General features: G+C 44.6%; 7 protein-coding genes across 13 annotated transcripts in view; 5 read left to right on the forward strand and 2 right to left on the reverse strand.

Annotated features, from left to right (window-relative positions):
• Window positions 1–2,867, reverse strand: part of GFRA3 (GDNF family receptor alpha 3) — a 17,784-nt gene extending 14,917 nt beyond the window's left edge. Inside the window, exon 1 of one of the 2 annotated variants that reach the window (XM_065875043.1) lies at window positions 2,736–2,867. In XM_065875043.1, coding sequence (XP_065731115.1) covers window positions 2,736–2,808 — 73 coding nt within the window. In that variant the 5' untranslated portion in view covers window positions 2,809–2,867. The remainder of the gene's footprint in view (window positions 1–2,735) is intronic. The other variant, XM_065875042.1, reaches the window with a different exon arrangement.
• A 5,252-nt stretch (window positions 2,868–8,119) lies between these two features.
• CDC25C (cell division cycle 25C) lies at window positions 8,120–32,415 on the reverse strand. 3 transcript variants are annotated; one of them, XM_065873504.1, is made up of 14 exons: window positions 32,213–32,415; window positions 31,593–31,801; window positions 30,800–30,894; window positions 30,044–30,089; window positions 28,482–28,515; window positions 28,277–28,366; window positions 23,667–23,825; window positions 13,895–14,047; window positions 12,850–12,951; window positions 11,774–11,836; window positions 10,405–10,503; window positions 9,742–9,875; window positions 9,243–9,354; window positions 8,120–9,042 (listed from the first exon to the last, which is right to left on the reverse strand). In XM_065873504.1, exons 2-14 carry the CDS (start codon window positions 31,787–31,789, stop codon window positions 8,893–8,895), a joined length of 1,434 nt encoding a protein of 477 aa, XP_065729576.1. In that variant the 5' UTR covers window positions 31,790–31,801; window positions 32,213–32,415; the 3' UTR covers window positions 8,120–8,892. The 3 variants fall into 3 exon arrangements, with proteins under 3 accessions (XP_065729576.1, XP_065729578.1, XP_065729577.1); XM_065873506.1 differs by lacking the exons at window positions 11,774–11,836; window positions 32,213–32,415 and having other exon boundaries at window positions 8,893–9,042; window positions 31,593–31,798; XM_065873505.1 differs by lacking the exons at window positions 12,850–12,951; window positions 32,213–32,415 and having other exon boundaries at window positions 8,893–9,042; window positions 31,593–31,789.
• Window positions 32,416–32,785: 370 nt separating this feature from the next.
• On the forward strand, window positions 32,786–36,627 carry LOC136120056 (oocyte-specific histone RNA stem-loop-binding protein 2-like). The gene is made up of 6 exons (XM_065873507.1): window positions 32,786–32,981; window positions 33,823–33,903; window positions 34,010–34,114; window positions 34,744–34,887; window positions 35,033–35,141; window positions 35,993–36,627. Exons 1-6 carry the CDS (start codon window positions 32,938–32,940, stop codon window positions 36,122–36,124), a joined length of 615 nt encoding a protein of 204 aa, XP_065729579.1. The 5' UTR covers window positions 32,786–32,937; the 3' UTR covers window positions 36,125–36,627.
• A 4,020-nt stretch (window positions 36,628–40,647) lies between these two features.
• On the forward strand, window positions 40,648–44,666 carry FAM53C (family with sequence similarity 53 member C). Of its 3 annotated transcripts, none has more exons than XM_065875225.1 (4): window positions 40,648–40,695; window positions 41,236–41,293; window positions 42,705–43,489; window positions 44,409–44,666. In XM_065875225.1, exons 1-4 carry the CDS (start codon window positions 40,648–40,650, stop codon window positions 44,664–44,666), a joined length of 1,149 nt encoding a protein of 382 aa, XP_065731297.1. The 3 variants fall into 3 exon arrangements, with proteins under 3 accessions (XP_065731297.1, XP_065731296.1, XP_065731298.1); XM_065875224.1 differs by lacking the exon at window positions 40,648–40,695 and adding an exon at window positions 40,767–40,844; XM_065875226.1 differs by lacking the exon at window positions 40,648–40,695 and adding an exon at window positions 40,767–40,844 and having other exon boundaries at window positions 43,338–43,489.
• Window positions 44,667–50,598: 5,932 nt separating this feature from the next.
• KDM3B (lysine demethylase 3B) lies at window positions 50,599–108,843 on the forward strand. Its single transcript, XM_065874111.1, has 24 exons — window positions 50,599–50,790; window positions 63,554–63,721; window positions 66,486–66,599; window positions 69,285–69,390; window positions 70,967–71,091; window positions 73,187–73,261; window positions 75,970–76,569; window positions 80,530–81,766; window positions 82,884–83,085; window positions 87,571–87,785; window positions 88,562–88,714; window positions 94,027–94,134; window positions 95,674–95,801; window positions 96,886–97,165; window positions 97,909–98,165; window positions 101,016–101,282; window positions 102,092–102,263; window positions 102,660–102,750; window positions 102,896–103,026; window positions 103,977–104,096; window positions 105,332–105,471; window positions 105,752–105,928; window positions 106,782–106,916; window positions 108,763–108,843. The coding sequence occupies exons 1-24, from the start codon at window positions 50,599–50,601 to the stop codon at window positions 108,841–108,843; spliced, it is 5,274 nt and encodes a 1,757-aa protein (XP_065730183.1).
• Window positions 108,844–111,907: 3,064 nt separating this feature from the next.
• Window positions 111,908–118,103, forward strand: REEP2 (receptor accessory protein 2). 2 transcript variants are annotated; one of them, XM_065873411.1, is made up of 8 exons: window positions 111,908–112,032; window positions 113,992–114,064; window positions 114,354–114,430; window positions 115,608–115,728; window positions 115,950–116,063; window positions 116,420–116,567; window positions 116,665–116,795; window positions 116,881–118,103. In XM_065873411.1, the coding sequence occupies exons 1-8, from the start codon at window positions 112,001–112,003 to the stop codon at window positions 116,947–116,949; spliced, it is 765 nt and encodes a 254-aa protein (XP_065729483.1). In that variant the 5' UTR covers window positions 111,908–112,000; the 3' UTR covers window positions 116,950–118,103. The 2 variants fall into 2 exon arrangements, with proteins under 2 accessions (XP_065729483.1, XP_065729484.1); XM_065873412.1 differs by having other exon boundaries at window positions 112,001–112,032; window positions 116,426–116,567; window positions 116,881–116,949.
• A 12,801-nt stretch (window positions 118,104–130,904) lies between these two features.
• Window positions 130,905–133,195, forward strand: EGR1 (early growth response 1). The gene is made up of 2 exons (XM_065874536.1): window positions 130,905–131,205; window positions 131,901–133,195. Exons 1-2 carry the CDS (start codon window positions 130,905–130,907, stop codon window positions 133,193–133,195), a joined length of 1,596 nt encoding a protein of 531 aa, XP_065730608.1.
• Window positions 133,196–141,051: the final 7,856 nt, after the last annotated feature.

Raw genomic sequence — 141,051 nt, forward strand, 5'->3', positions numbered from 1 at the left:
GTCCAACCTTCTCTTCCAATCACATAATAATCAATTAGATTACTTATTAAAATGCAGATTTCTGAGCCCTAGCACGAACTACCAAATCAGAACCTCTGGTGATAAAGCCTGGGAATCTGAATTTTAGTAAGTTCACTGGAGAGAATGATGTAACCTAAAGTTTGAGAATTGGTGCCATATCCAATGTGTAAAAAAAGACAGGATCAGTAGTACTGATTTTTCCTTTTGCTTCAGGTTCCAATATGCCTTAGCATGGCATTATTACTCTTTTAATTTAAAATTTTGGTATTTTGTTCATAATGGATTTTTGGTATTAATTTTGATTTTTAAAAAGGGGGTTGGATTAAACCAGAGTTTCTCAATGCACGGGATGGGGAAGAGAGAGGATGGGCCCATTTGGGGGGTGTATCAGAATTTCCAAAGGGAATGTGTGGTTCAAAAAAGCGTATTTACAGACCTACTAGAGAATGGACTTGAGGATACGGGGAGGGGGAAGGGTAAGCTGGGACAAAGTGAGAGAGTGGCATGGACATATATACACTACCAAACATAAAACAGCTAGCGGGAAGCAGCTGCATAGCACAGGGAAATCAGCTCGGTGCTTTGTGCCCACCTAGAGGGGTGGGATAGGGAGGGTGGGAGGGAGGGAGACGCAAGAGGGAAGAGATATGGGGACATACGTATATGTATAACTGATTCACTATGTTATAAAGCAGAAACTAACACACCGCTGTAAAGCAATTATACTCCAATAAAGATGTTTAAAAAGTCACATAAAAAAAGCATATTTGACAATTTCATATGTGGAAGATGAACAAAAAAACTTTTTTTAATGCAACTAGTTTTTTTATTAAACTTTTTATTTTATATTGGAGTATAGTTGATTAACAATGTGTTAGTTTCAGGTGTACAGCAAAGTGGTTCAGTTATACATATACATGTATCTATTCTTTTTCAAATTCTTTTCCTATTTAGGCTGTTAAATAATATTGAGCAGAGTTCCCTGTGCTGTACAGTAGGTCCTTGTTGGCTATCCATTTTAAATATAGCAGTGTGCACATGTCAATCCCAAACTCCCTAACTATTCCTCCCTCCAACCCTTCCCACCTGCTAACCATAAGTTCGTTCTCTAAGTCTATGAGTCTGTTTCTGTTCTGTAAGTTTATTTGTATCATTTAAAAAATTCTGAAATTTCAAAATTTATTTAAGGAAGACATGAGATTTTTATCTTTATCAAAAGGGGACATGGATTTAAACAGTTTGAGAAATGCTGAATGTTTAAGATGTTACTTCTGGTAGGTACCCAGAAAGTGCTTGCTGAAAGAAACGTAGCAGGTCCAAGTCTCACTGCTTTAACTGGACTAAATATTGAGTTGTAACAATTTTCAAAAGTAAACCTCTCTCATTTCTAAGCTGACAGTTCACCAAGTCTGAGTAGTAGTAGATTTAAGGGCATTGCAGCTCAACAAAAGAAGGTGGGGGTCACGTTAAGTTTCATCATTAACAGGTGGTAACTTGTTCCACTAAATTGGTCATGAAGAAGGTATTTAAAGTTTACCCCTGATCCTGACATACAGCCGTACTGTTAGGGTTAGTGAAATTTCCTGGGCAGTCCAATCAGATCAGTAAAGTCTTGCTGCTCTGATTTACTAATGAAGTCAGTCTGGACAGACCAGTACTTTCCTTCCTTCCTTCCATATCTGGCTCTCAGCCAAGATTGCACTTCTGCAGTCCTACTTTGTGGACTGAGGTCATGTGTAGATATGTGGTCTCTGACTCACGATTCCCTCCAGTCAGGCTCTGGACAGGAGCCCCACAATGAGATTCCATGCACCCATCCCACTCCCAAAGGCCACGTGCATGCTCCTTGGGGGGATGGCATAGTTCTAAAACCCGGCCTTTAACTATGTATTCCACAAAACACCTATTGTGGATTTATAACAGGGCAAGGCACTGTTGTTGGGCAGCTTGCACGGAAAGGCCATCTTGCCCACTAGTGAGTTTTCCCCTCCAATTTAAATAATAATAAAGTATATCCTGAAGAGGGGGTTTGTTGTTGGTGAGCAATACTCTCAACCACACAACCAAATAATGATGTTGGCAAGTTCTGGGAAGCAGTTTTCAACCTTAATTTGTGACGTCAGTTGTGTTTGTTTGTTTGTTTTTTCCATGAAAGTGCAGAGTGCTAACCACTGTACGGCCAGGGAGTTCCCAATGACAAGTCAGCCCTAACAAAAACTTCTCCAGCTTCACCTGTACCTAGTATCCACTTCCGCAGTCCTTACATGGGGTGGAAGAGGTGAAGCTCGTGTGGAGCAAAAGGCAGTCCTGCTTCTGACTCTCCCCGCCCCCTAGAGATGCTGTGGTGGTAGTGGCCTAGCTGCTGGCTGTTCTGTGACTGTACAGACGCACTTCAAACGGGGGAAGAGGGGGAACGAGGAGCGAAGAGATGCTTGGGTGCTCTGGTCATGGCTGGCACTCAATCTACAAGTTAAGTCACTGGACCAGGTGTGGAACCCAGCCCCTTCCTGACACCCTGGGCTTCCTCCTCCAGTTCCCCAGGCTCGGACAGACGGACGCCCCGCACCAGCTAACAGTGTGGGGCCTGAGACCTCTCTGGGCACTGGTGCCGGGACCCCACCTACACGGTCACCACCACCACTCACCACCACCCCAGCCCCCGCCCCTCTCGCTCCAGCCGGAGTGGACTCCGCGGACGCACAGACGACACTCACCCGCTCGGAGCAGCAGCGGCAGCAGCAGCAAGAGCGCAGGCAGCATTGGTCGTGGGCTCGGGGGGCACGCCATTGGCGGGGTGCGCTAGCCGACTGTCGGCGTCCCAGGGCGCTCTGCCTGCACCAGGCGCGGAGCGCCCTCTCCCCTCGCGCTGGAGCTCTGCGAGCGGCGTTCCTCCGCCGGCGCCTCCCACCACCGCCTCCCGCCCCGCCTCGCGCGCGCGGCGCCAGGTCCCGGGCGCCGCCCTCCAACTCCAAAGTGGACGGACGCACCACGCCGACTCTCCTCCTGGACTGGCAGGGCTGGGGTGAGGGCGAGCGAGGGCACGCGCCCCGGAGCGGCCGGTCTTTGGCTCTGAAGAGTGCCCCACCCCAGCCGGCCCACATGCTGTCGGCCGCCAACTTCGTTTAGAGTAGGACTTCTACCCAAGACAGTGTGGAAACTGTCAATGGAAACTCGCCATCTCTGGGGTCCAGATATTTATTAAGAAAAAAAGCATCCTGTCTCACTTTCCGGAACCCCCTCTACCACCAAGGAACAACCAACCCAAATGAAATAACAAAACTTGAACGAACGCACAAGGGCACTTATGTTTCAAGTATATTTTTTCTTTTAGAATTTGCACATCTGTGATTTCATTTCGCCTCGTAAATATCTTCAAGGGTGAGATTCGGTTGTTGTTATTAACCCCAAGATTCTGCAAAGATGGATCCCAGACAGGTGAAATGGCTTTGCTGGGAACAAACCTGAGGCCAGATCCCAGGACCTTTGCTAGACTAGACTCCTCCAAAATTCAGCCCCTTCAGTGTCATGAGGGAGGATGGAAGGATCAAACTTCCCTCAGACTAAATTGTGGAGATCTCCCTGGACAAAAGATCACTGAGAAAGGTGGCTAGAGAGACCATTTAGGAGCCTCATCATTTTCAGATGATGGTTAAGAGACCAAGCTACTCTACGAAGATTAAATACTTAGGAGAACCCAGGACTTCTACATATAAAGATAAGGGTATTTATTAGACTAATTTATTGAGCTGATTCCCACCTGCTCCCAGGATAAAGACAGAGGCAGAATGACTTGGAAGAATGAGAACTAAACAGTACTTAGAGAAGACGGTAATGAAAGGAATTGGAGGGTTTCCTCCCCTAACCTTGCAGCCAAGCCCTCTCCTACTTCCACAGCCCACCTGGCAGAGGGCCAGGAGGGAGGGTACTGAGAAATGCAATATAGACCTCTGAGATTTATTGGCTGCTGCTTCTGAATATGGCCATCCTGCTGTGGCCTCTGGGGGGCATTTGCCGATGTAATCAGCCCAGAAAGACAGTCATTCCAGCCAGGGTGTAAATCACCCTTCACAAAGCTAGGAGAGAGACATGTGGTCCTAGATAAGGAAGGAGACTGATGTGGCCTCTTGTGCCCTTTTCTCCCTTCTCCTGCCCAGGGGGAGCTGATTCCTGAGCTGTAATGCACTTTAAATGGAGTTTGTGCTTCATTTTAATCTATATCTGCCCTGCCAGTCTTACAGGAGAGCTGTGAAAGTGAACATCTGGCTACTCAGCTTTTGTACAGGGCCTGTTTCCCCCCAGTTCCACTCTACCTCTGTGTACCTTTCCCAAGTACTTCCCTCCAGTAAGATTAGAAAACCTGTGGCTGGGGAGCTGACAGCCCCCACTTTCCACTTCACTCTGGCAATAGTTTCAAAATGGGATTTACAAGGCAAAAGGTAACAATTTCAGGTGGTTGGGATGCTAGGAAAGGATGCTACGAATCAACAAAGATGTGGGGTGTTCAAGGGGTGTCACTTCTGCTTACTGCTTCAGCAACCAAGGCAAATCAAGTTTGGGGTAGGAGGGTAACTTTGGAAAAGGCATTTGCTCAGGGTGCCTACTCAGTGGGTCTACTCAGTGCTCTCCCCACGAAATGGACCAGGAAGGCAGGAACAAGGTCAAGCCAATGGGCTGAAAGCAATATCCAATTCCACCTGTAAAAGGCCAGCCTCTTTTTGAGAGTAAATGAGATACTTGGAGCATATTCCTGTCTGGGCACTGCGGTGGAGAGCTTGACATCACTGGGCCTTTAATGAGGATTGGTAACCAAGACTAGTGGAGGGTTGTGGAAGCCTCTGCAAATACATATGACTCCAAGACTAATATTGACAGATCCTCCAACACACTGTCTCCCCACCAACCATGTCCTCTGTGACTTGCCAACACCTGCTAGATAAGCAGCATTGTCATTGGGAACCTTGTGGGTAATGACAAATGAGCCAATACTTTCTACAAAGATGTTACTCAGCCATCATTCAATTCAATAATGTCTTTTGAGATTGATTATGGGTTCAGCTTTGTGCCAGGTGCAGAAATGATTAAGACACAAACTGCCCTGGGAGGCCTTACAAACCACTGATTGGGGCTCAAAGGTCCAAAGACTCTGTACCTAACTCCACTTTCATTTGTAATCTTGGTTTTCTGCCTTCTATCAAGCCCTCTCTCACCGTTGAGCTTTCATTCCTGATGCTATCCTTAGCTAATCCAGGGTGTTAGCAGTTTAGTGAAAAACAGTTAAGAGAACACAATTTACAGACTACCTGGTTTCAGATGCCATTTCCAACACATGCTGGGTAATCTCGGGCATGTCACTTAATTTTTCTGTGCTTCAGTTTCTTCATCTGTAAAATTAATAGCAGCATTCACTTCATATAACCATTGTGAGGATTAAACAAGTATACGCTGAGTTAAAGGGTTTAGCTTAGTGCCTGGCACATAGTGAACACGGAATGATATCACCCCAGGAGGCAGGCAGGAGTTCATTGTTCTATGAACTCAGCCACCCCCTACCACCAGACCTACCGCTTTGGAGCTAAGGCTAGTTCTTCTTCCTTTTGCTGAATATACTAGTGGGCCAGAGTGCTTGTAGGGATGGGAACAAAAAGAATCATTTTCTACCTTGTCAGTTTCTTGAGGGCAGGAACTGTGTCATATTATTGAATGCCTGTGGTACTTAGAATTGACATCCCTAGAGAGGAACTGGTGTTTCCCTAACATTTGCCTGAACTGAGTGGGGAAAGAAAATCGTCCACACCTCCCACTTCATATGCCTGGTAAGGAAAGGGAAATGCTTCCCTCTCAGTAGCAGAGGTCAGCCAGGTCCTGGGGCTGAGAATCAAGCAGGAAGCAGTATTCAGACCAAAAGGTTTCCATTCTTTACTATTTGACTTCATGATGAACGAATACCAGTCAGTGCAAGGACACCAGAGCAGAGCTAACCCCCTATATAGCCTCGTGTGGAGGTTCCTGGGCTGGGGTCTTAGTGTCTGCCCTTAGCCTCATTTCTCAAACCCCAGCAACCCTATGGCCCTGACTTCTCAAGAACCGACAACTGAGGCTTTTACACATGTAACACCTGATACAGTGCCAACTTAGAAAGACAGATTGTTCATTGATGAGAATTTGGTAACAGCAAAATCTATTAACGGTACAGACTCTGGAGCCACCTCGGCCTGTGTTCAAATCCCAATTCTGCCATTAATTAACTGGGATTTTAAACAAGTTACTTGGGCTTCCCTGGTGGCTCAGTGGTTAAGAATCCGCCTGCCAATGCAGGGGACACGGGTTTGAGCCCTGGTCCAGGAAGATCCCACATGCCGCAGAGCAACTAAGCCCGTGCACCAAACTACTGAGCCTATGCTCTAGAGCCCGCGTGCCACAACTACTGAAGCCTGCGTGCCCAGAGCCCATGCTCCACAACAAGAGAAGCCACCGCAATGAGAAGCCTGCACATCGCAACGAAGAGTAGCCCCCCGCTCGCTGCAACTAGAGAGAGCCCGTGTGCAGCAACAAAGACCCAATGCAGCCAAAAATAAATTAATTAAATAAATTTAAAAAAACAAGTTACTCAATCCCTCTGTTCCTCAATTTCTTTATTGGTAAAACATGCATAATAGTGAATACTTGCCTCACAGGATTGTTGTGAAAATGAGTTTATATATATAAAATGAGTTCATGAAGTCTTGCATGCAGTAAACAACTGAAAAGTTGTTAGCTACTATTATTATTGTTCCTGAAAATAACATGAATTAAGTGATGCGGTACCTATACAATGGGAAGATATTACAAGAAACTATATGGGAAAATGTTGCCTTTTAGGCAAATATAATTTTCCACAAAGTAGATAGCTGATTAAGCCCTAGTTTTATGTGTTGCAACTCAGAATTTCCATTTAAGATTACTGAAATGTGAACACTTGTGCACCAGTCTCTTCCCAGGTAGTGACTTGCTTCCACCTTTTTGGGGAGAATTATCAGGAAATGACCCACTAGGTTAGGCAGTGAGTCAGGGACCCCTCGTCACACTTGGAAGTGGAGGTGCTTCCAGCAGTTTCCTGCTCAGGCAACTAGAAGTTCCTGCTTGGTGGGGGGAAGTGTGTGGAGTGGGACAGGGAAGCAGCATCTTTCCCTCAGCTATTTCCACCTAATGTAGCAGAAGCTTTTCTTTCCTTTTTACCCCCGGCCCTTCTGAGCTCTGAGCTCAAGGGCTTAGGCAGGTCAGAGAGGGAGCCTCCCTCTGGACAGACACGCTCCAGCTAGGAGTGGAGGCTGCAGGCTGCAGTGGCTGGCTTAGAGAATACAGCAGTGCCCTCTGCTGTGAGGCAAGCATGCAGCATTCCAGGAGAACAGCACTTGCAAACCTTGCAAAAATCAATCCAGTCACTCTGGCACACTGTTGGGCTGCCCTATGGCTAATGCCCTCCTTCCCTCCCACTCACTTTAAAAAAGTCTCCCTGCTCCAGAACCTGGGAAGATATCATTTTTGTCTCCATTCTATGTCAGTCTAGGCTTCAGAGCCCTTTGTCCTTTTCTAGTCCTGAGCTATCACTACTACTAGGTTAATGCCAGAGAAGACAATGTTCAATTAATTCCACGGCCATCCAGGTCAAGTAGGGCTGTACCTTACTACACAGACAAAAGCCTACTCACCTTAAAGAGCTCTAAGAAAGGAAAGCCTGGGATAATACTGAAGAATGCAATTTAAAATATCTTTCTGAAGTCTAACTGATCTTGCTTGGTACTTTTCTTTTATTCCTATCTTCATATAGCACGGATCTCTACTTCCAACCATCCTAAATCCTAAACTTGTCTCTGTGAGACATGAAGTGGAGTGGAGAAAAAAACTTTGGAAAATGGGAAAAGTCAAAACTCCATTGAGGCTGTAGATAAGGAACTTTTGAGCCCAACTCAGACCTATCCCTTGGCCTTAGAGAATGGCAATTATTTTGGTTTTCTGAGCCTTGATACCAATGAGTGTTGAGTCTGGGGCACACTTTTAGGCAACTCATACTATGGAATGGTCTAGGAAAGGAAAGCCTGGAACATTGCTGAAGAATGAAATTTAAAAAGTTTTCCTTAATTCCAGAGCTGTGGTTCTCAAGCCTTTCATGTATCAGAATCACCTGAAAAGGAGATTTTTAAAACCCAGATTTCTGGGCCCTAACCTCAGATGTTCTGATTTAGTAGGTCTGGAGTGGGCTGTGAAAATTTGCATTTCAAGCAAGTTCAGATGATGCTGATGGACCAGGGCCCAAACTTTGAGAACCATGGTCTGGAGAAAAGCACCTAGGCCTCAGCTATAAATAGAGATGGCTACATCTTTGTCCGAAGGAGTTTAATGTGGTGATTACTTCCTTATACACATCTTCTAGGAACAGACTGGGCTCACAGTCGCATTTCTCATTCTTCAATGTTTATTTTCCCGTTTTAAAAAAAGGTGAGAGAGGGAAACAAAGAAGGAAAATATAGAGAAAGAAGATGGGCAACTCTCTCTCACATAGCCAGAAGCCCACGGGGAAAAAGATGTGGCTGACCTCTGAGGAGACTCAAGCAGTTAGGAAGAGGAATCCAACAGCTCCCTGAAGCAACACAAATCTCTATGCAACCCAAGGCTCCAGCCTTACAGAGCCAGCTCCAGGACTTCCCACCAGCAAGGAGCTCTACTGACACCTAACCAGTCCTCAGGCCTGGGATTTCAGTAGTTTGGCAGCCTGTTGGTTTGCTGACATCTTTTAACATCTTGGGTTTAGCTGCATAGAAGATGGCCTCTTTCTGCTTAGGGTTTCAATAGTGTCTTTTGGTGAGTCCTAGGCAGCCAGTGGGTGATCTGATATCACGGGCTCACATCCTTCACCAGCAAGGCAATCTGTTCCTGCAGCTGCCGCTCCCCTTCCCATGCTTTGCTCTGGTTTCGACACCTCAGCAGCTCAGCCTTATGGTCCTGGTGATGCATAGGGCAGTAGCTCTGTGGTTCGCACAGCTCCTGAAAGGCAGGGGACAGAGTAAGGGATCCTCTTGATGCCTGCAGTCTGCCTACTAGGTATAATAGAGATGCTGCAAGTAGTGGCTAAGAAGAAGCAGCAGTTTCTTCTCAGAAGGCTTTGCAGGACCTGGGAGCTGCATGCTAAAGTAGGCTTCCCCGAGTTTGGGCTCCCCCGTTGCCCCATGTGCCCCATCCTTTACCATATATTCTGGAAAGAAGTCTCTGTAGCCCCCTCTGAGGATATACAGCTCTGGGTAGTACAGTGCAGGATACTGGTTCACAGCCCTGTCCTCTTGTCTCAGAGAGCGGTACCTTTAGAGAAAATCCAGGGATGGGTGGGGTGGAAAGAAGCAAGTTCAGGATTCCATGGGCTATTCACTGGGGAAGGGGAGGAAGAATAGACTTTTGCTAACACTCAAAAGGAACTCCAGATCTATTTTTGCAAAACAAGGTCCAAGTAGCACCACTCTTTCTCCTTTGCTCCATTGGTACCTAATTCCCAATCCTTTTTCCTTCACTGCTTCCAACCTTTGAATCGTAGAAACCCCTTTCCTCCACCTCCCTAACATTCTTCAAACTTCAGTGGAAAGTATTCATTGATTCAGTCTCTGTCTGAACTGATCTGGGAAGGTTCCCTGGCTGTAAGTCCCTACTCAAGATCCATTTCCATCACCCACCCTACCCTGTGTAGACACTCACATGCGGGGACCCCTCTCTGAGGAGAATTCACAGTGGAACACAATGATTATTCTTTTCTGAGTATCCAAAGGGACAATGGGTTTCTTCAGAAAGAAGTTATACAGTTCTTCTTGACTGTACAAGTTTAAAGCTCCCTGTAAAAGAATTGAGTATTTCCTTAAGGATCTGTGAACAGGGCCAACACTTAGAAATAACTGTAATACCATCTTGAAATATTTGGTTCAGGAAGGCTAGACTATAAGTACTTTCAGAGAGGCAATCTACCTGTATCTACCCCCAGGGCCTGGCATGGAGCTTGGTATGTAGTAGGTGCTCAATAAATGTTTATAGAATGGAACTGCCTGAAGTGTAGGGATCATTGTGAGGAATGCCTGTAAGCATTAAGTGTTTGCAAAGTGCTTCTCAGTCCTTGGATGAATGTTTTTACTTCCAGGTAGGAGCTCTTGGCTCCTATAGAAAAAAGGGAGATTGGTCTAAGAGGGAAAGGGAAAGTAAATTGCTCAAAGTACACAGAATGAGAACAGGAATGAGGACTGAGCCTTGATGTGCTCCAAATATATAATATCTGCCCTGGTTCTAGAGTTCACAGGACCCTTTGTCCAGACTTCTCAATAAAGAGCTATCCCCAGCCCCTTCCCTACTAAGTCCTCAATGTAACCTTACCTGGATGTGTCCTCCCAGGTACTCATATGGATAGCGGCAATCGATGATATAAAATATCTCTATCAGACCCTGGAACTTCCCCAAAAGCAAGGCAGCCACCTGCACAGAAACTATGATTGAATATCCTGCTTCTTCTGAGGGAGAGAAGAGCCAGTCACACAGTTCCTGATTTGCACAGCATTCCACTGTACGCCCAGCCTCCAAAGTCCCCCTGTGGTTGAAATATGGCAGTGATGCAGCCCCACCCCACATAAGAGGATAAAATAGGAAATGGCCTTTTTGGAGAACCAAAATAGCTGGCATTGCCAGGACATCAGGGAAAACCACACTCAGGCTACTTATTTGGAGGCAGGCATGGCTGCAGTCAGCCTCTCAGAAGATACCCAAGGACTTCTGTAAGGGCACAGGTAGCAGCTAGAGCTCCTGATTTTACAAGAAGAAATGAGAAATGATTCCCCACCCTCTGCTGTAAAATTAGAAAGCAAGTTTCCCGAAAGGGATATGGAAGGAAAGGGGTGATATCCAGAAGAGGAAACTTAAGCTTCGTGTAGTTATGTCAATTGGTTCAACCTTTCTGGAGGGGACTTTGTAAATACTTATAAAAATAAATGCAATTACACTTTCAACAATTTCTTTTCTAACATCTTAAGTAAACAGAAAAGTACATAAAGATAGGGCACAATAATATTCATCTCACCATTGCTTCATATTATCAAAATACTATGAATAACTTAAATACTCAATAAAAGGGGTTTAGTTAAATAAATTAGACATTATCAGTATAACAGAATATTACATAGCCATTAAAAGGATAATATAGATATCTTTTTATTGCTATAGAAAGATGTTTACAATGTCTTACTAAGCTAATTGCAAAATTACATGTTTATTACGATCCTATCTTTATAAAACTTATGCCAGAATAAAATGTGTAAGGCCATAAGGAAAGTATTATTAGTGCTTATTTCTGGTGGTGAGGTTATGGGTAGAGTGACCAAATAATTACTGCACAAACTGGGACACTTTTGAGAGTGAAAGAGAACACTATTAATAATTACCCTACACTAATAGGCATAAACGGGATTGCAACATGTAAACCAGGATGTAAGTTCAGCCTAACTGGGTGATTTTTACTTTTTTCCTTTCCCCGTCCTCCTTCCTTCTTTTCTTTCATAACAATTATATATCATTTGTTTAATTAAAAACAAAGGTGCATATAAAAGAGAGTCCTTTAGCACAGCTTCAGTTGAATAAAGAGCCTATATGAGTGAACACAGAAATAAATACAAATGGAAGTGGGGATTTTAGGGACAGAACAGACCAGATGGTAGCTTATGTAACCAGTTACCATCTCCAGAAATCTGCTTACTGTTTCTGGGTTGACGTACTTCAGATCTTGGTGTCTCCCTGACACGGTCGGCAGTGCACATACCTAGAAATACCCAAGAGCTGAAATAATAGCAAGTTCTCTATACCCAAATTTGAGATCATGACCCATATATTGTCCTTTCCAAATGACATTTAAAACCTCAGATGTCTTCAGAAATCAATGGTCTCTATAACATGCATATGCAGCAATTTCATTTCTAAGAACTGATCCTAAGGAAATAATTACGGATGGGTACAAAGTTTTAGATTTAGCTACAAATATGTCCACCTTGGTATAGTGCATAAGGAAAAATTGTAGAAGTAAATATCCTACAAGAAAGGATTTATCAAGAAATTATGGGCAGCCAAAAAAGAAAGAAAGAAGTACTGTGCTGCTATTAAAAGCGATGAAATGATGAAGCAGAACTGTTTACTGACAGGAAAAGATGTTCCTGATACATCAAATGAGAGGGAATAAAAACCTCAGCAGATCACAAAACAAACATGGAAAAACAAAAAATGTATTTGTGTACATGAATGTGTGTTTGTGAAAATACATAGAAAAAAGTCTGCAGGAATATACACCAAGAAAATATTAAATAAAAGCAATAATACTCTGACAAGATTTGGGGTAGATTTCATTTTCCATCTTTTCTGTAGTGACCAAGTATGATTTACATAATTTTCAAATATATTAAAAAAAAAAAAAAGAGAGAGAAAGCCTCATACTTGGGACTTCCCTGGCAGTCCAGTGGTTAAGACTCCGCGCTTCCACTGCAGGGGGGACAGGTTCGACCCCTGGTTGGGAAACTAAGATCCTGAATGCTGCACAGTACAGCTAAAAAAAAAAGAAAGCCTCTTCTTATCTTCCCCACTGCTCTGGATATTCCCAGAATGAATAAGGAATCCTTTCTCATGAAAGGTTTAGGGCCTAGATCTACCACTACAGCAATTTCAGGTTATCAGTGAGTACTTGGTGAAGATGCATAATTAATTAAACCTAGTGTCCTCTGCAAGCAGAGAAGATTCAGATCCAAAATACAGGATGAAATATAGGATTGGTGTAACCAAACTCACCTTGGAGAAATCACCAATCAGAGGCCCCTGGTTAGAATCTTCCTCCAGCATCTGAGCCATATTAATGTCACAGAGGGAGATCATTTTCTTTATACCTAAACCCTGAAGACAACAAGATTCCCCCCACCCCCAGTCCTCATATTAAAGGTTTAAAAACTATGGGATGGAAGGAGTGGAGGGAGACATTAAAAATATGCATACTCTTTGATCTAATAATTCCCCTTGTTTTACTAAGAAAATAAAGATATGTACAAAGATTTGGCTGTAAGGTTGTTTACAACAGAGAAAAATTTCTAATAAATGATCAATAACAGGATCTTGATTAAACAAATCATATCCACACACTACAGATTACTATTAAGGAATAAAAAGTATATTGTAAATTTCATTGACATGAAAATATGACATGATATCATTAAATAGGTTAGAAAACATGTACTTTATAATGCCACTTTAATAAAAGAAAAAACATTTGCATTAAAAAATGTCTGAAAGACTATACATCTAGTATTAGCAGTAATTATCTCTGGCCTGTGGGATTATGGGCATTTCACAACGGCTTCTTTTTGCTTATCTGCATTTTCCATTTTTCTGTAACGTCATACACTGATTTTATAAAATAGCCAAATGTATTGAGATTTTTTTTAAAGGAGGGATAGGGGATGAGGGCTAAGTTTTTCAGAATTTGCTTTCCACCAAACAAGTGTGCTCTAGGATTCTATTTCTCTCAGAATGCATATAAAACAACAATAAATGTCCTTACCAATCAAAGTTCCCTTGTACTTTCTCAGATCTTAAAAAAGAGGGTTGGGAAGACAATACAATGACATCATTTCCAAAATTATACTATAATATAACATATTTATTATTAAATATCTTATATATGGATGCAGATGTAGAAAAGAAAACAGGAAGATGGAAAGAAGAGATAAAAGTAAAAGTAATGAAGAAGACCAAAAGATGTACTAAAGCAATCCCCATGCCAGAAAAGTGGAGAAAACGAGATAGAAGATTAAAGAGACTGTCTTCTTAAAAAGTTTCTTACCTTCCTGAGCTCTTTGTGGCTAGAACAATACTTCTTTTTTACTTTATCTGGTATTGTGTCGTCCTTGAATTTTACCATCTGCTTCAGTCCTGGACTGTTCAAACTGTCTGGCAACGACGAGGAGCGATACAGGCAGCTCCTGTTCACAGATGCCTGTTTGGAAATATGAAACCCCAAGGTTCTTCCTCCTTAAAGTGTGTCTGCAGGCCAGCATTGTGAACATCTCCTGGGAGCTTGTTAGAAATGCAGAATCCCAGATGTTAGGCTTCAGCCCAGACCTGCTAATTTAATATCTGCACTCTAACAAGATGCCCAGGTGATTCCTAGAAACACTCAAGTTTGAGAAACAATGCCCCAGGTAAGCAACCTGTCTTCCCTTCCTCATTAACATCTTTCTCCTCAGACTGCATGATGTTCCATCTCTCCTAGATGTTTTAAATCCAGCCAAATTCTTGACCTGACCATCTTATATATAACAATTCTTGTAGAAGAAAGCAAATGCAAGCTTAGTTCCTCCAGTTATATGATAGTTTCTCTATGGGATCCTAAGACCCTGACAATCAGAAAACAATTTTTCTTTTCTAGCTGTGTTGGGTCTTCTTGCTGCACGCGGGCTTTCTCTAATTGCGGTGTGTGCTACTCTTCGTTGCAGTGCGCAGGCTTCTCATTGCAGGGGCTTCTCTTGTTGCAGAGCACAGGCTCTAGGCACACGGGCTTCAGTAGTTGCAGCACATGGGCTCAGTACGCAGGCTTCAGTGGCATGCAAACTCAGTAGTTGGGGCGCGTGGGCTTCAGTAGTTGTGGCACGAGGGTTCAGTAGTTGTAGCTCGTGTGGTTTAGAGCACAGGATCAGTAACTGTGGCACACGCGCTTAGTTGCTCTGCAGCATGTGGGATCTTCCCGGACCAGGGATCGAACCCATGTCCCTTCCATTGGCAGGCAGATTCTTTTTTTTTTTTTTTTTTTTTTTCTGTGATATGCGGGCCTCTCACTGTTGTGGCCTCTCCCGTTGCGGAGCACAGGCTCCAGACGCGCAGGCTCACGGGCCGAGCCGCTCCACGGCATGTGGGATCTTCCCGGACCGGGGCACAAACCCGTGTTCCCTGCATTGGCAGGTGGACTCAACCACTGCGCCACCAGGGAAGCCCTGCAGGTGGATTCTTAACCACTGCGCCACCAAGGAAGTCTAAGACCCTGACAATCAAGATTTAAGAACCCGACAAAACTGAAGATGACAAGCCAAAAAAGTTAGCCTGGGTGAAAAAGTACTAAGAAGCAAGAGTATATAGTTGTCCCTTGGTATCTGTGAGAGACTGGTTCCAGGACTACTACAGATACCAAAATCTAGGGGCGCTCAAGTCCCTTACTTAAAACCATGTAGTATCTGTATATAATCTATGAACATCCTCCTGTATACTGTATTTTATTTATTTTTTGGCCATGCTGCACGGCATGTGGGATCTTAGTTCCCTGACCAGGGATCGAACCCACGCCCCCTGCAGTGGAAGTGTGGAGTCTTAACCACTGAACCACCAGGGAAGTCCTTCCTGTATATTTTAAATCATCTCTAGATTATAATACAGCTAATATCTATACCTATACCTAATACAATGTAAATGTTATGTAAATAGTTTCCTGTGTGGGCAAATTCAAGCTTACTTTTTGGAACTTTCTGGGGAAAAAAAATTTTTTTTTAAATATTTTCAATCTGTGGAGTGAGAGAGAAAAAATGTCATTCAGCCTTCTTAAAGGGGATGAATGGGGAAGAAATATAGCAAAATAAGCAGCATGCAAGGGAAAAGAAAACACTAGAATCTAATATCAGGATGACCATTATAGGATTGATACTATGAAGCCCATCAGGAAAAAAGTAGATTAAATACCATGAAAAACTAGTCTTGGGAGTTGCTAGCCCAGGAATAGACTTAATACAGGAGGATGGACTAATTGTCTCTTTGAAAGGCATGATATATGTGTTATATACCCAGAGGCAGGGGGATATATTAAAAGACCTCTGATGGCAAGTTTCAACTAATCCAAAATTCTTATCCTCTGTTTCCTTCTTTATACACTCACCTCACTAATTGCCATGGATTGATTTAGGAGGATGCTAGACCTCCTAAATAAGAGATAAGAGAGCCAAAATTAGAACACATATTTGATAATAAATGGTTTCTAGGAGAAGAAAACATGAACATCAGTATTTTACTTTACAATAACTATATCTACACTACAATGTTTGTCACACCCATGGTCCTAAGGAAAACCCCATTGTTCATGGTACCAGTTGAAGGTACAGTTCACATTTGATATACCAACATTCTATACCTACCTTTTCCTTTGGACCCCTGCCAGTCATCTCCCTATGTCTCCACAACCCTACTCCAAGCCACTGGTGACTGGACCATATTGCTGACTGAACACTCCTATTTAGTGGTCAAGAATATGTAAACATAACCTGGGCCAATCAGGTTCCCTCTCTGAGAGTCTAACTTGGAAAATATCAAAATAATTAGGCAGCAGCAGAAGCCAAAGCTTTATTAAAAGGAAGAAGCCAAGAGATATAGTCAAAGGCCATGACGCCAATGAATGGATGGATGAACCAAAGGTATGGTGGTAGAGGAAATGTGGTGAAGATCTGAGGAGTAGGCTACCCAGCCTCCATGACAGACTTCCCTTCATATAACTTTAGTTTTGCCCTGAGAAGAATGCAGGAGGAAGCCAGATCAGAATTTCAAATTTGCTGGCCTTAGTGCAATCTTTGTTTCTTTTAACCAAAAGAGCCTCTCTAGAACACACTGTAATTATTAAGCTAAGGGCTCATTTTAAAGAGTTTGAATTAATTATCTACTAAGTGAAATGTATCCATGTATTAGTATTACATCTAAGAAATCTTTGCCTAACACAAGGTCACAAACATTTTCCTCCTGTTTTTTTCCTTCAGTTGTTTTACAGTTTTAGGTTTTATATTTAGGCCCATGATCCATTTTGTGCTAATTTCTATATATGGTGTGAAGTATAGATTGAAGTTTTTGTTTTTGTTTTTCAGATGGATTTTCAATTGCTCCAGCACAACTTGTTGAAAAGACTATGCTTTCTCCATTTAATTGCTTTTGTGTCTTGGTTTATTATCAATTGACCATATATGCATGACTCTGTTTCTCGAATATCTATTCTGTTGCACTGAAGCTTTAGGTTTTTGGTAGCTATTATGATGGTGATAACGAAGGTGATAAACATCCCTTTGGGTTTCATATTGTCCAAGGACAAGAAGCCAGAAATAAACGATAGCAAAAAACTACTTTAACAAACAGAAACAGCCACTACTGTTTTGACAGATACTTTCCAATACATTTATATAAAAACAAATGGCAACTTATTGCAAGGAGTATAAGTGCTAGGTCATAGAGGAATGATGATAATGATACTTTAGATTTGTCTAGCCAGTTAGAAGTTTCCCAATTACCAGAAGCTGGTGAGGGGAGATCCCAGGACCAGCTCTCTTAGATCTACCAACTAATGGCTTTCATTGTTTAAGGAATCAATGAACACTTTCCAAATCTGGGAGTTTTAAAGCATTGCGAAGGCCAGAAAGGAGAAAAGTTCAATTCTACTTGCAGATTTTATTTAAATGTTAAATTAGATAATTATTACTTTGTAAACTGAGGAGGCATCATCATTTCCTCATGGCTTATATGCTCTTCAGCACACATAGTCTTGGCTTCTGTCTGTACCGCTCTACTGCTCTTGTCAAGGTTATCAACAATCTTCTTGTTGTCATAGCAGACGGTCACTTCTTTAGCCATGTATCATCCTGAATTTCACAGTGCCTTCCACTGACTTGGCTAATCCCTTATTTAGCTTCAATGGCACAGCCTAGTTTCTTAGTTTAGTCCTAGTATAGACAACTGTTTACTAAAAGAACTGTGATGCTTCTACCTCTCTGTTGCTCCTTCTCAGTCTTCTTTGTCAAGCTTCCTCACCTACCAAACCTCTAACAGATGTTGGATTCAGGGCTAGGACCTGGCCCTTTTTCAATCTCCTCACTCTTGCCATAGGTGACTTTTTTCTACCCATGAATTTAAACTTTCCCTCTATGCTGATGACTCTCAAATTTTTCTCTCAAGACTTCTGCTCTTACTTCCAGACTTCCACATTCACATACCTGTTTGACAATTTTTAAGTACATACCAGGTGACACAGCAGTGAATCAGAGAGTGGAAGAGACAAACAAATAAATATACTCTGTACTTTCATGTAATGAAAAGTGCTGTAAGTAAAAAATAAAGAAGGATAAAAGACAGGAAAAATATTGGGGTTAGAAGTTTGTCGGGAAAGGCCTTTCTGTTAAGGTGACATATGTGGAGATAAGAGACCGAAATGAGGGAGAAAATCATGTTTTCCCAGGGGAAGAGTGTTTCAGGCTGAAGGAACAACAAATGCCGTGGTGAGAATAGCAAGGCCAGTGATGGCCGCATTTAGTATGGTTCCATTTTTAGAAAGCTCAAAAACTGAAGCAATACTATAAACCAAATAGATCTAACAGACATCTATAGAATACTGTACCCAACAAACAGTAGAATATACATTCTTCTCAAATACACATGGAACATTCTCCAGGATAGACTATATACTGGGACATAAAACATGCCTCAATAAATTTTAAAGGATTGAAGTGATACAAAGTATGTTCTCTGATCACAATGGAATAGTTAGAAATTTATAATAGAAAAAAATCTGGAAAACTCACAAATGTGTAGAAATTAACACACTCCTAAATAACCAGTAGGTCAAAAAAGATCACAAGGGAAATCAGAAAATACTTTGCGATGAATGAGAATGAAGATATAACATACAAAAACTTAGGTAAAAATGCAACTAAACCAGTGCTTAGATGAAATTTATAGCTGTAAATATCTATAATAAAAAAGAAGGAAGAATTCAAGTCAATGACCTAACCTCCACTAAAGAAGAAACTAAATCCAAAGCAAGCAGAAGGAAGGAAATAAGACAGATTAGAGCAAAACTCAGTGAAGTAGAAAATAGAAAAACAATAGAGAAAAACAACAGAACCAAAAGTTGTTTCTTTGAAAAAATCAACAAAATTGATAAACCTTTAGCTAGACTGACCAGGAAAAAAAGAGAAAAGACTCAAATTACTAAAATCACAAATGAAAGAGAGGACATTACAACCAATCATATAGAGTTTTTAAAACATCATAATGGGGACTTCCCTGGTGGTCCAGTAGGTAAGACTCTGTGCTCCCAATGCAGGGCACCCAGGTTTGATCCCTGGTTGGGGAACTAGATCCTACATGCATGCTGCAACTAAGAGCCCGCATGCCGCAACTGAAAGATCCCACATGCCTCAACTAAGACCTGGCTCAGCCAAAATAAATTAATTAATTAATTAATTTTTAAAAATCATAATGGTATACTATGAACAATTATATTCTAATGAATGAGAAAACTTAGATTAAACAGGAAAATTCCTAAAAAGGCAAAAACTATTGTCAAGAAAAAAAACAGAAAATCTGACTAGACCTGCAAAAAATAAAGAGATTAAATCAGTAATTTTAAAATTTCTCACAGGGACTTCCCTGGAGGTCCAGTAGTTAAGACTCCACGTTTCCAGTGCAGGTGGCATGGGTTCAATCCCTGGTCAGGGAACTAAGATCTCGCATGCCATGCGGCGCAGCCAAAAAATAAAATAAAATAATTAAAAACAACAACGACAAAACAAAACTTCTCACAAAGAAAAGCTCAGGAACTTCCCTGGTGGCCCAGTGGTTAAGAATCCTGCTGCCAAATTGAAGGAGAGAAAACATATGATCATCTCAACAGATGCAGAGAAAGCTTTCGACAAAATTCAACATCCATTTATGATAAAAACCCTCCAGAAAGTAGGCATAGAGGGAAATTTCCTCAACATAATAAAGGCCTTATATGACAAACCCACAACCAACATTGTCCTCAATGGTGAAAAACTGAAATCATTTCCACTAAGATCAGGAAGAAGACAAGGTTGCTCACTCTCACCACTATTACTCAACATAGTTCTGGAAGTTTTAGCCACAGCAATCAGAGGAGAAAAAGAAATAAAAAGAATCCAAATCGGAAAAGAAGAAGTAAAGCTGTCACTGTTTGCAGAGGACATGATACTATACATAGAGAATCCTAAAGATGCTACCAGAAAACTACTAGAGCTAATCAATGAACTTGGTAAAGTAGCAGGATACAAAATTAATGTACAGAAATCTCTGGCATTCCTATACACTAATGATGAAAAATCTGAAAGTGAAATTAAGAAAACACTCCCATTTACCACTGCAACAAAAAGAATAAAATATCTAGGAATAAACCTACCTAAGGAGACAAAAGACCTGTATGCAGAAAATTATAAGACACTGATGAAAGAAATTAAAGATGATACAAATAGATGGAGAGATATACCATGTTCTTGGATTGGAAGAGTCAACATTGTGAAAATGACTATACTACCCAAAGCAAGCTACAGATTCAATGCAATCCCTATCAAACTACGAGTGGCATTTTTCACAGAACTAGAACAAAAAATTTCACAATTTGTATGGAAACACAAAAGACCCCAAATAGCTAAAGCAATCTTGAGAAAGAAAAACAGAGCTGGAGGAATCAGGCTCCCTGACTTCAGACTACACTACAAAGTAACCAAGACAGTATGATACTGGCACAAAAACATAAATATAGATCAATGGAACAGGACAGAAAGCCCAGAGATAAACCCACACACATATGGTCACCTTATCTTTGATAAAGGAGGCAAGAATATACAGTGGAGAAAAGACAGTCTCTTCAATAAGTGGTGCTGGGAAAACTGGACAGCTACATGTAAAAGAATGAAATTAGAACACTCCCTAACACCATACACAAAAATAAACTCAAAATATATTAGAGACCTAAATGTAAGACTGGACACTATAAAACTCTTAGAGGAAAACATAGGAAGAACACCTAGAGTCCATGCTCTGCAACAAGAGAAGCCACCCAATGAGAAGCCCGAGCACGCAACAAAGAGTAGTCCCCGCTCGCCACAACTAGAGAAAGCTTGCGCACAGGCACGAAGACCCAACGCAGCCACAAACAAACAAACAAATTAATTATTAATTAAAAAGAAATTGAGGCATAGCAAGATCATATGACTCACCCATACAGGTAAAAGTGGCAGAGTCAAGCTACGAACCCAGGCAATCTGGCTCTAGAGTCCGTACTTTTTAGACCAATATGCTCTATTGACTCCCATGCTCTTGACTTTTCCCTCTAACCCCAAGTAATCTCAAAGTCATCCTTCAATCAGGATTGGGAATAGTGGTCAGAAAAACATAATACCCAAGGCTAATTAACCCTAATTTTCTTTCAAGGAGAATATATTCAAATATACTTTGTGAAATAAGAAAATATATAAATTGACTTATTACAAAGCTACAGTAATTGGAACTATGGTTCTGTAAAGATACACCTAGACCAACAGAATAGAATAGGGAGTCCAGAAATAAACCCTCACATACACAGTCAAATGATTTTTGACAGTGGTGCCAAGACCTTTCAATGAGGAAAAGACAGGCTTTTCAACAAACAGGGCAGGGAAAACTGGATATTCACATGCAAGAGAATGAAATTGGACCCTTACCTTACACCATAAGCAAAACTTAACTCAAAATGGAACAAGACCCAAATTTAAGAGTTAAAACTATACAACTCTACAAAGAATTTCTGTGTGGGGTGATGAAAATAAAATTGACACCTCTGTGCCCTAGATCTCTCCTTTCTGATCCTTGAATGATGTTATTCCTGTTATGTATCTACCTCATTATTAGACTCTTCAGTGGCTATTACTCCTTCTTCACAAACTTTCTCTCTGCTTTTAAACTTGGAGTTGCTAGCCTTCATTTTCTCCTCTATGCAGATGGTTCTGAAACGTACATTTCCAGCTCTGATGGTTCCAATTCCTCATTCAGTATTTCCATTTAAGCTTCCTGTTACTGCCTCTAACTGAAATGTCCAAAACTGAACACATCTTATTCCCTTTGAATTCATGTTTCTTTTCAAATTCATTACAGTGTCACCATTTCTCCAGTTACTCAGATTGAAGTTAAAAGTAGTACCATCCCAAACTCCTAGGTCCCTTTTTCCTATCACTCTGCCATTCACAGCACTTTTGACAATCATTATCTTGTTTATTGACTTACTTGCATTATCTATCTTCTTGACTAGAAAAAATACAAATAGGAACTACATGAAAATTAGGAATCTTGTCCATCTTAATCATGACTCTGTTCTTAGTTCTAGCACAGCACCTGGTGCATACCAGCCTCCTAATAAATACTTATTGAATATTGTTAACAGCCTATACTAGTTTTTACTAACAATAATAAAGTAGGTATATTATTACAAACTGCTTTTAATACTTTATCATATTAACAATGATTCTCTTGTGGAAGTGTTTATTATCATTATGCTCTCCATTTTATATTTGAGAAACTGAGCCTTAGAGTGGTTAAGTGTCTTGTTCATGGTCATAACACTACATAAGAGAATGAGGACCAGAATCCAAGGGTTCTAACTCAGCTATATCATATTACCTTGTAAAATGAATAAGTTTAAAAAACACACCCTCTGGACTTCCCTGGCAGTCCAGTGGTTAAGACTCCATGTTTCCAATGCAGGGGGTGCAGGTTCAATCCCTGGTTGGGGAAGATCCCCCATGCCACAAGGCAAGGACAAAACAAAAAACAAAAAACACCCCTACACATATTTGTTTCAAATAAATGAAGTTGACTCAGAAAATCTAACTGCCTCAGAAACTATCTTTGATATTTCAGTACATCGCCAATAAGCTACAGGCTTCAGATATTCCTCTCAATGATATGGGGAGGATAAAAGACAAAAATATATATTGTAAAATACCTGAAAAATCATGCTAAGTATATCCCATCTATTACTATTATTCTGGAGGCATCACTTACACAAGATTACATTGATGGTGATCTACTCAAACTGCTAACGAACCTTCTCACCCAGCAGTAATAAGAGTCCCACGATGACCTGATACCCTATCAGTCAGGTAGCCCTTAGAGTATAGAGACCATGTCTTCTTTTTTTTTTTTTTTTTTTTTTTTAATGCGTTACGCGGGCCTCTCACTGTCGTGGCCTCTCCCGTTGCGGAGCACAGGCTCCGGACGCGCAGGCTCAGCGGCCATGGCTCACGGGCCCAGCCGCTCCGCGGCATGTGGGATCTTCCCACACCGGGGCACGAACCCGTGTCCCCTGCATCGGCAGGCGGACTCTCAACCACTGCGCCACCAGGGAAGCCCGAGACCATGTCTTCTTGATCTCTGCAGACCTACCACATAGTACAGTGGCTGCAACATATTAGATACACAATATTATTTATTCAAGAATGAAAGAATTTAGGACTTCCCTGGTGGTCCAGTGGTTAAGAATCCACCTTCCAATGCAGGGGACGCAGGTTTGATCCCTGGGTGGAGAACTAAGATCCCACATGCCGCAGGGCAATTAAGCCCATGCACCGCAACTACAGAGCCCACATGGTCTGGAGCCTGTGCACCACAACTAGAGAGAAGCCGGTGTGCCATAACTAGAAAGAAACCCACCCGCCACAATGAAAGATTCCACGTGCTGCAACTAAGACCCAACGCAGCCAAAAACTTAATTAATTAAAAAGAATGAAGGAATTTGAAAAATGCAAAAACACCATCAGAGAGTACTTTACCTTGGCCTCTTCTTGATCTTCCAGAGAAAACTCCATCAATTCATCTGAAATCTCCTCTGTCTGGTTTTCTCCTAGCTCTGGATTTTTATCTAATTTTGAAACTGTAGTAATAGGACTGTCCAGATGTTTCATTTCACTTTCCACCAAGTTTCCATTGTCCTAAGAATTATATTGACAATATTAAAAACTATCCAGGACCCTTACCTTACACCATATACAGATATTAACTCTAAATGAATCAAAGACCTAAATGTAAGAGCTAAAACTATAAAACTCTTAGAAGAAAATAGGAGGAAAGCTTTACAACCTTGGATTTGGCAATGATTTCTTGGATATTACACAAAACCACAAGCAACAAAAGAAAAAATAGATAAACTGGATTTCATCAAAATTAAAAATTTTGTGCACTGAAGAATACTATCAAAAAAGTGAAAAGGCAACCCATAGGATAAAATATTTGCAAATCACATGAATACTATCAAAAAAGTGAAAAGGCTACCCATAGGATAAAATATTTGCAAATCACATATCTGATAAGGGATTAAATTCAGAATATATAAAGAACTCCCACAACTCAATAACAACAATAGCAACAATAACAACAGAAGCAAACAGGACTTGAATAGACATTTCTCCACAGATATACAAATGACCAATCAGCACATGAAAAGATACAAAACATAACTAGTCATCAGGGAAATGCAAATCAAAACCACAATGAGATACTACTTTGTACCCATTAGGATAGCTACTATTAAACAAACAAACAAACAAAAAACCCCAGAAAATAACAAGTGTTGGCAAGGATATGGAGAAATTGGAACCCTTGTACATTGCTGTGGGAAATGTCAAATGGTGCAGTCGCTATGGATAACGGTATGGTGGTTCCCCAAAAAAATCAAACATAGAATTACCGTATATGACCAGTAATTCCATTTCTTGGTATATACCCCAAAGAATGAAAGCAGGGGTTTGAAGATATTTTTATACGAATGTTCACAGCAGCATTATTCACAATAGCCAAAAGGTGTAAACAACTCAAATGTCCATCAACAGATTAATGGATAAACAAAATGCAGTATCTTCATATGATGGAATATTATCCAGCCATAAAAAGGAATGAAATTCTGATGCATGCTACAATACGGATGAACCTTGAAGACATTATGCTAAGTGAGATAAGCCAGAAACAAAAGGACAAATATTATATGATTCTACTTACATGAAGTACCTAGAGTAGTCAAATTCACAGAGACAGAAAAGAGACTAGAGGTTACCAGAGGGAGACAAGCACAGTTATTATTTAATGGGTAGACAGCTTCTGTTTTGAAGGATGAAAAAATTCTGAAATGGATAGTGCTGATAGTTGTACAACACTGTGAACGTACTTAATGCCACTGGGTTGTACACAAAAATATGGTTTAGATGGTAAATGTTATGTATATTTTACTACATTAAAAAAAAATCACACACACATATACAGAAGATTATGTAGTAATTTACCATGCTCCAAGTCTTCCCCTACTCCAAGGAATCAAAAATCTGAAACATGATCAGCTTTATCTACTTAGCATGGGATATGTTAAAATGGCTTTCCCAAAGTGTTGAGATTAGAATCCAAATCTCTGGAGTATCTTAACTCCATAGTCTATTAAAAACAAGTGATGCTGTACACCTGAAACTAACACAACCTTGTAAATCAACTGTACTTCAATTTAAAAAAGAAGAAAAAATCACAACAAGTGAGTGCCTGGGTAACTTAAGACTCCAGTAGCAAAATGGACAAAGTACACAATCATTCACTAGAGAAAATATACACGGCTAATAGTCACATGAAATCATTACTAATTATTTTTAACATAAAATAAAACATTTTACCCATCTAATTAGCAATTTTTTTAAAGTGATAACAAATTATCCAAATGAGCCATGGATTGCTCCTGAAAACGTAAATTCTTAGAACTTTTTTTGGAAAGGAATTTGGCAATATGTATCAAAAATCTTAAAAAATATTTAAACCCTTTAATCCAGTAATTATGTGTCTTGGTACTAATCCTAAATAAAAAAATTTTTAACATAGGCAAAAATTTGTGCTCAAGAACTTACATGATAGCATTATTTGTAAAAGCAAAATGTGGATACTCCTAAGTGTCCAACAATCGGGAAGTATTGTACATAGGTGTTAGAATAAAAGCATCCCTTAAAAAGTAATGTTTACTAAGAGTTTTAATATTAACTTAAAATAACAGGATATGAAGTTATATACATGATAAGACCTCAACTTTGTAAAACTGTACACATGGTTAAAAGATTGAAAGAAATGAGGTAAAATGTTAATAGTGGTTTTTCTCTATGAGGTAGCTATTTTCTTTTTTATATTTTCTTTTATTTATTTATTTTTTAAACATCTTTATTGGAGTATAATTGCTTTACAATGGTGTGTTAGTTTCTGCTTTATAACAAAGTGAATCAGTTATACATATACATATGTTCCCATATCTCTTCCCTCTTGCGGCGTCTCCCTCCCTCCCACCCTCCCTATCCCACCCCTCTAGGTGGTCACAAAGCACCAAACTGATCTCCCTGTGCTATGCGGCTGCTTCCCACTAGCTATCTATTTTACATTTGGTAGTGTATATATGTCCATGTCACTCTCTCACTTTGTCCCAGCTTACCCTTCCTCCTCCCCATATCCTCAAGTCCATTCTCTAGTAGGTCTGTGTCTTTACTCCCGTCTTACCCCTAGGTACTTCATGAACTTTTTTTTTTTTTTCTTAGATTCCATATATATGTGTTAGCATATGGTATTGGTTTTTCTCCTTCTGACTTACTTCACTCTGTATGACAGGCTCTAGGTCCATCCACCTCACTACAAATAACTCAATTTCGTTTCTTTTATGGCTGAGTAATATTCCATTGTATATATGTACCACATCTCCTTTATCCATTCATCTGTTGATGGACACTTAGGTTGCTTCCATGTCCTGGCTATTGTAAATAGAGCTGCAATAAACATTTTGGTACATGACTCTTTTTGAATTATGGTTTTCTCAGGATATATGCCCAGCAGTGGGATTGCTGGGTTGTATGGTAGTTCTATTCGTAGTTTTCTAAGGAACTTCCATACTGTTCTCCATAGTGGCTGTGTCAATTTACATTCCCACTATCTGTGAAAGAGTGTTCCCTTTTCTCCACACCCTCTCCAGCATTTATTGTTTGTAGATTTTTTGATGATGGCCATTCTGAGCGGTGTGAGATGATATCTCACTGTAGTTTATTTTTATACCATTTTCACAATGGGCACATAGTACTTTTAAAATCAGGGAAGGGGGGGTGGAAACACTTAAAGAGTAAAGGGGAAATTTTTTAAAAGGCTTAAGAATTTTTTCTTCTCCTTAAATTTAAATGAATAAAAAGATCAGAGGATATCTCCTCCCTTTCCCTGCTCAAAGGTTACTTCTCCAACCTCTTTTCTCACCCAAGTCAACTTTGAAAAATTCAAAGGGGCATAAATCCAGATCTATCATCCTCTACCCCACAATACCTCAGTTGACTCTTGAGGAAGATGTCCAGTGACTCACCAGCAGAAAAAGAGGAGACCTCAGGTTCCTGGGTACCCACCACTCCAAGGGCTTTGAAGTGCTGTTTTCCTGCATAAGAAAAACTACATTGGCTGGAGGAAGAGAAGTGTCAGCAGACCCTGCCAAAAACATTTCATCTGATGAAGCCATGAATAATCCTTACAAGACACAGTATATGTAACCAAGGTTGACCACGTACCCTGAAAATACAAATTATGGTTTGGATTTGTTATGGTGTGTAGATCTGCTCTGGAGCGTACTAATTTTATGATCACCAGCCAAATGAAGGGAGGAAAAAGGGAGCCTGACAGGGGAAGGAATGATGAGATTTTTAAAAAGTGATTATAAAGGGAGATTGGAAGCACTGTAATTCAAGAAAAAGCTGATTAGAACAGCCAAAAACATGGGCATAACTTAGGCAATGTGAGCAAAGAAGAACAGCAGCTGTCTTTTATAGATACTGACCTGGTGGAAAGCATGGGAGGCAGGGAAAAGAAAAAAGATGGCTAGAAAATGGGATTAGTTGAAGGGATTAGTTAGAGAATTATCTTAGCGATTAGGTAGCTTTGGAGAGGCCAGTTTCAACTTGCAACTGAAGGATGGTCTGAGACTCAGAGGAAAAAGGACAATGACTTCCTCAGAATAGGGGCTAAGAAGCTGGGCTAAATAAGAAGAAATTAAGAAACCTAGACTTGTATATGAAGCCATGCAAAGAATATGTAAACAAGTTATGTAAGTTATCCCTATCTGTTTAAAAAAGAAAAAAAGTCCTAAATTCCTTACACTGCAATCAACTGAACATGAGTAATAATGATGAACTGCTGTGGAAGACTTGGAGCTAGGATCAAACCTTAAAGGGTAAAAACAAAACAAACCATAAAGAATTTTTTTCCCATAGTGATGCAATTTGCTTGTCTAGCATACTGAGGCACAAACAGCTCTAGGTCTCATAATGATACTGTTGAGTTAGTTGTTCCACTCAAAGGAAGAAAACTGCTAATGGATCTAGGTTTCCATTAAAACACTCACATTCTCTTTATTTGCGGATGAGCTACATGTTGCATCTTTCTTCCTGTGGCCATGGTCCAAAGCATTCGGAGTGCTACAAAACAGCTGTGCCTACAAGAGATTGTTTTCTGAGAACATCCAGCATCCTCAAGCCACAGGTAAGTTGGAAGCCCTCTGCTTCCCACCTGACAAACAAACTCAGACCCAAGAAAGATGAGTTACTCACTGGGCTGCATTTTACAAGGTGTTGGTGATAATTCCTGTAGATAAAAAAAACTGCCAGTCAAACTCCAAATAGGATTTGGTTATTCTTCAGTGGCTTGGGATATCCCACTTTTCCTTTCTTCCATTCTAGGAGACCTGTACCTAGTTGATATGTCTTTTCCAATAACAATATATAGGGTGTTCTCTGTGGTAAATATCGACATTGAGTGACATCCTGGGGATAAGGACCTCATTTCACTGGCATAACCATATATATAGATATGCATCAAAGATGATGAGTTTGTCCTACATCTTATGCAGACACAATTTACTAATTTTTCAGCATTGACTATTGGGAGTTAATATTTATTTTTTTATAAATTTCTATCCTCCCTTTCCAGATTTTATCTAGTTTACCTGGGTTAGGACATATAAACAATTCAAAGAAAATACAGGCAATATAAAGTAAAATTTTCACATGTATTGATTAAAAATACTCATGGAAAGCCTTCCCTAGTGCATGAAAGTGGCACCTAATTCATCTAAACATCGAAGAATAATACTATAAAAAGATTAAAACAGTCAAATGGAAAATTTATGATAAATTTAAGAAGTTGAACTAAAATTACTTTTCAGTCCTGAGTACTCTGATTGAACATTTTAAGATCTCCAAAACGGGACTTCCCTGGTGGCTCAGTGGTTAAGAATCCGCCTGCCAATTCAGGGGACATGGGTTCGATCCCTGGTCCGGGAAGATCCCACATGCTGCAGAACAACAAAGCCTGTGCACCACAACTACTGAACCTGCACTCTAGAGCCCACGAGCCACAACTACTGAGCCCGCATGCCACAGCTACTGAAGCCCATGTGCCTAGAGCCCGTGCTCCACAACAAGAGAAGCCACTGCAATGAGGAGCTCATGCACGACAACGAAGAGTAGCCCCCGCTCACCGCAACTAGAGAAAGCCCGCGTGCAGCAACGAAGACCCAATGCAGCCAAAAGTTAATTAATTAATAGATTAATTTTTAAAAAAAGATCTCCAACAAAGAATCTTCAACAGTAATAATAATAAACATTATAAAATGTATGGTATGCATTAGGTACACATTTTCATTTAATCCTCACAGCAGCCATTTATGTAAAGTGCTATTATTATCTCCATTATTATTATTTCTTTATTACAAATAAAGAAACTGAGGTCCCTTGAAATTAAGAAACTTGTCAGAGTCAGCTGGTGAAGCAGTAGTAAGCCACTGGAATCCAGACACTATGATTCCAGAGCCTGCACTCTACACTTTCAACCACTAAGATATATATACTCCATCTAAGTGCAGTATACCATTCTCCTCCATTCTAAAGACAATACTGATTGTGTGTGACGGTTAAAATGAATAGCCTTCATTTTCACAACACAATTTAGATCTTGGAAACTTAAAAACATTTCAAGGGAAGAATCTAGGCCCCCAAGCCCACTTATATCTAAAGTGAAACATTCTCTACTCTACAGAGTCTGCATAGGATAAAATTCCCAGGCGAGTGTTGAAAAGGCTTTAGCATGGGGCTCATTTCGCAAAAGAACTTACATCCCAGCTAACTGTATTTCCTCAGGTCCTGTAGAATCCAAGTGACCTGCAATCAGATGTGAAGAGTTATTCTTGTCCATGCATTTTGTCTTTCCTTCTCATTTTCTTCATTACCAGTGAGCCATATTAATTTCAAAAGCTGGCCTTGTGAACACAAAGGCTCTTGATAGGTACCAGTTTCATGGTACAAGGTACCATGGTATAAGGTACAAGTTCATGGAAACTTAAGAATTTACATGTGTCACGGAAAGAAAAAATTCTGATTAGCAGTGCATTATGCTAAAGTACAGAGATTTTTTCCATGAGTAGAAAGGAAAGCTTATCACTCAGGAAATGTGAAATCAGAACAAATACTAAAATGGTTGACTAGTAAAACACATTCCTTTGGGGTACACACCCTATAAAAACACATAAGAATTAGTTGACAAAGTATTTCTTTATGTTGGTTTCTTTGCCTCTGCTGAGATTAGACTAGGGCATAAAACTTTTCATCTTTAACTACCACTTTCATTCCCACAATCAGTCAACAAAATATTCCTTCTTGTCTAACTTTCTCAATGCAAAGTGACTCCTATTGGGGTCAATTCTCTTCCCATTGGCTGAATCATTCTCCTCAAAAATCCTCTAGGTACTCAAAGAATTCCATCTTCAAGGTTCTCTATTTACTTTTACCACCTTCCATCTCTATCCTACTACTCTGTCCTCACCTCTAACAGTTATTCCTTCCCTTGAGGCTTTTACCTCCCTTTTCCCTACCAGTTTCATCAAGGTCTGAAGACGTGGTAAACTGAGTGGCAGACATCTCCCCGCTGCTAAGATTCGAAAGATTAAGGCAACGTTTTGGGGTTTCTCTGTTGAGACATAATAATACATCAAGATTCCCATTAGGTTGTAATATCCTTAAAAGGCAAAGATCACATTATCTTCTTCATTTGAAACACCCCTCAATGACTATCACATAATCTGAGCAGTGTCCAAATAAAGCTAATTGTTTTTTGGAAGTATTTCAGATTAGGCTGAGAAAAATCTCCCACCTTTTCTCTACTCTAATAATCTGTACGTCATTTTCTCCTCACCAACATATTGAGACAAGGGAATTTTTAAAAATTGGCTGAGGTGGGTCTTGACCACACATCTTTTGCCCTGAGCAACATAACAACACAGATTTGATTTCTCCCTGGAGTCTCCAGTACTTCTCTGATTTGTGATTCTCCAACTTTGTTGATTAGCTGACGCATGAGGGCATAGCATGACCAGAATTTGAAGTACAGTAACAGTAACGTTAACAGTAGTACTAATAAGTGGAAACTCATATAATGCAATAGTTTTCAAAGACTTTTCCCAGACATCACATCATTTGATTCTCACAAGATCCTAGTAAGATATTATGTCACAGAAAAGAAGCCTGAGACTCAAAACGGTCACATGGCTAGTCAAGGGCAGAACTAAGACTTAAACCCTGATCTCTGAGCCAGGATAATTTTTAAAAACCCAAAAACTGTTTAGAAGAGCAAAGGAGATATGGTGTGAAAAGAAAAAGTGGATTTACCCAGACAAAATGCTTAGGTTTGCAGAATCACCAAAAAGTTTCTTCTCCACTGGGGTTCTAGGGAGATCTGAACTGATGGAAAAGGAAGTATCTCTCTCCAGGAGCAGGTTTAATATCTTCCTCTGATTGGACCTAAAACTAGGTCCTGAGCCAGGGCTTCCCTCCTCTCTTGTAGATGAAAAGAATTCTGCAGACATGGTCTCCGAGTTCTCACTAAGAAAAAATAAAACGTAGCTAAGAGAGGGAGAATGTCATCTACACAGGTACATCACAGATGGTCTAGCTGTCAGAACCTCCTCCACCCTTTCCAGCAGCAACCAAGCGGATCAATATTAAGGAGGGGGCATTCCTAAACGGTGAACCACATCTTGGCTTGAAGATTAAATAGCACTTGCCGAAGCGGTTTGGCCTTTCCAGCGGAACCTGAACTGACCGAAAGGCAACCTCAGGACCTTAAAGATGGAATGAAAAGAGGACCTGGACTTGTTAGGAGCCACATAGCTCGTGACTCCTTACAGGAAGGAACTCAGGTCTCCTAACTCGCGATAATGCCTGTTTTGTCCCCCTAACCTCTGTTTGCGAGGCCCGTGATTCCAAGGAGGACACAGCTCTGGGCTTACCTCAGGTTTGAGTCTGAGACTTGCCTTCAGGAGGAAGAGAAGTAGGCAGGGAATCACACACAAGCGAAGACTCTAGCAGAATTCAAGGAAATCTGGGGAACGGAGGCGATTTAACCAGACGATAGCTATGCCTCTCGACCAGATAGGCTGGAGTCGGCCTTCTCCGCTTCTCTCACCGGACTGTCGAAGTTACAGCCTCAGAGCAAGATCAACAGCCATAGGCCTTGACCATTCAAACCTTCCGCCCGCCCAATAACCTATCCCGCTCGCCTCTAAGCTGCGCCAGCCAATCTCCGCGCACCCACCTAGACACCCCCGCCCCCCCACACCTCGGCCAATCGTTTGCCTCGTACAGCACCCGGGGGCGTGAACTGTTCCGGAAGGAGCGAGATTTGCCCCGCCCCGCAGCCCAGCGGGCTGCCGATTGGCCCACCAGCTTTCGGAAAGGCCCGAGTTAAACCCCGCCCCACAGGGAGTTTGGCGCCTCATTGGCTCTCCCTCTGGCCTATCACCACACCCTTTCTGAGCTCTCCTTTCCTTCAGTCCCTCCAACCCCGGGACATTTAAATTGCTAGCGACGACCACTCCCTAGGGCAATACCTGGAGAAATTAATTTAGGTGGAAGGGTGCTTTAAACGTTTTTTGTTTTTGTTTTTTTCCCTTGCTTCTTTCTCGTATCGTTACGTGGACCTTTCCCTCTTAGTTTTGCTAGCCTTCCCCTGTAGATGGAACATTTGCCGCCCGTGTGGCAGATGTTGCGGCGAGACAGGTGCGTGTATTTATGATGAGTAGCACTGGCTCCTTCCAAGAGCTTTCCTGGGTCGGTGTCCCTTTTAAGCGCGCAGCATCTGAGACGCTAGGTTATATGCGGTAAAGGGAATTCCTTTTCAAGGAAAGTAGGAGAGTTGAATCATCTCGGCGTAATCCTTATCACAGTCCAGAGGATACCAAACTTTGGTTGTTTATGGAAATTTGAACATTGACTAGGTGATACTAAGAATTTATTCTTAATGTTGGGGATTTGCTTTTAAATAATCCTGTGGGAGTGGTGGTGAGTATAGGTGAAACAAGATTGGCCGTGAGTATTGGGTGATCGGTAGCTAGGGGGTACATGATATCAGTGCTCTCAAAGTTTTATCCGCATACTAATCACCTGCGGATCTTGTTAAAATACATATTCTGATTCAGTAGATCTGGGTAAGAATTCGAGATTCTGAAAGTCTAACAAGCTCCCAGCTGATGCTAATGCAGCTGGTACTGGGACCATACTTTGAGTTGCAGGAGATTATGCTATTCTCTTTGTATATTTGAAATTTTCCATAAAAATGTTTAAAACAACCTTGGAAGCTCTTTAAAATACATGTTCCCAAAGTGATAATTCAGTAGGTCTAGAGTAGGGCTCAGGAATTATCAAGGCCCCCAGGTGCTACCCAGGCAGATGGCTTGCAGACCACACTTTGAGAAACGAATTAGAAATGCAGCCTTTATCTTTGAGAGAAAGTAAGTGAGAAATACCTTTATCTGGTGTCAGGATCTTGGTAGTGGCAGTGGCTGAGAGTAGCTGGGTTTTATCCTAATACCCTTTTCATCTGTAGAATCTGCTTCCCCAGAAAGGAGGTGTGTGAAGAGTCTTTATCCTCTAGGATAGAGATGGTGAGTGTGGGAGTCAGTACAGAGCCCTGCCATGCCAGGTGAGTTTGACAATCAGGCTGGGGATTAACGGAATGTGGGAAGAGTTGGTTTCCACTTTGATGACCATCATCACACTTCATGGGACGACTGTCTACTTCCTCACAGGTGGGAGGTAGAGACAGATGCAATTGTCCTACAGCGGCGGCAAAAGCAGATAGATTATGGCAAGCGCACACCTGGTTACCAGTGCTTTCTGCAGCAGGTCCCCAAGTGAGTGCAGTTGTGGGTAGTCACAACAAGAGTGTCAACCACGTGGCTTTTGTTCACTATCAGATGATGGAAAGATACTAGAATCTGAATGCTCCCACAAAGTTGTAGCATTACTAAAATAAATTATCCAGCAGTCTAGCCTCCCAGATAAGTTTCCAAGTGTTTTTTTTCAAATGGAACAAGTTATACGTGGGCCATAAGACTTTTTAAAGCTCTATCCATGTTTGCTAATGAAAATTTTTTTTCTTCCATCTATTTTCACCTCATGCCTCCATCTGACTTGGCTAATTACAACATACTTGCCTAATTACATGTAAGCTTACACGCATACATACAAACTAATGTATGAAAAGGTAGACTGTATTTTAAAGAGATGTCAAATATTTTCTTTTATATCTCTCTTGACTTCTGAGGGAGTTGGAATATCTAATTTACCCTTCCCAGAAGAAAGAATATTAGGGAATTGGGAATTTTGATGTTTAATCTAATTTAAAGATTTTCTTTGGATTGTGGGCATTGATCTTACCTCATTATCAGAGAATCCCTAATGAGTCTCCTAATTCATCATGATAAGCAGTGAGCTGTGCCCCTTCACCTTGACCTCAGTCTGACATGTATGTTGTTGCCAGGGCACAGCGACAGCCAGGACTTCACCCTCAAACACCAAACAAGAACAGGAGGTACAGCCGTCGCTCTTGGGATGCCCAGATCAGGCAGTGGAGAAGAGCCCTACATTCCTGGGACCCCCCCAGCCAGCCTCTGCAGGCTGAGGGGTGTGTGCACTACTATTCCTTGTTCCTTCCCTGAGTGGTGGACTAAGCCCTACCTCTCCCCACTTTGCAGAGGTTTAGCTTTCACTGGCTGAAAAGGGAGAGTCTGAATGAGCTGCACGTTCCTCTGACTCTGCTGCCTTCTTAGGTGGGGAATGGACAGTCTCTTAGAGCCAATGGATTCTACCCCTTTGGATGACTGGCTCCAGACCCTGGAACCCTCAAAGAATCTGGATGGAGAACAGAAGGGAGCCCAGGTAGTATCCTCTGCTAAAAGCCACTGGAGCAGGGTCAGAGATGGGATCTGGCCCAAGAGGTCACAGTTATGATGGGGTTCAAGGTAGTAGCGCAAGAACAAAAGAAGGGAAATGGGACAGAAAGAAAAAATTGCAGGACGTGAGTAAAAAACCTTGAACCAAAAGTGGCATAAAGAAATCTAGTTATAGTTAGTAATGGGGGACAGGTTGGGCTGCACTGGGGGCGCTGTTTTATATGTGATGAAATGGGTGTCATCTTCCTTTGAAAGGAGACATGAAACCTGAGTTGCAGAGTTTGGTTGTTTTAAGTGTCTCAGTTTCTTTCAGTGTTTTCCAAATGCACCAATTCTAACTTAACTTCTTACTCTCAATCACTTAACTTTAGTAAGCATGGTATTTTGTTATTAAATAAAAAGGGTGATCACCAAGTGGTGAAGACCAAGGGCTTTAGAACCTCAGACTTTTTTTAAACTTTTTATTTTATATTGGAGTATAGTTGATTAACAATGTTGTGAGTCAGATTGCTTTTTAATACTGCTTTTGTCCACCACATGGGCAGTCACTTAACCTCTCCTGCTGTTTAATCCAACAAATAAGGAGATTTTGTCTCATTTGATGATTGTAAACAAAAATGAGAATACATATTTAAAGTATGCAGCACGGTGCCTGGCACATAAGTGTTCCATAGCAGCAATTATTGGAAACCATGTCTCCTACACTTCACGGCCCCTGTCCCTTCTTTTGCCAAGGGGAAATGTGCAGGGCAAACAAATGTGCAGTGTATCTCCCATCCTCCCCCCCCCCCCATTTTCTTGATACTACCTCACTTTCCCTCTACTCTTCTTTTCCAGTTTGCAGGTTTGGTGCCTCCTGTCTCCTCCCTTCCCTGGCTCTGTGAGGAAGATCCCCACCACTGGCTCTACCTTCTAGCTGATCACAATTACTTATCTGTCCCAGACTTGAGTGGGACACAAAATATTTAGGGAAAACATGTCTTTCAGGGGACTCGTTGCTGAATGTAATAGTGAAGATTACTTGCACTACTTCTACTTAACAATCGATTAAAAAAGATCTAAAACTCTGTCCTACAAAGAGATCATAACACGAAGGCTGTTTAAAACCTCTCCTCTTCCCATATTTTACCCTCTCTCTAAACCTTCTTTGCTGGCTGAGACTCAAATTTACATAAGAGCCAGAAACCACCTAGCTGTTCCACAACCTCTTCACGTGCTAACGGCTACATTCAGTCTCTTCAAAAAGGACTTAAACTTTGGCTGAGGTGGAAGGTGGTGGTAGTGGTGAAGATTTAATAAAAGGTGGTTTCCTCTTCCTGAAGAGGAAGTATAGCGCCATCAACATCTTTTCCCCAGCTGCTTGTTTCCTCCCTCCCTTTTTGTCTTAAGGAGAGTGGTCCAGCTGTAACCACCGAACTCCCCCTCCCCCACGCAAGCAACTGAACCGCCTATGATGTCATAATCACAATCCCATTACCTCATCCTACTGGGGTGGGGGGGGGGGCGTAGAGGGAGGAGAAGGAGTGAACCGCCCTGGGCCCTCGTCAGATTTACGGTGTTTTGGGTGACGGCTAATTACAGAACCAAGTGGGAACGGCCCCGCAACCGTTGTAAATCCTGGGTTTATAACGTTCGAGCCCATCCGGCAGCTGGAAGAGGGGCTCCCGGGACTCAGAGCAGGCCCTAATCGGCGCTTGGACTACACTTCCCAGAAACCTTCACGCCGAGGACGGGTCCTCTGCTGGGGGAAGGGGGATTCCTTCAGAGTGGCGGTCTTAGAGGGTAGGAGAGCAGGTGAGAGGAATCCTGGCTAATTCTGTTACGCGCCGGAACCGAGTTGGGGGCTGTACAGGGGCCGATGTAGTAACAGAAGGCAGGGGCGATGTCTTTGTTTACCTTCGACCGACACGGCCTCCCCCGGGGGTTTTGAGATTTGCCTCCAACTGGGCCAGTCCACCTTCTGCAATATTTTGCAGGGGGTGACTCGCTAGGGAGGAAACCACCCTCATCGCTAAATTAAAGAGCCGGGCGTCTTCCTGACTGTGCTCTCCAAGAAAGACTTTGCGAGAGAAACGACGCGGGTCTCGAGCCTCCGCGGACGGTTCAGGGGCGTTCTGCGAACCGGAGCGATCTCTCCACTCTCCTCAGGGGCCCGTTGGTTCGGGCCGGCGCCTTTTAAGGGCACCGTGGGGCGAACCGAGCGCTCAGAGCTGCTCCGGCCGCGGCCCTGGGAGCAGGAGGAGCCGCGGTAGGTGGCGGAGGGCAGGTGGCGCTGGGGCCTCGGGGCGGGCACCTAGACCGTCCCTCCCTCCTTCCCTCTTTCCCCTCCCCCAGCCCGTCCACCCTCGAGGCACGGCCTCGCTGGCCGCCTCCGCTGGGAGAGCACGGGACCTGGTGGGGGAGGGGGTGGCGGAGCGCTAAGTCCCAGACCCTCTCCATACCCTGCGTCCTGAGTTCGCTTCCCGCGGCCAGATGATGGAAGCTGATTGGGAAGAGACGAGCGACAGCCCCCCGCAAGCGTGCCCCGGCGCCCCCCGCCCCCCAGAGGCCAGCGGACGCCCCATGCCCCACCCCGCGGGGACAGGCAGGGCAACCAAGGGAGAGGTTGAAGATTGGAGTGGGGGGGGGCTAGCCTTTTGCTTCTTCATTGGGGTGGGGGGAGGGGTGATCCCCACTTGTCAGCCCTATCCCCTCACTGCCATATGGAGGAAGAGCAGTCAGGTCCCCACATACCTGTTCATGTACCTTCATGCCTCCCTCATGTTTTCCTTCAGTCTCCCCCAGAGCTGTGGGACTGGGACCTGGGGGGAAGGTCCCCAGGGGTTTGTGACTCTCCTCTCCCTTGACCTGACTTGATCCTAGGTTATCGAGGTTTCAGCACAACCTCAGCATCCCTGAAACCGTAATGTCAGGGGTTACTGCCACCCAGTGGGGTGGGGGTCCAGCCTTTATTTGCCGGGGGTGGTGCTGATGGTGGAGAGAAAGCCTGGATTGAGAGTTGGGCCTGGTGGGGTTTGGGGGAGGGCCTAGCTGCCTGCTGCTCTGTGTAGGGTTGAGCCCCCGTGCCAGTTGTTAAGCTGAGAAGTTTTAACTTGCTTAGTGAACGTTCAGAGCTGTCTCTGCCCCTCAGATACACAAAATGGAAGGGGAAGGAAGGCGGCAAGAGAGGGCTTCTTATACTTTTTCCTCTGCCTGCTTGAGAAAGAGGAGGCCCCTCGCGGAGCTGGTTTGCCTTCTTTTGTGTCCTGGTTTGATTCCTTATGGCTTCCGTTCTGTTCCCCCTCTCAGCCTGGCCTGTTTTAGGAAACTCAGACTGAGAGTATCAGTTGCGTGGTGGTAGCTGCATTGTTCCAATTACCGCCGTGTGTGGCCACATCCCAACAATTAAAATGCAGAAAAACACAAAATCACTCTCTTCACTTGATCCCAGAGAGGGCTGGAAGTTTGCTGTTTGGCCAGATGCCTCATGAAAAGCTTGAAAGAGTTTGCTTCACTCCCTGCTCCTCATGGCTGGGGTCTCTGGGGGTAAAAGCCTACAGTTAGGTTCCCTCTCTGGTTGATCTTTGAGGGCAGAGTTAAGAAACCAAGAGCAGAAGTGATATAAGCTTTAGCTTCTACAAGAACAGGGGAAGCAGCTGAAGGGAGCACTCGGGAAGCTGGAACTTTGTTCAAGGTGGTAATGATGATTATGCATGAAAATGTTATTTAACTATAGTGATGATTGACTTCTACAACGTTTTTTCCTGAACTCCAAGTACGACAAGGTGTATTTCTTTGCTTTTCCTTGTGGTCTGCCTCCCTCTGAGGTGGGAATTGGGTAGAGAGGGTTCCCTCTTTTTTTTTTTTTGCCAAGGTAGAAAGTTATCTGCCCTCAAGGTCGAGCCTTTTGGGCTTCTCTTGGTATGCAGGTGAGGGAGGTTGATATCCAGCCAAATAGATGAATGCAATTGCCTTCTTCATCCTAATATTATCACTTGTGGCATTCTGAGGCTTTGTAGAGCAACAAATAGGAGGGGTGAGAAATGGCAGTCTTTGTGAACTCCTGATTTGTACAGGGCAGGTGGTATACTTTTTACATTTTGATATTTGTGTTATATTGTCCCAGTGACATATATATTTTTAAATAAATTATTTATTATTTAATTTTGGCTGCGTTGGGTCTTTGTTGCTGCGCGCGGGCTTTTCTCTAGTTGCGGCGAGTGGGGGCTACTCTTCGTTGCTGTGCGCAGGCTTCTCATTGCGGTGGCATCTCTTGTTGCGGAGCTCTGGCTCTAGGTGCGCGGGCTTCAGTAGTTGTGGCTCGTAGGCTCTAGAGCGCAGGCTCAGTAGTTGTGGTGCACGGGCTTAGTTGCTCCGCGGCATGTGGGATCTTCCCGGAACAGGGCTCGAACCCGTGTCCCCTGCAGGTAGATTCTTAACCACTGTGCCACCAGGGAAGCCCCCAGTGACATATTAAGATTATTCTGCCCATTTTTCCTATGGGTAAACTGAGGCAAAGAAAAGTTTGATGATTTGCCAAGACCATCACACCAAATCGGATCCAGATTTGATTTCTTGATAGTTCTCTCTGCTAGCAAATGCTACTTCCACTGTCTGGTGTGCTGTCTGCCTGCTGGTCATTTCTGGGAATAGGCAGAACAGTATGGAAATGTTAGGTTAACTTCCCCTCCTCCCTTGAGTGAGGCCCCTCAGGCAATTTTGTGGGCTTGAAGCCTGTCCTCTGATAGAATTAGTTTGCTTCTACTATAATTGACCATGAGAAAGAGTCTTGATTAATTGTATTCATGGTCTTTGAGTCAAATCAGGCTAAAAACTTAGTCAAATGAAGTCAGAGTTGTTTTTAAACTCTGTAGAGTTGAAATGTAAATGGAATTACCTCGGTAGCATTTCCTTATCCTCTTATAAGAGAATATGTACAGTATCTGTTGGAGAACAATAATATAATATCAGCTGTTGAGGCTAAAGGAGAACATAATACCTTGTTTATTCTGATTGGTTTGAAGCAGAAAGTCATTCCTAAAACCACTGTACCGTTCTGTTCCCTATTACTCTTTCTGTAGTTTAGGAAAAGGTTACCTCTCTTTGCTTATGACTGGAAGATAAAATACTGGACTAATCAGGATGGAAATAACAATTTGGGCATCTCTCTCATTTGAGCTATTTTCTAAGTGGTGCTAGTATTCTGGGTAGGCAGAGCAGAGCATGAACCAGGTTAGGAGTGGCAAATAGGTTTCAACTTGCTTGCCAGCTCCATTTCATTTTACTGGTTATCCGGAGTGTCAGGTTGAGAATGTTTCTGAGGCTATGTTTAGGCTTAGCAGGAAAGAGCTGTGATCAATTAATGATGTCTGCCAGAGGCCTGACATAGGGATGCTGTGGTATGTGTGCCATACATTTTCCATCTCTGGACTAGGTACATCTCTAATATCACTTGGGACTGGTCCCTCTGTAATTGGCAGACTCAGCAGGCATGACTGGAGAGGGAAGTCCCAATGGTGCTAGAATGGTGCTGCAGTGGCAGAAGACGGCTCACGAGTGAGGTCTGGAAGAACAACAGGGAAGACATCCATCATTTGCTCCAAAGTGTGCAAGTCAAATTCCGGGGAGAATCATGATAACCCTGATCACTGAGCAGCTACAGAAGCAGACTCTGGATGAGCTGAAATGCACACGCTTCAGCATCAGTCTGGTAAAAGACCAGTCTTCCTGCTTCTCTACGACCCCCTCCCCCTTTTTTCGGAGGCTGTTTGTTGTTACTACTTCACCCTTGTCCTGTGCTGTGTGAATCATGGTACTTGTATTGCAAGAGCCCACTAAAGGCTCAAAACCCAGCCCAAAAGGAAGGGGGCAGGGATTTTCTTCACTGTTAGAAAAGGGACACCAAAATTTGGGTGGAAAAGGGTTTGAGATACTGGAAGACGTGGATTATTTTACTCACTAACTTTGGGAGGACAAGAAGAAGAGAACACTTAGGAGTTCCTAACATCCCTGTAGCCCATGAATTGCAGGGGTGAGCTGAAGAGGGCTTCCTGGAACTCTGTTCTGATCCTGAATCATGATGGATATTTTCTGTCTCTTAGCCTTTGCCTGATCATGTAGACATCTCCAACTGTGGGAATCCTTTCCAGCTTGTGTCTGGTAAGACATGATGTGTATATTTGTGTGTATGCCCATGCCTCTATCCACGCATTTCTTTCATTGGTTTTCAGTAACCAGGACTAGCTAGCCTGCCTCCACAATTTTCTTGCCAGGGTCACCTTCTGAGTTTGGCGCTTGTCTCCATTTTACTGCACCAGCATGGAAGTTACTTGTTTAGTTTGGTCTTATTCTAGTCTTGTAGGAACTTTTTGGTTTTTTTTTTTTTTTTTTTTTTTTTTTTGCAGTACGCGGGCCTCTTACTGTTGTGGCCTCTCCCGTTGTGGAGCACAGGCTCCGGACGCGCAGACTCAGCGGCCATGGCTCACGGGCCTAGCCATTCCGCGGCATGTGGGATCCTTCCGGACCGGGGCACGAACCCGTGTCCCCTGCGTCAGCAGGCGGACTCTCAACCACTGCACCACCAGAGTAGCCCCTGTAGGAACTTTTATAATCTAATTTTTTGTGTAGGCAGTACATTCCCATTTCCAAAATTTTTAAACAGCAAAAACGTTATACTGAAAAAAGTCTCCCTTCCTCTCCTCTCTCCTCTGCACCCAGCTCCCATCACCTCCCTAAAAGTAACTACTGTTATTAGTTTCTTGTCTATCCAACCAGAGTTTCTTTATACAGATAGAAGCAAGTATAAATGTAAATGTTTTTATTCCCACGCTTTTAACACAAAAGGTTGCATTCTGTATATTTGGCACTTTTTTTTTTTTTAAACTAATCATAATATGGCTAGAAGATCTTTCCCTATAAGTATGTTCCTTGTGGGTGGCGAGACCCAAAGGAACACGAGCAGTCTTAGGGTTTTTCCCAAGCATGGGTTCCATTGGCAAAGGCCTTCCCCACCCTACTTGCCCTCCCTAGAAATACAAATGATCTCTTACCTGCTTGATCACCTACCTCCTGTCTTGGTGCTTTGACACATAGGAAAGGGAAAGGCTAAGGACGGAGAGCATAGGCCTGCTTTTCACAACTCTGGGCTGGGGGATGCGGGAGCAAAGTAGAGCTCGGTGGAGTAGAGTGAGGGATGAGCATGGCTCTCACACGTTCGCTTCTTTTGACTCATTCCACCTTTGAGGGGGAGCAGCAGGCAGTATATGAGACTATATTTTAAGTTTCAGGTGGTTCCTCATACTGGAGGCAATATAGTATGCTGGTTAAAAGGCAGCTTTAGCATCAGACAAATCTGGTTTTGAACCCTGCTTTTGGTCATTTGATTCCTGCATGACTTTTGGCAAGTTACTGGACTTCTCTCATCTGTGAAATGGGGGTAGTAATAGTACCTAACTCATGACGTTTTTGGGAAACCTCACATAAAGTGCTCATCACATTGTATGGCACATAGTAAGCTCTTAAAAATATATTAGCTATCATTAATATCATTTTTATTATGAATGCCTTCCAGAAGGTGCTTCCTGGAGGGGCCTGCCCCACTGTTCCTGTGCTGAGTTCCAGGACAGCCTCAATCTCAGCTACCACCCCTCAGGCTTGAGCCTGCACCTCAGACCACCCAGCCCAGGAAATTCCCCACAGGAGCAGCCCCTCTCCCAAGTCCTAAGCCCTGAGCCTCCAGACCCAGAAAAGCTTCCTGTGCCCCCTGCCCCTCCATCTAAGAGGCACTGCCGCTCACTCTCAGTGCCCGTGGACCTGTCTCGCTGGCAGCCGGTGTGGCGGCCCGCCCCCTCCAAGCTGTGGACTCCCATCAAGCACCGGGGCAGTGGTGGAGGGGGTGGGCCGCAGGTGCCTCACCAGAGCCCCCCGAAGCGGGTCTCCAGCCTCAGGTTCCTCCAAGCTCCCAGTGCCTCTTCTCAATGTGCCCCACCCCACAGACCCTACAGCCCCCCTTTCTTCAGCCTGGCCCTGGCCCAAGATTCTTCTCGTCCCTCTGCCACCTCCCCACAAAGTGGCTCCTGGGAGAGTGATGCTGAGTCCCTGTCACCTTGCCCACCCCAGCGTCGCTTCTCCCTGTCACCCAGCCTGGGCCCACAGGCAAGCCGCTTCTTGCCCTCTGCCCGGAGCTCCCCCGCATCCTCCCCAGAGCTGCCCTGGAGACCTCGAGGCCTGCGCAATCTTCCCCGAAGCCGCTCACAACCTTGTGATCTTGATGCCCGCAAAGCTGGAGTCAAGCGGCGCCACGAGGAGGACCCTCGGCGGCTGCGGCCTTCCTTGGACTTTGACAAGATGAATCAGGTGGGACCAGTAGGACTAGGGAAGCTTGGATCGGAGTAGGGGGACTGTTCCATTTGCACCTGTGAGTTGTCCTGTAGCTCCAGGCCCCCCTGGCAGGGCCTCCCTTGGAGCTCCTTTCTGTCTGAGCTTTTGCTGAGAGTGATCTACTATCCCGATTTGCCCAGGATTATTCTGGTTTTATCATTGAAAGTCCCATGTCCTGTGAAATTTCTCAGTCCTGGGGGTGCCAGAGAAACTTGGGGTGAGACCCATGTTAGACCTTCCAACAGAGATCCCAGATTGTCCTGCTAGAGACACTTTCCGTCCTCTCTGAGAATGCATGAGCCACAAAAGCCCCATCATCAGTGCCCCAACCCTCCTCATGCAAGGCTGGTTTTGTCACTTGCCCTTTACTGCTTCATGTGGGTCTGTAAGGGCTTAAGCAAAACAGGCTCTGCATCATTCATCTGCTCAACAAATGGTTTTTTGACTTCCCAGTGTGAGTGCAGTTGTTGTAGGCAGTTGCCCACTTTTTTCATATTCTTCCTTCCAGACCACTGGGTCATAAAACTTTCTGAGGACTTATTCATAGAGTCATTCATTCAACCAGTCAGCAAGCAGTGTTGGATACCTACTATGTACCAGGCTCTGACTAGGCACTGGCAATACAGGAGTGAGACAAGCAGACAGTATTCCTGTCCATATGAAGTTTATAAACATGCTTCTAATCTTGAATCTGATCGAAACTATGGGCACTTTCCTCAAAGAAATGTGCACATACACTGAATTTTCAAAATTTTATCAGGGAGTTCACGACCTCACCCTAACTCCTGCTTTCAAGGATAACTAAGAGAGGGGTACTTTGAAATCCAACTTGGGCCAGGGTTCTCTGGGAAATTAGCATCCTTCTTTACCTTAATTTTGTTTGTTTGTTTGACAGAAACCATACTCAGGAGGTCTCTGTCTCCAAGAAACAGCCCGGGAAGGCAGCAGTATCTCTCCACCGTGGTTCATGGCCTGTAGCCCCTCACACCTCTCTGCTTCCTGCAGCCCCATTGGGGATTCCTCCCAGGTGCTGAGTGAAAGCGAAGAGGAGGAGGAGGGGTCCGTGCGGTGGGGCCGGCAGGCGCTGAGCAAGCGGACATTGTGCCAGCAGGACTTTGGGGACCTGGACTTGAATCTGATTGAGGAGAACTAAAACTGAGAGGCTGCTTCCTGGGGCCACACAGACTGACTCTCTTATGGCTACTAACAAGTGTCGAGGTCCCAAGGCCGGGGGCCCAGCCTGGGAATGGGGGTGAGTGGAGGGCTCCGACTCAGGGCAGCCGGAAATCTTCTCACTCCAGGAAGCTCGACCATGCCGAGAGACTGGCTGGGACAAGATAAACGGAGCTGGTGGCGGGAGGGACAGCCCCAGAGCAGGCCCTTACCATGGCGGCCCTGAGTGTGAGTATCCCTGCCACCGAGAAAGCAATGGGCAGGGAAGGAAGGGGTCTTCTGACCCCAGCTCGGGGAATTTCACTAGCCCCTTTGCTTCAAAGGGCACTTGTGTCTTAGAATTTGGCCAGGGTGGGGGGTTCATTCAGCCTCCTCTGAGAAATTGTGTGAGAGTGTGTGCGTGCATGAGAGTGCTCGAGGAAAGGTGTGTTTGGGTAGCCTTAGGGAAGGAAGGCAGTTGCTCCTTAACAGCAGAGCACCATGGATCTTGGGTTTTTACGGGATAGCAGGCTTGTTCAAGGAGTCAAGGTTCTAAGGAGCTCTGGAACCAGGCTCGTAATCCATTAGCACCAATGGCTCTGCAGAGGATTCTGTTTTGGGGTACAGCAGGGTCTTTTAAGTGCTATGACCTCAGCTAATGGTCTTTCCCTCAGGCCCACACCTCCCCTAGATAGATCTAGTATTGGCTGGAGAGGGCTCTCCACACTGATTCTGAGCTGGCCTTTTTTCTCATCAGATTGCCTAGGCTGTGTACAACCTGCCTGTCTCACTCTTTAAGTAGATGCAGGCATATGTGGGCAACTGAGGCAGGGCTGAAGGGCTCCATCTCTTTCTTTCCCTCCCTACTGATGGGACCTTTCCCGCTTACCCTCTGCCCTTCGAGGGTCAAGAACAAGGAAGGAAGGCCCTATATTGAGGCTGACCTGCAGCAGAAGTAGTGTTCAGTCCCCAGCAGGCACCCCAGCACTAACTTTAGAGAAACCTATTGTTAAAAGATCCAGGCCCAGCCTCTTTTCTGACCTGCTTGAGAAAGAGGAAGGGGATGTCAGCATATACTAGTTTGCTTGTCTTCCACTCCTGCTAGGAAATGTTTGTCTCTAATTGGCCCTGAGAGACCTCAGGGAGGTTGAGGCTCACCGAAGGATTGGCTCAGGATGTGTAAAGCAAAGACTGAGAAGCAGCTGGGAGTTTGTTGTTGGATTGAATTTCTTTTTTTGTTTCACAGCCACAACTTGAGCCTGGGCAATGGGTCTCAGTGGCCATGGTGGTGGGTTTAAGGACTGCAGAAGCCCTGTAAGGCTGGCTCCAGTGGAGATGCCTACTGAAGCTGCTGCCACAATAGCTTGTGAGGCTTTGTCCAGCTTTGCTTAGAACCTACGGTACCAAATTGGACCTGCCCTTCCTGTTTATTGGGAGAAGGGCATTTTTCCAGGGTTTTGAAGGAACCAGTTGCTCATGTTAGGGAAGAAGACCAAAGTCTGTGTGTTTTCTTCCTCATGGAATTGAACCTGTCATTTTCTGGGTCTGCCACATGTTGGATAGGAGCATCAGTGAGGCCCTAGCCTCCTCGCCTCCACTCCAGAGGAGGTGGCTGTTTCTTTTCAGCCTCCAGCCCTCAGAAGTTCTACCCTTTCAGGGCTCCTTCACTTCTCCTGCTAGTTACCAAATGTTACCAGTGAGCTACTAGGTCTGTAGGGGCTTGAGAGAGGCTTTCTGGAGAATCTAAGGAAACCATGAGCCCAGGAGTTGCCCATCCTTGGTTTCATCCCTCCCCTGGCTCTTTTCCCTCTTTAGGCCATAATTTCCCTGGTGCCAGCTTCTTTTCCTCCTGGGGCATCCTCATCCCTGGGCTCTCTGCTACACAGGGGCTGTGCCAGCTTACAATAGGCCACTGGTAATGCCAGTGGGGTCTCTGCAGACCCAAAGCTTAAGAAGTGAGGGCAATAATTCTGCCTCCACCCTGAGTTCCCCAAAGCTCTAGGGCACCATCCTTAGGGGGGAAGATCTGTAGATGCCATATATGAATTCCATTACTTTAAGATCTGGAAAGTTAAACTAGCTGGAGCTACCATCTTGCTTCCCAATCTAAGTACCTGTGGCCCTGGGACAAGCCTTTTCGAGAAGTGGTTTATTTTGCTTTACACAGTAGATCTGTTCCAACAGTTCTGTGTAAACCAAATGCTGTTTTCCAATGCATTTGGACTGCTGACCATTTAAAAGCAGCCTGTGATTGCTTCTTTTGTAAAGCAAGCAACCTCCCTCTACTTTAGCTGTTTTGACTCTTTGGATTTTCACATATTGGGCTTACCCAGAGTGGAGCACACCTCTGCCGGGCTGTGGTTGACCCTGGGTAGACATCTGCATCTGTGTTGTGTGTGTGGTGTGGCTGACCAGTAGGTGAGTATTCCTGCGTGTGTGAGTGAAGCCACTCCCAGGCTGGTGCTCTCCTCCTGTGCCCGGTGACTGCCCAGTGGCAGCTCCAGCTGCCCTTCACTCCCACCTGCTGCCAAAGTCCCTGTGCTAATGGGATTACAAATACAAAAAGTGGAAAAAAATTTTTTCGTAAACTTTGTTTTATATTTTAAAAAAATCCATAAGTCTGTGTATGTTAAACATGAGGTCCTGCCTCTGTGGCTGTGTTTGAAAAAATAAAGTTTTATTAGAATAATCCATTTTCCCAAGTAACCTTGTGTACTACAGTGTCTTCTTCCTCTCTTCACAAAGAAAGGCAAGGAGGAAGCGGGGAGAAGGCCGCCTAACTGTTCCAGCCCCTTCTATGACATGGCTGGGCCTTTGCCCCTTGAGGGCAGTATTTGGTTGCTGGGCCCTTTGCGCCACAGTAGTTATATCCTATACCCAGCTTCTGTTAAGGCCTTGGTTATTTCTGGCAGTCTGATTTGATCTCTTGTTTCCCTGGTACTTATACCCATCTCCTCTTCCCTCCTGCCACTCACTTCCAGCAGGGTGAAGTCAAGTATTAGTACATTCTTGCTCCCTGAGAAATGCTTGATGGTGCAGTTAGAAACTTGTCTAGATTGGTTTGTAGGCTTTGGGAAGTGGGGAGAAGGCATGATAGGAGCCTTGACCAGGAATGTCTTTTCAGAGTTTTCACATGTTCTGTCATGGAGAGATGGAGATAAAGTCATCAGAATTCAGATTCCAAAGACCTAGGCAATTTCTCCATCCTGAAAATACTGATTTTGGAAAATTATCCTAGCAGCAGAGCTTCTCTTTTGCTCTATAAGGTGGTATTTTCCCTAATGCTTCAATGTGGAATGTTCATTTGCTGAAAGAAGCTGTATGGCTCTCTCTCTTTCTCTCTTTAGACATTTCTATTCCACCCTTTCTTCTCCCTACGTTAGCGTTAGCATTCTTCCAATGTGTGTGGGTGAAATATAGTTGCTTAGAGAGCCAAGCAGGAGCCTCTTGTCCCTAAGGCATAGCCTTTCTTTTACCAGTTTTGGTGCTGACTTGCCAGGTGGCAAGAAGAGTCAAGTTGCTTAGCCTCCAACCCAGTTTCCTGCTTCAAATTGGTGGCACTCATCAATGAATACCAATGAAGTGTGCAAGAGGACAGGATTGGCTTCATTACCTGGAGCAGGAACTTTGAGGGGATGAAAAAAACACTCTAAAAAGAGTGGGAGTTGTCACCTGCCCTGGAAACAAAGGAAGAAGGGCTTTGAGGGGGTAGGACAATAGCATGTGGTTAAAGAATCTCAGAATTATAGATTCGTTCTTTCTTCAGAACTGCTGTTTTGTTTCACCTACTGTTTGAGCAGGGGTAAAGCCTGAACATCTAAAATTACTTCCCTCTGCTTTTTTTCCTTTCTGTTCAGTTTTTTTGTTGGGTTTTTCTACTGTTTATTTTCTGTGAAGGCAAATGTGATTTTTTTTTTTTTCGCGGTACGCGGGCCTCTCACTGTTGCGGAGCACAGGCTCCGGACGCGCAGGCTCAGCCGCTCCGCGGTATGTGGGATCTTCCCAGACCGGGGCACGAACCCGTGTCCCCAGCATCGGCAGGCAGACTCTCAACCACTGTGCCACCAGGGAAGCCCCGGCAAATGTGATTTTATTTTCCATTCCTGAAGTATAGGAAAGAATATAAACTTCATGAGGGCAAAGGTTTTGTTTTTATTCAGTGTTGTGTCCGAACACTTTGAAGTTACTGGCATATGAAAAGTATCTGCCATATTTGTTGAATTAATTTTTTTACCTTTGCCTTCCCATCCCTGGGCTTAGGCACATTTCTGTGTCAGTGCTGTGAGAAGCCAGCTTTGGACAGTGGGACAGTAATTAGAGCTCCATATGGGAGAAAATCCCAGCAGTGAATTTTAATGGAAAAGCTGCAAGGCAGCTAGGTCATGTATGGATTCACCCCTGTTCCTCTCCTACCAACTACAATTTTTGGGCTGTGTGCTTTAAGAGGTGTCTCTTGGTGCAGAAAAACACTGAGTCGGGCCTCAGGTTAGCTATGGGAAATGGAAGTTATAACGAATAGAGAGAAAAAAAGTCCAAGGAAAAGTTTCCTTGGTGCTCCACAGGGTTAGTTCTAGAGTGAATTCCCTGGATGTTGTACTTTGACTGAAGTCAATAATTGGTACCTCCCTATTGCCCCCAACTTTTGCTAGAAGACAAGTAGGTCAAGGGTAAAGAAGGCTATGGACAGACTTCTGGGTAGGCACATAAGTCTACTGCTCTTAACTGTCTGTAGGTCAGACCAGTGAAAAAAATGGGCACTTTTACGGTAGTAACCATGCATTAATACTGGACCTTTTTCTGGTTTATATCTGTTTCCACATATACTCTGCATCCATAAGGCCATGGAACTTGTGCTAGTCTCTAACATGACCAACGTTAATGACTTAGGTTTCTCATTGCCCAGTGTGAATAAAAATCTAGGCAAAAAAATCTCTGTATCTCTCCTTCTCTACAGCCCCTTTTCTAACAGGAGTATCAATCTTCCACGCCTGTGAATTCAGATAGGAGTGGTGAGGTTTTCTTTGTCCCCAGCCCCACTACTTCCATGGTAAGATGTATAAACTTCTGGTCTCTTTCCAATTCCCCTGAAAGTTGAATTGAGAAACACCTGGACTTCATAACGTTGGCTGATTTGGAAGGGGAAGAAGCTCCATGGGGTTATGTCAAAATACTGAGATGTTGGAAGCATGCTGGCCTTCAGCCAATGTAAAGGGTGGCATTATTACATACAATGGGTGTGTAACACATTGGTCAATTGGAAAGGAACCTATGAAGTATTGGTAATATAGAATGGGATGGTACCATGTTATGGACCAGTGAGAAGAAAGATAATTGTGTCCCATGGACGAATGGGAAGAAAGTTTCCTAAAAGATAATGACAGGAGGGGTAGTGCCTATTTTCAGGTTCGGAAATCAATGGGGTATTGGGGCACTAACTTTTTAGCTCAAAATATCAACTCTCTAGGTAATTTGCCCCTCAGGCCCCCAGTCCAGTAAAAGTCTTTGGTGTCCGAGGAGGGTAAGCCAAAGCCTTCTCAGATAAAGGGGCCCCCTGAAGGAAATATGGCACCAGGATGGTGCCACGGGGGACTGAAGGACCCGCCCACTTCCCCACCCCGGCCGAAACTGCAATTCCCCTCCCTGCCGCAGGGGGCACTGCAGGCCCCGGGGAGGTTGGGGAGGAGCGCTGCAAGGGGCCCGGAGCTGCCGTCCCGCTCCGGAGCGCGGGGGGCGCTGTGCGGGGCCCGGGTTGCGGCTCCGCTCCCGGCCACGGGGGGCGCTGCGCGGCGCCGGTGGTTGGTGGTGGCTGTTTGGGGGGGGGGGAGCCGCGGCCGCGGGTGGTGCGGAGGGAGGCCTTGCGGGCGGATCGGGAGCTCGGCGGCGGAGGTGGTGGGAGGCGGCGGGCGGGAGCGCGGGTCTGGCCGGCCCTGGCGATGGCGGACGCGGCGGCCTCCCCGGTGGGCAAGCGGCTGCTGCTTCTGTTCGCGGACACCGCGGCCTCGTCCTCGGCCTCGGTCCCCGCGGCGGCGGCGGCGGGCGGAGATCCGGGGCCTGCGCTGCGCACTCGGGCCTGGCGGGCCGGCACGGTGCGGGCCATGAGCGGGGCGGTGCCCCAGGACTTAGCGGTGAGTGGCGGCCGAGGCGGGCACTCGAGGCCGGGGTTGCACGGCCTGCGGGCGGCCTCCCTGGGGGCCTTTGTGAGGGGGCGGTGGGGTGGGGGTGACCCAGTTCCGCGACCCCAGATCTCCTCAGCGCCCCCCGCCGGCATCTCAGCACCCCGAGCTCTGGCCAGCATGGCTTCCGCGTCGGGGTTCGCGCCCCGGTTTACCCCGGGGGGCGGCCGGGGCACTAGGAGCTACAGCCTCCGCCCGGCAGGCCCCGCCTCCTGAGCGACCCCTTTCTCAGCGTTTCCCCCCCACCCGCCAAACACGCCTTCGGAGCAGGCTCTCACACCCTGGGCTCCCGGGCCCCTCAGAGTTCGGCCGGTGCTGCCGTTGCCTCCTTGAAGACGCGGACCTGTAGCCCCCAGCCTCTCCCGGGAGACCTGCGCCCAGTTCTCTTCTTCCCGGAGCCCCGAGTGGGGCGGGAATGTGGGCACTTGTAGGAGACAGAGAGGCTGCAGTTGGAGCTGCTCGGGGCTGTTTTAGCTGGCAGTTACTTCCTCCTTGTCTGAGCCGGGCTCGGCCTGGCGGTCTCCAGAAAGGCCAGCTCTCAGGATTCTCTTCAGGCTCCTCTCTCTGCGCTTCTGGGTGACAGGAGCTGCTGTTGTAGCTGTTTTTGATAAGTTTGAGATCTGTCTTGGCAGCCGAATGGAGCTGCTGGGTGGTACTTTTTTGCTCGTAGCTGGGCTACTCCCCCAAACCTTGGGAGAGGTTTTGTTTTGAAACTTTGTGTTGGGGCTCGGCCGATTTTGAATACTTGTCTTGGTGTATGTTGTGATTAAAGTTGTTCAGTAATAGAACTTAACTAGCATTTGGGATCATGTTGTGTTATTTTTGTTAATGTGGCGGCAAAATACTGCCTTTGAGCTTTGGCAAACCTCTTTAGTTCCTCATTCTGATAACGGCCCTAGCTTCTCTGTTGAGATAAGGCTGTAAAAAATAGGGGGATTCTTTTGGATTGTGATAGATGTTCAGGCAGAAGGAAATTTTTCTTGATGAACTTGTTTCTGCAGATATTTTATTTGCTGTAAACAGGAACTCGTAAGATTTGATATTAATATTGCAGGTTTCTGATGTTCGTTTTTCTACCTATTGATCAGTGGTGTTAGGCTTTTTAAATTTTCTTCCTGATACGCAAGCTTTATGGGTTGTTTTGCTTGTGGTTGGCTTAGGCTTCTGTTACTTGAGTTCGTTCACTTTGATCTTTCTCCATGCTCTATAAGAAAAAGGCTGCTTGGACATTTATGAGGCTTCAGTGGGGCGAATTTGTAGAGATAACAGGAACATAGTGGGGTGAGGATGATTATTAAGAAAGGGGATTTGGATTTAAATTCCTTTGCGCTTTCTTTAGAAGATTGCTTTTTATAGGCTTGGACGGGAGAGAGGTGTCCCTCTCAGATCCAGTAATTTACTCTACCCCCTTAAATGCAAAACTTAAGTAAGATCCACCATTATATGCATATTTTGACCAAAGGTTTAGTCTGTCCTAGAGTTTCAGTCAAAGTTTTATGTTCTAGTTGTTTCCTCCATCAGATGAATTGCTAATGAGCTCTGCACCTGAAATGGCTACCCATTCACTTTGTTGTTTGCTGGGCTCCCTAAGGGCAGAGGTTTTTGAAGCTCACTGAGATGCTGGACACCTAGTAAGCTAAATACTGAGTAGTTCTACCACTGCCCTTGGAATTGGTTTCTCAAACCAAGTAAAAAGTTGCAGTGATTCTTGGAAATTAAAGCAAAGTGTATATTACAACTGTGTTGAGGTCTTGCATAAAGCTTTATGCATATAAAAACAAAGGCAGTTTTGGTTTTAAGAATACTCTTACGCTTGTCTTGTGTGTATAATCAAGGGACATAGGTGAGAAAACAGCCACAACAAAACTCAGAGCCTTTAAAATTTTTTACCATCTTGCAAAATTGCTCAAGAATTGCTGTTGTGATGATGAGGTTCTGTTAATGACAATAATTAATATAGGATCAAAACTGGCCGTTTGTTTTCCTTTTTCATTAAAGAGATTTCCTTTGGACCCTAGGCATGTGGGCCTTTCCAATTTGCACCACACACCCGTAGTAAACACAACTGTCTTCCAATCAAAAGTGTTCTTCCTGTACTCAAGGGTGGAGTTTGCAAGCAGCTGGCCTGTGATTGGGCAGATTTTCATTCAGTTATGTTTAAGATGTTTTCAGGCATGCTTAGTTTTGAGTAATGCATGGCAGGGCGCCCCCTGTTAAGGATGAGTAATTGAGGGTTGAATGAATGAGTTTTTGAAGTGATTGAAAACACTTTGCAATTTTAGGCTCCATTAATATCCTCTTTCTAGATACTTTTAGATCCAGAAATCTTCCAAAATGTAGTCCTGATCCATTAATGAACGCTTTTTTTTGGAAAACAGTTCCAAAGCCATAAGTCAGGATCTTGTTGATCAAGTTTTGTTGAAAAGGGTTTGTTAGGTGGGCATCTTCCTCACCAAAGCTATGCTGACAAATAACTGAGATTTTTAGATTAAGTAGATAAACAGCTTTTTTTCCCCCTCATGGAATAGTAACTTTATTTGTATTTCAAAATAGGCCTGTTATGTGAAAAAAAAAAAAAGTCTAGTTGCAAAATTAGTTTTAATGGATTTTTGTGCCTTTACCTCTAACTTCTTTTCTAACTCTGTGTCCTCCTTGTGTTTCTGGTTCATTATTGGTCCATGTAAGTGGCAGAGGCCTTGGGACCGTCACATATATACGTATGGTAAATAAACACACAAACCAAAAATAGTGGATTTTTCTTTTTTTGTTATAAAAGCAAAACTTGCATTTTGCAGAATGTCAAACAGCCAAGCATAAACACGGGAAAGCCAACAGTCTCCATCCTTTACCAGCTTCCACTTATCAAAGAAGCTTTGTGCGCCTTTCTCAATACTGGTACAAAAAAGTATGAAAACATTTATATCTCTACAAAAGGTTGCTTTTTTTTTTTTTTTTTAGCAAATGGTATCATACTGCACAATATCTGTAGCCTGCTTTTTTTCTTTTTTCCATTTAACATTAGACCATGGGCATCAGTACCTGTAGCTCTTACTCATCCTTTTAGATAACTACATTATATTCCATAGAATGGATGTATCCTTTATGATGGGCATTCAAGGTATTTTAAAATTTGGGGCACTTAACAAACAATGCTGCAGTTAATATACTTGTACATATATCTTTGTGTAATCATGGTTTTATTTCTGTAGTTTAGCTATCCAGGATTGTTGGGTTAAGGAGTACATGTATATATTTTTATTTCATTAGGTAATGCCAGGTTATTTTCCTATGAGATTTTAGCTTTTCATACTCCCACCAGCATTCAGGCAATGCTTGTTTCCCTTCATCCTTGCCATCACTGGTGTCATTGGCCTTTGTTGTTTTTGGCAATCTGATGGGCGAAAAATAGTATCTAGCATTTCATGACTACTGATCTTTTTCTATGTTTATTGGCCTCTTACATTTTTTATGAGTTATTTATGCCAATCTTTTGCGTATTTGAAAAAATGGAAGTTTTCTTATTCTGTACAAGTTCTGTGCATATTTAGCACATTAACCCCTTTACCTGTCAAGTGTGTATTTTCTCTCATTTGTCTTTTAACTGTTTATGGGTTGCTTTGCTGCACAGAAAAATAAAATGTTTGTATCATCAGATCTCTTAGACCTTTCTTAATGGCTTCTAAGAAGGATTTAATTGCTTGGGAAGAGGACCTCCCCCCGCCACCTTGAGCCTATATAAATATTTTTCAGCTTTTCTTTCTAATGCTTCATTTATTTTTACCTTTAGATCTCTGGTCCATCTGGAATATTTTTGTAAGTGGCATGTGTGATGGACAATCTAACTTTTCCTACTGAGTAGTAACCAATTGGAGCAGCACCAACTTTATTAAATAAACCATCCTTTTCTTTCTGTATGATAGAATTAAATGATGCTTTTAGTAGCACTGATTTGTTTTGAATGTGTATCTTACCTATCTCAGCTGTCCAGAACTTGCAACAGGAGTAAAAGCATATCTGCCATAATTTTTTTAATCCCTTAATCTTTTATCTTTATCTGGGGGAAAGGTGGTCTCTAAAATACTCCTTTTCTTTGATTTGAGATAATGTAATAATTGTGGCAGTATCCAGGCTAGTACCATGTTTCTTCCATCTGGGAGTCTTCCAAGAGGAGTGGAAGCCTACCCGCCTTTTTTTTTTTAACCTCCTCCTCCAATGTTTCCTCTTTGTTTCAGATTAGGTGGACTTTAAAATACCTCTCTACTTTGTTTCTATATAATGTAATAATTATAGTCAGGTTTCCAGTGTACAATCCAATATAATTTATTCTCAACCTGTGTTCAAACACAGAATTTAAGCCCTAACTGAAATAGGAGATTATGGCTTTTAATGATTATCCTTAAGTGTCCTTTTCTTGCATATAATTCCAAAATTAAATAAAAATCTGAATAATATTGTAGTATCATATGCTGTTTATTAAAGTCAATAGAATATGTTTTGTGGATCAGTGTGCGGTTTAGAGAACTTTAAATAAAAATGATATTGTACAAAAGAATATATAACGTTTAAGTGTGAGGCCCTCTACTCACTTTTCACCTGCACTCTCCTCTTACAGCAGGAGGTCTATTTTTGAAACATTGAGCCACTGTTGAGGTTTTTAGGCACTCAAGTGCTTCATATAGTTGTTTTCTAAAGTTTGTCTTATTTTATGTGTGCATGTAATTTTTAATACCTCTATCTTATTGTCTTTACATTCTCTTTGTTTCAAGACTATACCATATGTCCACCAGTGATCACACTGTACACTGGTCATTTTGTCCAGCTGCCTCTCCCTTTACTACACAATCAGATTTTTCTTGTTAATTTATGCATTTGTTTCTTAGAGTTGTTTCACTAACTCCCCACCTGCCAAGGGCTCATTCCCTCCTTTAGTAATCACTTGCCTAGTTCATTTATTCACTCATTCATTCATTCATTCATTCATTTATGGCTGCGTTGGGTCTCGTTGCTGCGCGCGGGCTTTCTCTAGCTGCAGCGAGTGGGGGCTACTCTTCCTTGTGGTGCATGGGCTTCTCGTTGCGGTAGCATCTCTTGTTGGGGAGCACAGGCTCTAGGCGTGAGGGCTTCAGTAGTTGCAGCACACGGGCTCAGTAGTTGTGGCTCGCGGGCTCTAGAGCGCAGGCTCAGTAGTTGTGGCCCACGGGCTTAGTTGCTCCTGTAAGTAACATGGTGTTTTCTGTTAGTGATTTTCTCAACAACAGCTGGAATGGGTTCCTGTAGGCTTTGCTTCCACAAGGCCTGGGGGACACAACACCTGTTGCTGCTTCTCAGTTTTCCGCTGCCTTTGACAGGTTGGTGGTTTTTAAGCCCTCCCCACCCCACTATCCCTACTGCCAAAGTATCTTTTACCCTTGTTCTGTAGTTGGGTAAAACCTGCCTGATTGTTTAGTAGTGACTCATACTGCTATCTCTCTCAGTTTTACAAAGGCAGGAGTTCTGGGGGTTTTTTATGTGACTTCACGGGTAATCAGGCTCTAGGGGACTGATTCCCACTAACCAAACTGGAGACTGATTTGTAAATCCACATGTAAGTTTATTAACCTACAGTAGGAGATAAACCTATCCAGAGATCTGCACAGAACCCCCTCCTGGTCTCCTCAAGAGACCAAATTACAGATAAGACAGATCCTTGTCATGCACAGAATCAGGCAAGGAAAGTAGGGTGTTGCCAAAAGAATATTTACAGCGAGCAGTCCTGATTTGGTGATCCTCTGCTTTCCTAGTACTTTCTGGCTTCCATTGTTTTATTCCCCCTTTACACTTTGCTTTTGATTTTGTCATCCATTGAAATCCTATAAAGAGAAAAGAAAGCCTGTCCATTCTAGGTTCTTTCACCTCTATAAAGCCTTTCTAAATCCCCAGAGTGTTTTTTGCTTTGCTCCTTTATCACTTTGTGGATACCTCTTTTGGAATATTTATCACAGTTTTTTTTTGATATAGATACATAACAAGGTATATAGCTTATCTCCCCTACTAGATTCTAAGTTCATCAAGAACAGGGAACACATGCATTTTTTACTATTATTTTACAATCCTTCTCTGACCACCTTATCTTAAGAAATAGCATATTTAGAAGTCAGTATTAGGTTAATTTTCACTTCTGATTTATTATGGATTTTCTACTCTGTGGCCCCTTGTTATAAGGTATTTATACTTGATCTTTAAGGTTTTTTCTTTTATATATTTTTACTGATATTGACTACCAATTTTTTTCTTTACATGTTTGGATTTATATTTGGGACCCCCATCCAAAGTACATTGTCCATTGGTTTTTGTGATTTAAATCTGAGTTGCTGGGTTAGAAGCATTAGATGTTTTGTTTTTCTGATTCTCAAGTAATACACGCCTAGTATACAAAATGTAGAGATTATTTTAATAAAAATATAAGTAAAAAAAAATAGCCCCTATAGTGTCATAACCCATTAAAAACTGCTATGTTTTGATACATATTCTAATCTTTTTTTAGAATTGCTAAAAGTTGAATTCATACTGTATTTTCAGTTCTGAGTTTTGCTTTTCACTTAATGTGAATTATTTTCCTATATTACCAAAAACTTTGGTATTATAGGTGATTTTAATTTTCTTTGTGCTTTTCTGTATTTTCCACAGATAACATGTGCTTCAGGTGCTTTCGTACCTGAAAGGGAAACAATAAATTCTAAGAAAATCTTATAATTTATTTAACCTGGATAATTTATTTAACTGTTCTTCTTTCATTGGATATTGAAATTGCTTCAGATTTTAAGCTTTATTAATAATTCATTGATGACCATTTTTGTGAATAAAGCCTTTACTGTTTTTAGGGTGATTTCCTAGGATTATTGCCAGGAGTGGTATTATGGAAACACAGAGTATACACATATTTAAGATTCTTGATATATGACAATTTTTTTTTCTTTTAAGTCATACCAGTTTATATTTTGACCAGTAGTATGAATTTGCTTACGGAATGCATGTTTATCAGGAGCCCAAGATCTGCTAGGCATTTTACTTTATTTTGTTTAATCCTGCCATAATTCTTTGAGGTACTTACTGTCCGTATTAATAGGCAAAGGAAGTAAGGCTCAAAGAGGCTAAAGTAACCTGCTCCCAGTTACACAGATAAGGGATGTTGGGATGCAAATCCAGATCTTTGTGGTTCCTCTACCCCTAAGAGCATATATATCTATATGCTTGAGTTTTTATTCGGGTTATTCCTGTGGTACTCAAGTACTTAACATTTAATTTATTGAGGTTGTTAGAAAGTAGGGGAAAAAAATGGGAGTAATTGTTAGAAATCTCTCTCTTGATCAAAGGAACCATAGAGGGAAAATTATTTTTTGCTTGAAAACAGCAGTGTTCTAGACATGCATCATTCCCCACTGTGGCTGTCAAGATGTCCCAGTTTTGTAATATCATTTGTAACAGAGTTCATATTTTGTTTAGAATGTAGTTAGAAAAACTGGAAAAGAAAATTTGGGAACCTTGGAAGTTAGTCTTCCATTTTCCTTACCCTCTCACAATCATCACCATATCCTGTTATTTTTATCTCTAATTTCTCAAATATGTTTTTCATTTACACAGTCTTATTGGTTTAGGCCTTTTACCTGGGTTTTTATCACTTTATAATTCGTCTCCCTACCTCCAGTTTCTTGCCTCTATGAGTTCCCTTCCAACCTGATCCCAAAGTTAATTCTTTCCTTTAAAAAAAAAGTTATTATATAGATAATATGTTTAAAAACAAAAAAGAAGGAACATTTACTGGTAAGGCTAAAATACTATTACCTCTCCTATCCTAATCCTTCTCTAGAACACTCAGTCTGCTCTTAGTTTCTCTGCCTTTGCACCTGCTGGAAAGTCTTTCTCTCCCTTCTCTGCCAGAAGAATGTAGTTTGTCCTTTGAGATACAGCTTGTATACTACTACCTCTTTTGTGAAACCTTTCTAGTTTACCATGGCAGACGCCTTCTCTAGCGTGTTCAGTCTTTATTATTGCCCTTATTACATAACTCTTTAATAATTTCTGTACCTCTCTGTTGGCTCATCTAGGGTTTTATTCCCTCCTGCTGAGTTGCTTCCTTATTCACCTTGATACCCTTAGCCCTGGCAAGTGCCGTACACGTGCGCACACACATATATTTTTGAGGCGTTCTGTCTATTTTTGTTGAGTGAGTGAATAAATGAATAATTTTATTAATTGTAGTAAGAATGGCCTTAGGGAGAACCAGAATCCAAACTGATTATTACATGATTATGTGATAAACATGGAGGTCTGTATTACTCAGATTACTATCATTTGATTTTTTCAAACTTAGGTTAACTTATTTGATTTTTTTAAAATTTTATTTCATTTTAATGTCACGCAAATGAATGTACATCACATATAGACCATAAAATAGATTTTGAAATGAAAGCAGGAGTTTTACCGCTAACTCTTCTTGACTAAGGAAATATTTTACACATCTAGTCCTTGGGTTCTAGCTGTACAATTTATAGTAGTATTTGCTGCTTTTACTCTAATAGTAGAAATTTTTAAAAGACTTAAAAAAAAATCAACTCAAAGTGTTTTAGTTCTGTTCTGTCCAGATTATCAACCTGCCTTGGCCATCTCTAACTCAGTCCAACCACCACCATTGATTTTTGTTAGTTTATATCCCTTCTTTCTGTCCTGTGACCTGGCCACTACCGTTTTAAGAGTTCATGTTCTGTGTGCTTTGACCTGAAATGATTCTTCACCTTATATGTTCTAACTCCTTCCATCTCTAGCTAGGAGGTGAAGCACAGTGCTAGGGCCAGAAACAAGCCTTAATGCTGGTAGAACATGTTTACATATATCCATATTCCGTATTGCTCTCAAAACATATTTGTATTATTAGCCTAGAGCTGTTGCTTGATCCTAGAACATATAGCACTGTGGTTGTCAAGTTCAACACTTTATTCCTTTGCCCAGGCAGGTTAGGAAATAATTGCCCTTAAATTAGGTGAAATATGACTTTCAAATATTTCAGCTTTTCCATGGTGTTTTCAGATGTGTGATGATAGTATTCCTGAATATTAACTTTTTAAATGTTCAAGTTCTTATCTACAAAGAATTAAAATCGTTACAGCTTTAGTACAGTGATTTTTTAGTGTGTTCTTATATTTGTGTGTTGGTATGACTTAGAATTTTGTGACTCGTATGTTGGTTTTTTTTTTTTTTTTTTTTTTTGCGTTGCGCGGGCCTCTCACCGCTGTGGCCTCTCCCAACGCGGAGCACAGGCCCCGCGGCCATGGCTCACGGGCCCTGACGCTCCGCGGCATGCGGGACCCTTCCGAACCGGGGCACGAACCCGCGCCCCCCGCATCGGCAGGCAGACTCCCAACCACTGTGCCACCAGGGAAGCCCTCGTATGTTGATTTTTAAAGTGGTTGGCAGATTAGAACTATAGCATGGCACCTAGCTGTCAGGCACCATGGAGCCTCAACCTCCGGTTTTCTAAGTAATGCCCAGTAGATTACTGTGTCACTCAGGGTCAGACTCCGCCTGGGGCTTCAACAATCTCTGCTCCTTTTCATGGCTTGCAAGGTCTTGTCTGTCTTTCAGCTATTGCCTCCTCCAGACATCAGTTATGGCACCACTGAACAGTAATGGGACTACTGTTCTCCTAGTCTCGGGTTCAAAATCCAAGTCATTTTTCAATTTTCCCTTACCCTTATATCCAGCCAGTCATCATGCTTGGTGATAGGACTCATCGATTCTCACGAGCACTAGTAACTTCCTTCCTAGTCTCACTGCTCCCACTCTAGGTCATGTAAGAACACCCCCTGTTCCCCACCCCACCCCCAACTCTAAACCATCTACATCCACTGAGTAGCTGAGTTGTCCTAAAACCAACTGTTTTGTTCAATTTTGACCTCAGTCAGAAACCTTTTAATGGCAATTACACATATACACACCCACACACACATACACACATCTCCCATTGGCAGCTGGATGAACCCAAATTTTATCCCAGTATTCGGGGTCTTCCACATTGACTCTTAGTCTTTTTAGTCTCACTTCCCACTCCTTCCCCAGCGTGTTATAGCTCCTGGCCATCCTAGAACTTGACTGGGACTTTTTTTTTTCCTTAACCTCAGCCCGTATCAGTCCCTTTGCACACCTGAAGTGATCTCTCCTGCCTCTGAACACCCCCTATACTTTATTTTATTTCTGTTTATCTTATGGCATGTTATTGCCCAAGTAGTGCTTTGCAGTTGACCAAAGTGCTTTTGAATCCATTACTTTAATCTTCACAACCACTCTGAGGGTAAGTAAGACAGGTGTGTCTTATCACAAGGGAGGAAACCAAGACTTGAGGAGGGGAGAGTGATTTGCTCAAGTTTTGTGATTAGTAGAGAGTGGGGCTAAGACTGAAATCCAAGCCTCCTGGAACATAATCCCCAAGCTCTGTCTATTACTACCTTTCCTGGTGCCTGAGTCTGCACTTAAATGTAAGTTTGAATACATCTTTTTCCAGTTATCAGCAAGTTACTTAAAGTTGTGTTTGATTCCCCTAGAACATATGTGAATATATGAGTGAGCCCATTCATACGTTAAATGTATTGCAGTTTAATGTTCTTTCCCGTTCACATGTTAAAGGTATTCCAGTAAAATCATGCTTCCCCTTTCTGAGCCTTATTTTCCCATCATTTTTTTTTTTAAGTAGAAATGAAGGTTACTTGGTATATTATAAATAATAAAATATTGTTATAATATAAATAATAAAACTGGAGCTTTGTATAATGAATTTAATTTCTGGAATAGCTTTTCCAGCAGTGCACTTCAATTCACAAGTATTTATTACCTGTGAAGAGATTAAGCCTAATGCTAGGCTACTGAGTGGTTCCACACTTTTCAAGTATAAGTATCGTAAATTTTCATATAGTTGTAACTCTAATTTTTAGCTTGACTGGATGGGAACTAATATACTGACAAAAGTTGTTGTGACTTCAGTAACAATTCTAATGGATTTGAACTTTATTCATTATATGATCTACATATATTTGAAAAATAATGGTGACACATGTACCAGACCTCTAGTATTTAGTCTACAGGAAATGCTTAGTACCCTTAGTACTTAAGATATTCCTGGTAACTCTGTGATTCCTAGTTGGGAATGACTGCTGTGGGGATTCTGATGTTGTCCTACATCACTCATTGCTGCCTTAGGGAGTGTCATGTGAGAAATTTCTTGTAGAGCCAAGTAGTTGGAAAAGTGTTGCTTCCCTGAGAAACTGGTTTGTGTTCTACTTTTTGCCAGTGATGAATATGCCACTGACCTCTCCATTTTCAGATTGGCCTTTAGGAATCTCAGAGCCAAGTCCGTCAATCAATCAATCAATCATTCATCATATGTCACTCAGTCATACAGCTGTATAGATCCCTATTGCCTGCTTAAGTTTTCCCTCTTTTTACACTTTGACAATGACTTCCTGTTGTAGTTTGCTTAGCCCTGGTTTTTTAATTGATATTTTAGCATCTTATTGTATATGTTTCCCAAAAGCCAACTAAAATTCTTTGAAAATGAAGTGGGATATAAATACTCCAGCCTTTATTTTGTAACCAGCTATATTTTAGGCACTAGACATATCTGTTCTAAATATTGATACCTATATGCCTATGTATTGCTTTTATTGCTGTGTAGAACATGCTCCAATGTCAGAATTTACATGGAAAAGTTAAACCTAAGCATACTGTTTATTAGAAAAATGTAGTTTCATTTAATATGAATTGCTTTCAAAAACTCTTCAAAGATTCTACTTAAGTATATCTGAAAAGGTGGAGTATCTTTTCTGGGAGGAAGCAAAGCATTGTGACAATGGTGTGCCTCTGCTAGCAGATATGAGATCACTCCTGGCAGTCAGTGGTACTTTAAAAATCCACACTTGGGACTGGGAGTTGTTTTTTTTTTTTTAATTGTTTATCCTTTTGAATTGTGTACCGTGTATATATATAACCTATTCAAAATTAATTTTAAAAGTTCACAGTCGGGCTTCTCTGGTGGTGCAGTGGTTGAGAGTCTGCCTGCCGATGCAGGGGACACGGGTTCATGCCCCGGTCCAGGAAGATCCCACATGTCGCGGAGCAGCTGGGCCCGTGAGCCGTGGCCACTGAGCCTGTGCGTCCGGAGCCTGTGCTCCGCAACGGGAGAGGCCACAACAGTGAGAGTCCCACATACCACAAAAAAAAAAAAAAAAAAAAAAGTTCACAGTCATTTTCAGTAGAAGTATAAAAAATTTCTCTTCCTACCTATTAGACTGTGAGCTCCTTGAAACCAGGAAGTGTGCTAGATTCCCCTCTGTATTCCTGAACCTAGCATAGTGCCTTACACATAGTAAGCCCCCAGCTAGTGTGCTTAGATGTGAATTGGAAACTAAGAGTTGTAAATCTCAGTAGTATCACGGCTAGAAATTACTAACTGTAGATAACTCACGCCCCCTTAAATCTGTACGCTCTTTTCCGAGTGAGGATGAGACCAACTTCCTGGCTCTGAAGTAAGATTGGTTTTTACTGAAATCCATTAAAAGAACTTAAAAACAAGTTAGTAGAATTTTACCTAGTCAGTTTTTCAAAATAGGGGGTTTGTGTTTGTTTTTATATTATAGTGTGGGATTTTTCCAAATGTGACCTCAAGATGGCTTTTTATCTCTTTTTCCAGATCTTTGTAGAATTTGATGGCTGTAGCTGGAAGCAACACTCCTGGGTTAAAGTTCATGCTGAAGAAGTTATTGTACTTTTGCTGGAAGGGTCTCTAGTATGGGCACCCCGGAAGGACCCAGTCCTTGTCCAGGGCACTCGAGTCTCAATTGCACAATGGCCAGCCCTGGTGAGTGACTTTTATTGGCTAGGAACATATTTGGGCTTTATTCCTATTCTATATGGTATTTACCCAATAGCTGAACTCTAGAATTCCCAAAACTCCCAGTGCTTTGTCCTTAACACATTTTGATTCTGAAGTTACCAAAGCAAAAACTGGGAGAGATCTTTTCTCCTGTGTCTTCCCATACTTTTTATATTAGATAATATTTGATACTTTGTTTCTAAATAATTTTTTATCTTTTCTTTTCTCATAGTTATGTAATGAAACAATGTTAAAGTCTTTTTCTTCCATAGAAACTATTTTATTTTTTTCCAGCTTTTTTGAGATAGAATTGACATATATAACATTTTGTAAGTTTGTGTACAATGTGATGATTTTTTATATATAGTGAAATGATTGTCACAATAAAGTTAATTAACACATCCATTGTCTCACATAGGTTTTTGTGTATGTGGTAAGAACTTTTTTTTTTTAACTTTGCAGAACACTTTAATAATCTCAATAAGGTATAATAATCTCACTGTTTTATAGAGTACTTTCCTACATATTATCTAATTTGCTTCTCACAACACATATGTGGTAAGAACTTTTAAGATTTGCTCTCTTAGCAACTTCCAAGTATACAGTACAGCATTATTAACTATAGTCACCATGCTATACGTTAGCTCCCCACAGCTTACTCATCTTATTATTGCAGTTTATATCCTTTGACTACCTTCATCCATTTCCCCCACTTCCCCCACCCCTGGCAACCACCAGTATATTCTCTGTGTCTGATTTCAGTTGTTTTGGATTCCACATGTAATTGAAATCAGACCATATTTGTCTTTCTCTGACTTATTTCACTTAGCATAATGCCCTGGAGATTCAGCTGTTGTTGTAAATAGCAGGATTTCCTCCTTTTTTGTGGCTCAGTAATATTTCATTGTGTATAATATTCGTGTGTGTGTGTGTGTGTGTGTGTGTGTGTGTACACCACATTTTCTTTATCCATTCATCCATCACTGGACACTTAGGTTGTTTCCATGTCGTCGCTATTGTAAATACTGCTGCAGTGAACATGGGGTTGCATATATCTCTTCAAGATATGATTTCATTTCCTTTAGATAAATACCCAGAAGCAGGGTTGTTGAATCATATGGTAGTTCTATTTTTAATTTGGGGGGGAACCTCCATACTGTTTTCCATAGTGGCTGCACCAATTTACATTCCCACTGATGGTGCACAGGAGTTCCCCCTCTCTACATCCTTGCCAGCACTTGTCATCTTTGTCTTTGATAATAGCCATTCTAATAGGTGTGAGGTGATTACTCATCGTGGTTTTGATTTGCATTTCCCTGATGATTAGTGCAGTTGAGCCCCTTTTCATGTACCTGTTGGCCATTCATCTATCTTTGGAAAAATGTCTATTCAGGTGATTTGCCCATTTTTAAATCAGATTATTTGTGGGGGGGTTGTTTTGTTTTTAGCATTTTAAATTAATACCCATTTATTAATTGGGTAAGTTAGAAGTACAGACACTTTGTGTCCTACTTCTTAGCTCAGAATCTTACAAGGCAAAAATTGGTGTTTGCAATGCTATGTTCTCATTTATAGTAGGTAGTCCTCTTCTAACCTCCCATGTTTATGGCAGAATTCAGTTCCAGTCTCCTTGCTGGCTGTCAGCTGGGGATATTTGTGGGGGTTTTTGGCTCTTGAGTTGCATGAGTTTTTTTTTGATATATTTTGAATATTAACCTTTTATCAAATATATGATTTGCACATATTTTCTCCCATTCCTTATGTTGCATTTTCATTTTGTTGATCATTTTTTTGCCTTGTAGAAACTTCTGAGTTTGATGTAGTCCCACTTGTTTATTTTTGCTTTCGTTGGTTATGTTTAAAGTTTCTTTGTTTGGCCGTGTAGCACGGCTTGTGAGATCTTAGTTCCCCGACCAGGGATTGAACCTAGGCCCACAGCAGTGAAAGTATGGAGTCTTAACCACTGGACCACCAGGGAATTCCCTAAAGTTTTTTGTTGTTTTTTTTAATTATTAAGTTTTGTTTTCTGAAGTCAGACAAAATAGTGCTATAAAATTTAATTCTGAGAGTATCCATTTGTTTCTATCTGTTCTTTTAGCAAAGTGTAGGCATAAATAGATTTTTTTAAAAAATCTAATTCTCCTGTTACTAACCAAATTAAATAATATTCAAAACAAAACTTCTTAACCTATTGATTATACATATCATCACTTACTGAACTGTCTTTTTTCATTTGTTTTTAAGACCACTTTCCAGTTGAACTTTTAGAAGAAGCTCAAATGGATCTGGGTCCCTGGGTGACTTTAGTAGGCAGTTTAATTACGGAACAGTAATGTGAATTTGCCCATGCATATTTATACCACTGATCATTTTAGAAATCTCATTAAGGTTTCAGGAGTTCCAGAGATGATAATGGTGTGACTCTTCATTCTGGAAACTTACTGTAATTTAGCCCTCTTGGAGCCTGACAAGATTAGTCAGATCGCTAGAGAGAATGAGGAATTTCCCGTTCTTCTTGTCCTTTTTAGCTGTAAATAAGAGTATTGAACTGACTTTATGCTCTGGTTGGCTTCATATGATTATTTGAGGGGCAGATGCTAGGTTGGGAATGTCTCTGAGGACTTATATATTTACTGGGGTGAAAGGTATATTAATAATGGATATTTTCTCTGCAGTTAGATATTCAGTTGAATTGTTATTTATTTCCTTTTCCAAGTTCTAATCAATTTCTTGTCATTGTACTTCACAGACTTTCACTCCCCTAGTAGATAAACTCGGTTTGGGTTCTGTGGTTCCAGTTGAATACCTTCTGGATCGAGAGCTTCGTTTCCTGTCAGATGCTAATGGGTTGCATTTGTTCCAGGTACTTAACACTTGGTCTAGTCCTAAACTTATTTCTCTCCTTGCTAATTTCTCTGTTGATTATAAATAGGGTGCTTACCCTCCTTTTTTATTTCAGATAATATTTTTAATATCGTTATAAAATTACAGAGAATGGTGGGAATCTTAGATTAAAATTTTAATATTATTTCTCAACAGTCTCGACCAAGGTTTCTCAGCCTCAATGATATTGACATTTTTGGTCAGTATTCTTTTTCATAGGGGGCTATCCTGTGTATTGTTTGATGTCTAACAGCATCCCTGGCCTCTACCTACTAGATGCCAGCACTGAGTTGTGATAGGCAGAAATGTTTCCCAACACTGCCAGTTGTTCCAGAGGGGGCAAAATCAGCCCAGCTGAGAACAATGGAGTAAAACAATTCCATGGATGCCACAGTTGATGGTGTATGCTTTCAAAGAGATGGAATAATAGAAAAAGCAACATTTTAGGGAGGATAAAACATCAGTTTAATCTTGGAAAGGCTGGGTTGAGGGGCCCACAGAGCACCCCATGATTATCTCAGAGGTCAAATATATTGGTCTGGCTATCATCAGTCTGCACAGGTGGCAGTATAAGTCAATTAATTATATTGTCCCCTTTTCTTTTAACATTGAATCAAGTTCTTCCTCCCAGTAATTCCATGTACCTTTTAAAGCTTCTTTGCTCCCTTGAAAAGTATATTTGGTAGCAGAGGCTTCTTTCCTCCTCTACACACCCCCACCCCACCCTAAAACCACTTAAGACTTAAGACCACAACTCTAAGGGTTTCCTCAGAAGAGGTGGCTTCCCAGAGGTGGCTGCTTCTATAACTTGAGTCTAAGAGGTCCTATACTTACGTCTGTGGCAGGGAAGCTGGGAATTTGGGCTGGTTCCAAGCAACATTAAATATTGAAGAGCTTAGGTATATTTTTAGTTACAAAAAAAGGGATAAGTTAGTAGTTTAAACAAACTAGTGTCTGAGTTAGAGTTTCAGAATTTATGGAGGGCAATATTTATTTCTCACTTGTAAGGGTTACTGTCTGAAGGTTAAAAATTAGGAGACTTCTGGGCTTCCCTGGTGGCGCAGTGGTTGAGAGTCCACCTGCCAATGCAGGGAACACGGGTCGTGCCCCGGTCCGGGAGGATTCCACATGCCGCAGAGAGGCTAGGCCTGTGAGCCATGGCCACTGAGCCTGCATGTCCGGAGCCTGTGCTCCACAATGGGAGAGGCCACAACAGTGAGAGGCCCGCATACCGCAAAAAAAAAAAAAAGAAAATTAGGAGACTTCCAAGAGTTTTGCTGTCTTATTGAGGCAGCCAAGAGCAGTATTTCCTGAACTGTGTTCTGTGTAATATTAATGATTTTTTTGTTGTTGATATGTCTTCCTCCCTCATTAGGCCTCACATCCTCTCATCAATCTTGCTTTATTCATCTCGTAATCCTAGTGCTTATATGAATAGGCACTCAGTGAATGTTGGATAAGTATCAAAATAAACAAAAAGATTTACATGGAATAAAATGTTTTGTGGTCAAATAAGTTTAGAAACGCTGACCTAAACATGTTTTTTTCCTACACGTCTTCTCAGAGCCTTTAATATACTGTCGTATGTAGAAAGATATAGTATGCAGTTGACCCTTGAACAACACGGATTTGAACTACACGGGTCCACTTATATGTGGATTTTTTTCAGTAAATACAGTACCTATAAATTAATACAAATTTTTTTCACATTATCTTTTCATTTTTGATATCTAGTGTTACTAATACTTATAACATCTAGTGTTTTGTATTATATAAGGCAGTCTTGATGTAGTGTACTGACAGATGATTCATCTTGTAAACAGACATCATAAACTTAGGGTATCAATAAATACAGGACTTCCCGGGTGGCGCAGTGGTTAAGAATCCACCTGCCAGTGCAGGGGACGCGGGTTCAATCCCTGATCTGGGAAGATCCCACATGCCGCAGAGCATCTAAGCTCATGTGCCACAAGTACTGAGCCTGCGCTCTAGAGCCTGCGAGCCACAACTACTGAAGGCCGCGCGCCTTGAGCCAGTGCTCTGCAACAAGAGAAGCCACTGCAATGAGAAGCCCGCACACAGCAACGAAGAGTAGCCCCGCTCGCCACAACTAGAGAAATCCCGCGTGCAGCAACGAAGACCCAATGCAGCCAAAAATAAATAAATAAATAAATTTATTTAAAAAGAAAAGAAAACACAAAGGCAAACCACAAACTGGTAGAACCAATAAACGTCGGGAAAATATATATATTTTTAAAAGTTATATGCAGATTTTTCACTGCATGGGGTGGGGAAGCAGTTGGTGTCCCTAACCCCCCCACCTTGTTCAATGGGGGTATAATATTTCCTAAACCTAAATGATCCTAGCATCCTTAACTTTTTTTGGGGGGCCCACACCACTTGGCTTGTGGGACTTTTGTTCCCTAACTGGGGATCAAACTTGGGCCCTTAGCAGTGAGAGCTTGGAGTCCTAACCACTGGACCACTAGGGAATTCCCCTAGCATCCTTAACTTTTGTAGAGCATCTTGTGAGACTAGGTTTCTATGGAACATTCTCTGGCAAATGCTGATGTAGAGCTCCTCAGGGGTATAATTTTTCTCTTCTGGTTAAATATTATTGGTACTTACTTCAATATTCCGTTTTTTCTTCTTTTATCTTTATCAGATGGGAACAGATAGCCAAAACCAGATTCTTTTGGAACATGCTGCTCTGAGAGAAACAGTTAATGCTTTGATCAGTGACCAAAAGCTGCAAGAGATATTTAGCCGAGGTAAGAACAGGTGGTCCTCTGTCCCTGACTTCTGAATCAGGCGTATGGTCAGTGTTGAAAGTGATAGAATGGGGGGGACACCATGCAACTGTCAACATTTGTGCTTGTCTTCTTTTTGTGGGTGGTGTCAAGAGTAACTCCAGTTAGCTGGATCTCTAGAATAGATTGGAAAAACAGGATCTCACTCAGACCACTATTTCCTTTTTGTATTACATTTCGTAATATGCAATTTTGTCTTTCTTTTTTTCATTTCTTAAATATTTATTAAGTACTAACCTCGTACTAGACACAGTGTTAAGGTACTGAGGATATAACCATGAACTGGAAAGTCTCTGCCCTTGTTGAGCATACTGTCTATAAGGTATGCTCTAAAGACTGTTAACAACAACAAATAACAACTTAGAGTGTAAGGTATGTTCATAAAGGAAGGTGTCCACAGACTCATTCACATTAACAGCATGTAAATTTTTAAGAATGAAAACAAAAAAGAATTACTAGCTTTTATTAGCTTTTTCAGTTCACATACAGATTTTGCCCAAGATTCTATGCAAAAGGTAGACTGTTGCCTCATTTATCCTTCCCTTCATGTTGTACATCTACTCTACGTCCTTTCTGACCCTCGTGATAATCATGCTTTTCAATGAAATAGGATCCTTGGTTCTCTTTTGTCAAACTAAATCTAAATAGGTAAAGGTAAGAAAACTTGCCTCTTTGGGAAAGGAAAGTATCAGGGTAAAATAATGTTTAATAATCAAGGAAAGGTATGGAAGAGGAAAAAATGTGAGGAAAAATAACAGAGAGAAAAAAATCAAGTGGACAGAATGAGAGGTAGAGATGTTTATGAGTATGTATAGAAAACTTAAGCTTAATTGTACCTCTGAAAGATAATAATTTAAAATAAGTAGTGATTTAGCTATCTAGTCTCAAATGTATAAGATATGTAGGAGAGAGAAACTGTCCTTCTTGGAGGGCCAGCTGAAATTGCAGGGTAACATTACCTGCTGCTAAAGTAATATCTTTGAAACTCTGTGTTCCTAGGAAGACAGGTGCTATATTTGTTCAGACTATTATTAGTGCAGAGGCTAGAGACCTCATAAATTGAACTCTCCACCTACTGTAATGAAAGTCAGATAGCAAAGTGTAAATGGTTATATATCATTCCTATGGTAACATAACAAAATAGTACATTCAACTTACTGGCCTCCCACTTTTTTAATGTATATGTCAGATAGATCTGAGTAGATTTTCACATTACCTATAGTTTTTGATTTGTAAGTTTCTTTTCTCTTCCCTGTATTACTCTCTAGAATTGGAAGATTGAGATAAGGTAGAATCAGAGGCCTGGGACATTCTAAGAAATCTCCAAATAAACAATTTACAAAAATCTCTGGGAAAAACTATGTTTTGTTTTTAAATTGCTGTGTATGGTAAATCTGAAATTGCTCATTTATTCAACTCCATACAAGAAGATTAAAAGTGCCAAGTATTTACACTATATAATTTTCTTTGTTTTTAGAAACAATCATGAAATACAGCTTAGCCAAAAATACTCAATACTGACTAATCTCTCCTTTAGGTCCCTACAGTGTTCAAGGTCACAGGGTCAAAGTATACCAGCCAGAGGGAGAAGAAAGTTGGCTCTGTGGTGTTGTAAGCCATCAAGACTCCATCACCCGTCTTATGGAGGTGTCTGTAACTGAGGTGAGGCTCTGTGTTATTTTGTCTGAAGTCCATCCATCCCCTTACCCAGGGTGGTGTAGGAAAAGGGAGCACTTCATTACATGTAAGAAGACTTGGGTTCCATCTCTGGCTTTGTCACTGTTTTTTTTTTTTTAATTTATTTTTGGCTGCGTTGAGTCTTTGTTGCTGTGCATGGGCTTTCTCTAGTTGCAGTGAGCGGGGGCTACTCTTCGTTGCAGTATGTGAGCTTCTCATTGCCGTGGCTTCTCTCGTTGCGGGGCACGGGCTGTAGGCGTGCAGGCTTCAGTAGTCATGGCACTCAGGCTCAGTAGTTGTGGCTCGTGGGATCTAGAGCGCAGACTCAGTAGTTGTGGCACACGGGCTTACTGGCTCTGTGGCACGTGGGATCTTCCTGGACCAGGGATCGAACGTGTGTCCCCTGCATTGGCAGGCGGATTCTTAACCACTGCGTGACCAGGGAAGTCCCCCCTGGTTTTATCACTTATTGATTCTATCACCTTGAGAAAGGCTGTTCAACTTTCTTAACCTCAGTGTTCTCATTTGTAAATTAGAGTTAATTAGGTAACCACCCCCTGACCTCACAGCATATGTTTTGGGAACTAAGATAATGTATTTGAAAGTGCTTTGAAATCTATGAAAGGGTACACAAATGTGAAGTGGTATTATCATTATTTTATCATATTCAGAAGGTTTAGTATTTAAAAATCTAATCAGTTAGCATTTGCTTCTATAATACTTATGCCACTCCCCCTTAGATACTGAAAAATGAATTGTTTCTAAAGCAATAAATAGAAAAAAACATAGCATCTAGAGCTACCTGGAGAATTGTCTCTCAAAACAACAAGAATATTTGGGGACTTCCCTGATGGTGCAGTGGTTAAGACTGCTTCCACTGCAGGGGGTGCAAGTTTGATCCCTGGTTGGGGAACTGAGATCCCACGTGCTGTACAGTGCAGCCAAAAACAAAAACAATAGCAGAGTATTTTGAGGCAAACATGTATGTATTTATGATATCTTTGAATTGGTTTCAGACTTGCCCTCAGCAGTCACATGTAATGTAAACATAAATTATTTTAGTTATTTCTTTATTGAATTTTATTTATTAAATTATTCAATCCTCATTTACAAATTTCAAATGATACACATATATATAAAATAGATATTGAAAGCCATCCCTTCCCCTAGGCAAATGTTACTCCCCACAGTGGCAATCACCATTAACAGTTTGGTGTATATTCCATATGCTTCCAAATATCTTCTCTGTGTGTGTGTGTATGATATTTATATATTGTCCATTTAGGAGATAGCTATATAAATCATACTTTATTAACAAATGGGATCATATGATACATATAGTTCTTTGATTTACCTTTTTTACTTATTTTTAGATTGTCAGTATCTTTGTGTGTAAATATATATAGAAATCTATCAATACTTCATCCTTTTAAAATAGATGCATACTATTCACTGAATGGATGTATCATAACTAATTTAATTTAAAATTGATGGACGTTTAAATAATTTGTATTATTTTCACTAATACGAATAATGCTGCAGTGAATATCCTTGGGCATATATCATTGTATACTGTTTCACATTATTTATTGGAACAAATTCCTAAGTGTGTAATTGCTAGGTCAAAGAATATGCCCATTAAATCTGACGATGTCTGTCAAATTGGCCCCTCCCAAAACCTTTTGTGTTTTAATAGTAGAGTGGGGCTTTTAATGATTACTGGTTCTGAAGGTTTTTTGTTTTTTTAATTTCAGAATAGGAAGGTTTTAGAGATGCAGAATTTGAAATTCATATCCCTAAAAGGGACACTTGGGCATTGAATGAAATTTTTTCATTCATTCGTTTAACAAATATTTGAGTGATTACCATATTCTAGACCTTGTTTCAGATGTTGTTATTCTGGCAGTGAATGAAATAGTAGAGATCCCTGTTCATGGAGCTTTCATTCTAGCAGGGGAGTAGAAACAAATAGAGATAATTACATAGATTAGAAAAATACATAATTATGTCTTTGGTGGACAAGGCATTAAATCTTTTTCTTCCTTTTTTCATATTTTCTTCTATCCCGCTCCTACTGTAGAGTGGTGAGATCAAGTCCGTAGATCCCAGACTGATCCATGTGATGCTGGTGGATAATTCAGCGCCTCAGAGCGAGGTACAGTAATGAACTGAGTCTCTGAGCAGACTCATGAGCTTGCGTTATCTTGTTACATAGACTTCCTTATGTGTGTGTTATCCATGGATACCCTTTGGGTTTCATCTCTGACCACTGTACATTTCTTGCTCTCTCCACGGTCTTGTCCAGTTGAGGGAGGATAATCTCAAGAAAGAGACCTAGTCTGAGCAAACCCTTTTCATCATGGCTATGTTGCCTAGCTGTTTTAAAATCCATGGCCTATTTTTTTCTTACATTTTTTCAGGACAGATATATTTGAAAGATACAGTAGACAAAGCTGTAATAAGCAGTAGAAATATTCATGACCTACCCAGTAATAAGAAATGGAGGAGAAGCTACATCCTCTTTTTCTTTCCATTAGGTGGTAGTGAGCTCCAAGGAAATCTGAAATTCCAGATCCCAAGAAGAGTCAAATCAAACTGGTGTGTAGTTCAGTGCTCAGCACACAGTGGATTACTCCATAATTACTGTGAATCAGGCCAACTCTTGGTTCATTGAGAATTAACATAACCCATAAAAAGATACATTATATATCAGTGCCTGAACCAATCAAGGAGTCCTGTATGAGTTTCCTTCAGTAGGACATTGACTTGGACAGCCTTCTGCCCATATATTCCTCATAGTCTTTTAGCACCTGCGTAGTATTGCTCTCTTGGCTACTCCTGCTGAGTATACAGTTCTTCCTCATCTTCTTTATCCAGTCATTTTTGGCTTGATAAAACAAGATTAGGGTAGGAAAAGAAGAATCAGGGTTACATTTAATAGCTCTTTACTACATATTATATTATTACAAATAGGATAAGTCTCTTGACTGTGTTTACGTGGCTGAAAAACACTTGTTATTTTGATGCCATATTGGGTCCCTCTTTTATTTCCTTATTTCATTCATTCTTTAAGCACCTATTATATGTCAGGTACTGTTTAGCTGCCCAGGTATAGCTAGAGAGTACTGGTCTCAGTGTCCTAGTCTTTCTACTCACATGTGAGTAGCTCACTGTAAGTAGGGCATACATGTAAATTGTTGATCAGGGAGATTGCTCTGAGCCAGGCTCTGTAAGTTGGCCGAATGAGTTAAAGGTGAGATCTGTGGTTTTCAGCAACAGATGTTGATTCTTCCCTTCTCAGCTTTGCCGTGATGTGACTATCTTCTTAGCTAGCAAAGTACAATTATTGACAGTTCTGCCAAGTTTTGCAGTAACCCTTCTTAGAGATCCATGGTTACCTCATCTCCTTAAAAGAGTGAGCAAGAAAGAAAGGAGAGATTTCACTGATTGTACTTCCGTACTTCACAGCACTGAAAACTGGGTGATGATGGAGGTTGAAGAAAGGGTAAAAAGGTTTTAAAAGGATCACATGAAAGCAATTCTTTTTTTTGTTTTTTGAAAGCAATTCTTAACAAACAGAAACAGTTCTTGAACGAAAGATTTAGAAACTTAGATTAATATTACCAAAAGCATGGGAGAAACAAATAAATCTGAGCTTTGTTTAAGGTTTGTAGAAGGAAATTAAGGGAGAAAAGACAGAAATGAAGGCAGCAAAAAAAAAAAGAAGAAAAAAAAAACTAGAACTGGCAAGAAGAAATGTAAAATTTGAAAAAATTTCAGTTATAACAGCTATAATAATGATTACAACAAAGATAGATCTGCACAAAGAATCTATAAGTATTTAAGGGCAGTAAGACTAGAGTAATCAAGTTGGTAACTAATAATGGCCAAATAACTATGTCTCTAGCTTATTGCCACCCCAACGTGTTATCTGAATAAAACTGTCTGAAAGTTAGCTAAATGAAGCTAAAATGAAAACTTGCTTCATGATGGGATACCAGTCTAAGACTGTTCCAGATATAAGTTGCTTGAGAGAATGTTAGCTGTGTCCCAAGCCCCTGTCCTCTTGTCCTTCTCAGGGAAAGAGTTTTTATTCAGAGATAGGAATTGCCCCCTTTTAATTCTGTGTCTTTTAAGGTTGTCTGACCTCTCAAATAAGGCACAAATAAGATTTCATGTGATAGGCTAAAATTACTGGAAGAGCTAAGAGATTTGGTTGTTTGGTTATGGTAGCCTGCCTTTTTAGCTTTTCCCTGTCTAATGCTTTGAAATAAGCTCTGGAGATTGTTTGTGTCTTTATAGTGTCCATAAGAGCAATTCAGACTTGTTTCTGTTGGGCTCACTTTTGCTCTGGTCACAGACTTATAAATGTTGGTTTTCCTATTGTTAAGTTGTCACCAGTTTTTAATGACTTCTGGATAGAAGAGATTTTATTTTTCAATAGTTGAAATGCCAGTTTCTGTCAAACAAGGAGATAAATATAAAAGTAAAGCAGATTTTGTTTTTCATCAAGAGGCAAATAAGTTCCCAGCCTAGCAGTCTATTTTGTAAAAGAAATTCCACAAATTTTTAAAATCCTAAAAAAAGTCCAGTTGAGGAAGTAGTGGATTTTATTTAAGGGAAGGTTTGCCAAGTGAGTTAACTTCTTAGTAACCATTATCTTGAATATGTGTGCATAAATTGAATCACAGGAAGATTGGAGCTTTTTAACAAAAGGGGATGTCTTAGAGCTGGCATTGGAATTTGGCAATCTGTACCTGCTTTGATTGTCTGCTTCTAGAGATGGGAAAGAGCTAATGGTTTATGGTTTTCACAGGATGGAAAGTCCCTTGTAATAAATCTTTTTTGAATTTTGTTTTGTAGGGGGGTACGTTAAAAGCAGTAAAATCTTCCAAAGGAAAGAAGAAGAGAGAGAGCATAGAGGGGAAAGATGGCCGGAGGAGGAAAAGTGCTTCGGACTCTGGGTGTGACCCTGCATCAAAGAAATTAAAAGGAGACAGGGGTGAAGTAGACAGTAATGGGAGCGATGGAGGTGAGGCAAGCCGAGGGCCCTGGAAAGGAGGGAATGCCAGTGGAGAGCCAGGGCTGGATCAGAGAGCCAAGCAGCCACCGACTACATTTGTCCCCCAGATTAACCGCAACATTCGCTTTGCCACTTACACCAAAGAAAACGGCAGGACTCTGGTGGTGCAGGATGAGCCCATAGGTGGGGACACACCTGTACCTTTCACTCCATATTCTACAGCCACAGGTCAGACACCTTTGGCCCCAGAGGTGGGTGGAGCCGAAAATAAAGAGGCAGGAAAAACACTGGAACAAGTTGGCCAGGGTATGGTGGCTTCAGCAGCTGTGGTCACTACCGCCAGCTCCACCCCAACCACGGTGAGGATCTCAGACACTGGCCTTGCAGCAGGGACTGGGCCGGAAAAACAGAAAGGCAGCTGGTCGCAGGCCCCAGGAGAGGTGAGTTGTTTCAGGGGCAGATTTGCAAGATTTGGGTTCACTCTTTCACCCTACTTTGTTCTTAACACATTAAAAAAGCATCTCAAATGCCACAGGGAAGGAGTATTTCTGAGATGTGCTTAAATTGTATTCTGTGGATAGTCCTTTACTGCTCATTGGGCAAATGCATATATCTTTAAAACTTTATCAGCTCTTAAAAGTCACCTGAACAATTGGGCTCATCGAAAACTGATTATACAGCCCAATTTAATGAGTTGTTAAAATAGATCTAATGGGGAATCTTTTTAATTCAGTTATCTATTTAGTTCATGTAGTGGTTGAGCCTCAACCAGGCCTATGAGAGGCAAGGTTAATGAATTATAGTGTTGGCAACAGTGAACACTGTAATTAAGGCTATGTGAAAGCTACTATTACCCAAACCCCTGTTTTCAGTTCATCATTTTATATATTTTCCTTTGAGGCTGGGCTGCTTTCTTTGATTTGATATGACCATGGAAGGTTGGTTTTTTCTTTCCCCTAAGTTAATCTTTTAAGTCTTACCTGGAAATTTTGATGGAATTATTTCATCATTTCATATATTTTCCTTTGAGTCTGGGCTGCTTTCTATGATTTGATATGACCATAGAAGGTTGGGGGTTTTTTTCCCCTAAATTAATCTTGTAAGCCTTACCTGGAAATTTTGATGGAATTAATCACAGTAGTATCTAGTTTACTATGTTCTTTATCTTACATGCATGTATTGTTGCTGAAAAGGAACTTTTGTTAAATACAAGTTAACATCAAGTTGGCTCTCCAGTCAAATTTGAAAGAGTGTCAAAATCAGTTATAGTCTTTTGGTTCTTATTTTGGTCACCAAAGTATGATTTATGATGCTAGTCATATTTTTTTCAAACTGGCTGTTAATTCAAGCTGGAATATGAAATACAAATAAGATACTAATTTTTTTTTAATTATGTATAGGAAACTACTGTGTGCTAAGTACTGTATATTATAAACAAAGAATTGAAATCCTGCTTGACGGAGCTCACATCCTAAAATGGAATCATTTTATAACAGTGTATAACGGTGCCATATAAAACATGGCATATACATTTCATCTGACTTCTTCCCCTCCCTAGCAAATGCAGTTTGTTAATCTCTAGTGTGCAGGGTTGGGGAGGGAGGTGAAGTGCCCAGGCAGAAGAGAAGGCCTGTAAATGCAGATTTCGCACTCTTCATGTTTTGTTTTCTGTTAGTTTACCAGCATTCCCAAGAGAGCTAGTTGGGGATCTTATGTGGATTTCCAGTATGTGTAAGTCATCATATTGCCCAAATTGATTAAAATCAAATCCATGTCAAAGGCAGAGTAGATGTAAATGGGGATTACAAAATAGACCAAATACTACACTCTGCAAGAAGAGATCCACTGAATGCTGTTGTTCTTGGAGTAGCAAAGCTGAATAAATGAAATGTGGATCAAAGGGCATTTTCCAAACAGGTTTGAGAAATTTCTGTGACTGTATCTGTAACTTTGCTAATGTGTTAGCCTAGGTATTCTCTTGGAATATGATTTAAAAGTACAGAAATGGATGTTTCCATCATGAAATAGGGACACAGCCCTCCAGGAAACTTCTTTCCCTAAAACATGTGTTAAAATCAGTTTGTCATCACTTTCTTATAAGAAGAGGATTTGAAATTTAATCATTTGAAGAAAATGAAAGACCATCCAAATTATTTTTCATTCATGTGTGTATTTATTTTTAAAGAGTAACTTTAGTAGTGAAACCTGAGATCCTTATGCTTATTCCTTGCAGTCATGCAGGTGTCAAGGCTCCTGGCCAAATTCTGGCAGTGAAACAACAGCATAGCATCAGTGCTGTGTCTGTCTATTCTCTTTATTTGGAGGAGTTTAAGTCTGGTTGCTGGTTAGTGGGAAGGAAAAGAAGAATGAACTAAGTTTTTGACTGTTAAATGCACTGAAGCAGTCTCTGTAGCAGATGTCAGCTGGAGGCAAGCCACAGGTGGTCTGCCTGGTTCTCATGCCTCTTTGCCACCCCAAAGAAAGTCCTAATGTAGACTCCTCTTGCGTATTTAAAGAAAACCTTAAATATATTGAAACTCCCCCCACCTTTTTTATAAATTTATTTATTTTATTTTATTTTTGGCTGCGTTGGGTCTTCGTTGCTGCTCTCTGGCTTTCTTTAGTTGTGGCGAGCAGGGGCTACTCTTTGTTGCGGTGCATGGGCTTCTCATGGCGGTGGCTTCTCTTGTTGCGGATCACAGGCTCTAGGCACGCAGGCTTAGTAGTTGTGGCTCGCGGGCTCCAGAGCGCAGGCTCAGTAGTTGTGGCGCACGGGCTTAGTTGCTCTGCGGCATGTGGGATCTTCCTGGACCAGGGCTTGAACCCGTGTCCCCTGCATTGGCAGGCAGATTCTTAACCACTGTGCCACCAGGGAAGCCCCCCGCCTTTTTTTAACAACACCCTTTCATTTATCTGGCATAAATTTTTTTAAATTATGGTAAAGTAACACATAACATAAAATTTACCACTCACACCATTTGAAGTATACAGTACTGTGGCATTATACATTCACAGTGTTATGCAACCATCACCACTATCTAGTTAAAGAAATTTTCTTCTCCCCAAAAAGAAACTCCATATCCATTAAGCAGTCATGGAATAATTTTTATTTCCAAGTATTACATAAGTGCTCGTACCTCCCTGTGGATATTTCTCTGTATTACGCACATATATGGGTGTGTAATATACCATATGAAAGTGATTCTAACCCTTCTTTATGTATACATCCTTCTTTATTCAAATGCAGAAGTTAGCATTTTTAAGGTATCCAAAAAAAGAAAGTGTTTTTTCATTCTCCAATTTGTTATGCTGAATGCTTTTATTTGGTGGGTGTATCAGTGTCTACAGTTTTCCACTTTGGAGACTTGTTAGATCCTAATGATAACAGAAGGGTTCAGTAACTGGTGTGCCTTCTTTAATTTAGCACCTTTAGGTCTAACTTTAATTGAAACAGATAATTCAACTTGTAGGTTGACTTGGACCCATAAATAAAAATAAATGGCCAAATTCCAAAAGGGTCCATCTTGGTGAGTTTCAGACTAATAAAGAAAATACTTTTCCTTAATGTACAGTGGGCTTGTCATAGGGCTGAAGTCACTTTTGTAAGATGGGCAATTTGCGATGGCTTAAATAAACTGAAACTTTAACCATAGCCCCTAAGGTCTTTGAGATAGATTAATATTACAGGGTCACTAGTAATATTTCACTATATTTCAGAGTAAAAGCTGATGTCCAGTAGGGAGCCCTTTTCTTCAATTCCTGGTGGAGTCTTCATTTCTAAATAGATACTTAGAAGCCTACACAGCCTCCAAGTGCTCTGACAACCAGTTGGCTAACAACCAAGGGAATGGCAGGATATCATTCATCCTGCCATCTCTAGCTTACCTTGCTAAAAGGTCCCCCTGTGCTGTCTGTGGCAGTTTTCTTCCCTGGTGAAATATAGGTATAAGAACAGTTTTCCTGGAATTGTAGGAGAGAAAAGTTGATTGACCCACAGGAAATGTTGGCCTAGGTCCAAGAAGATATCTTTTTTTTTTTTTTTTTTTTTTAAATGTATTTATTTATTTTTGGCTGCGTTGGGTCTTCATTTCTGTGCGAGGGCTTTCTCCAGTTGCGGCAAGTGGGGGCCACTCTTCATCACCGTGCGCAGGCCTCTCACTATCATGGCCTCTCTTGTTGTGGAGCACAGGCTCCAGACGCGCAGGTTCAGTAGTTGTGGCTTACGGGCCTAGTTGCTCCGTGGCATGTGGGATCTTCCCAGACCAGGGCTCGAACCCGTATCCCCCGCATTAGCAGGCAGATTCTCAACCACTGCGCCACCAGGGAAGCCCCAAGAAGATATCTTAAGGTTGTCAAGAGAAGCCAGCATCACTAACTCAGGCTATCTTCTCTCTTTTCAGAATTCAAGAAATTCTGTTCTGGCCTCTTCTGGATTTGGAGCATCTCTCCCAAGTTCATCACAAGCTTTGACTTTTGGAAGTGGAAGGAGCCAGTCCAATGGGGTTCTAGCTACAGAGAACAAACCTTTGGGCTTCTCTTTTGGCTGTAGCTCTGCACCAGAGTCTCAGAAAGACTCTGATCTCTCCAAAAACTTGTTTTTTCAATGCATGTCCCAAACTTTACCCACCAGTAACTACTTCACTACTGTTTCAGAGAGTTTGGCTGATGATTCCTCCAGTCGAGACTCATTCAAACAAAGCCTTGAGAGCCTATGTAAAGGAAGATCCGCTCTTGGAGCAGACACTAAATCAGGCTCTAAGGCTGGAAGCTCTGTGGATCGGAAAGTGCCTGCAGAGTCCATGCCCACCCTCACGCCAGCCTTCCCACGGAGCCTCCTAAATGCCCGCACCCCAGACAGTCATGAAAATCTATTTTTACAGCCCCCTAAACTGTCCCGAGAAGAGCCTCCTAACCCTTTCTTGGCATTTGTGGAGAAAGTTGAACATAGCCCTTTCAGCAGCTTTGCATCTCAGGCATCAGGTAGCTCTTCCTCTGCTACCACTGTCACCTCCAAGGCAGCACCCAGCTGGCCCGAGTCTCACTCCTCTACAGATTCAGCATCTTTAGCAAAGAAGAAAACCCTTTTCATCACAACTGACTCCTCCAAACTGGTGTCTGGTGTTCTGGGCTCAGCTCTTACCACTGGGGGGCCAAGCCTCTCTGCCATGGGGAATGGCCGGTCCAGTTCACCCACCAGCAGCCTCACCCAGCCCATTGAGATGCCTACTCTATCCTCTAGCCCCACAGAGGAGAGACCAACTGTGGGGCCTGGGCAGCAGGACAATCCTCTCCTTAAAACCTTTAGTAACGTCTTTGGCAGACACTCAGGCAGCTTTCTGTCCTCCCCAGCAGATTTTTCACAGGAGAACAAAGCTCCTTTTGAAGCTGTGAAAAGGTTCTCACTGGATGAGCGAAGCTTGGCTTGCAGACAAGACTCGGACTCCAGTACCAATAGCGACCTGTCAGATTTGAGCGACTCTGAGGAGCAGCTGCAAGCCAAGACCGGCCTAAAGGGGATTCCGGAGCACCTGATGGGGAAGCTGGGCCCCAATGGGGAGCGCAGTGCTGAGCTGCTGCTGGGAAAAGGCAAAGGGAAGCAGGCCCCCAAAGGCCGGCCTCGGACTGCCCCCTTGAAAGGTGATCCTGCTGGGCTTATACATGGGCTTGGCTTTGGCACTAGCTTTAAGTGCTTGTTGTGCTCTTGGGCAGCAGAGGCCCTCTCTTTGATGGAAAGTTCTATAATCTCATAGAATTACATAGTCAAAAGGGCACAGTAGGGGCCCCTTATCAGACCTTCTGGTTCAGGGCAGGATTGATCTATACCAGTACTGTAAGAGAGGTATGTGTCCTGTGTAATGATAATCCCAAAAAGTCTTGATAGTCTGTTATTTTCGGTCAGGAACTCTTTTCTTGTGTATTTCTCTTGCCTTTGGCCCTTCCTCTTTTATTTACTTAGGCGAGTTACTCAGTACTAGTCTTCATTCTCACATCGCAGCCTTTTTTTTTTTTTTTTTTGTGGTATGCGGGCCTCTCACTGTTGTGGCCTCTCCTGTTGTGGAGCACAGGCTCCGGACGTGCAGGCCCAGCGGCCCATGGCTCACGGGCCCAGCTGCTCCGCGGCATGTGGGATGTTCCCGGACCGGGGCACGAACCCGTGTTCCCTGCATCGGCAGGCAGACTCTCAACCACTGCGCCACCAGGGAAGCCCTACATCGCAGCCTTTAGTAGAGTTGATGAAGCAAAGTGAACCACTCCTCAGTTTGCTCCTCTCTGTCACATATATATGGTTTTAACACCTCTTCCAAAAGCCATTAACTCCTATGGAGTGAGGTTATGGTCCAAAATTGTATAAGGGCAAGTGTCTAAGAGAAAGTCTGATGGTAAAAGTCGCCATTCTTGTTAGGATTTGGTATCCCATGGGAGCCCCAAGAGTTCTTGATCAGTAGAACAGTCATATCCTGAGGGACTAGTGGCAAGAGGCTTCTGCTGTCTTGAGTTTTCCTCACCCATGCTCAGAGTTGTTTTGTTGTCATGGGGTACTTCCCACAAATTCTCCATGGTCTTTAACTCCTAGTTGAAGCCTTTGTTCCCTGTGCTCCTTTTCTGTCAAGGATAGACCTGATGGGCTCATGCCCATTCAGCGCAAGGAGGAGTGACTCAGGTCAGGACAAGTGACTGTTCCCAGGAGGATTATGTTATTGAGTCTCATTTAAACCTTTCATGACCAACCATTTCTCCCCCTCCCTTGCCACAGTTGGCCAGTCAGTGCTGAAAGATGTGAGCAAAGTGAAGAAGCTGAAGCAGTCCGGAGAGCCCTTCCTGCAGGATGGGTCGTGCATCAATGTAGCCCCTCATCTGCACAAGTGTCGTGAGTGCCGCCTGGAGCGGTATCGGAAGTTTAAGGAACAAGAGCAAGATGATTCCACTGTGGCTTGCCGCTTCTTTCACTTCCGGAGGTACCCAGACTCCTCTCTTCATCTCCTTCCCAGTTTCGTTAGTGACACGTAACTTCCACTCTTTCTCTGAATCGGTAAACATATCTCACCATCTTTTTACTGTTTTCCTAAATTGCATTGCTCTTAGAGTCTGTGCTAAGGTTCTGCCATCCCATTAGTGGCCACTTAGTTGTTTGGATTGTGAAATGATATGTGACTTTGTCCTTAGAGAACTGAAATTGAACAATCTTACCTGCTGCCCCCTGAGCTGTGTTGAGTTATTCCTAACTTGGGTTGCATTTGAAACCAGTGGTGTGAGCAGAAGGATGCCATTTTGTGTCATAGATCTGTCTGACCACTTATTCCTCTTTAGTGCTAGAGTAACTTGAGTCCGCTTTGGAGAAGGGGAAGTAAGATTAGGAGATAATGTGAAATAGAGATAACTGTTGAAAATCGTAGGAATATCCCTTGCTTTTACCAAACAACAGCTATTTAGTCACTTTTCTTCTGCTTGATAAACTTGGAAGAGGAATTTCTTCTAAGCAATCATTCAAGTGTCCTTAGTTTTTTAAATAAAGAAATCCAGGTGGTTTATCCATGTGGCATGGATTCACTTATTCAGTAAATATTTATTGAGCACTTAATGTGTGCCAGCCATTGTTGTGGGCATTGAGGATTAAACAGTACATAAAACCACCAAATTCCTGCCCTCAGGAGGCTTGTTGGGGACGCAGAGAGTAAATAAGAAAAAAAAGAGGTTAAATATATAGTATGTCAGTCTGTAATAACTGTGAGGAAGAAAAAGGAGGGAAAGAGGATTGAAGTGTGGGGAGGCTAGAGAGGCTACAGTTTATTTATTTATTTTTATATCTTTTTTTTTTTTTTGCGGTACGCGGGCCTCTCACTCTTGTGGCCCTCTCCCGTTGCGGACCACAGGCTCCGGACACGCAGGCTCAGCGGCCATGGCTCACGGGCCCAGCCGCTCTGTGGCATGTGGGATCTTCCCAGACCGGGGCACAAACCCATGTCCCCTGCATCAGCAGGTGGACTCTCAACCACTGCGCCACCAGGGAAGCCCTATTTTTATATCTTTATTGGAGGAAGCTACAGTTAAATAGGATGGCTTGATGGGGGAATTCCCTGGCTGTCCAGTGGTTAGGACTCCTCCCTTCCACTGCAGGGAGCACAGGTTCGATCCCTGGTTGGGGAACTAAGGGATCCCCATGTGGCAAGGCCAAAAAAAAAAAAAGGATGACTTGAGAAAGTGAGTTTTGAGTAAAGACCTGAAGGAGGTGAGGGGAGTGAGCCACGCATTTTTCTGGGAGACAAGTATTCGAGATAGAGGGCACAGCAACAGCAACTGTCTTGAGGCTGGAATATTTCTAGTGTGTTCATGGAGCTAGGGTGGGTAAAAGAGAGTAAGCAAGGGGGGCAAAAGAGTGAAGTCAAAGAGTTAATGATAGGTCCAGATTGTAAAGGGCTACTCTTAAGGGCCCTGGCTTTTATGCTGAAGAAGCAGTTGTTGGAGATTTTGAGCTGATGAGTAACACTGATGAATGTTTTAAAGGATCACTGTGACTACCTTCTTGAGAGTAGATTATATTGAGGCAAAAGCAGGGAGAAATTAGGAGAATATTGGAATTACCCAGGTGAGAAATGATGGTGGCTTAGTGTAGGGAGGTATTAATAGAGGTGATGAGAAGTGGTTAAATTAAGGATATATTTTGAAGGTAGAGCCACATGATTTTCTGATGGATTGCATGTGGGATATGAAAGAAGAGTCAAAGATGATTTTATGGCTTCTGGCCTGAAAACTGGAAGAATGGAATTGCCATTTACTGGTAAGGTGATTTCTTAGGGAAAAGTGGGTTTGAGGAGGAAAATGGGGAGTTTTAATTAGTTGATTTATTTTTATTTTTTTATTTTGGGTTGTGTTGGGTCTTTGATGCGGTGTGCGGGCTTCTCATTGTGGTGGCTTCTGTTGTGGAGCACGGGCTCTAGGTGCATGGGCTTCAGTAGTTGCAGCATGTGGCTTCAGTAGTTGCGGTGCGTGGGCTCAGTAGTTGTGTCTCACGGGCTTAGTTGTTCCGCAGTATGTGGGGTCTGCCTGGACCAGGGATCGAACCGATGTCCCCTGTATTGGCAGCAGGATTCTTAACCACTGCGCCACCAAGGAAGTTTTAATTTAGATATGTTAAATTAGAGATTCCTATTAGATTTCCAAGTAGAGATGTTGAAAGGGCAGCTGGGGAATTCCCTGGTGGTCCCATGGTTAGGACTCTGCCTTCTCATTACCAAGGGCCCGGATTCAATCCCTGGTCAAGGAATTAAGATCCCACAGCTGCGTGGTGCGCCCAAAAAGAAAAAAAAGAAGAAAGAAAGAACAGCTGGATATACAACTCCAGAGTTGAGGGAAGAAGTCCAAGCTGGAGATAAAAACGTGGATGTCACTGGGTATTTAAAGCTGTGAGTCTAACTGAGATCACTTAAGGAGTCAAAGTCTAGGCAGAGAAGAGAAGTAGTCCAAGGACTGAGTTCTGAAGCTCTCCAGCATTTAGAGATGGGAAAGATGAAGAGGAACTAGTAAAGGAGGCTGAGAAAGAACAGCCAGTGAGGTATCCTGGCAGACAACTGAAGAAAGTATTTCCGGGAAGGAATTATGAACTCCGGCAAATGTTGGTGATTGGGTGGGGTCAGTTAAGGACTGAAAATGACCATTGGATTTAACAAGGGGGAATGACCTCGTCAAAAACAGTTTTGGGGGCTTCCCTGGTGGCGCAGTGGTTGAGAGTCCGCCTGCCGATGCAGGGGACATGGGTTCGTGCTCCGGTCCGGGAAGATCCCACATGCCGCAGAGCGGCTGGGCCCGTGAGCCATGACTGCTGAGCCGGCACGTCTGGATCCTGTGCTCTGCAATGGGAGAGGCCACAACAGTGAGAGGCCCGCGTACCACCAAAAAAAAAAAAAAAAAAAAAAAAAACAGTTTTGGGGCTTCCCTGGTGGTCCAGTGGTTAAGACTCCATACTTCCACTGCATGGGGCGCCGGTTCGATCCCTGATCAGGGAACTAAGATCCCACATGCTGCGTGGCATGGCAAAAAAAAAACCAAAACCAATTTTGGTAGATTGGCAGGAGAAAGCCTGAATGATGTGGATTAAGAGAAAATAAAAGGAAAAGGAGCTGGTGACTGTCAGTATAGACAACTCTTTTTTTTTTTTTTTTTTTTTTTTGCGGTACGCAGGCCTCTCACTGTTGTGGCCTCTCCCGCCCTAGCCCTAGACAACTCTTTTAAGAAACTGCTCCTGGGCTTCCCTGGTGGCGCTGTGGTTGAGAGTCCGCCTGCTGATGCAGGGGACACGGGTTCGTGCTCTGGTCCGGGAAGATCCCACATGCCGCGGAGCGGCTGGGCCCGTGAGCCATGGCTGCTGAGCTCTGTGCTCCGCAACGGGAGAGGCCCGCGTACCGCAAAAAAAAAAAAAAAAAAAAGGAAGCTGCTCTTACAAACATAAATGGAGGAGGTGGGTGATCAAGGGGATTTTTTTTTTTTTTTTTTAATTTTTCGGTACGCGGGCCTCTCACTGCTGTGGCCTCTCCCGTTGCGAAGCACAGGCTCCGGACGCGCAGGCTCAGCGGCCATGGTTCATGGGCCCAGCCGCTCCGCGGCATGTGGGATCTTCCCGGACCGGGGCACGAACCCCCATCCCCTGCATCGGCAGGCGGACTCTCAACCACTGTGCCACCAGGGAAGCCCTCAAGGGGATTTTTGAGATAGCATGTTCAAATACTGACAAGAGTGATTCAGTAGAGAGGAAAATAGATGATGTGGAAGAGAGAATTAGTGGAGGGATGCCTATGCAAGAGGATAGGATGTAGAACATAGGTGGAGAGGTTGTTCTTCACTGGTACCTAGTTCATCCATAATAGCAGAAGACGAAATGGAGTACATGGGGCCAGTGACAAGAATGTGTGGTAGCATGGTGGTGGGAGCTTGTGGGAATTCTCTTCTGGCTCCTTGCGGAATTTTTTCAGTGAAATACTTAGCAAGGTCCTTGTGGGGAAAGTAATACCGGAGGTTTGAAAAGAAAGGAAAAGATATTAAATAGGCATCTAGGAGAGGGAAAACGCTAGGAAACTGTATTGTGGCTGCCAGGCAATATTAAGGGTTCACGTGAGTAGACATGAATTTCAAGTGTGACAGTGAACATAGCTCTGTATTTTTCTCTGGTCAGATTCAGTGCTGTGGGTGCTGGTGTGGAACAGGTGGTTGGAGAAACTGGTGGACATTTCTAGGGACAGCTTTTTAAGGAACCCAGACCTACTAGGTGTTAACAAGCCTTCCTATTAGTGCATACTGTGTTGGTCTAATACAGTGAAATTTCTTAAACTCAGTCTGATTCCTGTTATGTGTCATTTAATTTCTTTTAGGTCCTAGGATTTTAAGTGTGTGTTGGTTTGCATGGTTGCTGCTATTTACTTTGTATTTGACTGTGTACCTTCCTGTCTCAGGTTGATCTTCACTCGAAAGGGGGTACTCCGAGTGGAGGGGTTTCTGAGTCCCCAGCAAAGTGACCCTGATGCCATGAACCTGTGGATTCCCTCTTCCTCCCTAGCAGAAGGAATAGACCTAGAAACCTCAAAATACATTCTTGCCAACGTTGGAGACCAGTTCTGCCAGCTTGTGATGTCTGAGAAGGAGGCCATGATGATGGTGGAGCCACACCGTAAGGCACCCTCTTGCTTGTCTTCCAGTCAGTTCTAGTTGGAAACTCATTTTCTTTTGCTTAAAGGGAGGTGTGGAAGGAGTGGCAGGTGGCATTTTCTATGGATGAATTAAGGCCAATAAAACTTCTCTTTGTAGTAAACTAAATAGCTGAAGCCACACCTGTATCCAACAGTCCTCATTCTTTTAGTCTTTGGCAGTTAACAAACTAAAAATTCCTTCCCTGTTTGTCTTTCATTGTTGTAGCACAGTTGTCATAATTTGCATTTTGATCCCTGTTTGGGTTTGATTCACGCTGAATATTTTCAGTTTGCTTTGAACTAATTTGTGTTAGTAAGTGATACTTGATGGTTTGTGAATAGATGAAGTGCTACTGGTTGTTGTGTTTCATACCTAGAACCCACATTTTTCAGACATTTATGATATTTCCATGTCTATGAGATACTGTACCCTATTTCTAGACCAAGGAATATTATACTATGAAATTATGCCCTACGCTTTAAGAAAAGAATCCTCTTGTTTCAAAATTCCCCAAATTGAAAATTTTTTACTATCTTAAATGACAACATGTGGCATTCATTCTCATTGACACTTGTTCAGAAATATTAAAAATTCCATGTATTTTGTTTCTCTTACAATTATAGAAATACAGACTTCATGAACCTTTGAGTTTAATTGCTAGACAACACACTTGAGTAGAAATCAGTGGGTCTGGGATCTTTTGCTGTTGCTCAGGATGGTCAGTGCCAACAGTATTCCTCTTCCTTTTTCCACCAGAGAAAGTGGCATGGAAGCGAGCAGTGCGTGGTGTACGGGAGATGTGTGATGTATGTGAAACAACTCTCTTCAACATCCACTGGGTTTGTCGCAAATGCGGATTTGGGGTCTGCCTTGACTGTTACAGGCTCAGGAAAAGCCGACCACGCAGTGGTGAGCAAATGTTGTCCTGTGTAGTTCTAAAGGTAAACTGTCAGTGGAGGTGTGGACTTGGAAATTGAAGCAGAAATGGGTTTGCGCCTCCTCTTTAGCTGTTTAGCTTCATTTATGTTTTGTCACATTGTGAGGTCTTAAAATTACCAACACTCCAGCCTGACTGGGAAGGTTAAAACAAGCCAAGAGTAAATCTTCGTCTTCCCTGGTTTTGTTTTTTTTAATAACATCTTTTTTTGAGATATAATTCATATGCTGTAAAATTCACCCTTTTAAAGTGTACAGTTCAAAGGTTTTTAGTATATTCTCAAGGTTATATAGTCATCACCATAGTATAGTATATTCTCAAGGTTATATAGTAATTTCATTTTCACTGCTCCAAAAAGAAACTTCACACCCATTAGCTGTCACTCCCCATTCCTCCCCCTTCTTAGGCCTTGGTAACCACTAATCTACATACTGTCTATATAGATTTGCCTATTCTGTACATATCATATAAATGGAATCATACAATATTTGGCCTTCTGTGACTGGCCTCTTTCACTTAGCATACTGTTTCAAAGTTTCATCCATGTTATAGCACCTAATTCATTCCTTTGTATTGCCAGGTAATATTCCATTGTGTGATATACTACATTTTCTTCATCCATTCATCAGTCAATGGACATGTAGGTTGTTTCTACTTTGGGCTGTTATGAATAATGCCACTAGGAACATTTGTGTACAAGTTTTTGTGTGAACATATGTTTTCATTTTTTTTGAGGATATACCTAGTAGTGGAACTGATGGGGCATATGGCAGTTCTATTTTTAACCCTTTCAGAAACTGCCAAACTGTATTCCAAAGTAGCTGCACCATTTTATAATTCCACCAGCAATGTACGAGGATTTCAGTTTTTCCACATCCTTGTCAACACTTGTTATTAAATGTCTTTAATTGTAGCCATCATAGTGGCTATGAAGTAGTATATCATTGTGTGTGTGTGTGTGTGTGTGTGTGTGTGTGTGTGTGTGTGTTTTTAATAAATTTATTTATTTATTTATGGCTGCATTGGGTCTTCATTGCTGCACACGGGCTTTCTCTAGTTGCGGCGAGTGGGGGCTACTCTTTGTTGTGGTGCGCGGGCTTCTCATTGTGGTCGCTTCTCTTGTTGCGGAGCATGGGCTCTAGGCGCGCAGGCTTCAGTAGTTGTGGAACGTGGGCTTCAGTAGTTATGGCTCGCAGGCTCTGGAGCACAGGCTCAGTAGTTGCAGCACACAGGCTTAGTTGCTCCATGGCATGTGGGATCTTCCTGGACCAGGGCTTGAACCCATGTCCCCTGCATTGGCAGGCAGATTCTTAACCACTGCACCACCAGGGAAGTCCCTCACAGTGTGGTTTTGACTTGCATTTCCCAGATGACTACTGATGTTGAGCATCTTTTCATATGCTTATTGGCCCTATGTTTATCTTCTTTGGAAAAATGTCTATTCAAATCCTTTGCTTCACTTTGTTTTTGCTTTACCTTATTGCCCACCACTTCCTCATTCTTCCCTCTTCTAAGATACAGTGTAACCATTGTAACAGTGGTTTTAGGGCTTAGGCTACTGGGATCTGAATCCTATTTGCACCCATTATTATACCAACTATGGTATCTTGGGTTAGCTACTTAAACCCTCAGAACCTCAGTTTCCTTGTCTATAAAACAAAGATAATATGAGTATGTCCCTCACAGCATTGTTTTGAGGATTAAATGAGATGATGTATGTAAAGTGGTTAACACAGGGCCTGACATCCGCTAGGTTCTACATGTTAATGGAGCTAAGATCTTCCATTTTCGCCCATAAAAGATAAACTTCTGCACAGATTGCCCTCCTGCCATAAACAACAAGGAAACCAGACAAAATATATGAAACCACAATTTCAGATATTAGACAGCAGGCAGTTTGAGTCTGTGTTCCCTAAGAAAAGGGAAGAAACAAGGTGAATCTTACAGTTGCCCCAGTTTACTGCTCGGAGGCAGTTTCATCCTGTACCACAGGGAAAGGCAACTAAAATAGAGTTTGGCAATCTCATGAGCTGAGACAGAGATCAGAATCTTCAAAGAGTAAGGTAGTGTACTAAAGAGGTTACAACTACACAGAGAGAACACCAGAGATCTGTGGAGAAATCGTCTAAATTTTTTTTGTCTTATAGTGATCACATGCATAAGGTGAAACTTTCCTCAAGGCAATTAACTGAGTAGTATACAGAACTGACAGTTTGTATTCCCACCAGCCAGAGTGGAGAGACACTGGATAGAGTTCAAAAGAGTCACACCCTTAGTAGTAAGACTAATGTTGTCCTGTCCCAGAATACAGGCTGCTCTGGAGCTGCCATAATGAAGTGTAAAGCAAGCCTTGGAAGGATGAAATTCATCTACAAGTTACTTAATTATATGCCACACTAAAACCAAACATTCTTTAAAGGATTACAACAAAATCCAGTACTCTGAACATAAAACTCACAAAGCTCTGCATTCAGTGAAGAATGATCAGGTATACAGAAAAGCAGAATAATATGACCAGTAATCTGGAAAAAAGAAAAAAAAACGATCTGTAGAGCAAATCCAGAAATGACAGTAGTGATGAAATTATTGTACAAGGACCTAAAACAGCTATTATAAAACTTTTAAATATGCTTGGACATAAAGGAAAACACAATGAGAAAAACAGAAGACCTGTAAAAGACCCAAATGAAACTTCTTGAGATGAAAAATATCTCCCCCCCAAAATTACACTAGGTGGCAGATTAGATACTGCAGAAGAAACAGTGAGCTTGAAGACAGCAATAGAAACTATAAAAACTAAGCACAGAGAGAAGAAAGAAATTTATAAGTTGAAGAGTGGCTTGTTGAACTACAGGATATATTGGGCAGTCTCCAAAACTTATAAATGGAGTTCCAGAAAGAGGGCAGGAGGGCAGAGACAGAAAAAATATTTGAACAAATAAAGCCAAAAATTTTCCAAATTTGATGAAAAAGCTATAACACCACAAATCCAACAATAATCCTCAAACAGAAAATACGTTAAGAAAACCACACCAGGGCTTCCCTGGTGACGCAGTGATTGAGAGTCTGCCTGCCGATGCAGGGGACGCAGGTTCGTGCCCCATCCCGGGAGGATCCCACATGCTGCAGAGCAGCTGGGCTCGTGAGCCATGGCCACTGAGCCGGCGTGAACGGAGCGTGTGCTCCGCAACGGGAGAGGCCACAGCAGTGAGAGGGGCCCGCGTACCACAAAAAAATAAAAAATAAAAAAAATAAATGGAGAGATGTACTGTATTCACGGATAGAAGATTGAATATTAAGATGTCAGTTCTTCCAAACTGATCTATAATTAAGTGCAATTCCAATGAAAATCCCAATAGGCCTTTTTGTAGAAATTGACAAGTTGCTTCTAAAATTTATATGAAATACAAATTACCTAGAATCCAAAATTTTGAAAAAGAATGAAGTTGGAGGATTTATACTGCTTCATTTTAAGACTTTGTATAAAGCTACAGTAATCAAGACACTATGGTTAGCACAACAGAACAGAGTCTAGAAGTAAACCCACTCATATACATTCAACTGATTAGCTGCAAAGGTGCCAAGCTAATTGAATGGGAAAAGATAGTCCTTTCACAAATGGTACTTAAATAACTGTATATACATATTCAAATAATCAAATGAACTATTTTTATTCACATTATATACAAAAAATTAACTAGTAAATCATAGACCTAAACATAAAAGTTAAAACTCTAAAACCTCTAGGAAAAAAATAGAAGATCTTTGTGTCCTTGGGTTAGATAAATATTTCTTAGATAAGACACAAAACACAAAAGAAAAATTAATATCATCAAATTTGAAAACTGCTCTTCAAAACACATTAAGTAAATGAAAAGGCAAGCCACATAGTGGGAGAAAAGATTTGCTGATCACATATTTGCTAAAGAACTTGCATCTATAATAAAGACCTCTTAAAACTCAATAACAAGAAGACAAAAAACCCAGTTGTGTTTTTTTTACTTTTTAAATTTATTTATTTTTGGCTGAGTTGGGTCTTTGTTGCTGCTCTCAGGCTTTCTCTAGCTGCGGAGAGCGGGGGCTACTCTTCGTTGCGGTGCACGGGCTTCTCATTGCGGTGGCTTCTCTTGTTGCGGAGCACAGGCTCTAGGTACGTGGGCTTCAGTAGCTGTGGCACGCGGGCTCAGTAGTTGTGGTGCATGGGCTTAGTTGCTCTGCAGCATGTGGGATCTTCCCGGACCAGGGCTCAAACTCGTGTCCCCTGCATTAGCAGGCGGATTCTTAACCACTGCGCCACCAGGGAAGTCCCCACCAAAACCCAGTTTTTAAATGGGCAAAATATTTGAACAGGTACTTCATCAAAGAAGATAGATCAATGGAAAATAAACACATGGGAAAAAACTATCATTACTTGCTAGGGAAATACAAATTAAAACCATAATGAGAAACCACCAACCCCACTAAGATGGCTAAAATTTTTAAAACTGAGAGTACAAAAGTGCTGTCAAGGATATGGAGCAACTAAAACTTATTAAACATGGCTGATAGTAATGCAATTTGGTACCATCACTTTGGAAAACAGTATAGCCATTTCTTTATAAATTTAGACATAAACTAGCATTCCACTTCTAGGTATTTCCAAGAGAAATGAAAATATGTCCACACAAAGGCTTGTACTTGAATGTTTGTAGCACTTTATTCATAATAGCCAATAATGGGAAACAATCCAACTATTTACCAGCTGATAAGTGGGTAAACACAATAAGGTACATCCATACTATGGAACAGCCCTCAGACATAAAAAGATATGAATTACTGATAAATGCAACAATATGGATGAATCTCAAAATCACTGCTAAGTGAAAGAAGCCCAACACAAATGACAAATGACATACCATATGTTTCCAGTGATATGAAATTCTAGAAGAAGCAAAATTTTAGTATTAGAAAGTTGGTCATTGGTGGCCAGGGGTTGAGGAAACGGTATTGACTGTAAAGTGCTGAAGGGAACTTTATGAAGGGACAGAAAAGTTCTAAATCCTGAATATAGTACTGTTTCTACAACTATATACATTTGTCTAAATTCATTGAAGTGTACACTTTAAATTGTTGAATTAATTTTATGTAAATTATACCGCAGTGTAGCAGTATTTTTTAAAGTTAGCTGTTATCTTCTTTGACCCATGAAAAAATTGCCCTGTAAAGTCTGAAACTCTGACTTACTGAGAGAGATACATCTTGTGACCCTCATAAAATAAGTAAAGTCATTTCATTTCTGTTTCAGAGACAGAAGAGATAGGTGATGAAGAGGTTTTCTCCTGGTTGAAGTGTGCAAAGGGGCAGTCCCATGAACCAGAGAATCTCATGCCCACACAGATCATCCCTGGCACAGGTAAAGGAATTCCTTTTTTAGAGTTGGTGGGGGAAAAAAGATGTTTTTAATTGAGCTGTAATTTACACACCATAATATTTGGTAAAATGGTTTATCTCAGCTTGACTCTTTTTAAGCCTCACTAGATTTCCCTGAGAATTTGAATCTTCAGAAATGTTAGATTGTATGCAGCCACTGCACCCACTTTGCCTCACCGTTCTGGGTGGAGGGGTTGGTTGCTTTTCAGATGTCATTTTACATTCCTATGGTCGGCAGGACAGAATAGAAAAAGTCAGTCCGGGAATTCCCTGGTGGTCCAGTGGTTAAGACACTGGGCTCTCACTGCCGAGGGCCCGGGTTTAGTCCCTGGTCGGGGAACTAAGATCTCACAAGCCGTGTGGCCCAGCAAAAAAAAAAAAGAAAGAAAGAAAAAGCCAGTCCCCTGGCTTCCAGAAAGACCTTTGGTTCTAGGTTTATAAAAATCCAGCTGAAGCTAATCAAAGCTCTTGAATCCATGAAGAAGGCAGCTTAACAGTAGGAATGAATGGTCTTGTGGCAGCTTACTTCATTGATTCCTCCAGATAGACTGTTTCCAGCTTCCACAGTTCCATTAACATACACACACTGAAGTTGGTGAATCCTCTGCCTGTATTCTTCTCCACTTTGGGGAGCCACCCCCTGGATCCTTATAACCCAGTGCATCTGAGCAGAAGAGCTCCCTGAGTGCAGTGGTCAGATGCCTGCTCCCTGCTGATCTAAGCATTGGTTAAATGTTTGTGTAAAGTTTACATTGGTCTATTTTTTTTTTAGGTATAACTTACAGTAAATCTCAAGTATACAATTCAAAATGTTTACATACGCTTGAACAATAGGGAATCTACCCCTAGAGTTTCTGCTAAAGGACACCTTGTTAACGTTTACTAGAGGAGGGAGGGAGTGTAGCTTAGTGGTTAAGCGTGCACAGAACTTTAGTGCTAGATAGACATGGGTTAAAGTCTCGGTACTTTCATTTACCAACTTTATGTACTTAAGCAAATAACCTAACTTCTCTGAGTCTCAGTTTCATCATCAAAAATTGAGGGTACTGGGCTTCCCTGGTGGCGCAGTAGTTAAGAATCCGCCTGCCAATGCAGGGGACAAGGGTTCAAGCCCTGGTCCAGGAAGATCCCACATGCCGCGGAGCAACTAAGCCCATGCGCCACAACTACTGAGGCTGTGCTCACTACTGAGCCCGCGTGCCACAACTACTGAAGCCCACGCGCCTAGAGCCCGTGCTCCACAAGAGAAGCCACTGCAATGAGAAGCCCGCACACCGCAACGAAGAGTAGCCCCCACTCACCGCAACCAGAGAAAGCCCACACACAGCAACGAAGACCCAACGCACCCAAAAATAAAAAATAAATAAAATTAAATTAAAAAAACTTAAAAAAAAAATTGAGGGTACAAGCTGCTACCTCATTGACTTGTGGTAAAGCTTGAGAGAGATAATGTAAATAAGGTCTTTAGCACAATACCTGGCACATACAATTATTCTAAGGTTAATTGTTATTTTTTTTCCAGCTCTTTACAATATTGGAGACATGGTACATGCTGCCCGGGGCAAGTGGGGAATTAAAGCAAACTGCCCTTGTATTAGCCGGCAGAACAAATCTGTGTTGAGACCTGCTGTCACTAATGGGATGTCACAGGTAAAGTGGTGTGTATAGGTACAACTGAGAGAAACTCAAGTTCTTTGTACCAGGAAGTGCCTCATTTTCACCTCTGTTGTCCCAGGCTACTGTCAGATTCCTGGGGAATTAGGGGATGGGGAGGCCTGTCTAGAGAGAGCCCCAGAAGTTACTCAAGAGATTTAAATTCCCCCTGACTGGTATGAGTTTCTCTTCATGTGTCTTTAAAACCAATTCAGGCTTGTTTGATAAATAGCACAAAGAGATTCTTTGCATCTTGTCAAGATTTGTACCTCAGGTTCCTTGTGTAGGTGAAGAGTACAGAAAAGGTAATTAGGAATACAGTCCTACTTGTGTACATGGTCCCTGCCTTGTCATGTTAGGTACTGAGGAAAGAAATATGAATATTAGCCTGCTGATCTGGGATCATTCTACCCTGAAAGCAGTCCTAAGCCTTCACAGAGAGGCAGTGATTTTCTCATTGCTTTGTCAGAGGTGGAGGTCATTTTGGTGTGATGGTGACTATTTTGAAAAGGAGGCTATTTTAAAAAAAGAAAAAAACCACACACACACCTCTTACATTCCGAGGGCTTTCCAGGAATGCTACACATGATCAATAAGAGGTACAGGGATTAATGCTGAGAGATCTCAAAATATCTTTTCAGTAGAGTTGACATATTAGAGCAAATCATCTGGAAAATTCAATAATAGAATAATAACCATTTTATTGAGCATTTATGTGTGCCAGACACTATTCTGAGCTCTTTGCATATATCAGTACTATCTCATTTAATCCTCAGAATAGCTCTATGCGGTCAAGTTCTAATCACCAATTTGCCAGTGCAGAATTTGAGCCTCAGGTATGCCAAACAAAAACAGTTTTATTTTCAAGTCTTGTTCACTGTTCTTTCCACAGAACCTAGCATAGTTTCTGTCACATTGTAGGACTCAACAAATATATGTTAAATTAATGAATGAGTGAAATAGCAGTTTATGGGACAGTTGCTTTCCCAGACCTGTTTAGTGTCAGCTGTCATTACTATTTGCATTGTATTTTTTCTACACAAGGACAACACTTTAACCATGTTGGCGTTCTGTGCTATAGCTTCCTAGCATAAACCCTAGTGCCTCTTCTGGAAATGAAACCACCTTCTCAGGTGGAGGAGGAACTGCATCGGTAACACAACCAGAGACTGACCATGTTGCCAAAGCCGACAGTACTGACATCAGATCTGACGAGCCTCTGAAAGCAGACAGTTCGGCGTCAAATAGCAATAGTGAGCTAAAAGCCATCAGGCCCCCTTGCCCTGACACAGGCCCACCTTCCTCTGCCCTGCACTGGTTGGCGGATTTAGCAACTCAGAAGGCTAAGGAAGAAACAAAAGGTGAGATTAACACAAGCCTCTGCCCTGCCTGTGGGTGGAACACTTGAGTTATTCTGGGATTCTTCAAACTCACACATCACCATCCACATTTTTGAAACATGCCACTTGCTTTCTCTGGCTGATCATGTAAAATGAGGGAATCTCTTTCCACTTCTTTCTAGAAGTGGAGCTTTCTAAAAAAGGCACATGCCTGGGTTCTACCCCAAACCTCTTTAGTCAGAATCAATCTAAGATTTTTAACAAGCTTCCCAAATGGCCCTGATAGCCAGTATTACTAGCCAGGAGGGCTACACTTGTTTTGCAGTGGGCACAAAATCACCTGGGGAATCGTTAAAAATGCAGATTCCTGTGCCCCACCAGAACTATTAAGTGAAAATCTCTTGGAGTAAGACCAAGAATCTCCATTTTTAACAAGCACTCCAGGTGATTCTAATACAAGTATTCTGGAGACCCACTTGAAGCAACACTGTCTTAGAAAGTGAGGGAGACGAAAGATGGATGGGAACAAAAGGAAGTTTGAAATCCAGATCTGGAAAAGAAAGGAAGAAGTAGGAGAGCTTCTCCTTGGCCATGAGACCTGCCATAGTCATAGCTCGTCAGGCTTGGCCCAGACAAACCGTACGTAGTTTGGGGGGCAGGGGAGGGGAAAGTCTTTCCTCTTTCCCACTTGGCTGATTTTTAGGAGTCAGTTGCCTGCTGGGTATTCCTTGTGCCTAATGCTATTCCTGGTTATGTTCTTACAGAAGCAGGGTCCCTGAGGTCGGTGCTCAGTAAAGAGTCTCATTCACCCTTTGGGCTGGACTCATTCAACTCCACTGCAAAGGTCTCTCCGTTGACTCCAAAGCTTTTTAACAGTCTGTTACTGGGTCCCACTGCCTCCAACAACAAAACTGAAGGCTCTAGCCTTCGAGACCTCCTCCACTCCGGGCCGGGAAAGCTTCCTCAAACCCCCTTGGACACAGGCATACCCTTCCCCCCGGTCTTCTCTACATCCTCAGCAGTAAGTGTCCTCTCTACAACTCTAGCCTTTGCTGCTTTTCCATGAAAGAACCATCAGAGATCTGATAACTGGGTTAGACGGTATATGACTGACTTGTGTCCTCCACATTATCAGTCCAGCTGACAAGATCTTTCTTTATATTAAATTTTGGGAATGTTTGAGATCCTTTAAGTAGTAAACCTTTTGTGCCATGTTAGGAAGTTAGTAGAAACTGAGACTGAAGTTTTTCAATCATCAGCAGAAATCACTTTATTTTCTTGACAATAACAGATATTAAATTTTTTTTAAACGTAGGCAGTACATTCATATTGTACTCTCTTGGGTATCTAATAGACGCCTCAAACCTAACACCTCTAAAACCACACTCCTGTTCTTCTGCCTGTGAGCCTGCATCTCCTTTATTTTTTGCTTCTCTTGGTCAGTGGCTTCCAATTGCTCGGCGAAAAATCTTGGAGTCTTTTGGGACTCCCCTCTCACATTTCGTATCTAATCTGTTAGCATAACCTTTCAGTTTGATCATCAGAATGTATTCAGAGTGCACCCATTTCTCATCAGTTCCGCTGCTTCCTCTCTAGTCTGAGTCAACATCCTCTCTTGCCTGAATTTTTGTAGTAAACTCCTTAGAGGTCCTCTGTATTTCTTCCCTTTCTACACAGAGCAGCTAGAGTGGTCCTTTTAAGATATGTCACATTATATCACCTCTGCCTAAAGTCTTTGAAGGGCTTCCAATTTCATAATAAAAGCAGAGTCCTTTCAGTGGACTATAACGTTCCAGCCCTATCTTCCCCTCACTTCCCTGACTTCAACTACCACTCTCCCTCTTGTTCACTCTGCTCTGGCCACACCCACCTTCTTGCTGTTTCTTGAACATGGCCAGGCATGCTCTCTCTTCAGAGCCTTTGCACTTGTCTTTTTCTCCACCGAGAACTCTTTCCCATGTCACAACATGGCCTGCTTCTTAATCAACTTCCTCTCTTCCCTCCTGAAATGTCACCTCTTCAGTAAGCCTTCTTTTTAGATCACCCTTTTTAAAAGTCCATTCTACTCCCATCCTCCACTCATGTCTGTTTCCTCTGCACTTTTTTAAAAAAATTTATTTATTTATTTTTGGCTGCATTGCGTCTTCGTTGCTGCACGTGGGCTTTCTCTAGTTGCGGCAAGTGGGGGCTACTCTTCCTTGCGGTGCGCAGGCTTCTCATTGCAGTGGCTTCTTGTTGCGGAGCACGGGCTCTAGGTGCATGGGCTTCAGTAGTTGTGGCACCTGAGCTCAGTAGTTGTGGCTCACGGGCTCTAGAGCGCAGGCTCAGTAGTATGGCACACGACCTTAGTTGCTCCGTGGCATGTGGGATCTTCCCAGACCAGGGCTCGAATCTGTGTCCCCTGCATTGGCAGGCAGATTCTTAACTGATGAGCCACCAGGGAAGCCCTGCACTTTTTCCATAACACTTATTACCATCTGACTTGCTGTGTTTTATTTATTTTCTGCCTCACCTCCACTTAAAGGCATTTTTGTCTGTTTTTTGTTTTTTTGGGTTTTTTGTGCTGCACAGCTTTCAGGATCTTAGTTCCCCAACCAGGGATCGAACCCAGGTCCCCAGCAATGGAAGCAGAGTCCTAACCACTAGACTGCCAGGGAATTCCCCATTTTTGTCTGTTTTATTCACTACTATATCCCTAGTGCCACAATGTTTGATACATAAATATTTAGTAAGCATTTACTGAACTAATAAATTCAAAACGTACAAAATTTATATTTTAAAAATACAGTGAAAAGTCCCCTTCCCACTGTTGCCTCCCTTTCTGTAGGTGACCATTGTTTCATGATTGCCCTTTCAGTGATATTAAAATATGTATATAGTTCCCCCCCTTTTTACACAGATGTTTTTATACATTGCTTTTGTATTTTCAGTTTATATATTCCAGAGATCATTTCAAACAAGTACACAAATATGTTTCTCATTCTATTTTATGACTAATGACTGAAATTTGATGAACTGTGGGTGGTTGAGCCTTGTACAATGTGGGTTATTTGTTTCTCTTTTGGATAAATGACCAAAAAAATTACTTTGAGCTCTGTCTTATTTGTACTGCTCCAACTCCCAGTTCTCCTTTTTCTTTTTAAATTTTCCCGGGATGTTATATGATTACATATACTCTGTAGAGATCATGATTAGTGATACTTCAGACATTGTGTTATCAAGTTTACAAAAGCCCTCCCCTTCCTTCACTTCTATGACCTTAGGTATGTCACTTTCATCTCTGGGCCTGAGCTTTCCCACCAGCTGAAACAAATGAGAGATTCTTGGTAGGGGACGGATTGGGGAGTAGGAGACTGCTTTCAGAATATATAGTTATCTTGGGTACTCTGGTACAACTGTTTATTGGGGTACACTCCCTGGTAAAAAAAAAATCACTGCCTTGATAAGTCACCTCAGTTACTTAATTGAAGTATATCCCTTGGGCATGCTGGCCAAACAAAATGTGTAAACCTCAAAATAAATGATCTTTCTCACTCAGTTACAGCATTTTGTGATCCCTGCAGTCTACGTGCATATGCTTAAAACGGGGCTGAATGCCAAAGATATTTCTTAAGTCTCAAATCTCCTGCAGTAGAGGGGACCTTTCTGTACTTTTTTTTCATAAATATAAAGCAAAATATGAAGGCTAGGGAAATGTAAGATAGTGACTTAATAGGCTCCCCCCTCCAACTACAAAAGACTTTATAATTAACTTTTATGAAATTTAATCAGGTAGATCAGAACTCCGTGTGAATATAACTGTGAGACTGTTTTTGAATACTCTACTGATGGTGCCTCAGTCATACTGACCTGATGGGTTTGTGTCTGGCAGGGAGTGAAGAACAAGGCCAGCCTCCCCAACTTCCTTGACCACATCATTGCCTCAGTGGTAGAAAATAAGAAAACCTCAGATGCTGCAAAGCGGGCCTGTAACTTGACTGATACCCAAAAGGAAGTGAAGGAGATGGTGATGGGGTTAAATGTGCTGGACCCCCATACCTCTCACTCCTGGCTCTGTGATGGAAGACTTCTGTGTCTCCATGACCCCAGCAACAAAAACAATTGGAAGATCTTCCGGGAGTGTTGGAAGCAAGGCCAGGTAAGCAAGAATAAGCAGATCCCAGGGTCGGCTGTCTGCCTGCCCACTATAGCTACCAGGATAGTTTCAATTCTCTCTGGGAGACACTTTGCTAAGGAGATTTAGACATATACTAAGTTTGTTATAGACAGCCTTGCTACTTCGAGTTTTCTTGGATTTTTAAAAGTCAGAAGATTCCTAAAAATACATTGTGGATCTTTTTATTTCTCAGCTGTGTAGCTCTGTGTTCTTAAAAGGGCAGTTGAAATTCCTGTGAGGTTGTGATCTGGCATTAATGACACCTTTAGAGGAAAATCCGTAAGTGTGATATGGGGTGAGGCGAAAATGGGTGGAAGTGGGTGGTACTCTTCTAGGTAAATGTTTCAAGACCATACAAGTCTGTGTGATAGTGTGATAACACTTCCTGATTTTTATACATTAGCAGGTGTGAGGAAGGGGGGGAGGTTGTAGAATTGTCTGGAGAGTTTTTCATTTGAGATGTGAGGACGTATTTTCAGAATTTGCATTTGTCAGCTTTTCATCCTCTCACCTCAAAATAGTGGTAGATACCAGGGCAGCAGAAGTGATTTTTGTGGAATGTGCCCCCCCCACCCCACCCCCCGCAGTGAGAATCAAGTGTAATAACAGAGTAGAAGTGTTTTCATTTTCTGTAGCTGACATTGTTGAAATCCATAGATTGTGAAACTGGGAGGGAATAATAAATCATTGTGGAGAAGAGGTTGTCCCCAGGAAACCCTCCTATTCTGTCCCTTAGCCCTGACCTAAGTATTTCCTAAGTGACTCTGATTGAGATACTTTTGTTTCCACAGCCAGTGCTGGTATCAGGGGTACATAAAAAACTCAAGTCTGAACTCTGGAAGCCAGAAGCCTTTAGCCAGGAATTTGGAGACCAGGATGTGGACTTGGTGAACTGCAGGAACTGTGCTATAATTTCCGATGTGAAAGTTCGGGATTTCTGGGATGGCTTCGAGATCATATGCAGTAAGTAGCTTTGATATCTGGTTCAGTAAAAGCAGACTGAAAAGTAAGCATCTATATGCCCAGCCCTACCGCTGAAATAACAAATTACATCCTCTTAACAGGAGGAGCATTCTATCCTGGTGCCAACCAGGTAGCTCTCATGGCAATCGCATGGCTCCAGAGCATACCTGGACTTAAGCACATGATCATATGGGATGTGTGGAGCACTTTCACTTTGAGATGGAAAAATTTATCATGTACTAAAGCAGTGGCTAAGGAAAACAAAGCCCACCTTATCCATTATGGGGGTTTACAAGTCTGAAAATAAGAGTTTAGTCTTCTAAACCTTTTAGTCACTGGAGAATCAGGCAGCAGCCAACCCAGCAGATATTTGTAGGAGTGCTTTCTGTCTTCCAGAGCGATTAAGGTCAGAAGATGGGCAGCCAATGGTGCTCAAACTCAAGGACTGGCCTCCTGGGGAAGATTTTCGGGACATGATGCCAACAAGGTTAGTGAACTACAGTGAGTCGTCTTGAGAGACTTGTGCTTTGCTAAAGCTGTCACAAAGTAATCACAGAAAAGTGAACTCCACCTCTTTTCCTTTTTCCCCTATAACAAGCTAAGTCATCTTTCATGCTTTTTTTTTTTTATAGGTTTGAAGATCTGATGGAGAACCTTCCTCTGCCAGAATATACCAAACGAGATGGCAGACTCAATCTAGCCTCTAGGCTACCCAGCTACTTTGTAAGGCCCGATTTGGGCCCCAAGATGTACAATGCCTACGGTATGAGGGAGAGGCCATAATTGACCTTTTTGGACACTACTGTTTCCATTTCACCTATAGAGGGAGATTTGTAGTCAGGATCATGTGTAGAGATGATAGAGGGCAAAGTGACAGGCGCTGAAGAAGTTGACAGTATCCAGGCTGGTTTAGAATATGTTTGCTTCTGCCATTGATTTGCATAATAGCCCTTTGGGCCCAGTACTGTATATGTATGTATGTGTGTATATATATATACACACACACACAGTAGTTAGAAAGTTTCCTCTCAAAGGTTCCATCCAAGGGACTTCCTGGCGGTCCAGTGGTTAAGACACTGTGTTTCCACTGCAGGGGGTGAGGGTTCTATCCCTGGTCAGGGAACTAAGATCCCGCATGCCGCACGGCAGAACCAAAGATCCTTAGCTTTTAAGAGACTTGACAAGATAAGAGTGAAGACGTCTGAGTACCATGCTACCCAACCAGCTCTTTGTGAAGTCACAGTAATGTCCTAAATCACTGTGAAAGCCAAGCTTCATTTGAGTGTCCATAATGCCCATATCTGTTTTGCTTCTGAAGGGGAGAGATCATTTAGGAGGGTGGAATTGGATTGATGGCCAAAGCTAATGATAGTGTCAACTGAGCTCGAAATCAGTTGTAAAACACTAGAAAAGGGACGAGGAGAATTATTTATTGATAAATAGATATACGTCATTCTCCCAGTGTTACACATTTAAGAACATCTTCGAGTATGTTTTCACTTGTAGGGTCTATATGGATTCTTCAGAATATTGCCCTTTCAGGAATTCCCTGGCTGTCCAGTGGTTAGGACTCCACGCTTTCACTGCCGAGGGCGCAGGTTCAATCCCTGGTCGGGGAGCTAAGATCCTACAAGCCTTGCGGTGCAGTCAAAAAAGAAAAAAAAACAACAGAATATTGCCCTTTCACCTTGCATATCTTCCTTTTACCTTCAGGCTTGATAACAGCAGAAGACAGAAGAGTTGGCACAACAAATCTTCACTTAGATGTGTCCGATGCAGTTAATGTGATGGTGTATGTTGGGATCCCCATCGGGGAGGGTGCTCATGATGAAGGTATGATTTCTAGAACCCAGTGCTTCAGCAGGGTGAGGTTTAGCCTCAGGAGTAAAATGGTGTGTCTTTCTCCTCAGTCAGGTCCAGTGGGTTTTTCTTAAATCTCTGCCAGGCATGATGCATAGTAGGTGCCCAGACAAAGGGGTGATTGCAGCAGAGAAGAGTGGTACTTGTGTATCTTTGACCAGAGTTATTCCCTCTCTGGGAATGCTGCCCTTTAACACTGAGTATGTAGCATCACAAAGAGGAATAAAGAAGAAAGGGCAGGGCTTCCCTGGTGGCGCAGTGGTTGAGAGTCCGCCTGCTGATGAAGGGGACACGGGTTCGTGCCCCAGTCCGGGAAGATCCCACGTGCCACAGAGCGGCTGGGCCCGTGAGCCATGGCCACTGAGCCTGCACGTCCGGAGCCTAAGCTCCGCAACGGGAGAGGCCACAACAGTGAGAGGCCCACATACCACACAAAACAAAAACAAACAAAAAAAAAAGAAGAAAGGGCAAACTGGCCTACTTGGTCCATCACCCAGTTCAGCTGTGGGGTAATAGGTGATAAAGCCAGGTCATTTGCACAGAGATGAAGCATAAAAGTGATATTTTGCTGCATTGCATTCTCCGCTATCTCAGTGTAGAATTAATGTGTGTTAATTACGGAAGTTTTAGAAAACAAAATTTTAAAGAAGAAAACTCAAAATCTCAAAGTTCAGGGATAATCAATATCATTACTTTGGTATATTTCCTGCCACACATTTGCTTTTGATGCTACACATCTGCACATCTTTCCATTAGGCTGTCATTTAAAGCGTCATAACAGACAAGGAATAGAAGCCAAGCCTCTTAATTTGCCAGAGAAGCTTTACTCTTCATGGCCTTAAATCCACAGAATCCTAGAATTTGAAGAGGTCTTGAGAAAGTATACAGTCCACCTACTTACAGCAGGAAATAACCTGCAATTTGAACATAAAATATGGCTACACAGTTTGAGCAGGAAATATGTTTTAAAGGGACACTATATCTCCAAAAAATGCTGAGTCTCTGTTAAGTATGGAAGATTAGGGTCGCTCTTCCCATGTGTAGGAAGCTTAGACCAATGTGAGTTTTGATTCTTTGATTCTACCTTATATTACTGCAGAGAGATAGAGAATAGTAGAGACTAAACTTGTTTGAATTGGACATTTTGCTTCACTCAGAGGTACTGAAATGGCTGGTTACGTTGAAAAGTGCCACTTTGCTCTTTTCAGAGGTGCTCAAGACAATTGATGAGGGAGATGCTGATGAGGTGACAAAGCAAAGGATTCATGATGGAAAGGAGAAACCTGGTGCTTTGTGGCACATCTATGCAGCCAAGGATGCGGAGAAGATCCGGGAGCTGCTCCGAAAGGTGTGTCCCTGGGTGAGCTCCCAGCTCGCAGACAAAGGGTCTGGGGATGCTGAGACAGCCTGCCTAGGGTTTCTCACGTGGAGTCCCTTGGCATTAAAGACCTGTGCCCTCTGTCAAAATGCCCCATAGGGCTGAATCCACACTTAGAGGATATTGAATAAAGTAGAAACTTTGGCCCACCAGTGATGTTACTGCAGCAAGTTGGATTTATCCTGTTAATAATCTTTATGTATTTATTGATTTTTCCATCTTTGGGTTTTGATCATGGTTTCATGATCAGGTTGGAGAAGAGCAAGGCCAAGAGAATCCCCCTGATCATGATCCAATTCATGACCAAAGTTGGTACTTGGACCAGACCCTACGTAAGCGACTCTATGAGGAATATGGTGTGCAAGGCTGGGCCATTGTTCAGTTCCTGGGAGATGCCGTCTTCATACCTGCTGGAGCCCCACACCAGGTATGTTCCAACTTGGGGGTAGGGCTGGCTCCACAATTCCCATAGTTTCCTTATATCTGTGTTTCTTGCTAATCTGGCAGTAGATATAAATGGCTGGGTTAGACTGATTGCTCTTCAAGTGCAACTTATTTTTTGATTTTTAATTTTCTTCCATGTAATTTTATTTTTTATATTTTATTTTTTTTAATTAATTAATTTATTTATTGGCTGCGTTGGGTTTTTGTTGCTGCGCGCGGGCTTTCTCTAGTTGTGGTGAGCGGGGGCTACTCTTCGTTGCAGTGCACGAGCTTCTCATTGCAGCGCTTCTCTTGTTGCGGAGCACAGGCTCTAGGCACGCAGGCTTCAGTAGTTGTGGCCTGCGGGCTCAGAAGTTATGGCTCACGGGCCCAGTTGTTCTGCGGCGTGTGAGATGCTCCCGGACCAGGGCTCGAATCCGTGTCCTCTGCATTGGCAGATGGATTCTTAACCACTGCGCCACCAGGGAAGTCCCCCTTCCATGTAATTTTAAATGCTTATTTAAAGATTTTTAAATAAGGGAGACTATTAAAAAAAAGGTGAGTCTCTGTTCAGCTACCTATGCCATATCCCTTTTCAGTCCCCTTGTCCTGCCTTCACCAGAAAGTAGCCTACTGTTAACAGTTTGGTGTGTATTTTTCCAGATCCTTTTCTGTGCAAATACTAACATTTTCATCTATAAATTTATGCTTACAGTCTTTCTGCATTTGTTGTCTTTATGAAAATGGAATATCATAAGTATTTCTAAAGTGTTTTTTTAAACGATATGATGGACAGTTTCCACCTGTTGCTGACTCTCTAGTGCCTGATGTTTGCCTCTATACTTTTCCTTTCCCAGGTGCACAATCTATACAGTTGCATAAAAGTAGCAGAAGACTTTGTATCTCCAGAGCATGTAAAGCACTGTTTCCGCCTGACTCAGGAATTCAGGCATCTCTCTAACACTCATACAAACCATGAGGATAAACTGCAGGTAAAACTCCTCCTCCACCCCAACCCTGTCTTCTCATCTCCTACTAGGCTACATACACAGGAGGCACATTCTGCTTTCTGAGGATATTACCTGGGCAGTATAACTGCAGAGAGATGATTAAGGGACCCATGTCTGGGGTATGGAGTCCTCCCTCCAGGAAGTATTTAATCAGTCCTCTTCAGGTTTGCTTTTAGAGAATATGAATCTTTTAACCTAGTCACTTCCAGTGTGACAATCTTCTATTTCTCTGCCCCTGGAAGATACAGTGTATCCGTGTTAGTAACTGACTAGACTGACTTCCTCAGTCAGGTGGGAAAAGCACTGTAGCAATGTGTTCTAAACCTCTTTCCCCGAAGCTGCTTCTCACAGCAAATTTCTGTGCAAACTCAATTCCTTAGAGCCCTGCTAGGGACTGTAATCCATGTCCCTAAGAGTTGTTTCCCACTTGTAGATCTAAGCTGGACAATCAGATTAGGTTTTCCTCTGCTCAGAAATGGATTGGAACTTGAAGGGCAGAATTTCATTGTTAATATATTTGGATGCTTTAATAACATTAAAAAAGAAAAAGAATGTAAGGAAGCAAGATTTCCCAGGCAGAACTTCAGCATCTGAATAGGCGTTCTTCCAGCCTCTCACATGTGACCTGTTTTCCTCCATCGTGCCTGTGACTCAGGTGTGTTTTCTTTGGTCAGTGTCCCATGAGGTTGTAGATTTTTCTTGGTTGCTGGTAGATTTAATCACCTTTAACCCTGAACTTGATCTGTTTTGCTGTTCCTTTTTCAAAATTATGGAGTATTTCAACCATAAAGTTCTTATACAAAGTACCATCACATTGATAAATAGATAACATTGATATTATAGATATATAATGCAAGTGTTCAGGCATACATATTTCAGACCCCACCTCCATTAGGTCTCTACTTGTTACATGTCACCTCCCAATCCTCTGTCACTGCTTTATTTTCTTCTGTAGTATTTTTCACCATCTAACATACTATGTATTTTATGTTTGTTTCTATCCCTACTAGGACATAAGCTGTTTAAGCTCCATGAAGGCAGGGATTTTACTGTTTTATTCACTGCTTTTCCCTAGCACATAGTAGGTACTCAGTAAATATTTATTGAATTAATACAAAAAATGTAATAGAGAACAGCAAAGGGGGCTTGTGTGCCCATAACTCAGCTTAAGAAATAAAGCATCATATACGTACCACATACACAATATATACATATACAACAACTACATTATTGAAGCCTCCATGTACTCTTTCCCATTCTACCTCCTCAGAAATAATCACAGTGTTGGTTTAAAACCGTCTTTATCCTGTTCACTTTATTTTAATAACTTTTACTTCACATGTGTGTTCCTTTTTGACAAATTAGAAAATATGTATAAGCACAAAAGGGAAAAATACCCAATAAATCCTACCTGCCCACTATTGTTTTAGTGCATTCTTATTAGCTACAGGACCTCAGGTAAGATTCTTAACCGTGGAACCTCAGTTCTCATCTGTAAAATGGGGATAATAATAGAATCTGCCTCATAGTATTATGGTAAGGATTAAATGAAAGTCCACATAAAGAGCTTAACAGTAGTTCCCAGCATATAGAGGATGGTGATTACATAGCCTTTCAGATGATGAAATCATTCTTTTTTGAATATAGACTATGTATCTTGTGTGACTTGTAAATCATCTTTTGGGATTGATTTAGGAAGCATGCAGTCCTGGTTGAGGGCTTTCCTCACTAATCAGAAGGCTTTTAGTCAGTGTAGGACATAACATTTTCATTTGCAGAACACAGTCTGTGGCTGCCATAAACTGACTGTGCTGATTGCTCTCTCCAGGTGAAGAACATCATTTATCACGCAGTGAAAGATGCTGTTGGCACCCTCAAGGCTCATGAATCCAAGCTGGCAAGGTCTTAGGCGTGGAGAAATTCCAAACTCGCCTGTGAAGCAGGTCTTTCACTCACAACACATACAGCAGGGTTCTCTGCTGGAGCAGAGGTCCTTTACTTGGAGCCAGTGTGGTCAGTATTACAAACTCTCCAGCCACTCTTTGCTGCCTCAACACTGAAGGTTGACACAGGAAAGTCGCACTGTTCACACACACAGTTTCAGACTCCAAGCCAAGGGTGCCACATCCCCATCCTGTGGCCTTTTGGGACTCTGAATTGCCTGAATATCGCTGGGCTTTCCTGCACATTCTCATGATTTGAGATTCGTGGAAACCAGGAATGTGGGCACACCTTTCTTTTCTTTTTCTCTTGTGCCTAGTTAAGTGGGAATGTGTTTGGAGGTAGGGGGAATCACGTAACTGGTACAAGTGGGGGCTAATTGCTTAAACACGCCTGGTGGAAGCCTGATGGTGTCTCTGCACATGACCTCTGACACACCCCATCCCGGGAGCCGGGTGAAGCCTTTCCCCACCATCTCTCCTGTAAACAATGGAGTCTTGAAGGACCCAGGGGGAATCCACTGCTTTTCCCAAGGGGCTCCAGGATTAGGAAATGTGTGTATTTAGTGAAAAATAGGTTTGTAGTGAAATAGTTACTATTTCATGAAAGTAGATATTTTTAGAACTTTTGAAATACCACAGTTGTTTTCCTGGATTATGAGGAAAGGCACATTACGTTTAGTCTTCCTTTCGATAAAACTCTTTGAAGAAATAAGATTTTTAGAAATCAACTGCCCATTATAGCACAAAAATCAGCCAAAGCAGAATTTTAAAGAATTGGCTTTGTAGGATTCTTTTAGTTTCTCCCCATCCCATCTCAGTCCTATCTTGAGGGAACAGCCATCTTGAGAAAGAACTTCGTCATGTCTGTGCTGTTGGTGTGTTCCATGCATACACACACTGGTGACTCCAGGACCCATTTCCATCTATTACCAGCGTTCCCTTGGGACTCCTCTTACAGTTCCAAATGCGAAAGAAAGTTTGCTTTCCTACATGAGGCTTTTTGTTTTGGGGGTTTTTTTTGTCTGGAAATATTTTCAGCAAAACTTTCCAACTCAGTGGAGTTTTATTAAGAATTTATTTGAAAATGATGGAATTCATTGGCCCAAAGGTACATTGGAAAATGTATCTATCTTCCCGGCTGTACTGTAGTGCCCTGCAGGCTTGTTTATATGTTCACAGTTACATTTTTTTTTTTAAATAAAAGTCATTTACTGTAGAATACTTTTAATTTCACTTTCTGTATTTTAATTTTGTTGAAGGGCTGATTGGGATTTCCATGTTCTTATTAAAAATCTAACAAATCTGTTTGTAGTGGACTAAATTCTTCCTGTGCCAGCCGTTCTAAAAAGCAGGGCCAGGTTGAGGATGGGGTTGGAGGTGGAGGATGGTTAATTTTCATATCATCATTACATTGTTGCATCCGATTATTACTCTTTGCTTCCCGAATGTGTCCAATTGGGAGAGGGAAGTGCCAGGTCATTGTGGTTTGAGGGCTTGGGGATGAAGGGAAGGTGCTACATGAGTTAGAGGGTAGGAGCAAAGATGGGCTTTCCATAGTTTATGCTCTATGGGAAAGCTGGGTTCCTACCTTCCTGAACAGTCTGGGGGGAAAAGGACATGGGAAGTGGCCAGAGCAAGGTTTTTGGCAATCAGTGACAAAAGTTCATCAAAACAAGAGGCCTGGCTGTCCACGTATGAAATTAAAGTGGCTTGAAGGGTGAGGACAGACTACGTTACAATTAGAAAAGGCCTTTTGAAGAGGAAGTTGTAAAGAATAGCAAGAGGGGTCATCAGAAGCTGCTTCTCTGGATCCTGTTGGAAAAACATCTTCCAAAGTGTTTCAGCCTGGAAATACAATTATCCGGGTAGAAATAGACCATTGTGTGGTTCAAGGATACTGAGCTTGAATAGGTCCATAAATGAAATACAGAGTTCTGAGCATGTCCTTTCAGCCTGGATGGGCATGGGTTGATGCTATGGTCATCAGAGGATTACACCTCGACATAAAGAATGCAGAAGCTTTGAAATGGCACAGGAAAGGAAAGCAGTGGGGGAAGGGGGGTTGCAGAGGTTGCTGGAGCTTTGTTGCTTTGGTGAAAATCAGGAGGCAGGCTAGCCTACATTCTGGATATAAATGTCTTCAGAATTAGGGCATCCACTGCCGCCAGTGCTTGCTGATGGGGATGGAATTGGAGCCCCTGGATTCATCTCCTACCTGGATCCCAGGCCTCTCTACCAGCCTCTGTTTACCAAGAGGCACTCCCCTGCCCCAGGGTATCCACCTTGAGAGCACAGGGCTCAGTTCCCTTACAAAACTGAAAAAGCAGATCAGATTGGGAATGGGGTTAGGTCCTTTTCCAACTGGAGTGATTGGTGATGTGGGGTGGACAGATGCCCCTCTACCTTTGACTTCAGGACTTCCTGGGTGGGTGTCTTGACGGCCTGTGATGGGGGAGGAGGGTTTGATAGTCAGCAGTTGGGAGAAGTAGCCCGTTTAGTAGACTTCCTGAGCTCCTATCTTAGCAACATGACTTTGTGGTTCTGTGACCCTTGGCAAGTTATTGAACCTCCCTAAAGCTTCCCATTTTCTTACCTTCAAAATGAGTATAACTATAACCTCTATCTTACAGGATGGTCGCTGAAATAATGCATGTGAAGCTCTTAGCACAGGGCCTGGCACACAGTAAGCACTCAATAAGTCATAGCTATTATTCCTCGTGGGATGTTCTTTCAGACTGTTGTGGGCAGGGCAGGAGGAGGGCTAGGATGTCAGGATGGAACCGTGAAGGCCTCTGAGGACCTCAACCCAGGGCTTGGAACCCAAGAAAGGTGAACAAGCGATTAGAAGAAGGCAGGTCAAAGGCGCATGCCCGGCGACAGCAGGTGCAGGGGGCGCGCCGCCGCCGCGGCCTCCCCTTTAAGAGCCGCCACCGCCCACGGCCCGCCGCTGCGGCAAGGACCTCCCCTTTAACGGCGGCGGCTCGGCGCTCCGCGGCCCCCGCGGCGGCTGCTGCTGCGGGTACTGCTGCTAGTGCGGCTCCTGCTGCCGCCGCTGCTCGGCCTCCAGCAGCTGCATCCTCGGCCCGGGCCGGGTTCCCGCCCTGCGCCCCGCCCGGCCCCGCCATGGTGTCCTGGATCATCTCTCGCCTGGTGGTGTGAGTGCGGCGGCGGCGGCGGCAGCGGCGGCGGGGCGCGGCCGGTTGGGAGGGGGATGGGGGCTAGGGATGGGAGGTGAGGGGTATTGAAGCCCGGGATGGACCACTCCGTGGCTTCATACAGCAGAGTCACCTAAAGGCACATCGTCCCTATTTGGGGTCCCCAGAGACGTGGAGGTGTGGGACCTGGAGGAGGGGGAACTCTTAGAGGAGCATGGCAGACCTGGCTTCCCACCCCTTTTATTTTTAATTTCCCTGTTTCTTCGCCCTCCCTCACCCCAGGGGCTGGGCAGCACGGCTTGATTTATCAGGGGAGGCGGCTTGTCCCCTCCCCCACGTCGCAGATCTGACTGGAGGAGCTCCTTAAACCTGGGCCCTCATCTCCCTTGGGGAGAGGGCTAATGGAAGAGCCCGGGGAGCAAGGCAGGGCCTCCTCATTCCATAGCTTAGGGCCGTGGCAGCCTTGGCCTCCCCAAAGGGCCGGGTTTCTCCTGCCTCTTCCACTGACTGTCAGGAGACTGGGGGGTGAGGGCACATGCTCTGAAGACCCCCCAGGGAGGACGGGATATGGGAAGCAGAGATGCTTGGAGGACAAAGTGTGGGAGGTAACTGGGAGAGGATGTGTGTGGCCAGCCTGGAATTGTGAAAGCCGTGGAGGGGAGGGTGTTGGGTGGCCTTCATTTCAGGCTGCCAGCTACGTCCCTCCCACCTCCCCCAGGCTGCAGGAGGGCACCCTCTCCCACAACCGGGGACTTTGTCCTTGAGGATTCTGCCCCCCACCCCATCTCCAAAGCCTATTCCTCAGAAGTGTCCTGCCTCAGTGAGGCAAGTCCATGGGGGAACAGGCAGTACCACACATTGTCAAAGGGCTGGGCCTGGCAGGGGCTCCACATGGGCCTCAGCCAACCCCTGCCCCAGCTCAGGTCCCTACCCCTAAGCCTCTACCTTGGGGGACTGACACCCCAGAATCCCCTCCCTGCTGTCATGTGCTTGTGTTCTGGCTTCCTCTAGACCCACCAGAGTCTCCCTCCTGCCTCTCCCGCATCCCACCCCAGAGGGAATCCGGGGGCCTCAGACCTCCCTGTGACCTTCCCAGTGTCTGCTTCTCTCGTGTGAATGAGCTCGCTGAGCGGCATCGGTCCTCTCCTTCCCTCACCTGTGCCCTGTATGTGATCTCTGATGGGATCAACACCGGACTCCACTCTAGCCAGGACCTCCAGCCCAGCACACTACCCTGAGCCTATTCCCAAAAGTGTTTACATGAGGGAATAAACCTCTCTTAGGGCCTCCTGCCCCTGTGCCCTCTGCTCCCCAGGCCCCAAGGGCTACAGTGGTACCTCTGATTGCCAGGTAGAGTGCCCTGTTAGGTGGCCCTACCCAGCTTGGCTCTGCAACAGGGAGGTAGAGGGTAAGGGCAGATGGGTATGAATGGGAGTGGTGTCAAGAAGGAAGACAACCCTGTGGCAGTGACCAGACCCCCACCCCTGATATGCTTATGCACAAACAAGGATCAGGGCTGAAGAGGCCACATCAGACCCTCTGGCCTCTGGGTCTTTCTGTGCCTCAGGGGCTGGAGAAAAACTGAATAAAGGGTTACAGAGGAATTCCCTGGCGTCCAGTGGTTAGGGCTCGGTACCCTCACTGCCAGGGGCCCAGGTTTGATCTCTGGTTGGGGAACTAAGATCCCACACGCTGTGCGGCACAGCCAAAAAATAAAGGGGCGGGGTGGGGGGTGTTATGAGGCATCACCCTAGCTGGCTGGGGCTTCCATGCTTGTGTATCACCTCAGGCTTGCCTGCTTTGACCTAAACCCCTGACCTGAGTTCATCAGTCCAGCTGATGTGGCACTCTGGAGTTCTGTCCATTCTTCCCTTAGCTACCCAGGGACTGATGCAGAGCTGGGAGGGAGAGGCTACTGCTCTTGGCCGAGGGGCCCAGTAACCATGCCTGCCTCCCTAGGCTCATCTTTGGCACCCTGTACCCAGCCTATTCTTCCTACAAGGCCGTGAAGACAAAAAACGTGAAGGAATATGTGAGTGTATGACCCTTTATCTCCCACCCAACCCACGTGGCAGAGATCAGGGAGGACACTGGGTCACATGACAGGTGGGGATGACTTTGTACTAATGCTGTCAGCACTAATGAGACCTGGTTCAGGGGAGGTTCCTGTGTGTTCCTTTCCTCCAGGTCTGGTGTGATAACGCAGGCAAAGTTGAGGTCCTGAGCATCCCCCACAGCACCTCCAGCATGGTTGGCAGGCAAAGGTGGGGTCCTGGGTGTTCCCCCAAGGCCCCAGCCAACACCACCCTCTGTACCTTCAGGTGAAATGGATGATGTACTGGATCGTCTTTGCCTTCTTCACCACTGCCGAGACACTCACAGATATTGTGCTCTCCTGGTGAGATCTAGTGTCCCCTCCCTGCATTCTGAGGGACCAGGGCCTCTGACTTTTTCTACACAGCCAGTCAAACAGAAGACTGAGACCCAGGGTGGAATCCCCCAACAGTTCCATGGGGTCCTGGGTGTCCCCTCCCCCCAATCCCCATCCAGGCCTGGCTTGATCAGCAGAATAAGAACAGATATAACCCTCACATTTCTTTCTGGTGGTAGCCAAATCACCACAATAGAATTCAGGAAACCTGCTTCTGCCGGACTTGCCGTGACCTTGGCAGGTCACAGTTTCCTAGGCCTCAGTTTCCCTATTTGTAAAATAAGCGTATGACTCATAAACACTGGATGCTTGTATTTCAAAGGCTTTTTCTAGGCACTACTAGACTATATATATGTCCTTTGAGGACACGGAATGCCCTAATCATCTGTGTATTCACAGCAGGAGCTCAAAAATGTTTACTGAATGAGCAAATGCCTCTTGGAAGAGAGGACTAATGTAGCACGGTACACTGGAAGTCCAAAGAAAAGAGTTTTACGGAGGCAGAGGACAAAACATCCTTGCATTTGTAGATTTCAAGGGCCTATGGCCTTTGAGAAAAACAGTTTTAGAAGAGGAAGTTGAATGGGGTCAAATTAGGAAAGAGTAATGGGTTAAAAATTGAGAACAGTGAGTGTAGGTGCCTCTTGACACAAGCAAAGGAGGGAGCTTTGATGAGGATGGAGGAGACCTGAAGGAGTGTGTGGCCTGGGAAAGAGCCTTGGGGAATGGAGAACGATCCTTAAAAGCAGGGGCCATGCCATGGCATCAAGGGGTGGATCCAGAGCACAGCTGGAGAAGCCCGGCTTCTTCATGGGAGGAAGGGCAGGAAGAGAATGGGGTGAGGACCCAAGAGTGCACCTGGAAGTTTAGGGATCTCGCCGTGGTGTTGACCCCAGGACAGAGGAGTGGGTAGTCTTCTGTCAGAAGAGGGTGAGGAGAGCCACTGCTGCGGGGAATTCCTGCGGGATCACCTCTCCCCTTCCCACTTGGGAGTCTCAGTTGAGCCTCCCCTTGACCAGTCTCCTGAGCCACATGGGGACCTCAGTGCACTAAGGGGTGGGGGGCCAGCCAGGGTCATGCAGAGTCGGTGCACCTCCTGACTCCCTGCCCCAGGCTCCGCCGCTTGCCTCTCTCCACCCAACAGGTTTCCATTCTACTTTGAGCTCAAGATTGCCTTTGTGATATGGCTGCTGTCCCCTTATACCAAAGGCTCCAGCGTGCTCTACCGCAAGTTCGTGCACCCAACACTGTCCAACAAGGAGAAGGTCTGTTGGGACGAGGGAAGCTCCCTTCCCATCTGCCCCAGGTCAAGGCAGCCCAGTGCCTGTAACCACGTGCATTCGTGGCTCTCCCTATGGGTGATCTGGCAGGGCCCTGGCCTCCTGGGGCAAGCAGTGCCTTTGTCCAGGTGTGAACAAGGGCAGGGCAGGGCCTGGCCAGCAGGGCCCACCCCTCACCTCTTCCTGCTTCCCCTCCGACCCCTCAGGAGATCGACGAGTACATCACACAGGCCCGAGACAAGAGCTATGAGACCATGATGAGGGTGGGCAAGAGGGGTCTGAACCTGGCCGCTAATGCCGCGGTCACGGCTGCTGCCAAGGTGAGATGGGGGCAGACCCAGCTCCCAGGGCCCCACTTTGCTCATCTCGTCCCCCTGGCCAAGCCCCTTTGCATCCACCAGGTCCTCAGGTGTGTGTGAAGGTTTGGGGTCTTGTGCAGCTTGGGGTTCCAGTCCTGCCTCTAACACCCCCAGCTAAGGAACTTCCACTCAACGGGCCAGTTTCCTCTTCTCTCCAAAGGGAAAACATGGCCCCAGCCTGTCAGTGCTGCCATAGGACGGGGTGAGGACACTGCGGGGACAGCACTGAGCCCAGTGGCTGCCCAGTGCCCCACAGTGACCTCTATCTCCACCCCGCCCCTTCCTCCGGTTCTCCCGGTGCGTGGTGGTGACCCTAGGGCCAGGGGGTGCTGTCAGAGAAGCTCCGAAGCTTCAGCATGCAGGACCTGACCCTGATCCGGGACGAGGATGCGCTGCCCCTGCAGGGGCCCGACGGCCGCCTCAGACCCAGCCCTGGCAGCCTCCTGGACACCATTGAGGACTTAGGTACAGGCCAGGCCCAGGGCTGGGCGTGGGGCACAGGGGCAAGGAGGCCAGGTAGGAGAAAGGCAAGACCGCTGTTCTCCTTTTCTCCCCGAACCAGGAGATGACCCTGCCGTGAGTTTAAGGTCAGGCACGAACCAGGCAGATCCCCGGACAGAGATCTCTGAGGATGACATGGGAGACAAGGCCCCTAAGAGGGCCAAATCCATCAAAAAAGTGCCCAAAGCTGAGGTGAGAGCTGGGCCAGAGCTTGGGGAAATGGCGAGGGGTTGCAACTCTAGGCTGAGCCTTCTGTCTTCCTGTCTCCTTCCCACAGCCACTGGCTTCCAAGACGCTGAAGACCCGGCCCAAGAAGAAGATCTCCACGGGGGGTGACTCCGCTTGAGGCCTCGGCACACACCCCCTGCCCCAGGCTGCAGAGCCCCAGCTCCACACTGTGCCAGCCCTCATTCTCAGGCCCTGGGGCCTCTCAGATGGCTGGTTCTGGTGCCTGCCCAGTGGCCCCTCCCCCGGAAGGGCTTGGAAAAGAGGAGGGAGGCCCTGCTGTGGAGGCTGAGGGTAGAGGCTGGACCAGGAGCTGAGGACTGAGCCACTCGAGGAGGTGTGGGCTCCTCAGAGCCTGAGCGCTCTTCTCCCCGCTCCAGCCCTGCCCCCGCCCACCCAGTGCCTTGCTGAAGACCATGGCCATTCCCTTGTCTGAAGTCCTAACATGGTCCCACCGCTCTCCCTGGGTCGGGGTCGGGGGCCAGTCACAGCCCAGAATGACCAGAGACAGGCCTGAAGGCCCTGGGAGAGAGGGAGGGAGTGGGGAAGGCCTCGGAGAACCTGGGCAGGGGCTCTGGGCCTGAAGCTGTGAATGGAGGACACGGGCTTCGTGTGCACTAAAGTGACCAGGCGGGCCAGGCCAGAGCTGCAGCTGAGGGCCTTGAGTAGGGCTGTGTGCTACATGCGCCCACTGAAGAGCTGGGGCTCCAGGGATGTGCGTGTGAGAGTGTACGTGTGTGTGCATCTTTCTGGGTCTAGAGCTGGGGGGTTTTGAGTAAAGGACTTTCCCTCTAGCAGTAACCTCCCCCGACCCTCAGCCCTCCCTCCTACTCTCTGAGCCTCAGAGGACCCCAGCCCATGAGAGAGTAGGGCTCTGAGGGGCCTCTCACCTCCTCCTCTGCCCTTGATCCTCTCCCCTTTGCCTCCTCCCATTCCTGCCCTGCCCTTGGACTAGGCTCCACCCCTCAGAGCCCTCAGTAGAGGCCCTTGCTGAGCTGGTTCCTTTCCTCCTCACCTGGGGGCCCATCTTCCTTCGCCCTAGGGTCCTTGTCTTACGCCAAGCAGACTAGGCCCCATGTAAGCAGACCCCCGTCAGAGCCCAGCCTTTGCCCCACACATTGCCCCAGCTTCTGCCGTGGCTTCAGTCAGGGCTCGGAGGAATGTATGAAGAAGAAAAAGATATTAGGAGCCAGGGGGCTCCCAAATCCATGGAAAGAGGGTGCACAATGGACCTTTCGCACTGGATGAGCCAATAAACAAAATTCTGGCACCTCATTTATTTTGGCCTCTGTGCTTTGTTCTTGTTCTACCAGTCCACAGGTGGGAAGGACTTCAAGTGAGAAGCAGGGCTCAGCTGTGGGATGGAGGGGGGAAGAGGCCAGACTGTGAACCCCAGGAGTTCTGATCTCCAAGGTAAGAGATAGGCTTGAGGCGGTTCAGTCTGGGAAGATGGTTTTGAGGTTCGAGGTAGAGCCAGGGGACTAGGCGGGGCCAGGACTTATGAAGAGCGAGCGACAACCCTCAGAGGTTGTCCTGTCCCTCAGAATCTTACCCTGAGACCCCTGCACATTATGGTACCTCACAGAAAGTGCCAGGTGTAAGCTCGAGGGACAGAGATCATGATGAGGCCCCCAGGGAAGAGAGAGTGGGATATGGAGGCTCCTGGTCAGAACCAGGAGATTGGATGCTCATAGTGCCTAGAAACGGTGAGCCAGACACTGAAAGGAGGAGATAGGTGGGATGAGGGGAGAGGTGGAGATGAGGAACCAGCCCCATGGTTCATGTCTGACCCTGGGGACAGACAAGGAGGACAGGGAACCAAGGGCTGGGGCCAGTGAGGCATGCCCATGTGGCCTGAGGAGGGAGGGGTCGAGCCCTGAGCTGCTGGGCTGGGGTGGAGGAGAGAAGGAGGAGGGGGGCTGTAGCGCATGGAGTCTGAGTTCTGGGGAGGTAGACCCAAGGTCTCCAGGGGTGGAGGGGCACAGCTGGTGGGGACGAGATCCTGAGGTAGAAGCCAGGAGAAGGAAAGGATGACAGAGGATCAGAGGCAGCGTTGGAAGAGACAAAGGAAAAGAGTAGAGAGGGAGGGAAGGAGGAGGGGGAGGGTGAAGGAAGCAAGAGAAATAGCGGCTCAGCCTTGCGGAAGGAAAACAGAGGAAGCATAGCCGCCGGGGATGGGGTAGGGAGTATGAGTGGGGACCTAACTCCAGGCCCTGGACCCCAAGGTTGGCAAAATGTCCCTACATCAGGCTTTCCTCTCCCTTCCCTGGCATCATAAGGGCATGTCCTTCTGCCACACTTGAGCCAGTTGGCCAAGAACCTCCTGAACTGAGGTGGCAGTGGAGGTGGGGTGTGAGATGCCCTTTTCATCTTTCCTGGATTCTTCCAGTCAATAGACCTTTGAATGGCATTCCTTTCACCATTGACCTCTGGGCAATTTGGCCCCTTTCTCTATCAGAAAGGAGAGGAAGTGTCAGGGTAGAATTCAGGGGAGAGACACCCTTGTTCTAGAAAGATCTCCAGAGAGTAAGATGCTGCAGTCTCCTGCTAGCAGCTACCATATGGCCAGGAAAGCAGGTTAGGCCTTCTCTAACCTTAATCCCATTTGCTGCATATCACACACACACACACACACACACACACACACTCACACACAGATGACACACTTCCATCCCCAGTGGCTAAGGAGGTCACTGCCAGATTCCACATTGCCAGGCTCTCCGTGCACATCTGGGTTTCCCTGTGTCAACAGAAACATGCTCAGATTTCCAAGTTCATTGGTCTATTGCCATGGAAACATTCAGCCTCCTAGAACTAGGCACAGGGCCTGACCCCTGTGGTGCAGGGTAGGAGAGGAGAGATGGAGAGTGACAAACAGAATGTGGGGGAGGAGGCTGGGGAGACACATCTGGGTATATGTGACCCCTTGCTGTCTCGTCCCCTGGGACCACCTACCCTCTCCCCTCTGCCTCAATAGATCTCTCTAGGCCAGGGGAGTGGGGAAGAGAAGTCATAACAGGTGTATGGCTAGAGCTATGTGGAGAGTGCTTGATCATTGCCTGGATTCCCACTGGGCATTAAGAGAGTTTAGCTCTGGAGTGGGGGCTGAGGTCTAGCCCTGTGACCCATGCCCAGACCATCTTGGGGACACTGGGCAGCCCTCCAGGCCGGAGGTCCCTGGCTAAAATGGCCTCAGGCCTGAAGCTGCTTCAGCTGGCTCCCCCTCCCTTTCTTGTGTGTGCCCCACACCCGAAGAACCTGCTTAAAATGGGATGTCCAGGCTGTGATGTCAGAGGAAAGGTAGCTGCCGCTCCAGCCTATGCCAGCTCTTCCTTGACCGGTAGAGCTGAGCCCAGCCTTGCTCAGCCTGGAGGAAAGGGTGTTAGGTAGAGGAAGGAGGGGCTCTGGGGGCTCTGGTCCCCATATATGTGGCATTCTGGATAATAGGGAGAGACTGTTTCCAGGCCTAAAGGTACTGCTGGCTTCCCCACTGCCTTAAATATCAGCCAGTACGTGATCATCTCCCTCACAAATTCCCCCCAGTTTTTCGCTCTCTGAGCTGGGTCAGGCCTGCATGGGGGAGGAGAGCACCTCAAGTCTTAGAGCCATTTGGTTTCTACCTGAGAGCTTGTTGCTTATCTAGGCTGCAGGCAGCGATGGGTGGGAGGGATGCCTGCAAGGAGGAAAAGAGCCCACTAGATGGCGCAGCTCGCTCCCACTGTGGGATTCTCTGGCCCTTGCCGGGGACAGTCTTACATTCAGCAGTCAGTCTGCTGAGTAGGATGCTTTATACCCCACTCCCTGGAGTTGGAGGTTCATGAAGAAAGCATCCTTGTGGGTAGATAGGACAGCTGTGGATTCTCAATCACTTCCTAACCCCAGTTTGTGTGCACAGGAGATGGTCAGACCCAGTGGGCAGGTACTCCCTTTGGGCAAGGATCGGGCACCTCCTGGGAGCAGGGAAATTGCCAAGCTGAACCTGGGAGGGCCCTACAGCCCAAGGAACCCAACCTGGGCTCTGAAATGGCATCTAGAGAGGATGCTGGAGCTGATTTCAGGGTCAGGTCTGGAGAGGGACCCAAGAGGTGGCAAGGGGTAGGGAATTTGGGAGGGACGGGTTGGGCGGGAGAGAGGAACGCTAACCTAGCTGCAGGATTCCCTGGATATGATCTCCTTGATGGCCACAGTGGCAGTCCCAGGCCTGCCCCCAGGTGTCCCTGTCCCCTTCCCCTTCCCTTATTTTCATCTGGGGTACTGTAGGGATGAAAAAGGAGACAAAGACCCTAATCTCCAAACCCTGGAATCCCAAAGTACTTTTCCAGCAGCCAGGGCCGAGACTCCTCAATGACCTACCTTTGCCTGACTTCTTTCCCAAACTGACCCCACCAGCCCTGAATACCTAATGTATTACCCTCTCCTTTTGCCCCAGCCAGATGAGTGATCAATAAATAATGCTGCTTGAAATACTAATGGCAAGTTTTACACCAGCATCCCTTAGCTGTGCCTGTCACTGGGGAACTCGCTAGAGAGCTGACAGAAATGCATGGCCCCCCAGAGAGCTCTCTCCTTTTCCCGTCAAGAGAAGGTCTTTCTTTGCCAAGATTTCGATCTGTTCCTATCTCAGCCAGATCATGATTCATTGCCATTTGGTTAGAAGAGGACAGGTCCCCCAGAGACCAACTCAGCCAGCCTCCCAGGAAAGGATGGAGTAAGTTAAACCAAGCAGAGACCCTTCTTGATTCCTTTGTCTCCTCTGATGCCACTGAGATCCCATTTCCTCTCTTCTATGTCCATCTTGGACCTGCCAGGTCCAGCTTTCTGAGTGGTGACTCAGGAGGAGATCTGAGGCTTCCCTCCTCCCCCTGCCTCAACTATTTAGAGCCTGAGCAGAAGGGACTCACGTGCTTCCAGACTTCTCTGGCCCAGTCATTCTCATCTGGCTCTGTTCTCCCTGGAAGAAGAGGACGAGGAGGAGATGGGAGCTCTTGGCCCTCTTGAGCCCACCTGGTGGGCTCCCGGGGCCAGCGTCCTCCTTTGGGGAAGCCAGGCCCACTCAAATCTTTGAACACGCAGTGCCTTCTGCCCGAGCGCTCTTGGTCTCCTGCTTCACTTGGTCAGCTCCTGCATGTGCTCCAATTCTCAGCTTAGATGTGACACCACACTCAGTCCAGGCCCCTGTGGCCTTCTGTTCTCTTCCCTGACAGCATACATCACCCTGTTTCCCCACTGGACTGAAAGCCAGGGCATAGGTGATGGGTCTACCTGGTCCACCAGCATCTAGTACAGGGCCTGGCACACTATAAGAACTCAGCACATTTTTCTGGAATGTTCGAATGATATCCATGCAGTATTCTTCTGCTCCTGGAAAAACACCAACCTTCCAACCTCAGCATCTCTCTGCTGAGCTGTCTGCCTGCACCTGAGGATGGGTGTCTGCATTAAACAGCGGCTGCCCAGATCACCTACCCTCGCCTGGACTCCCCCCCCCCCCCCGGCATGTGCTCATGCTCACTTGCTCTGCTTTTCTCTCCCTCACACACACAGATGGGAGTCAGCTTTCCAGCCACATTCAGTTCTCACTTTAATTCAAAAGCTAAATTGGGAAGAAGAGCAGCTTCACACTCCCAATTTAGCCTGGGAGAGAAAAAGGGAGACAGCCTGGATGTTGCCAGGGAAAGGAGAAAGTCTGGGTCTGGGGTGGGTAGTGGTGGCAAAAGTACCCAGAGCCCAGGAGAAGACCGTGAGACCCCTGCCACCCAGCTCCTAAAAATAAACCATCCAGAGTTATGACCCCAAAGTGACCCCCGTAAAGCCTCTTTCTAATACCAGTGCAGCCATTCTGGGCATTACCCCAGTCTAGGGGTGGGATTAGAGGAGGTAGAAGAGACTTGAGTTCAGAAAACTATCCAAAGAGGGAGATGCTGCTGCTTTGGTCATTGGTAGTAGGGAACCAGAAAATCCTTCTTAAATCTAACTTGAATCCCTCTGGTAATTGCTGAGATGAGATGAATGATGAATAGAAACAGAATCCATAAACAGATACTTGCTCACTAATATTCATTATTCACAATAGTCAAAAGGTAGAAACAACCCCAATGTCCATCAACAGATGAGAGGATAAACAAAACAAAATGTGGTACATACATACAATGGGATATTATTCAGCCTTAGAAAGAAATGAAATTCCGATGCATGCTACAACACGGATGAACGCTGAAAACATTATGCTAAGCCGGGCATCAAAGGACAAATATTATGGACAAATATCTTCACTTACATGAGGTACCTAGAAGAGGCAAATTTAGAGAGACAAAAACTACAACAGAGGTTACCAGGGGCCAGAGGGGAGGGAACAGGATGGGGAATTACTGTTTCATGGGTACAGAGCTTCTGTTTGGGATGATAAAAAAAGTTCTGCATATGGATACTGGTGATGGTTGCACAACATTGCAAATGTACTTAATGCCACTGAATAGGACACTTAAAATGGTAAATTTTATGTTATGTATATTTTACTGCAATATATTTTGGAAAAAAACAATGAGTCCGATGTCAGCCTAAAGACATCGTCATCCTGCCATGATGGCTCTCTCTGTGGCTTGACCAGAGGGAAACTGGGTCCTTTCAGTTCCAAAGATCCCCTCCCTTTGCTGATAGGAACAGAAGTGCAGCCTCTGCCCAAGTGAAGCTCTTCTCCCTGGTTCTGGGTGCCAGCTTCCTCTTCAGTCACTCATTTTGACTTTGCCCTAAAACAGCATTCCTCATAATATGGGTAGACCAGATAGGGTGATGATTAGAGGAGGAAAAAGAGAGGACTCTTCCATCCAGCCTCTCTAACTATCCTATTGCCTCCATACCATGGGAAATGGATGCACTTTGGGCTGAGATGCCTGTCAGTAAATGTGGGTGTCAGTTTTTCTTGCTCTCTGCCTCTGACTCGGAGGCTCCTGAAGAGAGTCTCTGTGATAGCTGGTGCTGATGCACCCAGACCTCACCCTCTCTCCTGGATGATTGCATGGTTTCCTGGCTGGTCTCACCACCATTCCTCCCCCACCCAGCCTCCTGGAATTATTTTAAAATGGTGAGCCGGCTCTCTGACTGACTGGGAACCACGTCAGTGGGTGGGAGCTGGATTAGGGGCTCCCACAGTCATTGTGCTTCCCCCATGATAGCACATATCACACTGTTAAAATTGCTTGTTTACTTGTCTGTCTCCCTTACTGGGCTATGACCTGCAAAAAAGGGAGAACCCTCCTTATTTCTCCTTATATCTTTAATGCCTAGAGTGGAGCAGATATGTGATAAGTAATCGTTGAATGAATGAAGTGAAATGATGTGTTCACGTGTCTGCTTCCCCTATTTGATTTGACTCAAGAACCCCGGTAAGATGAAAGCTTTGTCTGATTCATTCTGGGGCCCCAGAAAACAGTTCTTGGGATGAGCTGGGGTTCAGCTAGAGGGTTCTAGACTGTCTGGATTGGAATCCTGGCTCTACCACTGCCCGGCTCTCTGACCTTGAGCAAGTCGCCTGCCCTCTCTGAACCTGTTTCCTCTTCAGTGAAATGGGGATGAGAATGGAACCTACTTCATAAGGCATTGTGAGGACAAATGCCTGTCAAGTGTTTAGCACGGAGGCTGTCACATCGTAAATGTGTCTTGGGGGTGGGGTGAGGATAGAGAATGCATCGAGAGATTAAGGAAAGTCAGAGGAAACGAGCACCACCACTGATTTCAGCATCCTGGTGTTTAGAGGGAGGGGACGGTGAGGCCAGTACCAGAGTGGGGTAACCCCAGGGGCTACCTGTCCCCGCTCCCTGCCCTCCCCCCAGGTCTGCAGAGTCCAAGCTCACCCACCACGAAGCTGAGCAGCCCTGGCGCTGGGTGGTGGTGAGGGGCCAGAAATAACCGCAGTTGCTATTCCTGCCTTTCTGGGCTGGATGGGAACGCTGCCTTTCTAATCTAAAGGCTGCTCTAGACTTCCTGCACATCAGTGGGCTCTTATGTAACACTCCCCGCCCTCTGCCGCCCAACGAGCTTCCAGAGATTTCTGCAGCCAGCTTTACTGCACACTCAGCTGGGGGTGGGGGGCAAGGAAGCCACCGCAGGATGGATTGTCCTCTAAGCCCAGGATCTTGCTGGCCCTGAGCCTGGGAGAGGGGCCACTCAGCACGGGGCAGAGGGACTGATGTCCAGGGACAGCGGCCTCTTTCTGCATCTGCAGGATACTCTGGGGCAGAGAGGACCAGGAGAGCAGGCCTAAACGATAAAGGTCGTCTATCTTGACCCACTCCCTCCCTCTTCCCTCAATGGCCCCTCTGAGCCACCTCCGTGACTTCCACTTCAGGCCTTACCTAACTTTGTCCGGCACATGACCCCTCAGGCAGACTCTGAGGACAGCAGCCCAGACCCCAACTCTCGCAGGCAGACCCCCACCTGGGCCAGTCCTCCATGGGCTCTTCCCTGCAGCCCTGGATGCCATCTGGAGGGCGCATGCCAGGCACCTCTTCAGAGCCCAGTGGACCCCCCTCTTCCTCAGGCCTCAGCATCACTCTGCATGGGCCTATCTCAGAACTTGCCCTTCTCCACCTATCCTAGGGCTCAGGGTCTCCTCTGGCACCTGGTTTCCTGTCTGTAATTGGAGAAGATGAGATGGTTTCACTCTACAACACTCTGGGATGATTCTCTCTCATTTCCCCCCTTCCTCCATGTCTCCACTTCTCCCCACCCTCTCAGTGCACCCTCTGTCCCACCCCATACCTGGCCTCTTCAGGTTTCTTCTCTCTGCACCCAAAGACCCTCCCTGGGGTGGGAGCAGAGCTACCCCCAGACCCATTGAAGGCCAGGCCCTCCACGTTTCCAGCGGAGCTGATCAGCCATCGGAAAGTGTGACAGGCACCCCAGACAGAACCAAAGCAAGAGTCACTTCCTGAGCCCTGGGCGGGCCACAGTGGTGGCAAACCACGATCTGAGCAGCACATGTGGGTGCTGACGTAGCCTGGGGCTGGGGAGGAGGAAGCGGCAATGGAAAAAGGGGCTTGTTTTACTCCGAGAGCTGCAGCCTGCTCAACCCTGGGTCAGGCATGATGGTTCCCACTGGCTTTCTCCTGCAGCCTCAGCTGCCCTGGACCAGCTCAGTTCTGCTCTCACCTCTGCCTCTTCCTCTTCTCTGGTTTGCAAGGAAGGTCTGAGCACAGATAGCAGCTCAGACCTGCATACCCTCTGAGGGCCTCTCAAGTTTTCCAGGGTTTTTGGCATCAGTCAGCCAGCAGGCAAGGTCTGAGAGTCCCAGACTCATCCCCGAGCCCCCCTGAGGCCCCAATGACACGCGGGCCAGGGTGCTCAGGGCCTTCCTTCTCTCAACCTGGTTTCCTTTAGGCCCCAGACCTGTTGTCCCATCTGGGTTGTTGGTCACAAGTTGGGTGCTCACAAACCCTCCTTGGGAGGGGCCAATTCTTTTCACCATGTCTCCTCCCCTCTCTGTCCGCCCAGTCACAGCGAACAAAAGTGTACCATTGGCCAAAAGACAGACCAGAGGAGAATGGGGATAACACAGATGCTCCCAGCCCCACTGCTGAGAAGGCAGACCAGCAGTATAACCCTGTCCAGGAGGAGGCTTTCCGCCGGGCTTCTTTTTCACTCATGCCCCCTCACAGCGAGCGCGAAGGTGGGCAGTGTGTAGGGGCTCTGAGCCAGCTGTTGTCACTGTTTCTGGGTGGAAGCTGCCTTCCAGGGACATATACCGTGGAGTCAGGACAGAGTTGAAAAGGCCACCTCCTCCTTAGCACTGTGTCTGATACACGTAATGGCCAATAAACCTCCTTTTAAAAGAATGAATGTTTTATTCATCTGTATCTCCTACTACTTCCCAATAGGAACGCTTTCTACTCCAGCACATTTTTTCTAGACAGACCACACATGGACTCTCCTGGCCAACGCCCCCCTCCCCAACCCCGGCCTGAAAGTGCCTCTCATCTCCTCACCACAAAGTTTGTTCCTCATCATGTTCTTTCTCCTCCAAAATATCATCCTTGTCCTTTTCCCAGCCCCCTATCCTCTATGTTCTGTAGCGTAACTGACTTTTGGTGGCTAACAGGGCTGCTGCCTATTCTTAATTCTCTTGTAACATGGAATCCAGGCTTGCTTCTACCCAACTGTAAGCTTCTCAGTGGCAGGGGCCTATGTGTTAGGCCTTATTCCCAGGCCTTGCCCACAGAAAGTCCTCAAAAAAGTTTTTTGTTGTTGTGTATAATGGGTGTATTAATCAGAACCTGCTGGGTTGTAACAGAAACTGAAATAAGTTTTATTAAATAAAAAAGGAATACACTGACCTGTGTAACTAAAAGGCTCAGGCTGTATCCAGAGACTTACTCTCTATGTGTGAATCTATTTTCTAATTTTCTCTGCACTGGCTTCATTCTCAGGTAAGCTCTCCAGTCCTGATGGCAAGATGGCTTCCAGGCTTACATTCCATTGGCTTAGTACCACCTGGGTAAGAGAATTCCCCTTGTTCAAGAGTTCCAGAAAAAGTCCAAGAAGAGATTCTCATTAGCCTGGTTTGGGTCATGTGCCCATCCTGATTCAGTGGCTATGCCTAGGGAGATGGAATGCTCCTGGACTGCTGGATGGAAGCGTCCTAGACAGATGGCCAGGCAAGGGTGACATACCCTCTCCTAGAACTAGGATGGGGTTCTCTTCCCTCAACCACACGGATTGGGGTGGCTCTCCAGAGGAAATAGCTGGCAGGGAGCACTTAGGAAAAGAAAGGTTGGACATGCAAAGCAAAAGATGTAGATTGTTAGGATTTCAAGTGCCCAGCTTCAGTGAGGACCTGAAGATACTGTAGGTCAGTTTACACATTAGAATCACAGGGGAACCGGTTTGCCCTGGCTGGGGGAGGAAGATGTGCTCTTGGAGTCTGGGCATCTCCTGAGAGACAGAAGAAGGATCCTAGGACAAAGTGCCTGCTTAGTTCTGGCCCTCATGAGCTCAGGAAGATTGTGATTCAGTTAGCCTAGGGTAAAACCTTTCTTTTTCAGAGCTCCACAGTGATTCTGCAGCACAGTCAAGGTTGAAATAATTCTCCTCTAGGAAATGATGTACTACTGCTGCAAGAAGGATTCCGATTAGCTCTTCAGGACAATGTCCGCTGTGTTAGAATTGGAATGTTTCTCCTTCTCTGTACAACTTTTTAGAAAAGGGTCACTGGGGTTTGCTTGGAGGCTGAGGATGGGTGGGTGAGCTGTGGGTGACCCTGTGGGGGTCATAAATAACAATAGCCACTGTTTACTGAATGCCAACAGCAAGGCAGGCACTGTGCTTTAGGACTTCACAGACAGCAGTCCACGTGAGTTTCAGTCTTCACAACAATCCTTCCATGTGGGCATCATTAACATTAGCTTTTTTTTTTTTTTTTTTTTTTTTTTGCGGTACGCGGGCCTCTCACTTTTGTGGCCTCTCCCGTTGCGGAGCACAGGCTCCGGATGCGCAGGCTCAGCGACCATGGCTCACGGGCCCAGCCGCTCCGCGGCATGTGGGATGTTCCCGGACCGGGGCACGAACCCGCGTCCCCTGCATCGGCAGGCGGACTCCCAACCACTGCGCCACCAGAGAAGCCCAACATTAGCTCTTTTTTACAGCTGAAGAAAGATACAAAAATCCTGGCCAAGGTACCCCACCAGGAAGTGGCAAAATGGGCATTCAGACACAAGACATCTGACCCTGACTGGCCTGGCCTTTCTGCCCAGCAGGAGGCCTCAGAGAGGTGCCTCACTCTTGCTCCTAATGAACAACAACTCGGTAGGCGGTGGGAGTGGACACCCACCAGGCCCTAGCATTTGGGATGGGGAGTTCAGACCTAGAGCACAGAGAGGAGGGAGCCCTGGTTCACTGCCGGATTCCTTAAGCCGGTTTTTATAAGAAAGTGTGTGTGTGTGTGTGTGTGTGTGTGTGTGTGTGTGTGTATGTGTAGGATTCAGAGGGATGAAGCCCAAGATAGCTACGCCCCCCCCCAATTTAAACCCTCCGACACCTACTTCCTGAGGCTGTTTAAGTTCAAGCAGACCCTAACCCGCCCCCTTCCCTCCCAGTATCGTCAGCAAGTTCCTTCCACACACACACTTTCTGCTTTCTTTTTAAATTCAGAAAAACACCACCTCCCCTGGATTCAGAGCTAGAGCAGAAGCCTTCCCCTACCGGAATCCCAGTTCTCTTTTGGTTGCGCACTTGATTGTGGGGAGGAGGGCGGGGACGAGACAGGGAGGGCTTCCTCGTTTGCGTCCCGCTCCTGGGAGACCTGCGGGAACCATTCCAGTCTACTCCCCTCTCCTCCCACCCTCGCCCTTGGCCTGGCTCGAGGAGGGGAGTGTTATCCCGCCCGGGATTTGGGCGCCTCGGCTGTGGCGGCTCCCCAGGGACTGCAGGGGTAGCCCAGGATGCGGCGCCTGCTCAGTTCGCGCTCACTGCGTCTAAGTCTCCCTCAGCCTGGCGCAGCGCCCAGCACAGAAGCCGGGAGGGGGAGCAAGACGGCGGCGGAAGAGCCCACTCGGCCAGGGGCCGGGGGAACCGAGCTGGAGGGACCTCCAGAGGGCAGCACCAACCCGCCAAGCAGGTCCTCTCTTCGAGCCAGCCTGGGGTCCCCAGACAGTCCACAGGGAAGCCTCCTTTTCAGATTCCCACACTTCCCGCCCCACCTCCACCTGTTCTGGATAAAGGTGGGACAGTCTCCCACCAACACAGGGACCACCAGCTCGTGGTGGGAACAGCACTCAGGTCTCTCCAGAAGCAATCAGCTTACCTCGTCCAACCACCCAAACGTGGGATCTTCCCCAGAGGGACCAGAGAACAGCCTTTTGGTTCGGGTGGCACAGAGGGATCCCCAAGCTCCAGCAGCCCCACCCCACTGGCAGATGGCGGAGAAGCAGATGGCCCACTGTACCGCACAGGAAGGAACCCAGGAACCATCTGGCCGTTATTTCCTAGCCTCAGTTTCCCCTGCGACACTTGGAAAGGCACCATGCCATTGGTCGAGGCCTGGGGTCAGGGCCCCGCCTCTCCTGGGCGGCCTCTGCCCTGGCCAGCCCAGCAGCTCCTCCCCTTCGCTCCTGCCCGGCTCCCACGGTCCCAGAGGTAGGCGGGCGAGCCCTGGATCACGGTGGCAGAACCCAGGTCCTACTCGCCCCCGCCCCCGCCCAGGGCCCGGGCTTTCCCAGCCCAGTCCCCGCCGGGAGCCTCGAAGCGCATAGAGCTACGCGCCTGGAACCCTCCCCGCCTGGGCGTCCCCGGCTCTTGCGCGCGCGTAGGGCTCCCGGCTCGGAACCAGGGAGGAGGGAGGGAGGCAGGGAACAGCAAGCAGCGACCCGGAAACGCCATATAAGGAGCAGGAAGGATCCCCCGCCGGAACAACCCTTATATGGGCAGCGCCTTATTTGGAGCGCCCAGATATGGCCCGGCTGTTTCCGGCTCCGGGAGGAGGGAAGAAGGCGGAGGGAAGGGGCGGAGGCAACGCCGGGAGCTACGGAGCAGCTTCGGTCCCGGAGTCCTCAGCTGTGGCTTGAGCACTAAGCTTCCTCAAGGCCTGGGCACCCAGGGTGTGGGAACCGGCGTCGGGCCCAGGGTGCGGGATGGCAGTGCCTATGGCTCTTGGAGAGGGGGCTTCACGTCACTCCGGGTCCTCCCGGCTGGTCTTGCCATATTAGGGCTTCCTGTTTCCCATTTATGGCCATGTACGTCACGAAGGAGGTGGATCCATGTCGTTCCAGACCCTTCAAATAGAGGCGGATCCGGGGAGTCGCGAGAGATCCCAGCGCGCAGAACTCGGGGAGCCGCCGACGCCAGCTGCCGCCGCCGCTGCCACCAGCTTCCGCCGCAGGACCGGCCCCTACCCCAGCCTCGGCAGCCGCGCCGCGTCTACACCGGCCGGCGGCGAGGGCGAGCCGGCAGACCCCACCTGCGCTCTCCACAGTGTACCCCGCGCCCCGCATGTGACCTGGCCAGGCCCCCGAGAGGTGTCCCCCGCAGCTCCTCCCCCGGGCTGCGCCCACCCGCCCCAACACCAGCTCTCCAGCCCGCCAGTCCGGGATGGCGGCAGCCAAGGCCGAGATGCAGCTGATGTCCCCGCTGCAGATCTCCGACCCCTTTGGCTCCTTTCCTCATTCGCCCACCATGGACAACTACCCTAAGCTGGAGGAGATGATGCTGCTGAGCAATGGGGCTCCCCAGTTCCTCGGTGCCTCCGGGGCCCCGGAGGGCAGCGGCGGTAACAGCAGCAGCAGCGGGGGCGGTGGAGGTGGAGGGGGCGGCAGCAACAGCAACAGCAGCGGCGGCGCCTTCAACCCTCAGGGGGAGGCGGGCGAGCAGCCCTACGAGCACCTGACCGCAGGTAAGCTGTGGCCTACGTCGAGGGCTAGCCCCTTCGCCACCATCCTGGCGTCTGGTCCTTCCCCACGGCCTTTGCAGCGCCCCTTCACCGCGGCAGTGCTTCTGGACTTCAGGGATGCAAGTGGGGTTTCCCTTCACATTCCTCTCATGCCCAAGGTCCTGTGTTAGAGTAATGCCTGGGGACATCCCCCCACCCCCTCCTCGTCCTTAACGGTGCGCAGGGGAGCCAGCTTTTGTTTTGGATGGAGAGCTGTGGGGGTGCGGGGGTGGGGGGAGGGCTTGTTTTGACGAGCAGGGCTGCGCCCCCTCCGCCTCCAGGAAGGCTAGCCTGCCGCCTGTCCCCAGGGAAGGACCGTGATCCTTGGCCAGGGATGTCCCGGCAGCCCCGGGTAGGGGTCGCGCACTAGCGGTGGCCGAGGGGTTGCTGGCGGGAATCCCTCGCCCTCGCAGCCGCTGCTGCGGAACGCTGGGAGCTGCAGTGGAGGGGGATTCTCCGTATTTGCGTCAGCTGTTGTTGAAATGGGTTCTGCCTCTGGAGCGGGTCCAGGAACATTGCAATCTGCTGCTATCAATTATTAACCAGCTCAAGAGTCAATGGTAGCTGGCCCGACCTCTCGCCTGGCAGCGTGGGTCCTCCTCGCCCTCCAGTGATTGCTCTCCAGTAACCAGGCCTCCTCCCTCTCTCTCTCCTGCCAGAGTCTTTTCCTGACATCACTCTGAATAACGAGAAGGTTCTAGTGGAGACGAGTTACCCCAGCCAAACCACCCGGCTGCCCCCCATCACCTACACTGGCCGCTTCTCTCTGGAGCCTGCACCCAACAGTGGCAACACCTTATGGCCTGAGCCCCTTTTCAGCCTGGTCAGCGGCCTTGTTAGCATGACCAACCCCCCAGCCACCTCATCCTCAGCATCATCTCCAGCGGCCTCCTCCTCTGCCTCCCAGAGCCCACCCCTGAGCTGTGCAGTGCAGTCCAACGACAGCAGCCCTATTTACTCAGCGGCACCCACCTTCCCCACACCTAACACCGACATCTTCCCTGAGCCACAAGGTCAGGCCTTTCCAGGCTCAGCAGGCACCGCGCTTCAGTACCCACCTCCTGCCTACCCTGCTGCCAAGGGTGGCTTCCAGGTCCCCATGATCCCTGACTATCTGTTTCCACAACAGCAGGGGGACCTGGGCCTGGGCACCCCAGACCAGAAACCCTTCCAGGGCCTGGAGAGCCGTACCCAGCAGCCTTCGCTCACTCCACTCTCTACCATCAAGGCCTTTGCCACCCAGTCGGGCTCCCAGGACCTGAAGGCCCTCAACACCACCTACCAGTCCCAGCTCATCAAACCCAGCCGCATGCGCAAGTACCCCAACCGACCCAGCAAGACTCCCCCCCATGAACGCCCCTACGCCTGCCCCGTGGAGTCCTGTGACCGCCGCTTCTCTCGCTCAGACGAGCTCACCCGCCACATCCGCATCCACACCGGCCAGAAGCCCTTCCAGTGCCGCATCTGCATGCGCAACTTCAGCCGCAGCGACCACCTCACCACCCACATCCGCACCCACACAGGCGAGAAGCCATTCGCCTGTGACATCTGTGGGAGAAAGTTTGCCAGGAGTGATGAACGCAAGAGGCATACCAAAATCCACTTGCGGCAGAAGGACAAGAAAGCAGACAAAAGTGTGGCTTCTGCCGCTACCTCCTCTCTCCCTTCCTACCCATCCCCAGTGGCTACCTCTTACCCATCCCCAGCCACCACCTCATACCCATCACCCGTGCCCACCTCCTACTCCTCTCCCGGCTCCTCGACCTACCCATCGCCTGTGCACAGTGGTTTCCCGTCACCCTCCGTGGCTACCACATACTCCTCCGTTCCTCCTGCTTTCCCTGCCCAGGTCAGCAGCTTCCCTTCCTCAGCTGTCACCAACTCCTTCAGCGCCTCCACAGGGCTTTCGGACATGACGACCACATTTTCTCCCAGGACAATTGAAATTTGCTGAAAGGAAAGGAAAAAGGGAGAAAATGAAACACAAGAGACTTAAAGGACGGGAGGAGGAGATGGCCGTAGGAGGGGGCTCCTCTTAAGTCAGATGGAGGTTCTTAGAGCCAAATCCTCCGAGGTCTGTTGGCCAACAATTCTTTCTGTCCACTTCCCTTTCCTCCCCAGGACCTACTCCCTTTGACTTCAGCTGCCTGAAACAGCCATGTGCAAGGTCTTCACTTCTATCCAAAGAACTTGATTTGCATGGATTTTGGATATATCATTTCAGTATCATCTCCATCGTATGCCTGACCCCTTGCTCCCTTCAATGCTAGAAAATCAAGTTGGCAAAATGGGGTTTGGGCCCCTCAGAGTCCAGCCTTGTACTCTTGTACAGTGTCTGTGCCATGGATTTTGTTTTTCTTGGGGTACTCTTGATGTGAAATAATTTGCATACTCTATTGTATTATTTGGAATTAGATCCTCACTTTGGGGAAAAAAAAAAAAAAGAAAAGCCAAGCAAACCAATGGTGATCCTTTGTTTTGTGATGATGCTGTGACAATTAAGTTTGAAGCTTTTTTTGAAACAGCAATTCTCGGTATTAATCGGAGCATGTTTCAGAGTGTTGTTCTGTTAACCTTTTTGTAAATATTGCCCGACTGTACTCTCACATGTGGCAAAATATGGCTTGGTTTTTCTCCTTTTTTTGAAAGGTTTGGGTTTTTTTTTGTCCTTTTGGTTTAAAAAGTTTCACGTCTTGGTGCCTTTTGTGTGATGCGCCTTGCTGACGGCTTGACATGTGCAATTGTGAGGGATGTGCTCACCTCTAGCCTTAAGGGGAGCAAGGAGTGGTGATTCAGGGGAGGCTTTGGGAGCAAAATAAGGAAAAGGGCTGAGCTTGAGCTTCAGTTCTCCAGAATGTAAGAAAACAAAATCTAAAAATCAGAACTCTCAAAAGTCTATTTTTTTAACTGAAAATGTAAATTTATATATATATTCAGGAGTTGGAATGTTGTAGTTACCTACTGAGTAGGCGGCAATTTTTGTATGTTATGAACATGCAGTTCATTATTTTGTGGTTTTATTTTACTTTGTACTTGTGTTTGCTTAAACAAAGTGACTGTTTGGCTTATAAACACGTTGAATGCGCTTTACTGCCCATGGGATATGTGGTGTATATCCTTCAGAAAAATTAAAAGGAAAATAAAATAGCTGTGGTTGGGTGTGTTTCCTGGGCTAGGGGGAGGCCTCTGTAGTAGCCGTCTCTATCGAGGGGTTTGAGGGGCTTTTCCAGAGACCAAGGATATTCCAACCAGAGACGTGCCCACTGTGTGTCGCTGGAGTGAATTCTTTGAGAATTGGGTTTGGGTCTCCTCTTCTTGATACTGGGCCCATTCCTCAGTCTGGTGGGCTTCAGGCTTATCTTGGTTAGTGAAAGCTAAAAAAGGCCAGAGGTAGAGGTGGAACATGTGTGGCCAGAGGTAGCACCATTCTAGCCCCAAATGTCTGACCAGCCCTGCCTCCATCTCTACCCAGGGTAGGGAAATTCTGTGTTCTTGGGAATCCCTGCCCTATACACCTGGGGGAGATAAGGGGTGGGCAGAGGGCTTTGGGAAACAGTAAAAGCTGGGGCTGCCTCAGACTCTTCCTCCCATCCTCCATGTCCCCAGAAGCCTGAGGGTATCGAAGAAGGTTAGAAGAGGCAAGGACCAGTTATCAAGCCAAGAATCCTTCCAGGAGAAAATCTCATTACTTGCCAGCTAGAGCTGTGATCCTTGGCAGCTTCCTGTGACACAGGGCAGAGTGGGCTGGAGGCTGGCCTGGTGTCTATTGTTCCACCTAGACTAAGTCTGTCCCCACTATGTAGGAGGCCTAAAGTGCTAGGTTCCTCTGGCCCCAGCCCCCAGAGGGTCCACACTCATAGCCAGAGCAATTCTCATGGGCTTGTGAGCATCTGTCTATTCTGTGAGAGGCCTTGAGCTGGCCATGACAACAATGCACATTGTCAGTTGGGGAGATAGAGATGAAGCCAAAAATTATAACATGGTGCTAGGTCATATAACATGGGCAAGCATGAGGCTCTCTGGGAGTACTGCAAAGGACACTCAACCCACCCAGGGGCTTAGGAAAGGTGTAAAAGTTGAGTTTGGCAGGGTAAGTGGAAGTCAGCCCGATTGGCTTGCTTTGTGTGTGAGACAGGGAGGATGGATGGATGGATTACTGAATGGAAGCACTACCTCCAACCCTGATATGAGTCTTCTGTGAACTGGTCAGACACCACCTTCCATTGGTCAGATGGGTGCAATAGATTTGGTGTCCTGGAATTCCCAAGCCTTGGCTCCCTTCCCAACTTCTGACCCCAAAATCAAGGACAATGAAGTATCCCCTCTATCCAGTATGGATATCAGGCCCTGAATGAAATTGAAGTCTAACCTACCTCCACACCTTCTCCTCCCCCAAGGGTCTCCCTGGTTACCAACCCACACCTCTCCCGGAGCCAGGGGAATTCCAGCAATCCCCTGGCATCAACCCAATACTTCCTCTTCCATTCTACCCCTCAAGCACCAGCAGTGTTTGATCTCTGCCTTTTCCCATGACACCAGACTCCTCAGCCTGGAACACGGGGAACAAAGCCACCTTCTCTAGCAACGGGCACATCCCTGTAGCCTCCTGGCAAAATCACCACATCCTGATGGGACAATATTTGCATTGGCACACCTCTTCCCAGCCCCACCTCCCCTCCCCATCTTATTCTAGGCCCAGGAAAACAAGTCTATGCCTGTTACACATCCTTAAGAATTTCTCATCACAGGCTCCCAAGAAAAAAAAACATGGCAAGAAGAAAATATGAAAGAAGGAGCAAAGAGACTCACTCTGTTCCTTTAAAGCAAAGGGTCTCCTACATTGTCACAGTGCATCAGAATCAGATTCCCAGGCCCCATTCCCAGAGCATCTGATTCCTGAGGTCTGGAATGGGGTCCTGGAACTGGCCTTGATAACTAGCATGCCAGGTGGTTCTGATGCAGATGTCAAGCCTGCCAGCTAATTATTATTAGTCCTGTCACCAGGGTTTCTTTAGGTTCTGACAGTTGAAATTTAAGTTTCTTTGCATGGTTTAAATAGGCCAAGACTCAATAATTGCCTGATTTTAAGGTCCTATAGTATAAAGAAAAAGGAAAGTGTTCACTTTAACTCCTGCTCCTGTGAGGGAAATCTAAAACCAAGGGCACAGGGCAGTGCTGATAAAAACTCGCATCATCATAAAGGCTGAGGTTTGGGAAGGGACCCAGATAGTGTTGAACAATTGATTGCTACCTGGGGACATTGTCTAGGGCTTCAGGGATGTGGAGAGGGACAGAGAGGAATGGGGTGGAAGAGGAGAGAGGGCAAGGGAACTCGGCCAGCGAAGGACAGGTTTCAATTCTGAAGCAAAAGAAAACCAGGTCCTAAGGACTCTTGACCCTGACCTCTTAGTATCTGAGAGGTACTCTTTTCTCTTAAATTTCAGGAATGTTCAGCCTCATTCATTTTGAAAGATTCTAAGCACTCAGAAAGGCAGAGCTTAGCTTCTATTGTCAGGCTGGGTTTGAGGTGTTCTTCCTTCTACCTGCCCCCACTTACAGCTCCCACACCCCAGGAAGAAATGGAGTCAGGAACGGGTGCAATGGAGTCAGAGGGGTTCTCTCCAATGTTCCCCTCTCTCCTCTGCTGTTTTCCCTGGTGCAGCGACACTTAATGCAACTTGAGAGGGGAAGATTGGGCAGAGTGAGATCCCAGTGGTCCTAAGGGGAATGAGACCAAGTCTAAAAGAAGCAGGTATTGAGCAAGTAAGATGTCAACATTCTACCCATACGCCTTTGGGTGCTAATAAGATTTTGCACCCAAATAGCAAATCTAGCCCTCCACTTCAGTGATTTTTCATCCCATCTCCCTTTTCCCATTACTAGAACCTAGGAGAGCCTTTTGAGGCAAAGCTTACTCGATATGTTCTCTTAAGTCAAGTTGGTGGCTCAGCTTCTCAGATCCAAGTAAAACTATCTCATCTCCTTTATCAGGAAGCCCTCCCATAAGTCCATTCTCCTCAGTACTTAGGTTGTTTATTATTATTATTACTGCTATTATTACGACTTTATTGAGGTACACTTGATGTACATATAAAAGTACAAAAAACTGATGTAAATACAATTGAGGTACATGTAAAGTGTACAATTTGATGAGTCTTGACATGTGTACACAGGTGAAACCATCGCCACAATTAAGATAATGAACATATCCATCACCTTCAAAACTTTCCTCATACCCCTTGGACGTCTTTCCTTCTTCTACTTCTGTCCCCAGGCAACCACTGATCTGTTTTCTGTCACTATATAGATCAGTTTGCATTTTCTGGAGTTTCATACAAGTTGAATAATTCCGTATGTACTCGTTTTGGTCTGGGTTCTCTCACTTGGCATTGTTATTTTGAGAGTCATCCATGTTGTTGCATGTATAAATAGTTCACTCCTTTTTATTGCTTGGACGTTGGGGTTGGTTCCCTTTAGGGGCTATTAGAAATAAAGCTGCTTTGAGCATTTGAGTACAAGTCTTTGTGTGGATGTGGGCCCATTCACTCCAGAGCCCCCCCGTTCTGGCACCTTCTTCCCACCACGTCCCCATTTACTCCCCTCTCTCTTACTCAAAGCAATAATCACCCCCTTCCCCCCCCCCCCCCACCGCACTCACAGAGTCAGGGCCCAGACTCCTAAAAATTTTTTGCTTCATTTAATCTTTCTGCGTGGAAACGGAGCCAGCCCCTTCATCATCTTTATTGCTCTATTTCAAACTCCGTCCCGTTTGTTTATATCTTCTTCGTAATTTGTCTGGGGCTAAACAAGGTATGCTTGTTTATATGTCATTATTTATTCAGTTTGGCAAATGTCCTTAAGTCCTCAGCAATACTTTTCTAAGGAGAAAAGGTGCCTGGTGGATGGTGGGCCACACACTGATGAGGTGCTCGTACCTCAGAAGGAGGAAGGAGCTAAGATCAGATGGTGTGGGAAATTGTCTCGGGAGACTAGTCCTGAGAGGTTATCTGTACATGTTGCATTTTGTTACTGTCTCCTGGGGCATCTTACCTGGATGGATTTTCTAGAACATGGGCCCCACTCACTCACTAGTTATCACAAACACTATCCTACCACATTCCCACCCCTCAGTTCTGAGATAGTCTTGTAACTGCATCTTTTCTCTCTCCTCTTTGGGCCAAGGGAGCCTGGGACTGTGCAGCAGCCTGAGGGTGAAAAGGCAGTGGGGGTCAGAGGGTGGGTTCCCAACTCTGATAAATTGGCACTTGCTGCCTGCCTGGGTATATGTTGGGGTTGGTGTGGGGAGAGGGTGACTTGCTTTATTTTAGAAAATTATCCTTAACAGTTACCCTTTTCAGACAGACAATGACAAGTGTTGGTGATGTGAAAAAACTGGAACCCTCATACATTGCTGGTAGGCATGTAAAAAGGTGCCACTTTGGAAAACAGTTTGGCCATTTCTTATAAAGTTAAACATACACTTACCATACGACCCAGCAATTCCACTCCTGGCTATCTACCCAAGAGAAATGAAAACATGTTTACACAAAGATATGGATGCGAGTATTCATAAGAGCCAAAAAGTATAAACAAGTCAAAATGTCTATTCAACTGGTGAATGGATAAATAAGGTGTGGCAGATCCAAACAACGAAAGACCACTCTGCAATCATTAAGGGACAAAATATGGATGTGTGCTACAACATGGATAAACCTTAAAGACATTATAATAAAAAAAAGTTAGGTGCATATTGTATGGTTGCATTTATATGAAATGTCCAGAAAAGGCACATCTATAGAGACAGCAGATTAGTAGTTGCCAGGGGCTCGGGGTAAGAGTAGATCTTGAGGGACTTCCCTGGCTGTCCAGTGGTTAAGACTCTGTGCTTCCACTGCAAGGGATGCAAGTTTGATCCCTGGTGGGGGAACTAAGGTCCCACATGCGGAGGGGCGCAGCCAAAAATAAATTAAAAAGAGAAAAAAAAAGAGTAGATCTTGACTGCAAATCAGCTTCTTATTTTGGGGATGATGGAAATGTTCTAAAAATGAACTGTGACGTTTGAACAACTCCGTAAATTTACTAAAAGTCATTGAATTGTATTCTTAAAATGGACGAATTTTATGGTATGTAAATAAAGCTATTTTTAAACCCTTTATACCTCACTACATCTAGAGTTTTAAAATCTTTTCCTTTCCTGTCTTCTAGTGCCCATTCCCCAGGTAGACTTCCCAGTGCTCATTGCATCCTACAGACCTGTCCTCCCTCCCTGGGGGTGACCCTCTTGAGCCCTCTCTCCTGCTGGCTGCCCTGGCCTGGGCTCTGACCAGCCTCTCTGCTGGGAGAACATAGCCCTCTAAGACCATGACGCTGATTTGCAAACTAGAGTCCAAAGAGCAGGCCTGGGGATAGTGGGGAGGGAGGCCCTCCTAAGGCTCTCACTTGGGACTCATTTGGAGGGAGGGGGTTTAGTAAATCTGGGGAGGCAAATGCATGGAAACGAATCTCTCCTGAAGTGTGTTCTCCCAGCCCTGTTACCCAGGTAAATCAGGCTGCCCACCTGGGCCTGAGTGCCTCCTGAGTTCCCAGACAAACCCAGAAGTCGCCATTTCCACAGAACCATAAGTGGGTGCCCGCCTCAGAGAAAATTATCTCAGCCTCCTCAGAAGCTCATTTCTGCTCATAACCAACTTCTCATCCTAGAATCTTTTCAGATCCAAAGACCAAACTCCTGAGAACAAAACTGGGCCTCATTTATTGAACAAATTAATGAAGCACCTACTGGGGTTAAGTTGGTCCAGAGCATATGGAGGGGATCTGGGAGAACAAAAAGCAAAACCATCCCAGCCTGCCAAACACCTTTGAATCTCTTTAGAACCAACTTTGAATTCCTTCAAACTGGATTGTCAGAGAGAGTGAATCTCCAGCTGCCTTATCAAAACCAGTTTTCAAAAAAAATGTCATGAAGAACCTAGGGTTAAGACAGGAATAAAGACACAGACCTACTAGAGAATGGACTTGAGGATATGGGGAGGGGGAAGGGTAAGCTGTGACAAAGCGAGAGAGAGGCATGGACATATATACACTACCAAACGTAAGGTAGATAGCTAGTGGGAAGCAGCCGCATAGCACAGGGAGATCAGCTCGGTGCTTTGTGACCGCCTGGAGGGGTGGGATAGGGAGGGTGGGAGGGAGGGAGACGCAAGAGGGAAGAGATATGGGAACATATGTATATATGTAACTGATTCATAAAAAAAAAATACTAAGTCTTGAAATAAGTAGTTAAAAACAAAACGTTTTCAGGGCTTCCCTGGTGACACAGTGGTTGAGAGTCCGCCTGCTGATGCAGGGGACACGGCTTCGTGCCCCGGTTCGGGAAGATCCCACATGCCGCGGAGCGGCTAGGCCCGTGAGCCGTGGCCGCTGAACCTGCGCGTCTGGAGCCTGTGCTCCGCAACAGGAGACGTCACAACAGTGAGAGGCCCGCGTACTGCAAACAAACAAACAAACAAACAAACAAAAAACAGTTTTCAGTCACCTCAACACCAATCATCCATCTTAAACTGTCTTCTCAGAACCACCTATTTAATACTCTAAGGTCCACCCGAACTGGCCCATTTGTAAGTCTTCTTAGATCAGTGATGAGGCCAAGCAGTACTTTGGGGAGTGTTCTCAATATCCTATGAATGATGCAAATGCAAATTTGATTGCCCCAAGTCTCTATAAAACAGAAACTCTGGAGTGGTGACTGCTTCCGATCCCATTCCAGCAGCCTCAGAACCAAGTTTGTCCCCTCAAATTTGTGATGACTCC

This window comes from Phocoena phocoena, chromosome 3, assembly GCF_963924675.1.
Source record: "Phocoena phocoena chromosome 3, mPhoPho1.1, whole genome shotgun sequence".
NCBI lineage: Eukaryota > Metazoa > Chordata > Mammalia > Artiodactyla > Phocoenidae > Phocoena > Phocoena phocoena.

Excerpts from the sequence above, each read along its gene's own strand:
- FAM53C (XM_065875224.1), top strand. The coding sequence starts at position 40,767 with ATGATAACCCTGATCACTGAGCAGCTACAGAAGCAGACTCTGGATGAG. Across the intron at positions 40,845-41,235 it reads CACGCTTCAGCATCAGTCTG|CCTTTGCCTGATCATGTAGA; the intron begins GTAAAAGACCAG and ends TCTGTCTCTTAG. Across the intron at positions 41,294-42,704 it reads TCCTTTCCAGCTTGTGTCTG|AAGGTGCTTCCTGGAGGGGC; the intron begins GTAAGACATGAT and ends AATGCCTTCCAG.
- CDC25C (XM_065873504.1), bottom strand. The coding sequence starts at position 31,789 with ATGTCTGCAGAATTCTTTTCATCTACAAGAGAGGAGGGAAGCCCTGGC. Across the intron at positions 30,090-30,799 it reads TTCAGACCTTGATGAAACTG|GTCACTTGGATTCTACAGGA; the intron begins GTAGGGAAAAGG and ends ATCTGATTGCAG. Across the intron at positions 9,043-9,242 it reads ACTTCTTTCCAGAATATATG|GAGCTGTGCGAACCACAGAG; the intron begins GTAAAGGATGGG and ends CCTGCCTTTCAG.
- EGR1 (XM_065874536.1), top strand. The coding sequence starts at position 130,905 with ATGGCGGCAGCCAAGGCCGAGATGCAGCTGATGTCCCCGCTGCAGATC. Across the intron at positions 131,206-131,900 it reads CTACGAGCACCTGACCGCAG|AGTCTTTTCCTGACATCACT; the intron begins GTAAGCTGTGGC and ends CTCTCCTGCCAG.
- REEP2 (XM_065873411.1), top strand. The coding sequence starts at position 112,001 with ATGGTGTCCTGGATCATCTCTCGCCTGGTGGT. Across the intron at positions 116,064-116,419 it reads CGGTCACGGCTGCTGCCAAG|GGCCAGGGGGTGCTGTCAGA; the intron begins GTGAGATGGGGG and ends TGGTGACCCTAG. Across the intron at positions 116,796-116,880 it reads AAAAAGTGCCCAAAGCTGAG|CCACTGGCTTCCAAGACGCT; the intron begins GTGAGAGCTGGG and ends TCCTTCCCACAG.
- LOC136120056 (XM_065873507.1), top strand. The coding sequence starts at position 32,938 with ATGGAACATTTGCCGCCCGTGTGGCAGATGTTGCGGCGAGACAG. Across the intron at positions 33,904-34,009 it reads ACAGAGCCCTGCCATGCCAG|GTGGGAGGTAGAGACAGATG; the intron begins GTGAGTTTGACA and ends ACTTCCTCACAG. Across the intron at positions 34,115-34,743 it reads TTTCTGCAGCAGGTCCCCAA|GGCACAGCGACAGCCAGGAC; the intron begins GTGAGTGCAGTT and ends TGTTGTTGCCAG.
- KDM3B (XM_065874111.1), top strand. The coding sequence starts at position 50,599 with ATGGCGGACGCGGCGGCCTCCCCGGTGGGCAAGCGGCTGCTGCTTCTG. Across the intron at positions 81,767-82,883 it reads TCGGACTGCCCCCTTGAAAG|TTGGCCAGTCAGTGCTGAAA; the intron begins GTGATCCTGCTG and ends CCCTTGCCACAG. Across the intron at positions 88,715-94,026 it reads GAAAAGCCGACCACGCAGTG|AGACAGAAGAGATAGGTGAT; the intron begins GTGAGCAAATGT and ends TTTCTGTTTCAG.